Genomic DNA, 132,136 nt, shown 5'->3' on the forward strand with positions numbered 1-132,136 from the left:
AATAGGGTACTAATGAACAAAGAAAAGATAATAATGGGATCATAAAACATAAAGTACACAGACTTATGGGTAAAAAATACATGTATAAAGAATGGAGAATAAGGGGTCTATACTAAAGACAATATAGGCAAAAAAATAATAAATAAAAAGAGACCAAAAAATTCAGAACAGCTGGTAGCTTATACATAAAGAACAGATAATAATGGGGTCCTGAAATATAAAGTATAGAGAATGGTCGGTAAATAATATAAAGAATAGAGAAAAGTTACCTTAGAAATTAAAGAATACAGAAATGATGGACCCTTATTCAGACCATCCCACATGAATGAAGAGGTGTACTTTGTTCAGGTGTTATTATCCTTGTTAGCATGTTTTTATGTTTACATGTGACGAATCGAACAACGGTTATTGACACTAGAAAATTTACCATAAGACTTACATATTGACTATTTTTTACAAAGGGAGCTAGACACGAGACCGCGGCGAATACGTCAAATTACTTCACAGACATTCGTGTAGATCATTGAAGCTCGTTTATCTTGCATTTCGATATATCCTGTCACTAGGTTGCACAGAAATAAAAAAAAGTATTTGTCTACACTAACCACTACTAATTATCCACAGTGCAAAGGAAGGTAATACGAATTATTCATCAATTTGAATTTCAAAGAAAAAAAGATCTTTGCTTCAATGATGCATTTCCATTATGTAAGATACCTCTGTGATGTGGTGAAACAGTTCAATTTTAGGTAATAAATAAGTTATCTTTTTCTCGCTCTCATAGATGTATTTTCACTTTGTTTATCGTTTTTAAGGAGATGAATATCTGATGTTCTGACGATGATTTTATCTGGCATTAGTTGACACATCAAACTTTAAAATTATGTTGCCGATTTTAATTAGGGTGTGGATGGGTTTTACAGAAAAGATATAATAACGATCAAGCAATACTTATTCGTATAAAAGTCCCAGAAAGAAAAATTAGAATACAAAAAATGGACACGAAAAATAAAGATTGGAGAATAAGGAGGTGATAAAAGATGAAGAATAGCAAAAATTGACATACTTTCTCTGAGTCACAATGCAATCAATATATTTTAGAAGTGAAGACTTCTTTTCTGCACATATATGTCCAATTATCTGTCTTTTTTCTGTAGCCTCTGTGATTTATTATTAGTCCCCTACCGATGAAAGGTAACATTAGGTTTGCATTCCGTCCGTCTGTGCATCCGTCAGTCCGGCAAATCAGTTTTCCACACTGTTTGTCTTCATGCTTTAGGATATTGATTTGATATTTGGTATATTGTTTTATACTGGCAAGTTACAGATCAAGTTTGAAATTTGTTCCGGTCTGATCATTTTGTGCAGCGTTATGGTCCTTTGACTTAGGAAATTCACTGAAATAATCAGTTTTCAACATTTTAAATATTCAGTTTCTCGCACTTTTTTCCATTCTTATAAGCTATTGATTTGATAATATGTTTTTTTTTTTATCATAACAGGTTAGATTTCAAGTTTGAATTTTGTTCCGGTCTGATGATTTTGTGCAGAGTTATGATCCTTGGACTCAAATAATCAGTTTTCAACAAAAAAATAATTTCGTCATGCTTGAAGATATTTGATATTTATAATATAGTTTACACCATGACATGTTGTAGATCAAATTAGAAATTTATTCTAATATAATGAAATTTTAGCCGCGGTAGAGGACTATTTATTGCAATACAGACTCTGCGAATGTTTGTTGTCCAAAATTTGAATTCTGGAAGACCAATTTTTAACATAATTTATTAATATGTTTTATAGAGATGCTTAAGATGTCATAAAGTATTTGATGATTAACATCGAAAAACGTCTAGTTAGAAATTATTTTACATATGCTAAGCGCTGTATTTTAAGGTCGCATTATATTGTAAAATGATACTTGACATTGTTGTATATGAAGACCGAATTACAAGGATGTGAGAATATCAATGTTTTACAACTAAGGACATAAAAAGACAAAAACTATAACATGTAGGATTACAAGAACATAGTGTTTTGGGTTAGTCATCGAATGATCAAAACATAGCAAAATCGTTCAAGCTTATCATTTGTCTGAGTATAGTCCAGTTATCAGATCATACATGTGATGTTAATTAATGCAAACGTTATTTGAAGTTCTACAAATACTAAGGAGAAAATGAAAAACAACATTAGTATACTTATTTTTACCTTGATAGGAATTACGATTGGACAAGTTACTCAGCCTGGCCGTTGTCCAAATATTCCAACCATACAGAATTTTAATTTGTATACGGTAAGCACAACAGCAAATACAGTCTTTTATACAGGCATATTAGATATAAATGATCCCTTTTTGGTACCATATATTGTAGTCATGTAATTGAGCATAATTTTTATTAGCAATGCAATTTCACTATGTATAAGAATTTAAAAACGTAACATGCTAAAAATCAAAATATAAAATTCATGCATCGCAGTGGTAAATGCATGTCCACATAACCAAATTGCGTTTTGAATTAATAACGTTTCAATGGACAATAAAATGGTTGCGCATTTTCATATTGAAGCATGTACTATTTGTAATGTTCAAGAGTATATATATGTGCCACATGTATATATATGCTATTTTTTTTAGGAAACACATTTTTTAAAATTCCGTCATCAACTAATCTATTTAAAGCTTTGAATATCAACCTTGTTTTATTTTTGTTATGATAATGATGTCAGTCGTGCATAGTTTGACTCCGACTATGCATGTCAGATACTGTTCGAATTAAATATGATAAAAAAAATTATTGGTCTTCTAGAGTGTGATATCAATTAATGCATCACTAAGCGGTTTAGCGTAAAACATGTCCTTACAAGGTATGACCTATTGCAATTTCTAAATTTTTAGTTTCATTAGAAGTAGGACTACAAATGCAAAATGGGAAAATATTATATGCTTTGTAATTATAACACCCCAACTGCTATGTAAAGAAGAACCCGCCATGTCGGCTAAAACAACTTGTTATATATTTATTAGTCAAAAGACGCTTAAGTGGAAACACTTTAAGTTATACAATACAATTGTATTATACAATTTTAATCTAAAGCATACTTTTTGCAATCTGTTCAGTTGTGTTCATTGTAAATATTGTGTTAATATTCCAAACATGTATAAAGTAAATGTTGAATTTGACGATGTCCTTGGCAATATTGATACAATATATATCATCTTGTATTACATAGCTACGAGACCGAAGTGAAAACAAAAGAGACTTGAAAAAATACCCAAACAATAATACCAGCAAGTACAACATCACAAATAGGGAATTATTTATTGTGTGGTTTTATTCGGCTTTGATAGTTAACGAAACATGTCTGTTTAGTGTGACTTATAACAAAAAAGAAGTAAATATAGTGTTTGTAAAACAAATCCTTCATTTTGTAAACATAATTATACTAAAAGATCATGATGAATTGCTTGCACTTTTAACATAAGTATATATATGTAAACAATCTAATATAACAATAACTATGACTCTAGCGTGTCACCAATAAATACACAAAACATACATTAAGGGACGTGTTCTGGTACCTATACATTTATTTCGATCTTGCTGGCAATCTGAAAAAGTCAACTCTAGAATATCTAAATATCTTTCCTAAATATGTATAATGACCAACAGACATAGATACTTTTAGATATATAAAAAGATAACAGTTACCACCGAAACATTGAAATAAACTAATCACCAACACCCGACTCATCCGTTACTAAAAACAAGGACAAACACGTTCCACTTATCTGATACATTACTTTGAATAGGCGTACGAATATGAGATGAGATATACCAGTTTTATCAATTTGAACGATTTGAGTGTTATGTATTCAAGCAATACATTTTTTTGGCATCCCACAATTTGGCATGAAGCGTAGATGATGAAGGTTTTGCTAAAATCACAAATCGTATTTATCCAGCAACTGTAGTACACATAACAGGTATACACATACATTTTTTGTTTTATTTGTACTCAAATTAAGTCTCATGTTTCCCACATGTTACCCCTCTTTTATGTTCAGCAGGCAGGAAAGGCTAATATTTCTTTTTGTGAAACAGTTCATATCGAGGTCCCCATCGCGGTCCGCGTTTACACTAAGTCGATTTCTTTGAAAAACTTTAAGTGCTGGTTGTAAACCGTAGGATAAAAACAATAGTTGTACAGTATTGGAAATATAAAGTGTACTATTACTCTTTCGCTTTCCGTCCTGTCTCTAAACACGGCTCGTACAAATACATTTGATATTTTCTGACAATGTACACACATGTATGTTGTACACATAGATTGTTATTGCTTCAGGTGCATGTCAATCCCAACAGGTATACCATCCAAATAAAGGCCAGTGCTAGGTATTACCATAAGAAAAATGACTTATTTATACTTAGATTGAATTTCGGTAAGGTGAACGCAAGCCTGATCATACTCTCCCATCACCCAGTGGTAAGATCAGGCATAGCCCGGTTCACAATGCGAAGGACACAAGTTAAAGTAATTCTTGTGCACAAGTTTTATTAACATTATTTACATATTTTGTTTTATAATAGTTTTTAGGTCCATGGTTTGGCGTGGAGCAGTTTCCTGAGTTCAAACAAATAGATTTAGTGTGTCCAGTGACAGTCTTCAATTTAAACATCAATTATACAATCAGAATAGAACAGAGAGATTACAATACACTGTAAGTATTGGCCCTCTATAACAATCAACTCACGTATGATCAGCACAAAGCTTACATTTTTAAATCCAAAAAATTTGAATCACATCCGAAATTGTTCCATTGAAGTTTCGGCCATTATGTCGAAATGGTTGTATGGTTGCTGTGTGCATTCTTAGTATTTAGATTAACAAAACGTCTTTCGATTCATATAAAAGTTGCACGGTGCAGATGATTCGAGAACAAATTGAACAGTCGAAGAGCACTCAACATCATCTTTGATAACTATATTTATGCCAAAAATTGAAGGTTGCATGACCATTTTTCACGGTCCACTCTGTCGGATTTCTTCAGTAGAACAGCAATAATATGTTCTAGGATAATATTGAAGTAAAGTCATATAATTTGCTGTCAGTCCTTGATTGAATCATAGATTCATTGGTTGTCCTCTAAAACAAAGTACCCCGGATTATTTGGTAATTCTTTTTACTTGTGTATTTATACAACCGTGGTGTTCATGTTTTTAAATTTGAGCATTCTTTTTGAAAGTAAAGCTGGAAAAAAAATTTAAAAAAATTGTTCGGATGCGTGAAATTAATAAAGTGTTATTTCATGCCACATGACACTTTAACATGTATATGTAATGTTTTATTTCCTTGTCTTAAGCCCCAGTCCCACTAGACCACGATCGCACCACGCTCACCACGATCTAAAATAAATTTAGATCGTGGTGAGGTCGCGGTATGAGCGGCATGAAAATGTAAATTTTCGTTGCTTTCACGATGCTACTACGTCCTCTCTACGCTTCTACAAAGATCCCGCTACGATTATACCACGTTCTCGTCGCGCTTATTCTGCGACCTCACTACGCTTATCAAGATCTTTCTACGCTCTTCACGTTCTCACTACGACCATACCACGAGTTATCCGATTGCAACACGATCTTTCTGCGAGTATAACACGTTCTTACCACGATTATACTACGTTCATAGCGCGATCTTACTACGTTCTCAGCAATAACGTCAACATCGATATCAATATGTCATATCAATACAGTTCCATTCCTTCTATTTCTGATTAAATCGTAGATTTCTCGGAAACAATACAGTCATGCCACTAAAATCTACCAGAACACGTGGGCATGGTGGTAGGAGTTTGTGTGGAGGCAGAGTGAGCAAAGTAACGAATCCTGATCAAGCAGAGATGTCGGACCGACCAATCCAACCTAAATTACAACCTATTGCTGGTCAAATAAAGCTCAATGACGATATTTTAATGAACGATAGCAGAGATGACATAGATGTATCAATATATAAAAGAAGATGTGGTATAAGTGCCAATGAGACAACTCTCCATCCAAGTAACAATTTATAAAAGTAAACCATTATAGGCCAAGGTACGGCCTTCAACACGGAGCCTTGGCTCACATCAATCAGCACGCTATAAAGGACCCAAAATATTACTAATGTTAAACCATTTAAACGGGAAAACCAACGGTCTAATCTATATAAAAACGAGAAGCATGGTTGTGCCGTTAGAGCAAATGGATAATTACATTCAAACAAACAAAATCTAGGGAGCTTTTTATATATTTTATGTGAAAATGACGATGAGAATGATGGTCGTAGTGTGAACGTAGTCAGGTCGTAAGAAGAGCGTGATGAGGACGGCAAGGGCGTGCTAGAATCGTACTATGGTCGTGAACAGCGTGATATAGTCGTAGTGGAAGCGTATTTGGGTCGCAGGGAGAACGTGATGGTCGTAGTGAGGTCGTGATAACGTCGATCTGTGATCGTAGAGCAGTTTCTCCGAATAGAATCACGCTTTCGCTACGCTCTCGTTACGCTCTCGCTACGATTGTACAGCGACCTTTGCGATCTTACTACGATCTTAGTGCGCTCTCACCACGCTTCTACTACGACCTGATTTCGCCACGACCGCACCACGATTGTTTTGAACATGTTCAAAGTTGGCCACGCTCTTCACGATCTTGAAGACCTCACCACGATCGTGATACGACCTTACTGCGATCTACACGATCGCACTACGATCATCAAAATTTCCATTTTTTTCACAGATCGTAGTGCGATCGTGGCCTAGTGGGACTGGGGTATTAAGATGTACATCCGAGTATAGATTTTATATACTATGTATAATTTGGTGTAAGTATTTATTTGTATTCACCTTTTTACAAGATTGAGTTTTTTGGGGAAACATAAGGAAAGTAAAATATGCGCACACAAGAAAAATTATGATATACCTAGTAACGTTAAGCCCCAGTCCCACTAGACCACGATCGCAACACGCTCACCGCGATCTAAAATAAATTCATATCGTGGTGAGGTCGCGGTATGAGCGGCATGAAAATGTAAATTTTCGTTGCTTTCACGATGCTTCTACCACGATCCCGCTACGATTATACCACGTTCTTACCGCGCTTATTCTTCGACCTCACTACGCTTATCAAGATATTTCTACGCTCATCACGTTCTCTCTACGACCATACAATGAGTTATCCGATTGCAACACGATCTTACCACTCTTCTACTGCGATTATAGCACGATCTTACCACGATTATACTACGTTCATACCGCGATCTTACTACGTTCTCAGCAATAACGTCCACATCGTGTTCCATATCAATACAGTTCCATTCCTTCTATTTCTGATTAATAAGTAGATTTCTTGGAAACAATACAGTCATGCCACCAAAATCTACTAGAACACGTGGGCGTGGTGGTAGGGGTTGATGTAGAGGCAGAGGGAGCTCTGATAGTTACGAAACCTGATCAAGCACAGATGTCGGACCTACCAATCCAACCTAAATTACAACCTATTGCTGGTCCATAAAGCTCAAATGACGATATTTTAGTGCACGATAGCAGAGATGACACAGATGTGTCAATAGATATAGGAAGATGTGGTATGAGTGCCAATGAGACAACTCTCAATCCAAGTAACAATTTATAAAAGTAAACCATTATAGGCCAAGGTACGGCCTTCCACACGGAGCCTTGTTCACACCGAAAAGCAAGCTATAAAGGGCCCCAAAAATTTCTAGTGTAAAACCATTCAAACAGAAAGCCAACGGTCTAATCTATATAAAAACGAGAAGCATGGTTTAGCCGTTAGAGAAAATGAACAAGAAGTCCTAATTACATACAGACAAACAAAACCTGGAGAGATTTAATATATTTTATTTGAAAATGACAATGAGAATGATGGTCGTAGTATGAACGTAGTCAGGTCGTCAGAAGAGCGTGATGAGGACGGCAAGGGCGTGCTAGAATCGTACTATGGTCGTGAACAGCGTAGTATAGTCGTAGTGGAAGCGTAATTGGGTCGCGGTGAGAACGTGATGGTCGTAATAACGTCGCTGTGAGATCGTGGCGCAGTCTCTGTGAATAGAACCACGCGTTCGCTACGCTCTCGTTACGATGGTACAGCGACCTTTGCGATCTTACTACGATCTTAGTGCGCTCTCACTACGCTTCTACTACGACCTGATTTCGCCACGACCGCACCACGATTGTTTTGAACATGTTCAAAGTTGGACACGCTCATCACGATCTTGAAGAGCTAACCACGACCGTGATACGACATTACTGCGATCTACACGATCGTACTACGATCATCAAAATTTGCATTTTTTTTCACAGATCGTAGTGCGATCGTGGCCTAGTGGGACTGCGGTATAACATATACTGGTATCTGGATATTGCTAAAAAAATAACTATAACAGACGCCTTATAAAAGTACGTGTTACATGTCGTAATTCTTAGACAAAATTTCAGATCAGGCGGAATATATTTGGTTGTGGACAATTATATAACTTCGTGTAAGGATGGGTATAAGGAGTACAACAGCCTCCAATCGAAATTAGTTAAGCTGACAAATAAGGGTTTAGGCTTTGCATTACTCAATATATTTCGATTCGAAGTCTATATCTATAAGAAAGTAACGAAAGTTTAGTGGTAGTTATAAAAACAAATATTGTCGATTTAAAAGAAACTCTTATATCTAAGGGTAATCATTTTTTTTAAACTCGTTTTTCCGAAATAACTTTTCTTTCAGAAATTACAGAATTATATTAATAAAATGGAGACCGCAAAGAGAGACTTAAAATCAATATAATGAAAATACCATAAAAACAAAGATAATTCATATGAAATGCTGTATTGAAACAAGTCAAAGGCAAACAGTGAAAGATTGATGATATCAGGGTGACCCTTCATATTTGATGATTTTATAACATTTCCTGGGAGCCTTGTATAATGATATATTTACACGATTTACAATTACAAAAAAGTGGAAACATGCCCCTGTAATACATTTTACATGATCATATAATTGCGCAATTGATAGTTTTAATCAACGTTTTATTGCCAAGCTTTAGGTGAAGGTAATTTTATATCCAATGAACCATACAAAAGTAGTCAAAATGCTTTGTCAATCAAAGGTACATACCAAAAGTGTCTTGCAGTTAAATTGACCTCACTCATTTGTCATATCATTATCGATCACTAACAGTAAACCTTTAACTTAGAATCCAATGTTTCATTAGTAAAAACAACGTGAATGTTAATTTGTTTATAGTCTTCTTCTAGGTTAGTTCAAGGCGTTCGTTGTGTTTTAAGTTAATTAAGGACACACATATAGTGATTTGTCTTTTAAAAACATTTTGTACACTTTGTTCGGAGTCCATGCGCTTCTGAGTAATTTCCCTCCCCGTAAGCGCGAATGGTTGTTCTTATTTACATCAAGATAGTATTGTCAATGCAGAATGATAGTTTTAAATAATTTAGGAGAAGGGTCTAATAGCGAATTTGACAATGTTATTGAAATTCGAAATTCATAACAAACGCGTGGTATCCAATTGATATTCAAAACGTGCAAAAAATGAACCCACAAATATGATGAGGCTGTGAATAGACTTTCCAAAGAAAGCACCATGATACATTTGATTTTGGTCAGCCCGCTCACTTGCTATCGATTATATTTTTATCAGAAAACGGGAGCTCTAAGAGCTTTGATTTCACACAGACGGCCTTTTATAGCTGACTATGCGGTATGGGCTTTGCTCATTGTTGAAGGCCGTACGGTGACCTATAGTTGTTAATTTCTGTGTCATTTTGGTCTTTTGTGGATAGTTGTCTCATTGGCAATCATACCACATCTTCTTTTTTATATGGACAGTTGATTGAGTTTAAGTTATATAGCTGCATAAAAATTCGAGTTCCAATATTTCATCATAATATTTAGACGTTATACCATATATATATATACAACTCGTCTAAACATCAACCCAACAATGTTAGATCTGTAAATTTGCTTTCGCAAATTTTTGGTTCTTCCCTCGCCGGGATTCGAACCCATGCTACTGTGATATCGTGACACCAAATCGCCTGCACTGCAGCCGTCCCGCTAGACCACACGACCACCTGGGATCTAACATTGTTGGGTTGATGTTTAGACGAGTTGTATATACATTATGTACACAGCCATGTATCACCATCATTGATGGCGATCCGATGGATACATCTGTTGTAGGGTTGTCACTGACTCAGACGTACTTGTATATATATATATATATATATATATAAAGCAAACATATTTACTTATCTTATCGTCCTTTCTCTACAATTTGTATCCTTTTGCTGTGCGGACGTGCAGGTATTTATTCATTTGTTACATTTTATCATCATTATCATAATTATATTCAAACTTAAGATATCTCTTGGAAATTAATATTAAAAAAGGCTGGAAATTTCAACGGTTCTTTGAAACTGATGGAATAAAATAGTAATATTATAGTAAAAAAGGACACCATTTGTTCTCTCTCTAAACGTTAGTGTTTAATAATGGAGATTTTTTAAAAATTTCTCTTAATTCATTTATTTTAATACAGAGATGAACAATATCAACAACAGGATGGTACGGCAACTGTGCTGAATCCCCTAGACCCGGGGAAATGGCAGGTACGAGATTCTCAACGTAAGTATAAAATATACCAACGGGTTAAAGAAGATTGTTCGTTCACGACTTGCTGTCAAAAACCCTTTATTGTTTAGTTTCAGCATAAAGCACGAAACTTTTGTGAGCACCCACATTGAATTAGAATGTGAAAATTAAACTTTGACCAACTTTTGCTAAAGAAGTTGCAAACCATATTTTCCGTACAAAAACAATCTTTATGAAGTGAACATTACTGACACGATATAAGCTTTTCGTATTTGCATCCTTGAACTGGTTTGGAAGCAATTTAAAGGTGGTTTTTTGTCCGTCATAATCGAGATTTCTTTGCAATTTTGACATACAGATTTCTGTTAAAAATGTCTTACAATGAAATAAAAGTTAGAGATTTAAAACAGTAATTTTCACCATTTAGATGGTGTTTGACAATCCATTCTAGACACAGCAAGTTAAAATACTGTTAATTTCCGTACAAAATTTTTAATGTTCCTTCATCAGGAACGCTCAAAGCCGAATATTTGAAAGCCAAGGATGTATAAGAACCGAAACAGTTGCAGAAAAATATGATCAAATACCTAAATTAATAGCCACAATAATCTACAATCAACCTTGCTGAGGGAATTGAAACTCTAGTTTCTTAATAATTTTCTCAATCTATAAACAGACAATTTAAGAAAAGTGTGTAAGAACTCATGTCAGTACCGAAGTATTAACTACTGAGACGATGATACCTTCGGTGACTGATGGTCCACCGAATAGGGGTATCGAACCAGTGCGTTAAAAATAAAAAATAAATTTTTATAAACATACGTCAGAAGTGCTTTTTCTGTATTTACCATCATCATAAACGCTCAAAAACGAATATTGGAAAGTCCAGGAAGTATATATATATTTATTGTTTTCAGAACAATATCCATACCCTTACTGGGTTATAGATACAGACTACAGACGTTTTGCTGTAACGTGGACATGTATTGACTTATTCAACGGCAGTCATTTACGTAAGTTGAAATTTGCAATGTTAAGTTTGGTAATCGGTAATTAAGTGCAAAAAGATGTTTTTTGGTCAATCGTTATTTTTGCAAGTAAAGAAGCAATGAATATGTAAAAAGGGAACCGTTTGGTATACTTAAAAGAGACAGCAATACAAAAAAAGAGATGCAGAGGTTTTCTAAAATCGATAGGAATCTGTGCAACATGTCAAGCTCTAAATTGTTCCGAGTCCAAAAGAAAATAAATAAATAAACTCATCATAGATACCAGGATTGAATTTTGTATTTACGTCAGAAGCGCGTTTCGTCTGCAAAAGACTCACAAGTGACGCTCGATTCCAACAAAAAGTTTAAAAGGCCTAATAAAGTACGAAGTTGAAGAGCATTGAGGACCAAAATTCCTAAAAGTTTTGACAAATACAGCTAAGGTAATCTATTCATGAGGTAGAAAAAAATCTTAGTGTTTTAAAAATTCCAACAGAAAATATTAAGATCTGCCATCTGCAAACACCTAATTTCTTTATTGATAAACATTTAGATTTAACTGCAGATGACCACTTCTGGATTCGTGACTTTTAACAGGAACATGAACAGTACTATTGAATGGGCCATCAAATCTCAAACGGTAAAAACGTCACTCGAATTTTTGTTGTACAAATCATACAGAAAGTTAAAAGGACATGTTCACATTTCATCTTAATATTTTTGAATGTATTAGCATACAATAAAAGATTATTATGAATTTAAGAAATCTGATTTTTTGTCCTATTGAACGCATTGACACCTTGTTACTATAAATATGTAATTCATGACCCCCAACAATAAAGTCGTACAACAAATGAATTGATTTATTATCCTTGTAAATGATGTTTATTTACAAGATGACATTTTGTAAACAAGGTAAACCAGGAAATATGGAAGCAATAAATTACACTAACATAGGCAAAACAAATAATTATCATATACTTAGACTAAATAACATATGATTTTTACCGTATGATAATAGCATTAAATTAAAATATTTTCCATATTTTTCGAATTGGTGCTTAGCGGGCTGATATGAAAAGTTTATCACATGCTTCGATTGTTATCACATGCCTTTCCGTAACGTTATCACATGGCATTCCGGTGATACTCGGCAAATTCCGGAAAATACACCTCAATGCTACGTTTTCAGTGAAAAACATTACAAAGTAGTGTACAAAACAATTATTTGAATACTGGAAAGTATATTGTGTAAAATAATTAAATTTAATTTAAAAAAAAAAAATTAAATAAATGCATTTTTTAAGTTTTTCTGAAACATAATTTAGAAAGTTACTTTAAAAAAGTTGACTTTTCCAAAAAATGTTCATTATGTATATTGTTGAATTATTTTTTTGTCGATTCGTTTATATTAAAATTTGGTTTTTTTTCTCTGTTGAGGCATATGATGGAAAGATTTGATATTGAATGTATCAAATTTTTGGTCCGACGTCCGTGAACTTTTTACTCTTTCAACTTCTTTTCGGGAACCACGTAGAAGGATCAATATATGAATCTGTTATTTTTCTCTACTGTTGAAGCATATGATAAAAAGATCATAACATGTCATTTTTCATATCGCATGTATTATCAGCCCTCGGTCAATATCAGCCCTCGAGCCATGCGGTTATCATATACTTAGACTAAATATCATATGATTTTTACTGTATGATAATAGCATTAAATTAACGTAAATTCCATATTTTTTTAATTGGTGCTTAGCGGGCTGATATGAAAAGTTTATCACATGCTTCGATTGTTATCACATGCCTTTCCGTAACGTTATCACATGGCATTCCGGTGATACTCGGCAAATTCCGGAAAATACACCTCAATGCTACGTTTTCAGTGAAAAACATTACGAAATAGTGTACAAAACAATTATTTAGATGCTGAAAAGTATATTGTGTAAAATAATAACAAAAAAGACAAATAAAATTAAAAAAACAAACAAACAAATTATTAAATAAATGCATTCTTTATAAATTTCAAACATAATTTAGAAAGTGACTTTGAAAAGGTTTTCCAAACAGTGTTCATTATGTAAATTGTTGTTTGTTTGTTTGTTTGTTTGTTTGTTTGTTTTTTTTTTTTTGTTGGTTTGTCGAGTCGTCCATATTAAAAATGTGTTCTCCTCTGTTGAGGCATATGGTAGAAAGATTTGATATCGAATGTACTAAATGTGGGTCCGACGTCCGTGAACTTTTCAATCTTTGAACTTCTATTTGGGAACCACGTCAAAGGATCAATATATGAATCTGTTATTTTACTCCATTAATGAAGCATATGATAAAAAGATCATAACATGTCATTTTTCATATCGCATGTATTATCATCCCTCGGTCAATATCAGCCCTCGAGCCATGCGGCTCTTGGGCTGATATTGAACCTAGGGCTGATAATACATGCGATATGAAAAATGCCATGTAATAATCTGATATTACTATGCTAGAATCGAAACTAACATTCTATCTAAAGAAAATATTGGAAAATAGTGTTTTTAAACTTGAAAATCCGTTAATTGTCAACTTTTTAAAGATGCCTGGAAACAAGACACAAGGGGGGTCGCGGGTCTATTTTTTTTTTAAATATAGGAGTTCGCTACTTTGTTCTATAAATAAACCTTAAAAATATGGGGTCACCGTTCATTTAAGCTCACAATCTGCCTTTGAAAGAAGCTTGCATTTCTGGTAAGGTAATTTTTTTCTGTTGAACTAATAGGAGAAGAAAAGGTAAAACCGAAATAAAAAAAACCAAATTACAGAAATCGCTTAAATTTTACAATAGTTTAGTTTATGTTCAGTTCATTTGAAAAATATAATAAAAAGATATAGATTACCGATGAGTTAATAAAGTGATTTCAATTTTTATGCAAAATAAATGGCTTTTTTTCACCAAAGACAGATAATTTGGAGCTTTTTCAATGACATAAACATTTTAAAAGTCATCTCGGCCCGAAACGAATTGATTTTTTGGGTTGATTTTGTACCATATCAAAAATTAACAACTACATGTAATAGTGTAAAAAATAAAATTTGTAATGAAAAAACAAATGTTTCAATTTCTGCTGATTTTTTTTACCCTCGAGCTTCCTTAAGGAGGTCTCTTGTGGAGAGAGGTCTGATTGGCAACAATACCACATCTTCTTATCTTTATCATACATTTTACCAAAGAAAGAAGACATAATCCACTCTACTTGATGCCCACGGATATAGTTCTCATTAAAATAAGTAACTAATATTCATTTTTATTGGGAAATAGGATCTACTTTTTTTTAGATCCATTATTATATCATATATATTTTCTTCTTTTTACAAATTCCCTTTGTTTATATCATATGATAAAATGGACTTAAAACTATACTTATCTTAATGTGATTTTTTTGAATGGATAAACGGCAAACACCGTAAGACAAGTATTGTTAAGCGTTGTTGAAAACATCTAATATATCTATCACTATACTTATCACTTTTTTACATAGTTTTTCTTTTCAAGTCATCATAATTATATACTATTATCTAAATAACATATCAATGTTTTTTTTTAACCTATTTACTAATTATTTACTTTACTGTAATTACCAATTAATGATGATTTTACATCATGCTTGAGGCGTCAAAAATTTACAAATGATCATCGAGTGTATTTAAAGTCTGTATACATAATTATATAGTTATGTTGAACACACATTGTAGTTCTTTATACAAAAATTCCCATTCGTAGGAACGTTCAACACGCAAACCTTTTTTTCTCCATTACTTTATTCTACGTGTAAGGTCGATGATTAAAGTTCCTAATGCTTTAACTATATATCTAATATATATGCATTTTAATTGATACTAGTATTCATCATCATAATAATAAAGGTAATTTTTTTTATGTCTTTTCAGAATATGTGTTTGTACTGAGTCGATCTAGACGAGGACTTCCACAGTATATACGGTACCTGATACACAGGTATCTCCAGGCTTTTGGTGTAGATACGAGAAACCTGCAGTCAAATGACCAAACAACTTGCTATACAGCAGCACAAAATACAACCGGAAGTGGATCAACATTTCAAAGAGGACGACCTTTTCAACGTTAAATACTTTTGTTCACACGTACTTTTAAACATAAACATCGTTGCAAAAAGTAATTTGAGTTTTTTAGGATCTGGTCAAAATGGAATTTTTATTTTTGCTTATTTATTTTATAAAATACATCTGATCGTTAGGTGTTTTGTTTTATTTCCCCCGAAAGTTAATGTAAACTGACACAAGTGGTCATGTGAAAGCGATCGGACCTAGATATTTTTACCTGGGTCGCTGACATACAACGCAGGTTTAATAACTCCGGCCACTATTTCGTTAGTCGGTCATTTCCGTCCATTAGAAAGTCTTTGGACATAAAACTTATTTTATCAAAATCTTCTTGGACGTTATAGAAGGCAAAGATTTTTAAATTTGATCTATCGCTTGATTATGTTGAATATGTATGTAAGCATTTTAACATCTGCTGTGCAGCCACTTATTTTCTCTAAAAGTTGAACTTTTACAACCCTCTTTGTACAAGAAAAAATTTCGTAAAAATTTCTTGGATTTTAAGGAAGTGAAAGATTTGATTTGTTGGCTTGATAAATTTGAGTTATAGCCTGTAAGCATTTTTTTTATCTACCATTTCCTGTTTGCCGATAAGTTTGATATGTTTTGTAAAGTTTTCTTGACTCCAGTGAAAGAAATGATTAGTTATGCGTCAGTATACAGTATAGGTCTTGTTTAATGAAGCACACTTTTTTTTTTAAAAGAATTAACTAATTTTGAATGCTTTATGTCATGTTTTTTTATGTTTTCTTTTAACAAAACCTTGTCTTCTGTAACCGAGATTGCTCCCGATTTTTGAGGGATTCATGTTGCTCAGTTTTTTGTTTAACTTTGTAGTGTTTTGCGGATATTTTTGTCTGATAGTCGAAGTGATTTTTATATAGCCTTGGTGCAGTCCCTTGACAGCTATGATATTTTGACTATATACACCTGTCGTCTAAACATTATTAAAAACCAACATTAATCTCCTGTCTAATCAAATGGTCCTTTAAAAAATCGGAATGCAAAAATGTTCCTATTACAAGTCAGGATATAGTATAGTTTTTTTTTTGTTGATTTGTTTTACATTTTCCATGTCGGGTATGTACAGGTATATACCTGACCAGACAGTATTGTGGTCTCTCATTGTTTAACGCCGAACAGTTTCCGAAAACTGCTTATATATAGGTTCGTACTATCTATTACAGTTTTCAAGATAATACCACAAAACATAAGAAATTGGTAAACCAGCCCAGTAGTCAGCACTTCGGTGTTGACATAAATATACATTATATAATTGTATACGTCAGAAGTGCGCTTCATCTACACAAGACTCATCAGTGACGCTCAGATCAGAACAGTTTGAAATCCAAAACAAGTACAAAGTTGAAGAGAATTGAGGATCCAAAATTCCAAAAGTTGTGCCAAATATGGCTAAGGTAATCTTTGCCTGGGATAAGAAAATCCTTAGTATTTCGAATAATTTATACTTTTGCAACCAGTAAATTCATACAAATGACCAAATAATTGATATTCCTGTCAACACCAAAGAGTTGACTACTGGGCGGGTGATAACTTTCAATTTATTTTAATCTGAGCGTCACTGATGAGTGTTATCTAAACGAAACGCGCGTCTGACGTATCACATTATAAACCAGGTACCTCTAACCTTTAATAAAAATTAAGTCCCATTTATCTATTAAGGAGTCAAAAAAGAGGGTCAAAAGATACCAGAGGGACAGTAAAATTCATAAATCGAAAATAAACTGACAACGCCATGGCTAAGAATGAAAAGGACAAACAGACAAACAATAGTACAAATGACACAACATCGAAAACGAACCCAACCAAAAACTAGGGGTGATCAATTGACGGTTTCAGTAATTTAATGTACTTTTAATTTTGGTTTATCTTTCACTTTTGCTGTAAAGGGTTATATCTGGTTCTTACGATATTAGGTTAAGCATTAAATTTTATTTCAGAACAATAACTTTTATCATGAGATGCATTCACTCTTTCAATCATATTTACTTATTTGTAAATCGCGTTTCATGATAATTTTGGGTGTTATTAGAATTATCTAATTATCTTTTGTTTCAATATATTAGTCGAAAAAACAAAACAAAAAATGAGTCGATTGACAGTTTAAATCTTTTTACTTATTTATAAATCTGATTATGCAATCTATTGTAGTCTTCTAAATAAATGGCAAAACTTGTAAAATTGTTTAAAAAATCATCTTTTATGAGCTATATCTCCTATGAGAAGTCGTATTATAATTTATTGTCTAATTACATAGTAGATAGTAGGTAGTTCTGTGCGAATTTGTTTTACCTATAATTGCTTTCAAAAGAGAGGCGAAAGACATCAAAAGGGTATTCAAACTTATAAGTCAAAAACATAATGACAATGCCATGGCAACAACCCCAAAATGACGAAAAGACAAATAATAGTACATAAACAACATAAACAATCGAGACAATCATTATAGAACAGGAAGCTATGGAATATATATGCGGACGATGCAGGGATGATGCTACATATAAATGGAAAATTCTCAATTGGAAAGCTGAAAGTCAAAATTAGAGGCAGACCTACCTGTTTAGCCTTTTTTTAAAGTTCGATGGGATAGATTCTTTCAAAATAGTCACCAAACTTTGAATTAATACTTTTCTCTAGAACAAGTCTATTCACGCATCGTTATAAATATAACGGAATTTGATGAGACTGTCGTACAAAGTGAGAGGTTTAGCGCTATAAAACCAGGTTCAATCCGCTATTTTCTACATTTGAAAATGGTTGTACCAAGTTAGGAATACGACAGTTGTTGTCCATTCGTTTGATTTTGTTATGTGATTAGGGACCTTCCGATTTTATTTTCCTCGGAGTTCAGTGTTTTTGTGATTTTACTTTTAGCGTGCAACTATAAAAACATAGCATGTCTACATCATTTGCCAGGATATCCCTATAACAGGGAAATTATTCAGCGAAAACAAATGAACCAATTTCTATGTCTACTGCAGAATATTACAGACAATTTTCTCCCGGAAAAATGACATTAATCGATTTTGACTTTGTTTATATTTATTGACCTGGTCATGACCCGGATGATCATCGATCACATGATGGAGGTAATTTGACAAAACATGTATGTGTTGTATATATATGTGGGTAGGTGTGAATTGTAGATTTTACATGTTTGTATGCTACTGAACAAAAGAAAGTATCTGTTTAGATAAGACAAGTATGGGTTAATATTTTATCATCGATCACGATAAAGACAAAATCCACAACACGTGGTCAAGGGATAAAAGGATAAACCAGTTAACGAACTAAAAATGTAATATTTAAAATAAATCAAGACAAGCGATTTAGACACATGCTATTTATAATATGTTGTTTTCATTTTTTACAATGATATGAAGCATGAGATTGAAAAGACAGATTAAAGAAAGACTAAGATTTTTGGAGTTTGTGTAAAATTTATGTAAATGCTATTAAGCGAGATGTTAAGCCAAAATTTCAAACAAACTCTAATATTCAAAAACTACACTCAACTATATCCTTGCGAGCATCTTTAACTATTCATCAACTTAAAATCCTAAGAAAATATAAAACAAATGTCATAAATAATATATATGTATATCAATACCTTTTTGTGTAATTTGAAAATTACTAGAATTTCAGAAGTTTTACTATAAGCATTGTACTAATCAAGAGACACGAAACGTCTACTTCACTAAAATGTGAACCTACATGAATATATAAGTATACTGACAAGATGAACTCTGGTTCAAAGTCTCTGACTAAACATATATTTTAAAAAGAGTCTGTTGTAAATGCAGCATTAATTTTGTAGCTTCCCAACTCTTTGACATCGCTTGCATCAGAGGTAGATATTACATACTTGTTCTTATATTTAGTCCTTGAATGTTTTCGAAGGATATCAAATTTAGGAGATAGTATTCCATTGTCAAACAACCAATTTGTAAACCACGACACAAATAACAATGAAAACAATGAAAGAAGCATGGACAATGTTTTATGTGGAAATAACTGTACAACCGTTCCATCATCATCCACTTTATGCCAGGGATACTTAATTATAGGATCTAATCCAAGTGTTATTTCTCCTCCAGCTACACGAAAAAATAGTCCTACGATAAAAGCAACGAGAGATCCGTATGTATTTGCACTAGAAAAATAAATTGCACATGTCAGCTGTGGAAACAATATGACATAAATTATGTCACTACAAAGTACCCATAATGCATAAATAGATCGAACGTATATTGATACAGAAGTTGCAATAACACCAAACACTATAGTTGAAGCTCTCAGCACCCATATTTGTTCTCTTTCAGAAGCCTGAAATTCAGAGAAAATACTTCAAATAATTACTTTGTGTAGACAGCATGATAAAAAATAAGGATTTAAGGATGGAAAAGTATAGTTAACTTGATAATCCATTCATGAAGTGAATATACTTGAAAGTATGATACCCGTAACTTAAACGTTATAAGATATGCCATCTATGTTGACAGAAATATGATAGGCTTTCAGCAATAGATACATTCTTTAGAAGAAATCTTTATGCATATGGGCAGTTTGATCTACTGAACACATGTCTTCAAACAAACTCTATTATTTTCAAAACTATCGTCGATCTATTATATCGTTGATATACGGATATTCTGCTATATGTTCTTCCACATAACTAATGCTTTATTCTTGTCATTGTGTAAGCTCTTTACACGGTTGAAATAAGGGCAACTGATAATTTTCAATTCATTCAAAATACCTACTTAGGTCAAGAAAAAACAAAATGAAGAAATAACAAAATACCTACTGTTTTTCTTATGATCCTTTTGTAGACGTTTCTAGAAAATTGTCCACTGGATGAAAGTACTGCTGAATCAACAGATGACATAACTGCAGCTGCTACAGCACCCAGACCAAACAATGCAACAGCTTTAGGACAAAGATGTTCCATGACTAGTGGCAATACCAACGGTATATCTTCATCAGCCAACATCGAAGAATTTCCAGACATATAAGTGGTCATACTCCAATCTATATGGACATTGTACAAACCAGATTACTTGAAATAGTAGTAGATATGAATGTGTTTTTAAAACTTTGTACTTGTTTGACTTTGTAACTATCTAACTGAGCGTTACTGATGAGTCTAATGTAGACTAAACCTGCGTCTGGCGTATCAAATTATAATCCTGGTACCTTTGGTAACTATTTACACCACTTGGTCGATGCCACTGCTGGTGGACGTTTCGAGGGAAATCAGCAATTCGGTGTTGACAATTAAGAATATCAATAATATAGTCATTTTTATAAATTTCCTGTTACAAAACTTTTCGAAAAACTAAAAACTAAGGACTTTCTTATCCAAGCAATAGATGACCGTAGCCGTATTTGGCACAACTTTTGGGAATTTTGGGTCCTCAATGCTCTTCAACTTTGTACTTGTTTGGCTTTATAACTATTTTGATCTGAGCGTGACTGATTAATCTTATGTAGACAAAACGCGCGTCTGGCGTATTAAATTATAATCCTGGTACCTTTGATAACTATTTACACCACTGGGTCGATGTTACTGCTGGTGGACGTTTCGTCCCCGCGGATATCACAAGACCAGCAGTCAACACTTCGGTGTTGACAACAATATCAATTAGATAGTCATTTTTTTGTTATACATTTCCTATTACAAATCTTTGAAATTTTCGAAAAAATAAGGTTTTTCTTATCCCAGGAAATTATAATCCTGGTACCTTTGATAACTATAAAAGGGAAGATATTCTGTCTTATAAGTTATACTGAAACTAGTGAAAGACAAGTTTTAGTTGGAAGTTAATTTTTATATAAATGAGTATAACCAATTGTTATTATGACATACAGGAAAACTTACAACTAAAAGATTATTAAAACTTTCGAAATGAGTAAAAGAAAAGTTTCAGATGGCGTAAATGTTATCATATTGGTATCTATATGGTTGCCGAAATCAAAAACTAATATGAAAAAAAGTGATGATGCAGTATTACTTGTAATAGATGTGTTTGTAAGATACATTTTATGCCTGTGTCATTATTATGATCAATACAATTTTGTTCCTATGAAGCGACATAACTCTAGTTTTGCAAAGTTGACAGGAGATAAATCATGTAAATAATAATCTATTATATAACAAAAATGTACATGGTAAGTGCAATATCCAGTCATAATGAATTAATAAAAAATTCTGGATACAAATAGAAGCGGGTGAAACTTCTAAAGGAGCAATTGTTTGAATCTGGAAAGGTGGTCCCTAATTGAAATAATTGCTTTTGATAAAAAAAAAAAAAAAAAAGAAATGAAAAAAATGAAACAAAGAAATGATAATATGAAAAATTAAATGATAAAATGACAAACAAATGTTTTACATCAAGAATTTAACAAGGAATGTTTTAGATATCTGACAAAAAAAGTTTGCTTTCGAAACATGAAAGGCGAACCAAAACTAAACAAAAAGATTGATTTCATTTCAGGGTTAAAAAAATGAAATTGGGTTTTATGTTTTAATAAAACCCCTACCTTCCCCAAAATTTTTAATTGTTGCTCACTAATTCGAAGAGATACTCACAACTTTATGGCAAGAAAGTAAAAAAAATGAATAAATAGAAAGCTATAGACTAAGCCATGCAAACACACGAGGTGGTCTCTTTGATGGAAGAACTAGCTGGGCAAATCGTGTAATCCATTCCAATAGGATGGGGGTAATATATTATGCTTCAACTTTGGGGACATAAAAAAAGATTTTGTTGTATGTCATCCAAAAATATTTTTATCTTTCTAAAGAATATCAATACACTTTTTGTACCTGTTTGTGTAGCTATGATACCAACCAATAATGAGGGAATCACAACAATGAAGCAACCAATCACTCCTAAGTATGACAACAGCTCTGCAATATATGCTGACTTGGCTGCAAGAACTCTTTGGAAATATACCTGTTGTATAAATATTATATATAGGAAATACAATCAAATGTAACAAGTGGTTTTATTGTAAAATTAAATATGCAGAAACTGTTATAATAAAATTACAATAAAATACCCTTATAGATAAATATTAATGGAACATCATGAGAAAGGAATAATGTGTGAACTTCACACAAATAATACAAGATGTCATTGGGTTATATATTATGTGCTGACGCACGGTGGGTATGGTTGTCCTGCGAGAGAACGTTCTGTGCTGGTGATTTGGTCCTGTCAGGTGCTGGTGGGTCCTGATTCTGTGCTGGTGGGTTTGTTTACATTGTATCAGAACGGCAATAAAACGACTGTTGTGTTGCTTAATTTTTCTCTGATGCGTCATAAGTACCATGCAAAGTATATTACAACAATATTATATTGCAAAAGTCGTGCAAGTTCGTTAAACGGAATTGTCCTGACGCTGTGCTGGCGATAAGAAAAACGTCCTGGTTCTGTGCTCCTATGTCCTGGTTCTGTGCCTTTATATTTTAGTTAAAAGTGGCATATATTCAAGATTATTGATGCTGTACTGTTATTGACTAATTAACTGTTGTCTACTTTCTTGAAATTGACATTGTTGTGAATCTGTTTACTGTCATAATGAGAGAAAAATACCCCTATTTTTTTAATGTTTTTAAAATTAACTGTAATCTTATTTATTGGCCTGTTAATGGAATCCTTCTTGCCCACTTTTAAGATAAGAAAATATGTTTACGATTTTCGGGATTACGATCATTTTGCAAGATCACCAAAATACGTTCCTTTGCAAGATCACCAAAATACGTTGTAATGTATATAAAGTAGATGATGTAGTATGTTTGTTGTCAATGGACAAATTTCCATAAGAAACCAAAGGAAGTATGTGTTAACAACCATACGTCATCGTACGACCTTCAACAATAACCCATAAAATAAAAATGTAAAAGGTTTTGCATAAAAATGGAGAGCAAAAATATAGAACAAAGGACTTTCTGAGCGTTTGAATCATATGTCTTTAGCAGCTTAAAACACATTTGTTTGTGAACAATTTAGTGCTGACTATAAAAATGACAATAGTACTGCGTGTTTGTTTGTTTGGTTTTTTTTTGGGGGGGGATGGGGGATAAGTTAGAGCGAGGTTACAGTGACAGTTTTACGCTTGGAATAGTTTCCCGAAAGATTTAAAAGTGTACTTTAAAAGAAAAATGTATCATATAGCTATTAAGAATCACTTGCTATATCTGTAAGATTTTTTCAACATAATTTTTTCGTCTGAACGGTTATCAGGTTTTTTTTTCTTCGAAAGTTCGATAGAACACTAAAAAAAATCACTATTTTATGACAGGGCAGACTAGAATATGTCAATTTCAAAAATTTAAATAGCTCGTAGCTTCATACTACCAATTGAGTATAAAACAAGTATATAAGTTTAAAAAAGAAATTCTTAGATTAAACACCTACATTTAACTTTAAAAGGTCATAACAGTTTAAAACAATACAAATCTACACACACACAAAACTGGCTTATATATAATTTCAACTGGTTATCAACCCGAATCGCTATAAGATCATATATAAGCTCACCTGTGTCAAGGGGTCGTGTGAGGTTCATGTATTGTCTTGGCGTCCGCAATTACAAAAACATCTTTTCTGAAATTACTTGACCAAATGTTACCAAATGATTTTTCAAGAGTGAATCTAGGAAAAACAATATTCATCAACAAATATGACCACTGTCTGTTAAAATGTATTTGAGTTTTTAGTTACAGCCGATTCCATTAAGTATGTAGGCAAATGTAATATCTTTGGTGAGCTTGCTTGTTAGCTAAACCGTGAAGTCATTGTTAGGTAAGGTATACTACCCTCCTTTCGAAGTAGCCTGGTCCTACAGACAGAAAGATGTGTCATGTGTCGGACTAGTCTACTAGTTTACTAAACCTAACAATGACTTTTCTATTCAGCAAGCAAGATAACCAAAGATATTCCCTTTGTCTACACACTCATTGTAATCGGCTTTAATATTGCAAAAGTTCAAGCAATTAGGGCAAAACTTACCGAGTAAAAAAAATCAAAAGACCAAAGTCTATCTACCTTGCACATTTCAGAAAATTCAGATCAGATAACGAAAATGGGTCCAGCAACATTTATAAGCAATTTTAGATTTTGACCCTCACAGTTTCCATTCACCACAAATATTTTCGTTACAACGAATCATTTTAAATACAAAATACCAGTTGCAGCCTTTTGTTTATCTATAAATATATGTATACGGATAAATTTATAAAAGGCAGCAGGGTCACCAGAGTGAGGAGTCGATGTCATCTGAAATAAATGCTAAGCATAGATCTAGAAAGCGACAGATAATCATGACATTAAAAAAACTCTCTTCTTTTCGACTTTTTTCGAACAAATTGACACATAAAATGAATTATATAGTATTGCGGAATTTTTAACTTGTGTTCAATTCATTGGTTACTAATACACCTTTTACTAGGATAACAATCCTGTCAAGTATGAGCTGGGTAAAATATTTCAGAAAAGAAGATGGAAATGTGAAAGTTTCCGTGCGTCAGGTGCAACAGCATACGAACAGCTAACATGCCTCGTCAGGGTGGAAGCTAAAAAGTCCACGAAAATTTGATTTAAAACCTTTATTCGTTCCAACAAAGTTATTGAGATTTTGTTGAGGATTTAACCATCTACGACAACAAGATTTTTTTTTTTAGAATTTACAGCTCTTCTATAAATATATGCAAAGCAAAGCATTGATCAAATTACTTGCTATGATTGTTTGGATGTTTGTAAACGACAGGTAAGTAGTCTCTTTACTATATACTAGAATTTGTTTGGACAATAAACATTAACTTCAATTCCTGTCAGTTTGTATTTGTCCAATCAAATTCCAGTATGTATTGAAACTCCGCCTACCTATTGTTTGAAAACATCCAAGCAAACATAGCAAGCAAGTCAATCAATTTTTTTTTTGCATGCTTTTATAGAAGAACTATACTATATAATGCAAAGAAGCGTTTAAAATACTATCAATTTCTTTTTGTCCTATGTAAACTTCCGTACCATTTCCTTCCATTCATCATCATTAAATTGAACTGTAAAATATTTCTTGGTACCTTCTTAATTCCTTTATAAGTCTTATGTAAAAATAATTATGACAGTAACTGTTGTGAGCACAAGATTCCCTGCACACTTTTAAAGTTCTGATTCATCAAACATTAAAATGTGAACTTAAGTTTTGAGTCTTTTTTAATCGACACGATTGGGATTTTTGTATAAGAGAACATGGTTTATCTATTAGTTGAAAATTCGGCTTTGAACTAGCTTTCAGTACCTGCGAGCATTCGTTGTTCAATAATGTGTGTCTTTGTGTTATTATTTTATGTGATAAATTGTTGTGTTGGTACACCACTGTAACACTGAAGGAGGAAATGAGGAGGGTTGGTTGGGTGGAAGTGGGGAGGGGTATGCGGAGCGCTAACAAACATGTCTATGCGGAATGGGCTTTGATCATTGTTAAAGCATCAATGTAAGGGGCATTTAATATCTTAATAAAACTATTCTTATTTTAGATACTTTATATTGTTATCTGATATTTGACGAAAGATGTTGCCCTTTTATGTAATTATGTAATACAAGTTACGATCATTTGAAAACACATATTAAACTGCCAAATTGATGCACAAGATCTAGAGCTAAAATATGAGTCATAGATCCTATTGACAACAATTATCTGCCCAATTTTATTGATTTTGTAACATTTGTTTCAAATATGACTAACTTCTTATCCAAAATCACCAGCACCGTATCAGGACCCACCAGCACAATAACAGGACCCACCAGCACAGTATCAGGACATCAATAAATTGAGAAAATGCTAAATTTTAATAAATTGCAATGTTTTTTCACAAAAAAGTTTTGTCGTGTGGATTGCGGTATAGAAAGCGGACTAAATGAGCATTTTTGTTTTATTTTTTCATTTCTAGATTTTCTGAAAATGAGTATTGTTGTGTTACGCTTACTGTAACAGTTTAGAGGGTCAACTTTTTAATGGTTTACATATGAACCCATAAGAAACAAAATTGAAAAATCTCAACTGTTTTCTTCCATTTTTTATGAGTGAAAACGTCAAAAATCATCATTTTCGTCTTTGTTTACATTTTTCATTGATCACCAGCACCCGTCAGTACCGAATCACCAGCACAGAACGTTCTCTCGCAGGACAACCATACCCACCGTGTGACGGTTTGTATCTTTTTATTTTCTTAACTGATTCCCTTTCAAGTGTTTTCGTGTTGTTATGTGTATGAAACTTACTGTAACCCAGTTTTTGTGTATTCACCTATCGGATTTTTGACTGATGGCGTTTATGGTTCATGTGCATCCTGAGGTGCGATTTGATTCTGACGCTGGAGATTTTTAAAATCCTGTTTTTTTGGTTTTTTTTGCGTCTTTTTTATATTTATTTTGTGATTTTTTTAGTTGGTTTTGATTAGTGTCTGTGATGTAATTTTATACAGTTTTTGCTGCTGAATCTCAATTATTGAGTTATGTGTGCGATTTTATAGTACTGTATAAATAAACAAATTAAGGGAACGGAGTGGACATTATATTTCAAACGGATCGAATTATATGAGATTGACGCCTGAAAAGGTATTTAAAGAGTATATTTACCGGACGAAAACCTCGACTTCTTATTTATTTGTTGTTAAAAAAGTCGAAGTAAATCTGTCAATAGGAAATGTCTGACCAAATTAGAGGTAATACTCTAATGTTTTAAGTAGCCGTTACTTGCTTTTGGTGATGAATCGGTAATTACTGATAACTATGAGCTATTTATTTTCAAATCGTGATATTTCGTTTTTACAGGTACAGTATAGATGTATTATGATAAACTAAAAATACAGTATAAATGTATTACCTGCCATGGTATTGCACCAAGTATCATCTGTAACCAGCCGTCAATATATACACCTGCTGTAGATGGATCTAGTTCTTTCACCCAAACGTCTGTGTAGTTAGTTGACAGGTCCCTCACTGCATCATTTGATATAGCAAACGGGATTATCAGCCACTATAAAAAAAAAAAAAAAAAAAAAAAAAAATATAATGAGGCGACAGGTATCAAAGAGATATATTAAACGGTTTATTCGAACAGAAACCAGCAATAACGAACTCATTTTTGTCTTACAAAACTTTGTGATACAGACTTGTTTTATGAGAACTTAAATTTTGTAAGACAAAATTCATTTTTGTAGACAAAATTCATTTTGTAGACAAAAAAATCATTATTGTCAAATAGGTATGCAAATATAAACTTATTTGCATACACAATTTACTTTTGTTAACTGATATGAAAATTAAAACACAAAAGTCAATTTTGTGAGACAACATTGAATTTGTAGGCAATTAACAGGTTGATTAAATTAGCATCCTGTGATTTTGTAATTAAAATTATTTGTTGTGTAGACCCAATTTAGTTTAGTGAAAGTTGAACACAAAATTGACTTGTCTCACAAAATAAAATAGAAAATGGAAATTGGGAATGTGTCAAAGAGACAACAACCAATCAAAAAAGCAGACAACAGGCGAACCCACAAATGGGTCTTCAATGCAGCGAGAAACTACTGCATTCGGAGACGTGCTTCAGTTGGCCCCTAAACAAAAATGAATACTAGTTCATAGACAATGTACGTCATATTCAACACCGAAATATACACAAGAAACTAAAATTAAAAATTATATAAGATTGACAAAGGCCAGAGGCTCCTGACTTGGGACAGGCGCCAAAATGTGGCGGGGTTAAACATGTTTTGTAAAATCTCAACCCTCTCCCTATACCTCTAGCCAATGTAGAATAAAGGAATACACAGCAATACGCACAATAAAACTTCGTTTAAAATCATTTTGAGTCCGATGTCAGAATAGGTAACAAAAGAAACTAAACAAAATGACAATGATACATAAATTAACAAAGGACTACTAGCAGTTACTGACATGCGAGCTCCAGACCTCAATTAAACTGATTGAAAGGTTATGTCTTCATCATATGAATATATAGTACAATCCCTCCCGTTAGGGGTTTAGTATTAAAAAAATTATAAAATATATATAAGAAGAACATAACCCGTATCATACCAACAACTGGTTTTAGAATAAATGTGTTTATTTCCGATGCAAAGACTCTATAAGTGAATCAATATTAAAACTAAAATATAAAAACTTCAATGGCCTGACAACAGTATTGTAACTATATCCTTTCTTAATAAGTATGTTTAAAGGGTTTGTTAGCATTTGAGGTGAATGCCGATATTTTTGTGCTGTGTACAGAATATAACCATAGATAATAAGATGTGAAATACCTGAACGTATAGGATGTCTGCATGTTGAATAATATGTACGAATGATGTCCTTATACCGATGATTGACTTTTGTGACACAAAATTGTCTTTTGTTAAAGTTTTACTTCCATTTAGCAAAACTCAATTTTGTCTACACAAAAATAAACACAAAATTGAATTTTGTAACAAAATATCAGTTGTGTATGCCAAATAGTTCACAGAATCCACACAAAACTAATTTGTATATAAAATTGACTTTTGTCGCCCAATTTTCCAATTAGGTAACAAAAGTAAAGTTTGGGATACAAAAATGAAATGAAAGATAATTCTATTTGACAAAATTTAAATCTGTAGTATGAGAAACTGAACTCATTTTTGATGAACAAAACTCACTTTTGTCCGTACAAAATTAAATTTCGAGAAAAAACGACAAGAGTTCAGTTCGGCGCCTTGTATGTACAATGTCAACAAGACATCAAGCGTTTTTGTTTATATAACATATTCATCAGTTTTAAAATGAACATATTTGGTCTATTTCTATTGACCTTTCCTGTTAGAGATTATATGTATTACATTCAATATCAAATTTACAGTGTAGTTTTCCCTCTAAACCTAAACGATAGCAAATATTTATACAACTGCAATAAAGTAAATACCTTAAAATCCTACATTTATAGCAAATCCTTACAAAATAAAGTCAAAATAACTCCTTGTAAAGCCAAAACTTTAGCAAATCTTTATTAAGCTTAAACTTGAGCAATTCATTATAAACTTACAACTAAAGCAAATCCTTATAAATTTAAAAATAAGGCTACACCTTATCAATTGATCCTTTTAGACAACTATAAAATGATCTAACGTAAAATAACATTTAATGAGAAACAAAATCATATTATGATAATGAAACAAACGAGAAACAATTATATAAGACAGCAACCATGCAATAACAATCACTAAATTACAAACATTTATAAAATAATTGCGGATTTACTGTTAAATAGCAGTACTTGTGATACTAATTTAAGTACAAATGCAAAATAACTGAAATATTAAAAGTTTACTTTGTGTTTGCTTTCAGGAAAAAAATTAGTATGACATGTCATTGATAAATCATTCGAAAATGTGTACTACTTACAACACCGAAAAACATAAAGATAAGTTGTAAAACATCCGTATACGCCACAGAAAAAAGTCCACCAAAGAAAGTGTAAAGTACAGCCACACAGGCTGCCACTATAACAGAAATATTGTAGTCTATGTTCAGTACTACAGACAAAGTTGAACCTAAAAATGGAGAAAAAAACCTTTGCGTATCTTTTGTTGCATATCAAATTCTTCCTATGCACGTTTTTCCTAAAATAACAAAGCAATGACTGAACACTTATGTATGCTGAGTCGAACCATAAAGAAATTTGTTTCATGTAAAAAAAAAATCATTGGTTTTGTCATAGATTCTCGTGAAAAAATATTTTTATCCTTTAGTTTTAAATATATATATTTAAAAGATTAAATAGTTTTGCAAATAAGTCTTTTCAATTAAATATAAAATGGAAGATACAAATGGACAATCAAAACTAATAGGTCGAAAGGAGTACGACAAAATAAAACATTACGAAAAGACAAAAAAACAACAACATATAAAACATTGCATTTACAACTGACACTGATAAACAATATAACAGTTATGAACATGTATTAAAAATTGTAATTGTAAATGTAAATAAGAAACCTAAAGCTCCTAATATTGCTGCAACAACAAATACATCTCCCGATAGAGATATGATGTATAGCAATGCACCCATCATATCTCCATACTTCTGCTGGAATGGGTCGATAATGGTTGCATATCCATTCTGACGCATCCGTCTGGCAAAGAAAAATCCACCTGTTATGAATTAGTATAAATAAAAATAATTTTCATTTACAATATGTTTATAAAATGTAAGTAATTTTCGTTTTTATGAGTTTGGTTGGTTTTATAAAACAATTATCACGGCAGTACAATCTATAGTCTGTCGAGCAGTAATAAAAAATTGTCGATTGATTGATTGTCGGTGTAAAAAGACACTTTCAGTACTATTGGCTGTATCGTAACGGACAGTTATTATTTAGGATGTAAGCCGTCTGTTCTTTGGCAGGAAAAACTGGCAATCTTAATCAACTACTACGTGCGGAGTTCAAATTTTATATTGACTATTCAGACCTCCCGGCCACCGAGGCCTACGCTTATCAATTGATCAAAACCGTATGGTGACCTTTTGATCTTTTGATATATAAGGTCTTTCCTCTTCCCGAGTGTAAAAAGCGAAAAGTTTCAGAAGGTATGCTTGTCGTATAACAAACGAAAGGTCGTACAAAGTACATTAGGAAAACATCACTTTTACAGGAAAGACCTTTCAATTGTTTTACAAACAATTGAGATACTAGTTGGTAACTGTTTTTACTGAAGTAAATCTATTATCGAATGTCATTATATACCAGAAATGAAAGCGCTATACGTTAACAAGCTGGTTTATATTTCCTGGTAGTTTTTGCACTCTGTAACTCAGTATGAAATCTCAGAACAGAGGTAAATAATTTGTTATATTGTGATTATGATGATAAGGAGGAGGTGGAGCCTGCATGGGGACATGTCACATTACCCAGATATATTAATTTAGCTCCGAGCCTACCAGTATTTGACTTATTTCTGAATGAAACGTGCTTAGCAGAGAAGCAGCCAATATCAATTGTAAAGTCTTTAGTTTGAACAATCTGGGGATATATTTAAAAAAAAAAAATGAGAATTTATGATAATGGCGATTTCATTTCTAGTATAAAAAACAGGTCTCTCAAATAACAACTTTCAGATGAGCACACGATATAATTTTGTCTGATATTAATGTTAATAATATATTTATTACATTACATATTTTGATTTATCTTCAAATTTGATTTTTTTTACCAAAACTGACAAAAGTGCCTCGAGATATTTATACCTAAAGGTTCACAAATACTTTTAAAACCCCCCATGTGTGAAATTTTACAGTTTTGTCAATTATTATCTGCTTATCACATCAAAAATGTTATTATTCAGCGAACAGACCAGGATATAACCGTAATTATATATAATAATTGAAATAAATAAAGTAGTGAAATTCACTGTATTTGAATTTACAAAACCGCTTTAAAATTATAGATATGTCAATGAGAGAACTCTCTATCCAAGTCATTTTTTGTCAAAGAAAAACCATAATAGGTCAACTAATGCATACATATATAATGTATTTGAAAGATTGAAATATTTATGCTTCAAAAACTCACATAATGGAATTATTTAGATATCTATCATAATATATATATGTATATAATTGCTTTCTTCTTTACTATCTTATCTATTAGTAGTTTTAACAACCAGCTTTATATCACATAAATCTATAACTTACTGAACGCCAAACACACCGAATAGGCAAACGGAGCCTGACTTCCCACTAATCCTCCCGAGTAAACACCCTCTGCTGTACCATTTATAAATCCTCCTTCTACCCAGGTTGCTGAAATAGCATAGGAAAGACGTGTAGGGACATTATGTCAGAAGTATTGATTTCAAAGCTGACATTTCTCATTTTGTCTGTTCCAAGTTTATATTTCTTAATTCTAAGTTGAAACACAGAAACAAAGATCGGAACTGATAAATGAAAACTTAGAAGTGAGAAAAGTAATTTGTAAGTAATGTAAGCCAAAATGGAAATAAGAAATGGTATAAAAATGTCCCTTCCAATCTTTCGTAGACATTACACATAAACTACATTATAAACTAATATATGAAATCAAAACAACTTACTGGTACTGTTTAAGTTAAAACATTTCTAGTAGTTATCTTTGTTTAACACGTTTATATGTGACTTTTATGTCCAATTCCTCAATCATTTTGACCTGTTGTGAGAAAGTATGCTGTCTGTTATAAACGGATTTCTTATATATTTAATTTTGCTTATATAATTCTTTGTAGGGCATACACATTGTACTTTTCTATCTGGTTAATTGTTTTTTTTTCCTTAGAAAATGAAGACTATTTTTAAAAAGAGAATTGAAAATGCTTTCTTATTTGGGTTGTTGGGAACCTTCCCTTCGTGGCGTACTTGTATCCACATGTCTTCATTTTTTTTAACTAGGATGTTTGGTCAACCCTGTCATGATCGGACCATTTTACAATATTTTATGTTGTTTTCTATTTGTATTTATTACATGAATTTTCAATTAAGAAAGAAAGGTTAGATCATAACAGTTATATTTATCTTAGGCTAATTTAACCTGAGGAAGATGAAACCTTACTTTCATAATTGAAGATGCAATTATTTATCGTAAGCTAATTTTGCCTGGGGGAGTGAATTGCTGTCTTCTGTTATCAGTATTTTAAATTAGCTGATTTCAGTTTTGGGCACACGTTGTTAACCTGTTAATGAACCTTCCTTGTCCCCTCTTTTATATTAAGGTCCTTATTGGTCATGCAATTAGCTGTCATGTGTTGTTTCATAAACATCTTTGGCTTTGAGCGTTTCAGATGAAGGTTATCTAAGGAAAGCGCTTCGGACAAATGAAAATTATAAAGTGATGTTTTCATTTGTTTCCAAATTATCCCTTATTTCCAATTCTTAGTAACACAAACTTGCAACAAAGGACCTTAAACTTTTTAAGTTCTACATTTCTGTCCAATACCTTTTCATCTTTATCTGTCTAAGGTTACTTTTCTCATAAATAAGTCATGGAAAGTCAAGAATTTGAATTAATTAGGCTTTTGTGCTTAGAATAAAATAAAGGTGAATTTGAAGTTAAGTAATATGTATAAAACATCAACTATAGTAAATGGTAGAATTGTGAATGTTAACGGAGAATGTGTCAAAGAGACCACAACCCAACAAAAGTGCAGAAGTCACTTCTAAACCAAGAACAGGTATTGAACGCAACGAAAAATACCTAAAAACACATTTTCTTTTAATTAAGTCCATATTTTAAATCATTTCAAATTTCATAATCCCATCATAAAGCATGTCTACCGATGTTTGTTATAATGCATAAAAAAATTGGCTGGAAGGTTTGGGATCAAGTCATGCTGCATTAGGTTTTTGCTCAGACTAATCCTTCAAAGTGAATGTTAAAGACTAAAAGCTGTGAAGCCTGCAAAAGTCAAACATACAGGTTGAAGGGCACCCGAGTGGGAAACCAAACCAACGTCACATTTAACTGAGGTTTTATAAATCTTATTCTTAATAATGTATACTAAACCATGAAAATGTCAGTTTTTTTTTACATTCGCTTGATCCTTTAAATTTTTGATTTTTCCATTTAATATAGAGGAATTTCGGATTCAAATTTTCAATTGAATAGTATTTTTGTTATTTTACTTTGTACACACTACTATTAAATGTTGTCATTTTGCATAAAATAAAACGTTCATTGAACTCAAATACTTAACCTTTTATGAATAAACAGGTAAAACATGTTAAAATATTTTATTTATCCTTGAAAACAAAACTTTCTTACCGGTCATGGTAAATATCCCAAGGAGCATCCCAATACTTCTCCCTGCAAGTAAAACATCTTCACTGTTCTTAGTTACTTTCCGAGATTTCCATGCTGCCCATAACCCTAGCAATAGAAATATAACATAGAACACGATGACAGACACCAAACCTGGTACATACACCGCCATACTAGTACATTTATAAAGTGTTGTTTGATGATAAGACGTTATTTTACATCTCAGTGAACTCTGATCTAAAAATTATGTCAATTTACAGCATAGAATATCAATAAGCTGTCTTTTTCAAATTAAGCGCTTTAAGATATTTATAAAGTAAATTTTAATTTCATTTTGAATCACAACAAAGGACCTTTATTGCTTTTACAGCATTACGTTATTTACAATTTTACCTGTGCATTACATTACGTTGAATTAAAAAAAAAAAGAGCATCACTCTTGCTCCATTGATCCAGTGAACAGTATCGTTAAGATGTCAGAATTAGTACAAAATCAGCATATTTGGTCATGAAAAGACGTTGTTGGCATGACACGGGTTATGTTCTTCTCATATATGTTATGATGGTATGATACTAAACCCCTAACGGGAAGGATTGTGCCTGATGTTCATATGATGAAATCATAATCTTTCAGTCAGTTTGATTGAAGTCTGGAGCTGGCATGTCAGTTAACTGCTAGTAGTCTGTTGTTATTTATGTATTATTGTCATTTTGTTTATTTTCTTTGGTTACATCTTCTGACATCAGACTCGGACTTCTCTTGAACTGAATTTTAATGTGCGTATTGGTATGCGTTTACTTTTCTACTTGGGCTAGAGGTATAGGGGGAGGGTTGAGATCACGTAAACATGTTTAACCTCGCCGCATTTTTGCGCCTGTCCCAAGTCAGGAGCCTCTGACCTTTGTTAGTCTTGTATTATTTTAATTTTAGTTTCTTGTATACAATTTGGAAATTAGCATGGCTTTCATTATCACTGAACAATTATATATTTGTTTAGGGGCCATCTGAAGGACGCCTCCGGGTGTGGGAATTTCTCGCTGCATTGAAGACCTGTTGGTGACCTTCTGCTGTTGTTTTTTTCTATGGTAGGGTTGTTGTCTCTTTGGCACATTCCATATTTCCATTCTCAATTTTATTATACATTAAAAAAAATCCTATTACTAAATGAACTATGTCAATATGCAGCATAGACTATTAATAAGCTTTCTTTTACAAATAAACACACTGAAAATGTTCAATAAAGTAAAATTAATTTAATGTTGAATCAAAATCATGTACAATTATCTTGCTTACAACATAACGTTATTTATTATTTGACCTGAGCATCACATTACGGTTGACAATACATAGCATCTCCCTTGCTTCGCCAGTTCCGTGAACAGTATCGTTAAGATATCAGCATTGGTACACGTTCAACGTATTTAGTGATAAAAAGATTTATCAGACATCTGAATAAACACTGATATATAAAATTGAGAATGGAAATGGGGAATGTGTCAAAGAGACAACAACCCGCCCAAATAAAAAACAACAGCAGAGGGTCACCAACAGGTCTTCAATGTAGCGAGAAATTCCCGCACCCGGAGGCGTCCTTCAGCTGGCCCCTAAACAAATATATACTAGTCCAGTGATAATGAACGCCATACTAATTTCCAAATTGTACACAAGAAACTAAAATTAAAATAACACAAGACTAACAAAGGCCAGAGGCTCCTGACTTGGGACAGGCGCAAAAATGCGGCGGGGTTAAACATGTTTGTGAGATCTCAACCCTCCCCCTATACCTCTAACCTATGTAGTAAAGTAAACGCATAACAATACGCAAATTAAAATTCAGTTCAAGAGAAATCTGAGTCTGATGTCAGAAGATGTAACCAAAGAAAATAAACAAAATGACAATAATACATAAATAACAACAGACTACTAGCAGGTAACTGACATGCCAGCTCCAGACTTCAACTAAACTGACTGAAAGATTATGATTTCATCATATGAACATCAGGCACAATCCTTCCCGTTAGGGGTTTAGTATCAAACCATCATAACATATATGAGAAGAACATAACCCGTGTCATGCCAACAACTGTTTTAGAATAAATGTGTTTAGTTCCGATGCAAAGACCTTATCAATGACTCAATATTAACGCCAAAATATGCAATCTTTAATGACTTGACAACAGTATCGTAATTACATCCCTTCTTAATAAGTCTATTCAAAGGTTTTGTAAGTTTCTGAGGTGAATACTGACACCTTTGTGCTTTATAAAGAATATTACCATAAAAAATTGGATGTGAAATACCTGAACGTATTAAAAGTCTGCATGTTGAGCTGTATTTACGAATAATGTCTTTATACCGATGATAAAATTTAGTAAATGTTTTGACTAGTTTGTGATATCGAAAACCCTGGTGTAATAATTTTTCAGTAATACATAAATTTCTCTCGTTAAAATCTAAAACATTGTTACATACACGAGCGAATCGTACAAGTTGAGATATATAAACACCGTAAGATGGTGACAAGGGAACGTCACCATCTAAAAACGGATAGTTAACGATAGGAAATGAAAAATCATCCCTTTTATCATAAATTTTAGTATTCAGCTTTCCATTAGTGATATTGATATCAAGATCGAGAAAAGGGCAGTGGTCATTGTTAGTATTAGCTTTATTTAAAGTAAGTTCAACAGGATAAATTTCATTAATATACATACTGAAGTCGTCATTATTGAGAGCCAAAATATCGTCCAAATATCTAAAAGTATTATTAAATTTGTTTATCAGATGTTGTTTCGATGGGTCTTTGCTTATTTTTGTCATAAATTGTAACTCATAACAATACAAAAACAGGTCCGCAATAAGTGGTGCACAGTTAGTCCCCATTGGAATTCCGATAATCTGACGATATACGGAATCCCCAAAGCGAACAAAAATGTTATCTAGTAAAAATTCAAGGGCATATATAGTATCAAAGCATGTCCAATTAACATAGTTTTTTTGTTTATTGCTACTAAAAAATGACCTAAAAGAGTTTGAACATATATATTCACATTCTGATTTTTTGAATGCCCATTTAATTAGGTGTGTGAATTTTTTCTTAATGAGAATGTGAGGCAATGTGGTATACAGGGTAGAAAAATCAAAACTTTGAACAGATTCAAAATCACCAATATAAGCATGCAATTTATCAAGTACTTCCAACGAGTTCTTGACACTCCAAAAGTAATTTATTCCACTATTTTCGAAGGCCTTATTTGAACAATATATCTTTTTAAAGTAATTGCTTGAAAGGGTTTAAGTACAGCTCTTTGTAAGAACCAGGCAGAGTGCGATACATGAAGGTTTCCAATTTTTCCTATAATTGGCCTAGTAGAAGCAATAAATGAATATTGCTCAAAAAATAATTTTGAGTGGGAAAATATGAGTGGTTGCAATGGTAACGGACACTCTATTTTTTGGTTGTTAAGCGTGCTAAAATCTTTCAAAAATCAGCTAAATCACCACATTTCAGAGCTTGAGTATGAATAGAATCATGCATTATTCATTAATTTTCATATGTAACATTGATAGAACTTGGTTTAAGCTTCATTTTAGTTAAGATTGCATGTCAACCAAATTTGTAAATTTTTTGAAAAATTTTGCGAAAAAATGCATATTTTCAACTTTTCTGAAATTGGGATTTTTGCTGAAATATGAAATTTTCTCTCGTGTTTTTCAGAAAAGTGCAAATGTGTACAGAATAGTTAGCACTGTAGTTATGAAGTTTGGATACTTCTTTACCAAATTAAGTAGTGAAATGCGTGGGATTTTCTCAAGTTTTATCACCATAGCAACCGATTTTTCCCTTGGAAACGGAGTTTTTATTTGCAGAATATTGCAGTTTAAGAGCTTAAATGTCCTGAATTGTTTAATATCGGAATAATGGCGTGTAACCGTCTCATTAACAATTATACCACATCTTCTTTTTTAAATTAACAGAAAAGATTAAAAAAAAATCTACATGAAAGTCGAAAAATATAATATTGTATGTATGACAAAAAGAGGGATCCAGAAAGGTTCTCCTAAGATCAAATGGTCACTTTTAGAAATTTCTTTAGTTAACTAGGCCATTGGAGGCAAATTATAAAGTTAATAGTGACACCAACAAAATTCAAACTTGATCTCTGTGTGTATACATTTTTCATAAGATTTGATTGAGGCAAACTAAAATTATAAAATGGAAACCAACTTTGTGACGACTAATGTACTGACGAACATGGGTTAAACCTACTACAACCCCCCCCCCCCCCCCCCAATTGCGGTTTGTTAATATTATGTTACGGGATAATTTTGTGATTTATGCTGGTGGAATAACATCTCAGACGGATGTGTGCCATAAGAAATTAAGAATTTTCATACAATTGTTAGGGCCATATCTTGCCTTTCCATAAGCCAGGTTGGCCCGGCTATTGCAATCCCATGAAGTTCATCATGTGTTAACCTTAAACCAGATGCTCCACGAGGCACAGCTTTATACGACCACAGGGTTCGATTGTTCGAATCCTGAACAGTTGGGGCAAGTATGGACACACCATTCCAGCTTGATACAGCTCCGAATTTGGATTGCGATTAAACAGTTGACACAGCATAGTTTACTGACACAGAATGAATGTGGTCTAAGAACTTAAACTTAAAAACTTAAAAATTGTACATTTACCTATCATGATCCAATATCCAAAATCTAAATACATGGTTAGATTCAGCATATAAAGAACCCCAAGAATTCATTTTTTGTTAAAATCAAACTAAGTTTAATTTTTGATCCTTTGGACCTTAATGTAGGCTAATTTAAAAACGTGACCAAAAAATATGAATCTACATTCACAGTCAGATTCGGCATTTCAAAGAACCTTATTCAATTTTTGATGAAATCAAACAAAGTTAAATGTTGACCCTTTCGGTCCCTAATTACTAAACTGTTGGGACCAAAACTCCCAAAATCAATCCCAACCTTCCTGTTATGGTCATAAACCTTGTGTTTAAATTTCATAGATTTCTATTTACTTATACCAAGAAAAATGCTTAATTGGGCCCCTTTCTGGCCCCTAATTCCTAAACTGTTGAGACCAAAACTCCCAAAATCAATCCCAACCTTTCTTTTGTGTTCATAAACTTTGTGTTTGAATTTCATAGATTTCTATTTACTTATACTAAAGTTATTGTGTGAAAACCAAGAAAATGCCTAAATGGGCCCTTTTTTGGCCCCTTAATCCTAAACTGTTAGAACCAAAACTCTCGAAATCAATTGCAACCTGTCTTTTGGGGTAATTAATCTTGTGTTAAAATTTCATAGATTTCTATTCACTTAAACTAAAGTTATAGTGCGAAAACCAATGTGTCTTCGGACAACGAAACGCAATTATCTTTTCAAGTATCTACTTGTATGCAACATTTTTAAAAATCAATATACCCCTCCCCCTTTTTCCATGCCCCCCAACCCCAATGTTTCATTATATATTACATTTATTGAACAATCTGAAGAAAAAAAATACCCAGACAAGACTGTGAGTGAAGCAAAGAATGAAGTCATATTCCAATTTGAAAATATACACCCTCTATTTATATATTTTTTTACATACATTTCTATTTATGCTTTTTTTAGTGGATGTTGCTATGGATAATATGTCTTTCCGTGGCAAAAATTGAAGTCAACAACACTTGACGATAATAATTTAAAGTTTGCGTTAGCTTTTATGTATTTTCTTATCGGTTATTAAACAATTCAGGACATTTAAGCTCTTAGACTACAATATTCTGCAAATGAAAATTCCGTTTCCAAGGAAAAAATCGGTTGCTATGGGGATAAAACTAAAAAAAAAACCCACACATTTTTCTATTAAATTTGGTAAAGTAGTATCCAAACTTCATAACTACAGTGCTAACTATTATGTACACATTTGCACTTTTCTGAAAAACACCAGAGAAAATTTGATAATTTCGCTAAAATCCCAATTGCAGAAAAGTTGAAAATATGCATTTTTTCGCAAAATTTTTCAAAAAATTTACAAATTTGGTTGACATGCAATCTTCACTAAAATGAAGCTTAAACCAAGTTCTATCAATGTTACATATGCAAATTAATGAATAATGCATGATTCTATTCATAATCAGGCTCTGAAATGTGGTAATTTAGCTGATTTTTGAAAGATTTTATTACGCTTAACAACCAAAAAAATTGTGTGTCCGTTACCATGGCAACCACTCATATTTTCCCACTCAAAATAATTTTTTGAGCAGGATTCATTTATTGCTTCTACTAGGCCAATTATAGATAAAATCTGAAACCCCCCCCCCCCCCCCCCATGTATCACATGTATATGGCACTCTGCCTGGTTCTTATAAAGAGCTGTACTTAATAGAGCAATTTTAATTTCATTTTGAATAGTAATACTGTAGGCAGCAGGAGATTGTTTTTTCTATTTGAATGGTACTTTTTTTCTGTACAACCGTTCCTCTATATTTTGTTCCGCAATTCATTTTCACTTTTGTACAAAATTGTTTCTTGCATCTTGTGATATGGTTTATTACAAATAAATTAATCACATATATCAAATTTATAATTTAGTACACTAGACACTCGTCTAGTCATCACAATCTTCATCAGACTCATCAATGGCTGACAAAATCAAAACAGATGGAAAGCAAACTTTATATTAAAATGGAAGAGCAGTGAAAACCAAATCCAAAATACTCTGCCATTTGTGACTAAGAGCAGCAAGGATTATAACAAAGATCTAAACAAGCTTTCATGTTCAACATAATCAATAGTAGTGATATACAAACAAAAATAGTACAAAAAGTATGTTTACTTTCGACTTGCTCAATGATAATTAAAAGTGAAAGTTTAAATGATATAACTGTAAGTGTTACATGTCGTTTTTGATAGAACGTGTTTAACTAATGCTGAGATGTTTTGCTACCAAATAGTTTAAATGTGGAAGCAATGTTTCTGTAGGATATGGGTTTAGAAGTGGACCTATAATTAGGAGATGAGGCAAAAGCCTTCGGAAACTTATGTAAACAGAAAGTGATTGAAAGAAACTTTCTAACGCTACATATATTTTGAGTAAGTAGTTTTTGTACATCAAACATTTGGCGGGGTTAAGCATATTTTTTAAGCACAATATTTATGTAACTAATTTATCTTACCTAATATTTGATATGGGAACTAATTAAGAAGTAAGTATCAACCTTGATAACAAAATTTATACACAATATTAAAAAATTTACTGTGACAAAATCAAAGTCTCTCGGACATGTTTTGTTTGATAGCATGAACATTTATAACTATGTCTATTTGCAATGTATGTTACTCTGAGAACAATTACTTTTTCAGAAGAATTCTCACCAAATTGTATTGGATATATGTTAATAATTAGTACGGAACGAACCCCATACTCTACTGCCCTATTATGATGTAAGTTTAATTACGAGAAGTATGACCACAAAAAAGCAAAAATATGGCAATTTTATAATAAGATTGTGATAAGCCCCTCTGAAGCTTCAAACATGCTTCTCGTGGTAACATGTCTTATCATGGAGTTAAGTCATTTCAATTGATATTTTATAGTGTGTCTTTCTATGTTGTGATCTTTTGGTTCAGATAAGGGTGAAGGTTTTATTCCATTAAAACCTTTAAACCCGCTGCAATTATTTGCCCATGTCCGAAGACAGGAATTTGATGTTCAGTAGTTGTCGTGTGTTGATGTGGTTCATAAGTGTTTCTCGAATTTTATACAGATTAGACCGTTGGTTTCCCCATTCTAATGGTTTTACACTAGTAATTTGTTGGGCCCTTTATAGCTTGCTGTTCGGTGTGAGCCAATGCTCCGTGTTAAAGACCGTACCTTGACCTATAATGGTTTACGTTTATAAATTGTGACTTGGATGGAGAGTTGTCTCATTAGCACCCATACCGCATCTTTTTATATATATTTTCAAGACTATTTGTGTAGTTCATCTTCACACTGTTTGATTACACCACTAGGTGTAAACGTGAATACAAGTTTTCTATATAATTTTGCCCATTCGACCTCTTTACCTGAAAAATATAAACGGCTTTTTAAAAGGTTTCCTGGTTTGTTAAAAATTACAATTTTCGTCTTTTTTTAAATTGACATCGAAACACCATTTAAACAATATCACGTTACATATTAATTCTATTTCGAAGGCCTTTCAGTTTTTTCCGAAAATATCAGAACACCATCAACATACTTGAGCTAATATACTCAACAATTAATGATATTTAAAGGATCAGAACATTATAAAAATTTGTCAGGTAGATCATTGCTGAATATTTCGAAAATATTTGGGATTAGAACATCCTCTAGTGTAACCTTGTTTAATGGTTCAAAACATGGTGTCATTTCATTATTATTTTCAACACACAGGTAATTTTTATTATACATATGTTTGATGATAAGATTAAACTTACCCGTTATATTATTTGTCAATAGTTATCTTCTAATACCTTACGTTTTCGAAGGCCTTTTTAAAATCTGCAAAAGTGGTAAATAACTCACTTCGGTGTTGACATGAATATCAATTATATGGTCATTTTTTTAAATTTCCTGTTTACAAAAAAATTCATTTTTCGAAAAAAAAAATATAAGGACTTTGATATCTCAGGCATGGATGACCTGGCCGTATTTGGCACAACTTTTTGGAAATTGGGGTCCTGAATGTTCTTCAACTTTGTACTTTTTCGCTTTACAACTCTTTTGATCTGAGCGTGACTGATGTGTCTTATCTAGACGAACTGCGCGTCTGGTGTATTAAATTATAATCCTGGTACCTTTGATTACTATTATCACCACTGGGTCGATGCCACTGCTGGTGGACGTTTCGTCCCGAGGGTATCAGCAGCCCAGTAGTCAGCACTTCTGTGTTGACATAAATATCAATTATATGGTCATTTTTATAAATTTCCTGTTTCCAAAATGTTGAATTTTTAGAAAAATAAATAAGGATTTTGATATCCCAGGCATAGATTACCTTAGCCGTATTTGGAACAACTTTTTAGAAATTTTATAACTATTTTGATCTGAGCGTCATTGATGAGTCTTATGTAGACGAAACGCGCAGCTGGTGTATTAAATTATAGTTCCTGTACCTTTGATAACTATTTACCTCCTTTTTTACGTATATATTCATAAATAATTTATACCCAAACAAATTACAGATGGTCTACTTTTTTCCTTAATGAAAATCCTATTTGATATGGTATTAACCAATGATTTTTTTGAAACATTTATCAAGTCTGTTTCTTAAAACATAGTAAAATATTTTACTAAAATAAGAATTAGTGACAATGTCCCGATACTTTCTGTTTTACTTGGATCACCAAACTTAACAAAAACAGCAGTTTAATAAACCGATAAATAAGGTATCGAATATATATGTCGAATGAATCTAAAGGTTTACAAATTGAGTGATTTAGAACTAAACTTCCTGCCTTTAATATCTTTTCAGGTATACCATGTAGACCTGCGGCTTTTCCACATTTGAGGTAACGTATTCAATCAAATATTTCCCAAGCATAGAAACTATAATCTAATTCACAGAATGTTTTATTTTATTATTGAATTAATTTCTATGGTTAGTTCTTACCTCATTCATTGAAGGAGATTTGTGGAAATCTGAAAAACGATTTAACCAGGTTTCCGATTCCATTGATTTTTCTTTACTTTGTTCTGTAGATTCCTTCAAAGAATTAATAAGGTACAGTATTGTTTTCTTTCATTGATGTTTTATAAGGAAAACTGTTTGTTTATGGAGTAAAATTGGAAATTGCTCTCTCCGAACTTAATTGTTATAAATAAGAATCATTACATTACTTTAAAGGGTTTTGCAAACAGGCTGGCAAAGTGCATCTTTGATTTTGGTAGTTGATGTTTTTGTTCACTTATAACATCATAATAATGCATGCATTTTGAAGTTATCATTTGATACATGTAAAGAATAAGATGCTAAAATTCCAAATAACAACTTGGACTGACAGGCAGAAAATAATTTGCAATGAAATTTAACATTTCTAAAACTTATATTTTAGGCAAAAGTACTGATAGTACGATTAAAAGGGTGCATCAAATGATTAAATACTTGATATTTTCTTTATCATCTTTAATATGAACCTTTGATGATATAATCAATCGGAGATTTTTACAATAATTCAACTTTTAATACAATAGTTTCCCCGTTAACATTTAGATCAGAAACAAACCACTCACAGTGAGGTCTTCTTTTATTAATATTTAATTAGGAAAAATGTTTGCTTTGAAAAATCGGAAATTGCTATCTCCGAACCTTCATTGTTATAAATATGAATCATAAAATTACTTAAAAGTGCTTTGCAAACAGGCTCGAAAAGTGCATCTTGAATTTTGTAGTTAATGTTGTTGTTCGCTTATAACAATCTAGAAATGCATGCATTTTTAACTTATAAATTGATACATATAAATAATTAGTTGCTCAAATTCCAAATAACAACTTGGAGTAACAGTCAGCGGAAAATTTGGAATGAAATTGCCTAATATGTTTTATGATGTGTTGTGTTGACATTAATTGTAGGATTAAGAAATTAAGCTCGAAGTATTTGAAACACAAAAACATGAATACGATAATGAAATGTTTTTTTGTTTGGTTGTTTCTGCATTATCTTAGATATTACAAGGAATAATGTAGTCAAAATCAGCTAAAATTGTCAAAGAATTTGGGGAAAAAAATAAAACTTCTGTAATTCACAAAAAATTATGTTCCGTTTACATCAAAAAGAAAAAAAATATATGCCAAGTAGAAAACTTAATTGAAATCACATAATACAACGGATAGCTAATTTATCTTCGATCTATGAGTTTGACTGTCCCTCTGGTATCTTTCGACAATCTTCTAATGCTTACATTTTTGTAAGAAATCAAATCTTTCCCCTTAAATGTTAATATCCTTTGCGGTTATAATTACGCTTGCATGATGATTGTTCCATTATAGACCTCTACAACTCTAGCCTTACTCTCACTTTAATATCTAGGCGATATCAAATTGTATTGGTTTCGTTTCATTTGAGTTCTAGGGAAGGCCAATAATCTTCTCTAAGGCGTCTATGAAATTACACGCTGACATTTTGTTCCAGTATATGAAAGATGGTAATTATCCTTGGGGTCCAAATACCTTTAAATGTCATGTTGCTACTATCAAAAAGCTCTATATTTGATTTATTTCTAAATTCTTCCTTTACCATCAAACTTAATAACTGGTTTATGTCATTCAAGGCGTTCCATTTGAGTTGGGAGCGATATATCTTTTTTCATCTCTTCAAATTCCTCCTGATCATGATAAAAAAAATTGTACCCAGAGATGTACTGCAGTTTTAATTTGAATACAAATACACTCGACATCAAGTGAATCTCCTTGATCTAGAGGAGACATTTAAATTGAATATTTAGAAGTGAAAACTGTTAAGATTTTAAAGTTTAAACTTTAATACCAATTGCAGAAAAGTATAAAACCAATGAATTTCACATGCACATTCATAAAAGCTAGAATTGGGATTGGGATCATGTATGCGAATACGACGATGGAAGCTTTAAACGACCTTGACCAGTTACGTGAATATTAATGAGTCCATTCAACGTCATAGTACGTGTGTTCTATTTTCGCAGGTGTGAGGTCGAAGGTTTGAATTGACCAATGGAAACGATCGTTCCTTAGAGAGTTAATCTAATAAAGTGTGTTTGACGGATTATGTCGCACGACCTTTCGCTAAGCTTGGCCGCAATTATGTGTATTCCAAGCAGAGACCATGTATATCTATAAAAAAACATCTTCATACACTTTTATTAATTTAATCTGTAATCTTTAATGTCAATTAAAAAAATGGCAATTTGTTTACCGTCCATTCAGTGTCATGGCTACGACTTCCGAAATATGTTTAAGCGGTTTAAAATATTGATACTGTAAAGTGTATCATGATATTTAACTAGATATTCTGTACATACTAAAAAAAAACAGTTTCTAGCACTAGTCTAACAATGATATTTCATTTATTATATAAAAAGGGATATGTGTGTTGATCATTGCATGTATTTTGACCTAAATTTAAACAAATACAAATTAGAATTATGTCACACTTATGAGGGTTGATAACTTAATATCAGTGTCAAAAGATTACTGTTAAATAAGTAGGAGGAAGACATGTTGACAATAACAAGATATTTATTAACCTTCTATACAGGAGAGTATCATAATACATAACAATAATGTCCGGATTGTATCCGGTTAAGATATGTCAATATTACGGTATGTGACATCCCCCTTTTTTCTAAAAGATGAAATGAAAATGAAATGATTAAATGAATAAATGAATTTGAGTATTACCCAGTTAAAATTAATACTGAATGATTTTGACTAGAAATTAATACTGACTTGGTTTTGACTAGAAATTAATACTGACTAGATTAATGTCTCTTTTCCAATTTAACTTTATAGTCTATATATTGTCTTTTCTGATAACTAACTACAACTAGCTAAATGCTTTCTAAAATCTACTTGACAGTTCAACAAATTATTTTACATAGTCATTTAATTTGGTTGGCACTTTGACTGTTCTTCCAGATCTTGTCACGGGTGACTTTGATGGTTCAATACTTTCATTTTCCTCGGACGCAATGGTTTCACTGCGGTCTAATGTTTGTGAAGTGTTACAGACAGTTGAAGTTTTACGGACGGTTGAATTGTGATTGTTCTTGAAATGTTCATTATCAACATTGTAAGCTGTTGGTCTTATATGCCTACGGTTTCTTCTGTAACGCCTGCCATCTGATATTTGTACTACATAGGAGCGAGGAGTGTGGTGTTTGTGAATTATTTTTCCTGCTTTCCATTTTCCATCTGTGTACATTACAAAAGAGTCTCCTTGTTTTAGCTGTTTCAATTCAGGTCCACAATGTTTATCATAGTTTGTTTTAGCTTTCCTTTGGCGAATTTCAAGTTTTTTTTTGATAAATTCACTGTTCTTGACGTTTTGTGGCATCAATAGCGGTAATGAAGTAGGTAGTGATGTTTTTAATCTCCTATTTAGGAACAATTGTGCTGGCGAAAGATCAATGTCCAACGGTGTGTTTCGATAGTCTAATGGAGCTTTGTGTGGATCCTTCGATTTCATAATTAGCTTCTTGATGGTTTGAACACTTCTTTCTGCTTGTCCATTCGACTGAGCATAGTGTGGGCTGCTCGTGGTATGTTTAAATCCATATTCTGTAGCAAATCTTTTGAATTCTAATTAAGAAAACTGAGGACCATTGTCAGACACTAATCATCATTTGGCCATCCATTGAATATGACATCTTGTAATTCCTGAAAGTGTTCATCATTTGCAGTTTCCTTCTGAAATTTAGCATACATTTCTGGTGCAATTGGCAAGTATGATATCAAATGAATGTCATTCACGTGTAAGTCAGGTACTTTATGGAATAACCATTTCACAAATGATATCGGATATGTTCCTCACGTCGTAACTACAATCCCCTTCCCTTTCATGAATTTGACCTACCGAATTAGACTATTTACCGGATTTGTAATCACATAAGCAACACGACGGGTGCCGCATGTGGAGCAGGATCTGCTTACCCTTTCGGAGCACCTGAGATCACCCCTAGTTTTTGGTGGGGTTCGTGTTGTTTATTCTTTAGTTTTCTATGTTGTGTCATGTGTACTATTGTTTTTCTGTTTGTCTTTTTCATTTTTAGCCATGGCGTTGTCAGTTTGTTTTAGATTTATGAGTTTGACTGTCCCTTTGGTATCTTTCGTCCCTCTTCTTTTACTAATACTTCCTTTGTTTCTTTTAGGAACGATCTACTGAGATGATCTGCTAGATACATCTCTTTGCCTGGTTTATAGTCAACTTTAAGATCATACTTTTCTAATGCTATTAAAAGTCTCTGTAATCTAGGCGGTGTTTGGTGAAGCGGTTTCAGGAAGATTGATTGGAGCGGTTTAGGGTCTGTCTCTATTTGAACTCGGCGACTACATACTACTCATAGAATTTATTACATCCATAAACAATTGCAAGAGTTTCTTTCTCGATCTGCGGATATCGTTGTTGTGTTTGAGTAAGAGCACGTGAGGCATACGCAACTGGTTTCTGATTTTGTATCAGTACAGTTCCAAGTCCCTTTGAACTAGCATCAACACTGAGTGTAAGCGGTTTGTTCGGATTGTAGTATTGCAACAGTGGTGCATTTGTTGCCATTTCTTTCAACTTCTGAAAGCTAGTTTCTTGTTTTTCATCTCAGTGCCATGCTGTGTTTTTCTCTAAGAGTGTTATTAACGGTGCACTGACTGTTGACATGTTTGTCATAAACTTGCCGAGATACTGAATAAAACCCACGAAGGTTTGCAGATCCTTGACGCACTCCGGTTTTGACATTTTATTGACTGCACGGATTTTTTCTGGGTCTGGTTTCACGCCTTCACTTGTTAGACGGTGTCCAACGTATGTTACTTCCAGTTTGCTGATTTCGCATTTTCCGGCACTGAGTTTCAAGTTGTATTCTCGAGCTCTGTCTAGAACTTGTTTAAGACGCATATCATGTTCTTTTTGGTCTGATCCCCAAATAAGAATGTCGTCGATAATCGCTTCTGCTGCTTCTATGCCAGATACCATTTCAGACACAATTTTCTGGAATACTTCCGATGCTGAATTTATCCCAAAAGGTAAGCGTGCAAATCTATAACGTCAAAATGGTGTATTAAATGTGCATAGCTTTGAGCTAGGTTCGTCTAGTTGAATATGCCAAAATCCACTGGTGGCATCCAGTTTACTAAAGACTTTAGCGTTCGGCATTTGCGAGATAACTTCTTCTACGGTTTTTAATGGATAATGTTCACATAAAATTGCCTTGTTCAGATCACGTGGATCAATGCATATTCGAATTTTGCCGTTTGGTTTAATGACAGTAACCATTAAGTTGACCCATTGTGTAGGTTCTTGCTGTTTGAAGATTACACCAATATCCTCCATACGATCAAGTTCAGCTTATACTTTGTCTTTGATATCTTACGCGGTGCGTGTACAACTGGTGCTACAGTTTTGTTGATACGTATCTATGTGTTCCTGGTAGACATCCTAGGCCTGTGAATAAATCTTCATATTGGTGTTCCATATTTTCTGGTAAAAATTGTTTTGTCGCTTCTTGCGGATTGTTTGTATGAGTGATTGAATGGATGCGCTTTAGGAGTTTCATCGCTTCGCACGTTTTTGCACCTATTACAGATTGTACATTACGGTCTACAATGTGAAATTTCACGGCGTGATCTCGGCATTTATAACTACACCTAAGATTAATTACTCCAACAGTGTCAATGATGTGTCATGAGTATGAACGGTGTGACGATACTTGTTTAGTGATGATAGGATGCGAACAAATGGTTTTCAGTTTGTTTAGGGAAAGTACGTTGAAATTTGCACCTGTTTCTAGCTGAAAGTTAACTGGTACGTCGTTGACGTTGATTGTTTCGGTCCATTCGTCGGTATTTAATTCTTGATTATCAATTGTTGCTACCAAAAGTTCATCGTCATCAGATTCACTGCATATGTCTAAAGTGTACATTTTCTTTGATGATTTGTTTGATGACAGACAGACGGACGCAAAGTGGTTGTTTTTATTGCATTTGTTGCACTGTTTCCCGAATGCAGGACATTTTCTACGCTCATGTTTACCTCCACAGTTTTTACATTTGTTTGCGAAATTGGGTGATTGCCCCTTGTTATTTTGCGGTGGTCCCCTTTGTGGTGTGTATTGCTTGCCATACTTTTTACCTAATGATCTTGATCCTTGTTTGTTTAACATGTTAATTGTTTTATCTTCGCTTTCCATAGTTTTAAGTTGAGCCTTTGAAAGTTCATAAGTTCTAGCGAAATTTATAGCCTTTTCTAACGAGAGTTCGGACCCTTCAGTAATACATTCTCCCGAACTTTGTGGTCTTTAGTTCCCAAAACAATGGCATCACGTACCATTGCCTCCGACGTCGCATATCCACAATCTTTTACCAATATTTTGAGGTCTGTGAGATATTCTTCGAAAGTGTCAATTTCTTTTTGTACACGGCTTAAAAAAATTTGTATCGTGAATAAATCTTGTTCGATTTAGGGCGTACGTGTTTTTCAAAGTTCTCATAGTGCACATCAAGTTTCTTTTTATCGTCCTCCGAAAGATCCCAGCTGGAATATATGTCCCTGTCTTTGTTGCCGATCCATATCATTAGATAGTTACATTTTGGTGCTTCAGCAGTTTTGGCTAGAGGTCCAGCGAACCAGAATTCTGTATGTTGTTGGAAAGATTTCCAAGCGGTCACTAGGTCTGTCGCTTCCCAGTCCATTTTGGGGTGAGATCCTGATAGTGCATCCATGATTATGATAATTTAGGTAGCTGGATTGTTCATCCAACTTTTAAGATTGCTTCGTTCTACGGATGGCTTATTTTCATTATGATGGGCGATGATTCAGTCTGACACCATGTTAAATAAGAAGGAGGAAGACATGTTGACAATAACAAGATATTTATTAACCTTCTATACAGGAAAGTATCATAATACATAACAATAATGTCCGGATCGTATCCGGTTAAGATATGTCAATATTACGGTATGTGACAATTACCAGGACCGAAAATTACGTTTATTTTGCATATGTATATTCAGATACATATGATGTGGATCTCAAGGCAACACTTATTCGTTAAATTTTACTTTTTTCTTGGCTTTAAAACAATAGCACCACAACTATCCAGTATGAAAAAGCTGTCAATCCCGAGTGTCAATTGACCGACGAATGAAAACAGAATCATTTTTCATCAATGCTTATAATTGTATTAACAGATGCGACATATATCAAATAGACATTCAAACTTATTAGTCACTGTTATATTATTATTTGAATATTCAAATTAGATTATATTACAAGTAATAATAACATGTTAGATTTAAATATTTTGCTTACCTTGCTTGCTGACTGCTAATTTGTCCACAACAATTTATAAAATGCTTGGGATTCCCCAAGTTTTATATATGCAACAGTTTTGATATATTTTAGGGAATCCTCGTATCATATGATATTACTTTGATTTAAAACTAAATTTCCTTCGTCCTGCCACCTACACTTTATAATTAAACTTTGAATTCCCGAAAACTCGTGCTTCTAGATATATCCATCCAGGAAGAAAATTAGTATTATCTATATCGGTCACACTTTAATAATATGATTTGCGTGTGTATAATTAGTAATTATGACATAAAGAGTATAGATCACTGATAGATAGACTCGGGATGGTACATATGGAATTACATTTCAATGATTATAGTAATTATTGGACTTCAAAAAGTAATCTAAAAACAGAAGCAAAAATTCCTCAGTAGATCAAAGCTATTTTTATCATGTTTAACAAGGTCAGGAAACATATGTTTATTTATAAACACACGTAACTAGGAAATCCAGATATAACAAAAACCCAGCTGCGCTTCGATCGTTTCTTTTTTCGAATAGAACTTACTTCTCCAACTAAGACACATATATTGAGTTGAAAAATTGTCCATTAATTTGACTTAAACACCCGATACTAAGAATGAAGAAGATTATCAAAACCGAAAGTATACTATCATCATCCTAACCCAATCGTAACTACTCGACCATTCTCGCTATGCAGCAGTTATTTCTTCGTGCAACCAGAAAGGCCGAGTAGTTCCGATTGCATCATAACCTTGTGAAAACCATGTTACCATGCCATGTATCAAATCTATTGGGAAACACCGTATAATACGAAGTTTGAATAAATAAATAAGTTAAATCTTTATTTCAAGAGAATAATCCCATTAAGAATAATCTTCCCAAGAGTCATTAAAATGATAATAATAACATAGTTATAGGTTCATTAAATTAATTTTATAATGATATATAATACACAATTAATTTATATACAATTGTATAGTTATAACAATGTTTGCACAATTTATGAAAAAGTAACGTGTTTAAAAGATGTACAAGTATATTATCTTTATCTTTATCTCTTGTGATAAACTGTTCCATATATATATTTGAGACCCAGAATATGTAATTTTCTTTTTTAAAACATTTGTTTTCGGCTGTGGAAGTTAAAATTTATAGTTTTTCATCAGCTGAAAGTAAATTATAATGTTGATTTATACATTGACGATCAATGTTTTTAAATGGAGACGTATGGACTGGTTGGAACACCCATTTGTCCTATTGTATGACCCCATCCCCCCAAAAAATAAAATAATAAAAAACAAACAAACAAAACCTCACACCTTTTGAAAATGGCTGGATCCGCCTCTGCATGTGCATGGGATCTAATTGACTTTATATCTCCGTGACGAAGTGAAAAGATAGAACATTGATCAAACGTAAAACAAAAGTCTTGAATAATATTTATACATTTATAAAATTTACACATCATAACTAGAACTGCAAGGGAAAATCCCGATCATATGTGTTAACAAATACACATTACACCCATTGATGCATTCACAAAACTCTTGATATGTTTATCATGTGAGTTGTTAGCATGTGTGGTTGGGCGGGGCTTCAGAGCTTGGAGGTCGAATCAGGTTTGAAGCGACCAATGACAATGATCGGTTCTTTACGTGTTGATCCAATTAAGTTTTGTTCACTGATCGTGTGGTAGGACCTTTCCCTAAAGTTGACTGCATTTGAGTGTAAATCGTAGATAATAGGTAGTTCTGTGCGAATTTGTTTTACCTATAATTGCTTTCAAAAGAGAGGCGAAAGACATCAAAAGGGTATTCAAACTTATAAGTCAAAAACATAATGACAATGCCATGGAAAGAACCCCAAAACGACGAAAAGACAAATAATAGTACACAAAAACAACATAAACAAATCATTGTAAATCCTCTATCGAGACAATGGTTATAGAACAGGAAGCTATGGAATATATATGCAGACGATGCAGGGATGATGCTACATAGAAATGGAAAATTCTCAATTGGAAAGCTGAAAGTCAAAATAAGAAGCAGACTTAACTGTTTAGTCTTTTTCAAGTTCGATGGGATAGATTCTTTCAAAATAGTCACCAAACTTTGAATTAATTCTTTTCTCTAAAACAAGTCTATTCACGCATTGTTGTAAATATAACGGAATTTGATGAAGCTGTCGTACAAAGTGAGAAGTTTAGCGCTATAAAACCAGGTTCAATCCACCATTTTCTACATTTGAAAATGCCTGTACCAAGTTAGAAATACGACAGTTGTTGTCCATTCCTTTTTAATGTGTTTTGTCATTTGATTTTGCTATGTGATTAGGGACTTTCCGATTTTATTTTCCTCGGAGTTCAGTGTTTTTGTGATTTCACTTTTTGCGTGCAGTTATAAAAACACAGCATGTCTACATCATTTGACAGGATATCCCTGTAACAGGGAAATTATTCAGCGAAAACAAATGAACCAATTTCTATGTCTTCTACAGAATACTACAGACAATTTTCTCCCGAAAAAATGACATTAAGTGATTCTGACTTTGTTTATATTTATTGACCTGGTCATGACCCTGATTATCATCGATCACATGATGGAGGCAATTTGACAAAACATGAATATGTTGTTTATATATGTGGGTAGATCACGATAAAAACAAAATCCACAACACGTGGTCAAGGGATAAAAGGATAAACAACATCTAACGAACACACTGTTCAAAAATAAAAAATGTAATATTCAAAATAAATCAAGACAAGCGATTTAGACACATGCTATTTATAACATGTTGTTTTCATTTTTTAAATGATATGAAACATGAGATTGAAAAGAAAGATTAAAGAAAGACTAAGATTTTTGGAGTTTTTGTAAAATTTATGTAAATGCTATTAAGCGAGATGTTAAGCCAAAATTTCAAACAAACTCTAATATTCAAAAACTACACAAAACTATATCCTTGCGAGCATCTTTAACTATTTATTAACTTAAATTAGAAAGAAAATATAAAACAAATGTCATAAATAATATATATGTATGTCAATACTTTTTTGTGTAATTTGAAAATAAATAGAATTTCAGAAGTTTTACTATAAGCATGGTACTAATCAAGAGACACGAAACACCTACTTCACTTAAATCAATCGTAACTACTCGGCCACTATCGCTATGCAGTACAATACAGTTATTGTACTGCATAGCGAGAATGGCCGAGTAGTTACGATTGCAGATTGTGAACCTGCATAATATATAAGTATACTGACAAGATGAATTTTGGTTCAAAGTTCCTGACTGAACATATATTTTAAAAAGCGTCTGTTGTAAATGCAGCATTAATTTTGTAGTTTCCCTTCTCCTTAACATTGCTTCCATCAGAGGTGGATAGTACATACTTGTTCTTATATTTAGTCCTTGAATGTTTTCGAAGGATATCAAATTAGGAGATAGTATTCCATTGTCAAACAGCCAATTTGTGAACCACGACACAAATAATAATGAAAACAATGAAAGAAGTATAGACAATGTTTTATGTGGAAATAACTGTACAATCACTCTATCATCACATACTTTATGCCATGGGTATTTGATTATAGGATCTAATCCCAGAGTCATTTCTCCTCCAGCTACACGAAACAATAGTCCGACGATAAAAGCAACGAGAGATCCGTAGGTGTTTGCACTAGAAAAATAGATTGCACATGTTAGCTGCGGAAAAAATATGACATAAATTATGTCACTACAAAGTACCCATAATGCATAAATAGATCGAACGTATATTGATACAGAAGTTGCAATAACACCGAACACTATAGTTGAAGCTCTGAGCACCCATATCTGTTCTTTTTCAGAAGGCTAAAATTCAGAAAAATACTTCTATAATTACTTTGTATAGACAGCATGATAAAAGTAAAATGTTTGGAAGAAAAACTGTAGTAACATTGCTAATTTATTCATAAAGTGCATATACTTGAAAGTATGACACCCGTAACTTGAACGTAATAAGGTATGACATCTATACTGCATTGACAGAATGATGATAAGATTTCAGTAATGGATATATTCTTTAGAAGAAAACTATATGCATATGGCCAGTTTGATCTATTGAAAACATGTATTCCAACAAACACGATTATTTTAAAACCCATCGTCAATATATTATATCGTTGGATTTGAGCACACTGATAGTCTGTTGTCCTTTTTTTTTCACATTACTAGCGGTCTATTTTTTGTCAAACAATACACTTGTAAACTCGGTTAACGAAATAGGGACTATTGATAAGAAAATTAAAAAAAGTACTTACTGTTTTTCTAATGATTCTTTTGTAGACATTTCTAGAAAATTGTCCACTGGATGAAAGCACTGCTGAATCAACAGATGACATGACAGCAGCTGCTACAGCACCCAGACCAAACAATGCAACAGTTTTAGGACAAAGATGTTCCATGACTAGTGGCAATACCAACGGTATATCTTTATCTGCCAACACCGAAGAATTTCCAGACATATAAGTTGTCATACTCCAATCTATATGTAAATTGTACAAACCAGATTTCTTGTAAATGTAGTAGATATGAATGGGTTTAAAAGGAATATGTTTTGTCTTATAAGTTATACTGTAACTAGTGGAAGACAAGTTTTAGTTGGTAGTAAATGTTCATTTTAATGAGTATAATACGTTTTTGTTCACAATTTGTATGTATTATAAAATGATATTGTATGAATAATAAATATCATCAACCAATTGTAATTATGGCATACAGGAAAACATACAATTAAAAAATATTAAAACTTCCGAAATGGGTAAAAGAAAAGTTTCAGATTGAGTAAATTTTTAACGTACTGGTATCTGTATGGTTGCCGAAATCAAAACTTATTTGAAAAAAGTGATGATGCAGTATAACTTAATATGATGGTGCCTGTGAAATATATTTTATGCCTTTGCCATAATTATGATTAATACAATGTTGTTGTTGTTCCTATCAAGCGACATAACTCAAGTTTTACAAAGTTGACGTGAGATAAATTATGTGAATAAGTATTCATTATATTAATACAGAGATCTACATGGTAAGTGCAATTTTCATACATCATGAATAAATGAAAACATCATGGTACACATTAAGCTGGAGAAAACATTCAAAACAAATGAAGGAGCAATTGTTGGAATCTGGAGGAACGAGGCTCTTATTTAAAAAGAATAATTGCTTATGGAAAATAAAAAATATGAAATAAAATGATAAATTGAAAAAAGAAATATGTTTGCACCACGAATTCAACAACGAATATTATAAATAACTGACAAACATAAATTGTTGTGACTAGCTAAATGTGTACTGTTCCCTATTCCTTATTAAATCGACAAAAAAATCGTTACTTTAATTATGTACGCTTGTCAAACAGTGAGAGGGATTATCATGAATCTAAAGCATTGCTCGCTGTTATTCCCGCGAGCTACGCTAATTTACCAAACGTTTGCATACTCTTATGACGTACGTAACACTACTGCCGAGAACTGAACTGTACTATATCACTATTGTTATTAGATCTTGCTATAATATCGGTATAAAATATTGTGTTCTTTGTATGATATTGTTTATATATGTTGATATAACTGAAAAATTATTATATCGTAGTTAGCGCATCTTGAGAGAGAAAAAACATATTGCATATTGTTGTAAAAACACTTTCGCTTTTCCTGGCCGTCTTTTCCCTGGCTCCAAGTAATCAATCATTTGATCTTTGGAGGGTACATGAATTTGAAAAAAAAGATTGCTTTTCAAAAATGGAAGGAAGAACTACACAGAAAAAAAAGAAAATGGTTCGCAACAACTAAACAAATACACTACATAGAAATCTATACACTTAAGCAATTCGATCCAGAACCCCACCCAAAACCGGGATGATCTCACTGAAGAAAAATTTACCTGGGCAAATCATATAACCTATTTGAATAGGATAGGTTAACATAGTATGCTCAAACTTTGGGGACATACAAAAGGGTTTTGATGTATGTCATACAAATTTATTTCTTTATTTCTAAAGAATAACAATATAATTTGTGTACCTGTTTGTGTAGCTATGATACCAACCAATAATGAGGGAATCACAACAATGAAGCAACCAATCACTCCTAAGTATGACAACAGCTCTGCAATATATGCTGACTTGGCTGCAAGAACTCTTTGGAAATATACCTGTTGTATAAATATTAAATATAGGAAATACAATCTAATGTAACAAACAGGGGTTTTTATTGTAATATTAAATATGCAGAAACTGTTATAATAAAAAATACAATAAGATATCCTTATAGAAAAATATATTAATGGAACATCGTGAAAAAGTACGCATATTATTGTGTGCGCAAAATATATTTAAGTTGTGCACACAATATAGAAAAAATTCTTTGCATGTCCCTATCGGGGCTCCGTACCGTACAAATAATACAAGATGTTCTTGGTTTATAGATTCTATGTGCTGAAGTTGAGTATCTTTTTATTTTCTTAACAGTTTCCCCTTTATGTGTTTTAAAGGAAACACTCTTATGGATTAAGTAGCCAATACTTGTTTGGTGATGACTATAAAATGTAAACTCTTAAGTAATTAATAGATAACTATCAGCTCTTTTTTTTCAAATCGTGATATTTCGTTTCTGCAGGTACAGTATAGATGTATTATAATACACTAAAAGTACGTTACAAATGTATTACCTGCCATGGTATTGCACCAAGTATCATCTGTAACCATCAATATAAACCCCTGCTGTAGAGGGATCTAGTTCTTTCACCCAAACGTCTGTGTAGTTAGTTGGCAGGTCTCTCACTGCATCATTTGATATAGCAAACGGGATTATCAGCCACTATAGAACCAAACAAATAAATAAAAAATAAAATAAAAATGAAGAGGCGGCAGGTATCAAAGAGAGATATTAAACGGTTTATTCGAACAGAAACCGGAAATAACAAAATTATTTTTGTCTTACAAAACTATGTGATACAGACTTGTTATTGAATAATAATGAGAACTTAAATTTTGTAATGATAATTTGTTTTTTGTAGACAAAATTCAATTTTGTAGACACAATTCATTTTTGTCATGACGAAAAACAAAATTGACCGACATGGAAATTAAAATACATTGTCAATTTGGTAAAACAAAATTAAATTTGTAGGCAATCAACATCTTGATTAAATTAGCATCCTGTGATTTTGTAATTAAAATAATTTTTTGTGTAGACCCAATTAAGTTAAGTGAAAAAAATTGACGTCTGTCAAAAAAAAAGATTGAGAATGAAAATGGAGAATGTGTCAAAGAGACAACAACCCGACCAAAGAGCAGACAACAGCCGAAGGCCACCAATTGGTCTTCAATGCAACGAGAAACTCCCGCACCCGGTGGCGCGCTTCAGCCGTCATAAACAAAAATGAATACTAGTTCAGTGATAATGGACGTCATACTAAACTCCGAAATATACACAAGTAACTAAAGTTAAAAATCACACAAGACTGACAAAGGCCAGAGACTCCTTACTTGGGACAGGCGCAAAAATGCGACGGGGTTTAAACATGTTTTTGGAGATTTCAACTCTCCCCTGTACCTCTGGCCAATGTAGAAAAAACATAACAATACGCACAGTAAAACTCGGTTAAAAAGAAGTCCGAGTCAAATGTCAGAAAAGGTAACAAAAGAAACTTAACAAAATGACAATGATACATAAATTAACAAAGGACTACTAGCAGTTACTGACATGCCAGCTCAAGACCTCAATTAAATTGATTGAAAGATTATGTCGTCATCATATGAATATCAAGTACAATACCCCCCGTTAGGCATTTAGTATAAAACCATAACAAAATATATGAGAAGAACATAACCCGTATCATGCCAACAACTGGTTTTAGAATACATATTTTTATTTCTGATGCTGATCAAAATCGATTTCTGTAGTCTATTACTTTTGCAACTTTATCGTCTTAGGTTACTTTCCTAATAAACAAGTCATGACAAGTCAAGGATGTGAAATATTTAGTCTATTATGCTTGGAAGAAAGTTTTGGTAAATTTGAAGTTAATTAATATGTATAAAACATCAACTATAGTAAATGGTAGAATTGTGAATGTAAACGGGGAATGTGTCAAAGAGACCACGATCCAACAGCCCTAAACCAAGAACGGGTATTGAATGCAGCGACAAAATACATAAAACCACATTAGATATATTTTTTTAATTAAGTCCATATTTTAAATCATTTCAAATTTCATATTCCCATCATAAAGTATGTCTACCGATGTTTAATATAATGCATAAAACAAATTATCTGGAAGGTTTGTGATCAATTGAAGGTCATGCTGCATTAGGTTTTTGCTCCGACTAATCCTTCAAAGTGAATGTTAAAGACCAAAAGCTGTGAAGCCTGCAAAAGTTACAAGAATACAACATACAGGTTGAGGGGCACCCGAGAGGGAAACCAAACCAACGTCACATTTAGCTGAGGCTTTTCAATCTTATTCTTAATAATATATACTAAGTCATGAAAAATGTCAGTTTTTTTACATTCGCTTGATGCTTTTAAGTTTTTCATTTTTCCATTTAATAGGGGAATTTAGGATTCAAATTTTCAATTGAATTTAGTATTTTTGTTATTTTACTTTGTACACACTACTATTAAATGTTATCATTTTGTTATGCATAAAGTAAAACGTTCATTGAACTCAAATTAACCTTTTATAAATAAACAGGTAAACATGTTAAAATATTGTATGTATCCTTGATAATAAAAAGTTCTTACCAGTCATGGTAAATTTCCCTAGTAGCATACCAATACTTCTTCCTGCAAGTTACAGATCTTCACTGTTCTTAGTAACTTTTCGAGATTTCCATGCTGCCCATAAACCTTGCAATAGAAAGATAACAAAGAACACGATGACAGACACCAAACCTGGTACATACACCGCGATTTAAGTACATGTACACGTACAGTGTGTTATTAGATGAGAAGACTTTACTTTACCTCTCAATGAACTCTGATCTTAAAATTATGTCAATTTGCAGCAAAGAATATCAATAAGCTGTCTTTTTCAAATTAAGCGCTTTAAGATGTCTATAAAGTAATTTTTAATTTCATTTTGAATCACAATAAAGGACCGTTATTGCTTTTACAGCATTACGTTATTTATAATTTTACCTGTGCATTTCATTACGTTGAATGAAAAAAAGCATCTTCTTTGCTCCACTGGTCCAGCGGACAGAATTGATAACATATTTTAGTACAAGTACAATGTGTATGGTGATATAAAGAAGTTATTATATATGGACGAAGTAGTAAATAAATAAAGGCAACAGTAATATACCGCTGTTCAAAACTCATAAATCGATATATATGGAAAAAAAAATCTGGGTTACAAACTAAAACTGAGGGAAACGCATCTAATATAAGAGGAGAACACAACAGAAACACAACATTTAAATGTAAAATACTGAAAGGAACATCATATATATATATATGTTTCCCGTAAATTTATGTTTTTTGATGATTCTTTGATGTGAAAAAACGTTACAGGATAGCGTTTCTATGTTCACATTAAGAAATGACGTCACAACAAAAATCCTTAACAACAGGACCAACATCGGAGAAGTTTCCGTATTGCGTTTCTTTTTTGACAGATTTTTAATTTAAGATAGTTGACTATTAAAAAATAAATGTACACAGACTTCGTCCCCTTTCAATGGTAATGACTGCCTCATATTAATAAGGGTTCAAAGTCATTTGTTACAGTAGAAAAATCAGTTAAAAAAAATCGATTTTTATTTTCCCGTATTTGCGCAGAAATCTTTTTCTTTTTTCCGGTCTCGTTTGTCATGAGACTTTGAGTAAAATATATATTTATCAGTCTAATAATATAAAGTAATGAGCACAATAACAATTTCATTTCAGTTATTCTTTGATAAAAAAAAAAAAAACCCAACAAAAACACCGTTATCTGATTCTTTGTTTACATTGAAAACGATAAGGCAGATTGGGTGATTCAATTATTATCCTAAGATTTTTTTTTAATAATTTGCCAATGGGTCACGGGGCTTATTTTACCTCTACAGGTTGTGCTAAATTCCCTAACAACAGGAACAACATTTCTTTACAACAGACACTAAGGACACAACCAGATAATGGCACTTTTAGTCCCTTGGACACTGATAATAATAATGCTGAAGATAACCAAGAAGTGACTCCTTATTGACGAGACATTGCTGTTTACGAGTCAACGTTGATTGATGTCTGAATAGTCCCGAAGGGCGTCGTACAAGGCGAAAAGCAGCATGGATGGCAGATAGTATTGTTGATTATATTTTGTAGATTAAACTGAAATAAGATATGTATATAGTACGTTTATGTTTCATCCGTTTTAAAATTAGTTTTAGTCAGGCGAGACGCATGAATTTTTGAGGCGTGGTTTATGTGATGATTGTGTATCATACGTTCGATAGTTTTCATTAGTTACAGTTCGATAGTAGCCTTATTTAATGCATTTGTATATACTTAAAAAAAACATAGTCAAGAATCGGATGTTTCGCGGGTAAATCTTGGTTGAGGTCAAATGTGAAGGGGTGTTCCAAAGGGAACTTTAATACGAGCAATGGGACACTTTAGACGAAAACCCTTCTTCAAGAATGGTACAGCTACAATTGGTGTATAGCAGCAGGCAGGATCGATTCCAGGCTCAGAATCGATTATCATAAGTCTACAGAGACATAAGACCAAGGTAGGGTGCGTTGATATTCGAGATCGGTGTCTCTTATATAATAGATACTATTAAAGTGTAAAAAAAGAAAAGGTTGGTGTCTGTTAGATAAATGTACTTGTACGTTTTCAAGCTGGTTCCATCTGCATGCCTTGTTTATCATTTACTGTGTTACGACGCTAGATTAAAATTGACGAGGAAAGGTAACACCCGGCCACCGAAAGCTTTATTATTGTAGAGTCTTGGTGGTCGAATTATCTAGCGCGTCGAGCAAGGTAGCATGAGTCCGAATCCCGGTCATGGAAAAACAAAAACTTTGCTTACGCAAATGTACAGATTTAACATAGTTTGACAGTTATGTTGACGAATAATATAAATATATGTAAGAGTTCGTTGCTTATATAATTTACATACGCATATTTTCTCCCCGAACCGACCATTTTTCGGTACTAATTCCTTAATATTGTGTGTTTCGTAGTGTGGCAGCCAATCTTTGATTTAAAACGACGAGGATCGAGAACCACAGTCGAGTAGTGGTGTAGCTTTAATTAACGCAATGAGACAACCGCCTCGCCACGTTCTTGACCATTCAAAAAGGGTGATAAAGAGAACCATATACCTGGTACGTCATAGTATAAAGTATACTGAGTGACAAAAGAGGGACGAAAGATACCAAAGGGACAGTCAAACTCAGAAATCTAAAAATAAACTGACAACGCCATGGCTAAAAATGAAAAAGACAAACAGACAAACAATAGTACACATGACACAACATAGAAAACTAAAGAATAAACAACACGAACCCCCAAAAAGCTAGGGGTGATCTCAAGTGCTCCGGAAGTGTAAGCTGTCCCTGCTCCACATGTGGCACCCGTCGTGTTGCGTATGTGATAACAAATCCGGTAAATAGTCTAATTCGGTAGGCCACATTTATGAAAGGGAAGGGGATTGTAGTTACGAGAGTCGACTGCTTTACTCTTCACTCACTGAATCTTTATTTTTAACTTCTTGAAATCTCTCTTTCTAGATACAAATATCTTTTATTCAAGAATTGATTCAAGCAAGAGTTCAAAACTCATCGAAACTTTGTATTCTTACTGAAGTACTCTTCTACCCTGGTTAATATAAGCAACCCGTCATAGTTCACCAAGTTACTATCATCCATACATTTTGACAAAAGCTAAACGTATAAAGTTGAAAGACGCAGTACAAAAGCATTTTAGAGGACTTTTGTTTTGCTCAGGACATAATTCTGTAACTGAATACTGAGAATTAAACCTTAAACCAGCAGTTTCCGTGAAATATATTGACTTAATGCGCACTTTATATATTATGGAAGGATGCACAGACTAGTAAATATAGTATCACCTTGCTGTCAACAGTTGGTCACTAAAACAACTAAGATGATCATCCTAGTTAAAAGGTTGTTGTCAATGAAATCCAAAATTAAATCCCAAAGTATGCAAAGAATAAAATAGTAGTTCGTGTTAATTGTTTTAATAGTATCTATATCAACACATTATATGTTATCAACGAGCCAAAAATTATTCGGTCTATGCTCCCCATCGTCATGCTTCAATACAATAGGTTGGTTAAGTTGTGTTATGTCATTTTATTGGAAATCTCTTCTAGGGGAAAACAATTGCGGTATTACACCTACATCTCATATATCCCATTGAACTTGAAACAAATGATACTACTGATACTGCAAGGTTGGCTTTATCTTTTTGAAATTTTGAGTCCTCAATGCTCCTCAACGTTATAATTGTTCGTTTTCTAACTTGTTTGATCGGAACGTCACTGGTGAGTCTGATGTAGACGAAACACGCGTCCGACGTTTCTAATTATAAGCCTGATACCTTTGGTAACTTTACCTTGATCTTTTTCTCAATATTGACATAGATAATCTATGACAAACTGGATGTTTTTAATTTCCCAGCCTATTCTGACTACAAGCTACTTATATTTGACTCTGAAATTCAGCTTGAATAGCGTGTAGCAGTAAAAAAATATATATCAACAACATCCTACTTTTGAGGCTAACACAACGTGCATTGTGACACCATGGATTCAGAATTCCTTCCTTACCAATACTTAGAACTAATATCAATGTGAAAACGCAATATATGATCGTCATGCAATCGATAAAGAATTAAAAAAAAACACGTTAAAAACTGGAAGACTCCGAAACGCATTTCTGGATTTACCGTCATTAGGAACAATCAAAAGCCAAATATATGAAGGTCAATGATTAATAAGAACAGCGATAGTTGATTAAAAGTTAAAGATGATTGTTCAAAATTGTACGTTCAATAATTACATTTGCCAACATGATTGAAGAAAATAAAATGTTGTAAATAAAATGTTTTATAAAAACAAATATGAGGAAATACACGTGTATTGAACCATTGTATGCCTTAACGTACAATAGAAAATATATACATAAACAACACTAACATACTATTTGGCTTACGGCGAGTTGATCGGTTTTCAGTGCTACTCCTAAATGATGTGTGTTTGGACTACATCATAACTGTGTATGTTTTATAATTCTTTAACTTATTTCTGCATACCATAATCAGAGTAACAAATAATATTGTTTGCAGTAAACGAGTGGTGTGTATGAGACAAGAGGTTTGGCTCAAATGAACCTTTTACTGCACGAAAATTGGAAAAGAAAACAATATCTCTAGAGTTGTCTCCCATTTTCGGCTAATCATAACTTGACGTTACGACCATCCGCTTACCACAAGTGTATATTACAGTTATATTATTTTTATTTTCTATATGTGTGTAAAAGTTAAGATGAAAAATCAGTTTTATCATTTATATGACTTTAATTTAAAAGAAACTATATACGTACTTTTTATTTTTATAATATTTCTGACTAAGAAGAAAACCGACATTGTTAGAAACCACAAATAACAACACCATTATAAACATAATTCCGTTCTAATATTTTTGTCATGGTTAGAAAATACATAAACACTTTTACAAAATCAATAAAAATTTTATATTTGAGTACGTATCTTTAATTAAACAAATCTATTCTAATTTTAGAAATTTACATTTGATAAACGTCACAAAATATACGTCACTTTTTGTTACGTTGATAGATTCATGTGTTGCGCAGTTTAAACATTGTTTGCGGTTTCTTCGTATACTGCCATACATTCATGGGAGGTGTCCTTTGCTATTCTATGGTATATATGTTGTAATAAACTATTACATTATCTATTCTCTCTTAAGTTTTCTTGCGTTTATTTTCACTGTATTCCTGTCACCCAAATGTTGTCCTTCTAGTGGCATTTTATTAACACCGCTATATAAGGAGAGGGGGTTGGCTTGCCATAAAACCAGGTTTCACCCACTACTTTTTCTCAAACTATCTCGTACCAATTCAGGAATATAGCAGTTGTTATTAAAAAGTTTTAATGTTTATTGATGTTTGCTTTTGTTGCAGTTTAGTGATTCTGTTGCTCATAGTTAAAGTGTTTTCATTTGTTGCCGGCCATTGTTTTCGCTTAATCAATTTATGACAACTGAACAGCGGTATACTGTTACCCTTATTTGAGGTAGATTGATGGACAATTTAAACCTTTTTTTCATATTTCCTGTCTACTCGAAAACGTCTTCTTTTCAAATATTCTTGCACAAGGATATTCATTACCATAGCACTTTAGCACAGGATTATAATAATATTATCAGTTCAAATTTTACTACAGTAGATGTGCATTTTTAACATTATTGTCTCAATAGCAAAAAGCTGGCCTACGATACTGAAACAACCTTATATTACTCCATATTCAATGAGTATACTAATTTTGAATGAAATTGGAATATTAATTTGAATGTTATAGTGAGACACACTTTAAAAAGGTAAATGAAAGTACATTTTCTTGTTTAATGTTTTTTTAAATGGTTCTGATATCTACATGGTATACACAGTGCGGATCCTAAAATCCCATTTTCACTGTATATGCCATAAATTTCTGATGTAGAATAATAAATAAACAGACGAAAATCTGATGGTTTTTGAAGAAAATGAGGACAAATAGTTCAAAAGTATATGTTTAGAAATAAATATTACAAGTAAGACAATATAAGAGACGCGGAAGGGTTTTATCGCGCCTAGACCATCCAAGTGTGAAATATATACCGAAATAGATGAATATTTATGACGTTTCACGAACAGATCGTGCAGGTCATCTAAAACTAGCAGGTAAGATGTAGTTGCAGAAAAATGTCCATTTCAACACAATTATTAATTTTGGTTAACGTACAATAGGTTTTGTCATTCAGGTTGTTCATATTGAACTAAATTCAACTATGATGCTTTCTTTATGCGAGTCATGTTTACTGTCTGATAATGATACTTTACTTTCATTTTCACAGTAGGGCGATTCATTAGTATTGTATATGCAGTGCATTTTCACTGTATGAATTTTTGAATTAAAGTCTTATATAGCTGACTTGCTCAAACAATAGTTAAAGTAAGAGAAATATTTGATAATGATTACTTTGTGAAGGAAAGTGTGATTTACCACTCTAGTAAATTCAATAGAGTTACTATTTATTTCAAATGTATTCAATTAAATTTCTTATTATTCGTCGGCTTCTATGTATTGTTATATTTATCCAATTCAATGACATTTCATCACTAAATACGTACATCTTTGGATTAGACCGAAATGGGATGAGAGTAAAAGGGATAAAAAACCCTACTTTTTTGATATTTTGTATGAAAGAGAGACGAAAGATACCAGAGGGACAGTCAAACTCATAAAATGAAAATAAACTGACAACGCCATGGCTAAAAATGAAAAAGACAAACAGACAAACAATAGTATACATGACACAACATAGAAAACTAAAGAATAAACAACACGAACCCCACCAAAAACTAGGGGTGATCTCAGGTGCTCCGGAAGGGTAAACAGATCCTGCTCCACATGTGGCACCCGTCGTGTTGCTTATGTGATTACAAATCCGGTAAATAGTCTTATTCGGTAGGTCACATTCATGAAAGGGAAGAGGACTGTAGTTACGAAGTAAGGAACATATCCAATATCGTTATGTCTAGACATAACTTCTTTTAGATTTCAACAACATAAGGGAGTCTTTGGCATGCTGAATATAATAGCGTATTTAAATTTTGGATTTTGGGTCAGTCATCGAAATGGTCAACATTGAGGTCGAAAGGGTCCAAAATGCAACATTTTGTAATTTCATCAGAAGTGAATTCTAGTTTGAATGTTGTCATGTGTGCATACTTACACCAACTGTGCATGGTTCGACCTCTGCAGTAGTATCAAGCTGCGCATTACGGATAATTTTATTTAGTTTTTGTTTGTATCAAGGGTGTTCTACATCAAGTACCAATGCAACTATATCAGTGCATACATCTGACAGAAAAGTTCGCCTTGACTTACATTTCACGCTTTAATGACTTTGATAATTCATATGTCACATGCCGTTTCATCTTATACAGTAAAGAACATGCAAGCAACAATAGAGTCAAGGCAATTTATTTTACCAAAAACTATCTTTCCTTCAAAATATGGATATTGAAGCAGTTGAGGGCTCAACAGTAGAGGAGGGATGTGAAGATGAATTCCAGACACAAAATCTTAAGTTAAGAAGAAGGGGTCTTCATACCAATGCACTTATTGTTCTTCAAGACCAAATGGATAGCTAGTTTGTACAGGCATACGAAGATCCACACTAATGAGTTACACAAATGTGACCAGTGTGAATAAGATTTCAAGACATCGCTGCTCAATTAGCATAAAAACTGCAAGCATGGAGAGGGCCTGATCTGTACTCATTGTTCCAAACACTTCAAAAGCAGAACTGGCCTGGCTTACCATATGAAGAAAGTAACAATAGCTTTTAATCACACCTGCCCGTTTTGTGGTAAAACATTTCTACAAAAACAGCACTTTGATGAACATGTCATCAAACGCCTGAACAACAGGACATATAAATGTAGGAAATCCGAGAAGTCATTTAGTACAAACATATTTTGAAACAACTTGCACCAAGTTGCCAAAAATAAAAACAACAACAAGTATCAGTGGGAGTTATGTAAACATCAGTTGGCAACTTCAAAAGGCCTGGCGAATCACAAAGCAGGGAAACATATGACAATACTGTTAGAAAACGTATAAATGGCCAGCCAGTTTTAATAGACATATAAAAAGCCATAAAAAGAAGTAAATATTAAAGTAATCAACTAAGTTTTTTCATGTGTTGCAAGTCCATTAATCTTCAATAAAAATTCTTGGCATCTTCGAAAAGTCTACATCAGAAATTATTGCACATACAGTGATAATTCATCGCATCTATAGTTAAAATGGATCGCTTTTAATAATCGATATTCTATATTATATTGCTTTTTACACACATTTGAACTTTAATTCTGTCATTGTACATTAACACCCCGTATAACCCCGATACAGATGATTTCGGACGTTGACGCGGTCGTATCGAACACACTGTGTAACACTAAGTTCAGACAGTGAATGATTAATAACTTTAAAGAAAATCCAATATGTTTTCTTCTGATATTTTGCTCCAATATATTCTTTGTCATAATACTCATTACTTACTACAAGTTTTTTTTCAATGTGCGTCATTGTTATGGAAAAACATTAAAATATGCACGACAGTTGCAATAATAAAAGCATGCTTGGTAATTTAAGTATTCAAAACTCAATGTTTCTCGTGCCTCATAGTTTTTAAAACATACATTTTTGAAAATTTCATGGTCCAAAATTAACAAACTAATAAAGATCGTATGTTTATGTGTTATCTAGATACAAAATAATGCACGATTAAAAGTGTCTTCGTTTTAATGTTGTGTACGCTTTGTTATCATTACACTTTTTCATACTGTACGCTTCGTTGTGATAACATTGGGTTTGCCAACGAGTTTTGCATGTTTTAAATTATGCTTTGATAAGGTTTTAACAAATATACATCTAACCACCATAACATGCAGACAGCAACCTATAAATCCGTTGTATTGTCGAAACACTCTTGGAGGTATTTTGTACATGTAAAGAAAATCATTATCTATACGAAAGTGTTATTGGTAGAAACATACAATTACTCCACAAATACAAATATATCTGGCTGAGCATACGGATACACGCGTCCGATTTCCAATTTGATAGCATATTTAAGTGTTTATCATATATACGACAATCAATTTACAGTTACATCCCTGTCCAAAGTTAGGGGGCGGGTTGGGTTCCCACTAACATGTTTAAAACCACCTAATTCTTTATGTGTCTGTCAAAAGCCAGGAGCGTTTAATTCAGTGGTTTATATTTATTTTTCGTTCACTATTTTGTTCATAAATTAGGCCGTTAGTTTTCTCATGCAGTGTTTTACATTCGTCATTTCGGGGCCTATTATAGCTTACTATGCGGTATGGGCGTTGCTCATTATTAAAGGCCATACAGTGGCCTATAGTTGTTCATTTCTGTGTCGTTTGGTCTCTCGTGAAGAGTTGTCTCATTGGTGATCATACCACATCTTCTTTTTTTATATAGATGTAGCAATAAAAACAATCAACGGATTATAGGCTTTTGATCTGAATATCTGATGCGGATCCAATGGGGTCATGGAATAAAATAAAATTACATTAAGGCTTAAGAATATGTTCATACAATGAACATGTAACTTATAGCCATCGTTAATAAGTAATACAGTTTCTTTAATGTGGAGAATATAAGATGAAGAGATAATTCTTAATATTAAATCATGCAGGAACCTGGGCTTCATATTTTACCTTAAGATGTTGGATATATACTGACTGATACTTTAGTTTTGAATAACATGATTTACCGTTTAGTTGTAATTTGCTTTGAAATAACTATCAATTACTATTTGGCTATTTATTTTAGGTATTTTTGTCATATAGCTCTTCAAAGGTTTCGGTACTTAAACAGCCTCGGATTTCAAATGTTTGGCTTTGAGCTTTAAATCCAGGAAAGCGCGTCGGACGCATGACATTATTACACATGTTGTTTTCAATTCTTTACTACAACTACTCTTATTTCGATATCTTATGTGTATTGGTTTTGGGACTTCAGTTGTACCGATATTTTGAGTTAAGTCAATTGCAACTTTACAGGTGTTTTTTTTTATCATTTGTGCTGTTACACTAGTGTCCCAGGTTAGGGAGAGGGTTGATGGTTAATATGGTTAATCCTGTCGCATTATTTATGTGCCTGTCCAACGTCAGGAGGCTGTGAAACATTGTTTATATAGATTTGTCAACGAGCTCATATGACTGCTTACGTTTAGTCGAACTTGGACCAACATCGGCATTTGGAAGCCTCAAACTGTGCAAAGTACGAGTCATTGAAGTTTTCTTGGCTGTACTATATTTTTAAAAACTTTATTTTATCTGAAATATATTTATGAACAGTTTAATTTATCCGGAATAACGTTGAAAGTCCTAATTTTCGATAAAAAAAAATCCTGTTTAATATACGCTGGTTAAAGCATTGCTATTTTGGTTTTGGGTGACAGATATTTTATGTTCAACTACTTTGACTAAGTTTACAGATACAAATTTACAATAAAATACAGAAAAAGGATCGCGGAAGCCATCTCGAATACCTTAATAAGAAAGTGATTTATGGTGGTTTTTGTCAACGAACTGTACAGTGATTATTTAAAAACGAACATCAAACTCGACACATTTGGTGGAACGAACGATATAGTAAGTGAAAACTTATTCAGTTCGATGTTGCTTTTGTTCTAAGTTCTATGAATCATTTAAAGGCACGTAGTAATTCTACGTATACGTATATATTATTGCTAATGCAGTAATACGCAAAGGTTTATGCACCAAAAGATATTCAGCATTGTTTATCTCATAAAAAGTATGAATTTGCACCATGTCCGTGCGTTTTGCATCTAACAGTTTATCAAACGTTTTATGCAATATCTAAAACTTGCAACAACTGTATAATTGAATAAGTAAACTAGCAAGCACATTGACATATTTATATATACTCAAATAAGTTCTAGAGAGGCATTAGAAATGGTTGTCGTCCCAAATGTTGTCCTGTTTATCGCTTCGAACGTGTCAACATCCGTATTCGTTTGTATCGGGGTTATACGGGGTGATCTAAAAGACATATCACAATGAAAATATGTTTAAAATTAGTTTCAAATAAATTATTTTAGTATTTTCGAAACGTAAACAAATACAGTTTTCCAATGATCCTTTATTCTACAATAGACATATTCGCATAAGACAGTGAAAATGAACACTTTATATACACTGGTACAGGTAAGTGGTGTGTTTGCGATATTATATGTTAACTGGTGGATAGTTTAACAACCTATTTGTATTGAAAATACTTTTGAGTTATATGATCCAATATAAAACGATTTAGAATGTGGTATTATTTATTTAAAGATTTGAACGTTTTGTTTATTGAGGTAAAATCAATAAAATTTATCTTTTAAATGGTCATATTTTATACAGCAAAAGGAATATGTTTTATGAAAAAGTAACTGTAGTTTATTGATTATTTCGCCAACCTTAAAATTAGGCTATTGGATATGTCAACAATGCGTTAATTTATAAAGACGTCGAAGATTTCAATGGAAATTGTAAGTCAAAAACAAAGTTAAATCGTAAAACGGAAGATGACGAGAGATATTGGATAAAAAATACAACTATTAAACATTAAATTCTAAATAAGCACAAGATACATTTTAATAGAGTATTTGTGTGTGTTTAATCAACATTTCTATGGTGAATATAACATGTAAAGATTTCTGTTGTGTTACCGAGGGAAGGATTTCAGCCAATGAGTTAGTGAGTAGTTCAATTCAATTCAATAAAAGACCATAACAGCTATATATGGCAAAATCTTTTTGTATTTAGGGTCTCCCATGCACTTCAAAATTGATATTTATTTGACTTTTTTTTTTTAACTTTTGTTTGATCTAACGCAATTGACTATTCATGTGTAGACGAAATGCACACCAGGCGTACAAAAAGCCCGGAATCTATGATGATGTGTACTTTTTTACGTCTTTCATTTTTTTTTCAAAATAAAAAAATATATAACTAGACACAAAATATTATAAACGTTTCAAAGCATAATATACTTTTTTGGTAAACATAACGCCACCATATATATGTGACCAGATGCCAATTTTACAAAAAGCCGTTAGGTATTCGAAACATTTACACGAAGCCTTATTCATAGTCCCTTTCAAAACCATATTCCCACATTCACTTCAAAAGAGGGGCGAAACATACAAGAATGACATTCAAACTCACAGATCAAAAATAAACTGACGACGCCATGGCTAACAAAGAAAAAGACAGACAAAAAAAGGTACACAAAACACAACATAAAAAAATAAAGACTTAACAACAGATATTTTTTTTCAAAATAAAAAAATATATAACTAGAACACAAAATATTATAAACGTTTCAAAGCATAATATACCTTTTTGGTAAACATAACGCCATCAACACATTAAAGTTAATGCAATTTTTAAAGGTATATTTTTATGCAGTCATGGTAATCGTCGATAAACATCACCTACTATCTATGAAGTATATATTAGTGACCAGATGCCAATTTTACAAAAAGCCGTTAGGTATTTGAAACATTTACACGAAGCCTTATTCATAGTCCCTTTCAAAACCATATTCCCACATTCACTTAAAAGAGGGGCGAAAGATACAAGAATGACATTCAATCTCACAGATCAAAAATAAACTGACGACGCCATGGCTAACAAAGAAAAAGACTAACAGACAAAAAAAGGTACACAAAACACAACATAAAAAAATAAAGACTTCACCATTTGGAACTCTTGGTTTAATAACTTTCTTGTGACCAACAGCCCCCTTTCAAGGAAACAATGATACGAAAAACAAGCATAGAAATATCGTGTCAATTTGGAGATAAATCCTCCATATGTAGGCGCTGTTGGAATGTTGCTACATAGAAATGGAAAGTTCACAATTGGGAAGCTGAAACAACTTTTGTTTGGAAACCACAAACCCTCATTCAAACCAATACGAACTTACACCTATAATATTGGATATTGAATTTCACAGAACTGCCAATGCCATTTGTATTGGAAAAGATGAAAAGGAGAAAAAGATTCTTGTAAACTTTCATCTGCAAACAAAGTCTCGAGGACAACAACTTGTGAAATATCTTTCATCATAAATCAGTTCACTCGAAAACACCTCACTATTTAAAGATAAGTATATACCTATCATTTGTTATACCTATACCAAACCAACCGGAACTACCATTTTCAATCCCAAGCACGTGTTGCAGGATCTCAAAATTGACAACTGCAAGTCTAAACCGCCTGGTTGCACCTATTCTAGCTCCCCATCTATATATACTAGTAATCTGGCTTAGTAGTTACTGGTGACAGAAAAAGGTTAAAAAACATTTGTTTTTTAAAGACCCGAAATGTCGTGAGCCTAAATCCATCAATTGGAAACACAACTGCAAAATACTAATGAATTGACTGAAAGATTATGTCAGGCAATGGGTTAAAGGCAAGAACGAAGACGTAGATATTCTTTCCGAATGGTCAAAAGCTGTAACCAATATGCATGTTATATCAACATACCAAAATATTGCATAACACTTGTTCAGTCTCCATGACAAATATGTTGTTGTCTCCGCAGATAAAGCCTCAAACAACATAGGTATTTGTGGGTTAACCATTTAAATCATATTACATAAACTGCTTGATGAATGAATTCAGTATTGCAAATCAACTTGGAAACTCACTATATACTCGAAAGAAACTCGAGAAAAAAGGCAAAAAGAAACATCTGGATAATCATAGGTCTATTCTATGTTATTTTGGAATTTCGACAAAAAGATGAAGATCTGGATCTCCCAATACGGTATGTGATACTTCTGTACCTAAACTACAGAATTCACTTTGTGTTAATTTGTTAAGGATAACAAGCGATTCTACGTCTGAGTTAATGTTAATATAACCATTTGGTACCAGTTCTTAAAAGCTTTCAATCCTTTATGGGTGGATTTAACTAAAATAAATAAAATACAAAAATATGAATGCAATGAATGAGGTTGTTTAATTTGATATATGCCTTTTTGTGCTTCTTTGTTAAATATTTGTTTGTTTTATTGTGATGAAGATTATAACACAATGTTGACTTAACCCTTAGTTTGGAAATTTGTTAAATTTGTTTTGTTTGTTTGGTCACGCATCGCTGTAAACTAAAGGAGTTTGATGCAACTTGCGTACAAGTGAGAGGTTTAGCTCTATAAAACCAGGTTAAATCCACCATTTTCTATATAAGAAAATGCCTGTACCAAGTCAGGAATATAACAGTTGTTATCTTTTCGTTAAATGTGTTTGAGCTATTAAATTTACCATTTGATTAAGGACTTTCCTTTTTAAATTTTCCTCGGAGTTCAGTATTTTTGTGATTTACTTTTTATGGAACGGTGAAGGTCCAAAGCCTTAATTTATAGATGTCTAATGTATTTTTATGTTACAGATTGACTAATTAATACTTGTATGATGGATGAAGTGGAAATCCAAGTAAAAAGTGCAGTTTTATCGATGCCGATGCCATTGTTTCAATCTTATATATTTTTGTCATAATATCAAATTATGTCAGTTGTCGAAATTTCGATTGAAGAATTTCTATTATCAAGATCAAATATTTTTACAAAATGTTTGGTAAACTAATATGATAACCAGAAATCCTCAATCAGGGCTTTCACATAGTTTGTTGCTATAGTACATAACTGTGTTACCAATACACTTCTTGTTAGATTGCAAGTTGTTTGAGATAAAAATTGAGAAACTAGCCCATTTAGTTTGTATACTGATAGAATGGTATTTTAAAAGAACAAATTTTTTTTATGGAAAGACTTGGAAGTATTGTCATTCATTTCCGGTAATCGTAACTTGACCACACAAAGGACTTTCTTTGAAGATCGGTATGATTTCTAATTCTACTCTTAACTCGATCGTACATCAGCATATCATGATTTTCGCCAAATGAAGGATTTACCTAATTAAAACGTGATTATTATTATGACCTCCAGTTATCGTTTGGTTCATTTATTGCAGTTACAATGTCATATTCCTTTTTTCTTTGCGTGTCGGACACAAAGTCTTTTTACAGTATTATTTCTATTTTGTCAACATTTGTATTTAAATTAACTTTATATCTACTTTATCGAGGAAGTGTTTACTACATACGTTAGTTATATCAACGACAAAAACTATTTTGAGATATCAATTTTCAGTTGTTCCACCAATCGCTAAATGAACTGAATAATCCTGCCAAGTTTCAATTATTATCAATAGAAACTGTAAGAAATATGATGAAGTTGCATAAATAGTATTAGTCTCCTCTTTGTAATCAAAAGTGTTTTGGGAGCACCCCCGGGGCAGTCACTTACTATTTTATAAGTTATATCGAGGAGTCGATTGCATTGATAACGTTTTCAAACTTATCGCTATATAACCAATAAACAACAGTAGTATACCACAGTTCACAAGTCATATATCGATCAAAAGAAGACAAACCTGGGTTACAAATTAAAACCGAGGAAAACACATCAACTTTAAGAGGTAAACAACGGAACAACAAAACTGAACTGCAACAAAAACAAACGCTAACATACATTGAAACGGACTGTTAGATAGCAACTGCCATATTCTTGAATTAGTACAAAATATGATGGTTTGAACCTGGTTTAATTGCTAACTTAAGGTCCTGCTTACATTGAAATGTTAAAAATATCGGTTAAACAATCAAAAAAACAAGGACAAAAAATTTAGAAACAAATAGATGATTAAGTTGGTGATTTATTGTGGATCTGAAATAATCAGATTTCGCTTTTTTTGAAGTTGAGATTACAAACACTGTTATAGTTACATAAGACATTTCAAATCTATTTATCTTTCTATGAAAAACACAATAAAGATAACCATAGCTACATATTTTGTTAAACAAAATTTAATATAGGTTATTTATTTATAAATTATATTCACAACTAATAAAAAGGTAGGATACTGGAATTCTCAGCTGCTCATGTATACGAAAAAAGATAAAAGTGCCCTCCAATACCCTTAATATAAAGCAGGCATGAATTGTTAAGTCCTTCGGTATCTGTATATTTATTGTAACACGGTACATGAACGTTCGGAGTATTTTTGCTGTTTGGTGTCTTTGGCTTTGTAGTTCTACCAGTCCCACGATCATTTTTACAGGTTTTGTTGCTTCTTTTAGTTTTGTACTTAAACAGTTGTGGGATAGAATTTGTTTCCTTGATTTACATTTCAATAGCCCATGTTTCCTAAATTACTTTAATTACCTGTATGAACACAACGTCAATTTCAATGTAAAATATTGAAGTCCTGTATTAATGATGAGTGTATTAACAACCACTGCAAGCTCCAGACCTCAACTAATATGATGAAAAGAATATATCTTCATCATAATTTTTCTGAAAATCAACCACAATCCCTCTCGTTATGGGGTTTAGCATCGTGTTATCATCAGTTATACGAGAAAAACATAACCGGTTGCAGGACAATAACTGGTTGTAGAAAAAAAAATGTGTTTATTTTAGATCCAAATATAATTAATTAATAATTAACATAGTTCATTTAAATATGGTCTATGAATGTATTTTATTAATTGTAAAAAAGCAATTTTTAATTCTTGATTACAAATATCCCATGTGAAATAGTTGATTATAATGTATGGTGATTGGTAAATGACGATATTTTTGTGCTTTGTATAAATGCAGTTAACGATGGAATATTAACAATTGATATATATTAACGAATGATCTCATTGTACTGATCATAAAATCCAGTAAAAAATTTGACAAGTTTGTGATATCAAAAACTCTGGGGTATAATTTTTTCTCGAAATACAGAGGTACATTTGTCAAATTCAAATACGTTGTAACATACACATGTTAGGACGTAAACATACCATACGATGATGCCAAAATAATGCAAGGAAACGTCTTCATGTAAAACGAATAATTAACAATAATAGGAAATTTAAAATCATTTCTTTTATTGTAAATGTTAGTATCCAGCTTCACGTTTTAGATACAGATATCAAGTTCCGATTAAGGGAACTCATTGTTAATATAAGATTTATTAAAAGTAAATTCATGTTGCTCAGTTTTATGTTATAAACGTTGTGTTATTTCTTTTGTCTTTGATCTTCCTTTGTTTTGAATGGCGTTTTCGGTTAAATTCCGATGTTGAATGTCCCTTTGGCGTTTTTTGCCTTTATTATAGAATGTTGAATTGATTTACCTAAATATACAATTTACTTCCAACACTATTGATAGTATTCAAAGCTTTATCAGCCAGTATAAAATCAAATTCTTTTTCGAGTTTGTTTTTAGCTTTTGTTTGATACGAGAAATAGTGATATTATGATTATTGTTAGTATGAAACCTTTATGTAAAATGATCATAACGAATATCAACTATTTTTATTATTGAATTTGTAACTTTTTCTTCTTAATCAATTTTAATCTAAATTTAGTTACGTACGCGCGTCATTGTTTCTGATAACTTGTGATGTCTGTAGTTGATGTAATATATTTGTTGTTGCTCTGTGGTTTGCATGTTGTGTCGACTTTTATTATTATTTGTTTGTACGTTTCTCTAGAATTAATGTTCTTGTGTATGTTTGTGCTCTATTTATCTCACGTAGTGTTGTCAATTTGGGGGATATTTTATAACTTTGTCATAAACCGGGAGGTTTAGCTAACCATTAAACCAGGTTCAATCCACTATTTTCTCTTAAAATGTCCTGTAACAAGTCAAACATATGGCTGTTGCTATTAGATAGTTCGTTTCTATTTATGTTTGAGTTTGTTTTTGTTGCATTTCAGTGTTCCAGTTGTTCTTTTGTTTTCCTGTTCCGCAGGATGTCTGCGTCACAAAACATTGGTAAATGCAACGTTAGTATATAGAATTATTATTATAATGACAAAAAAGACATGTTGATCTGATGAGTTAAGCCTTTTGCAACTGATTTTTATAGTTCGTTCTTTTATACCACTGTTCCAGGTTAGGGGGAGGGTTTGGATCCCGCTAACATGTTTAAACCCGCCACATTATTTATGTTTGTGCCTTTCCCAAGTCAGGAGCCTGTAATTCAGTGGTTGTCGTTTGTTTATGTGTTACATATTTTTTTTCGTTCATTTTTTTTTATATGAATAAGGTCGTTAGTTTTATCGTTTGAATTGTTTTACATTGTCATATCGGGGCCTTTTATAGCTGACTATGCGGTATGGGCTTTGCTCATTGTTGACGGCCGTACGGTGACCTATAGTTGTTAATGTCTGTGTAATTTTGGTATCTTGTGAACAGTTGTCTCATTGACAATCATACCACATCTTCGTTTTGATATGTGATGATTTGGCAGTAATTACAACCAGTTTTTCAAAATTAAGAATCATCATCATAAAAATCATAAGATGTGAGAATTTTCAACAAATCGCTAACTTGTTTTATCATTTATATCTTTTACAAAACCATGACCAAAAAGGAAAACAAATTAAAGCAACATTATTATATCACTGTTCAAAAGTCGTATCGCGATTAAAAGAAAACATATCCGGTACACATCAACTATAAGAGGAAAACAGAAAAACTGCAGAAACACTAGAGTGCAACAAAAACAAACGCCAACATTGAATAAAAAATGTTGAGTTGAACCTGGTTTTACTGCTATCAAAACCTCCTGCTTATATAGCAATTGTTTTTTTTATCAATACTAGAATTACAACACTATGTGACAGAAATACAGTACAACCTAACGCAAGGGCACTCAGCACAGGTAAATGCATGACTAATATAATAGTACATTACAACATGTAAACCTCAGACAATCAACGAATGTCTTCTTTTAACGACAGCACAGGACACCACAAAGTGACAATTTTATGTAACGTTTGTATAATCTTGAAATTTATACAATTATATGGAACAAGATTCTCAAATACATCATTATTTTCGCAATACTATATAGTACAAATAATGTTCATAATTATGACGGTCTTGAAAGGTCTTGTCAAATACACACAATAGTCCATGAAACATTTACCTAAAAAAGTTGGAGAATATGGTCGCTTATTAAAGGTTATCAATATTTCATAATATAAATCTTCTATATTTTATCATTAAAAAAAACCCAATATGATCATGATATTAATGTTAATGTGCAAAATTAACAAATTGCCTTGATTAAGGATTTAAAAGCGCATAGAATGATCAATTGCTTCATAATGAAAACGGCACCAAAGCGGTATTTGTCAAACAGTTTGTTTGTTTTGGAATACATAAATTCTATTTTATAAGGTTTATAAGTTTTCTGAACTTGTTTGCCCTTTTAATTTCAGTAAAAGTTTCTGCATAGTGAAGGTATACAGAGCATGATCATCAATGTAAGTACTAAAGTACTTTTTCATAACTTGTCAGTAAAAATTATCTCGTTGGTTTATTTAAGAACTAAATGCTACTTTTTGTAAAATTATTGGGGTGTTTAAGAGTTGACCGAAGTTATTTATGTGCGGAAGCGATCAAGTCTAAAAATGTGCGTATGGGTATCGCGTATACAACCTTATAAAATTAATTGAAGCATTACATTATAGTTACATTTTTAGCTCGGATCATAACAATATGATTCTTATTGAGTTTTTCTTGGATTTTCTTTGGAATGCTCGCGTCATTATGAATGTTAAATTTCATTTTGATATAGATGTTAATTTCAGAGAGACGTTGTTAGCCAATAAAAATATTATAATGAAACATACATGTAATGTAATTATTTACGTTATGTAATATAACATTCCCTCTGACTCAGAATATACCTTTTATCAATACTTTTAAACAAAGATGATTGTTGTTAAAATGTTTATCCTTGATAGAATAAACAATGCATTACTGTAAAATCAACAAAAGAATACCGCAAGTACGGTAGTACAGTAAAGTACAATTAGCTAGCGCGACAAATTTTCATTAGCTTTATACACCTGGCAAATATGATGTTAGAAATGTTGGAAAAGGGGGTCGATGTAGAATTACCTACTACATCACACGCTCTGTACAGTACTATAAAAATATCAATTATTTGTTTAGCTTGATGAATATAATACTAATTTTCAAAATGAGTCTTGCTCAAATAACTTTGTCATCTTACTGAAGGACCGAATTGTTATAAAGCTTACTGCTATCATGCTCAGTAAATGAGATTCAAGATGAGAAAACACTATTTTGTTAAGTTTATTTAATTTTGTTTATTTATACATCTTAAAACATGCAAATAAAAGCTATAAAACAAATACGTTTATATACAACGTACCATAGTACGACAAGATCTATTGCTATGTTACCAAAATGATCGTAAAAAAACTAACGGAATAATCCCTACTGACAATAAATCTTTTGAGCGGACATGAAATGTCTTGACTTGTAGAATTGTCAGCTGTAAAATTGTAAGATCAAAATAGGTATAAAGCAATACAGGTTTAAAGTTGAAAAGCATTGAGGTTCCAAGTTTCAAAGAAGTTGTGTCAAATACGGCTAAGGTAATCTATGCCCGGGATAGGAAAATCCTTAGTATTGGAATAACTCATACTTTTGCAAACAGTAGATTTATAAAAATGTCCACATAATTGATATTCATGTCAACACCGAAGTGCTGACTACTGGGCTGGTTGTACCCTTATTCTAAAAATTTGTGTTAGCTATATAAAATAATTGTGTGTACCAGACATATGATTCATGTACGCCAGATGAAGATTCACACAAACACGCAAACACAGTGAAGAGAGAGGTTTATTTCTCTACAAAACCAGATTTATACCACCATTTTTGACTTCAGGAAATGCATGTTCCAAGTCCGAAATCTGGCAGTTGGTTTTTATTTGGTCGTTTCATGTGTTTGAGCTTTTGATTGCACCATTCGTGAAGAGACTTTTTCAGTATTTTTTTCTTTACTTTTTCAGCTACAAACGATTCATGAGAATAACAAGATTTGAAGGCCAAATATTGTACGAAGTGGAAGTGGTCCAAACATTCCTAAAGATTTTGCCAGCCAGCTAAGGTAATCTAAGTGAGTCTTATATATTTAGAAACCAACACATTCTGAAAATAACGTGTTCGTGTTGAGATATTCAAACTGAATATTTAGCCTTTTTTACAGGAATTGTTTGTACTGCCAACTCCTGTAAATAATGGGCTTCTTAATAATTGTTTTTTTTGCATTTCCAATTATAACTGTTATTAGGGCAGCGTTGATTATCACTGCCTTTGAAAACAAAGAAGACACAAACTCAACAAATATCCATTCACAAAATATTTTGGAAGGTAAAGTACCTGATTACCAAATTAAATTATCTGCCTAGATCGGTACAATTCAAATTCATATTCATAAAAAAATACAAATAGATTGATTAAAAACATTAGAAAAAATCATAGTAATGATCAATTCAAATTCACCTGTATTAATCAGATTCAATATATTAAGAACTAACAGTAGATGAGGATTCTACAAAATTAAAAGTACAAATACCTTCTAGCAGTTTAATATCAGAAGATCTATGCACCGTCACAATCTCTTAGCGTCTTATTCGGTAACTTATACACCGTAATCACTTTCATTAATCATTCTTTTCTTTATTTCAATTCATGACTTTTTTTTATCTATCGATGGTCATCGTGTTTGGATACTAAAACTTAGCGTAGAGAAGGATTTCGTTCTCTGAATTTCCCCTCAATGTTATCATAAGGATACTTGCTTCTCCGTTTAAAAAACAAGCTTTTTGTATAAAGTAACTAACCAAGCAGAACAAAAATATAGCGCCCGTCTGTTGGTCTTCGAGATATAAGCAGTTGATAATTTGCAAGAGATGATTCTCTCTAGATTTTTCGTACATTTAACAATGGCACCTCTTTTCATTAAAACAAATATGAAACAATATTAAGGATTTTATAAGATTTTCCCAAATTGCTTTTTACACTATACTTGACAAAAATATGAAAAGAACAGTAGGGGTTTGTTGGCAAATTTTTATGGCACAGCATCGATAAAACCAGAGAGTTCTTAATGTATGGCAAAATTTCAAAACAAATAAGAGAACAACGACACGTTTTTCAGCAGATCTGATCGTTTTAAAGCTTCAGGTGTCACACCACCAATTACTCCCTCCAATTTAGAACGTATGTGAAAGTAGGCCTACCTGGACAAAAAATAGTGCATTTGATGTCATTGTTAAACCTAAACAAACCAACAAATTGGCAGAAATGAAACTTTTGGTGCAAGAGAAATATATTAAGACCATTTTAAGCAAACATTTACTTGTTTATGAGTTTGCATTCAAAATTGAGGATAAATGCACTCCACAGTATACTAATTTAAGATTTCCAGAAAACCAGGGGTTATTTTTAGTGGTACCTCTATTCGGAAGACCTCTTCTTTCTTATATGATTTTAAACATCTGTTGAAAATTGACATAGAGAAAGCTGATACATGTACGATTCAGGATATACCTGGTTTCTATGAAGTTAATGCGAAATGCGGTGAAACATCAAAATCAGAAAACAATTGATTTTTTTTTGTCTTAACTGGTCATTTGAAATAATAGTAGCTACGTTTCATTTTTTGGGGGGGCAAACTGCCACATATTGCAAATGTAGAGCCTAAAACTTGAGTTTGTGCTATTTTAAGCTTTTCTCACCCTGACAATATGCTTTTATATAAAACATGTCCTAAATTGTTATAAATGCACAGAAAGTTATTTCTGTGGTGTTAAACATTAAAACATTGGTTGTTTACTACCCCAAACAAATTTTGTCATGCAGATTTAATGAAATTATTTGATTTTTACCCCTGATGTCATTGCGCCATACTATGTACCTGGCAGATATACATAGGCCTAATGTAAACACTGCAGAAACTCACAAAAATATCCTTAATTATTCCAAATTCATATCTTAAATTTTATTAACTGATGTAAATAAAACAGTTAAATGACCATGACTGCGCTTTTGATTAATTTGTAGTACTTTACTGACACCAGATGAAAAAGGGGGGTCAATATTCCTTGACACTTCAATACCTTGGATTTTTTACTAAATTCATTGCAAAAATTGTGGAAAGTCTCAAAAGTAGTAGAACAAACAAGAAAAAATCAGCAAAAACTGATCTTGATATTGAAAGTTTATGTTCATGTAGCCCAAAGTGAAATTTTCAAGTATTTTCTATCAAAGTCATACATTACAGTCAGTTTAGAGGTATGTCCAAGACACGATGTTGATTCGATATCGATACACGACTTTTCTTATGTATGTTGTGATGTCCACATGTCCTGAATCCTCTGTCTTGAATGTTGATATCGAATCCATATCGACAAGCATTCCATATCCCTAAACCTCTGTCTTTGTTGTCGATATCGACAAACATTCCATAACTTGAACAATAGCCTGAAAACTCCGTCTTTGTTGTCGATATCGACGATATCGACAAACATTCCATAACTGGAACAACGGCCTTTAACCTCTGTCTTCTTTGTCGATATTGAAGATATCGAATTGATATCGACAAACATCCCGTAGCTTGAACAACGACCTTAAACCTCTGTCTTGGTTGTCGATTGTTGTGAATATAACAATATGTGATATATACAATGAAGATAAAATGGTGAAAAACGCTATACGAGCAAAATTTTTTTTAAATATTTTAGAATTAATAGACAATTTGACAGAATTGACATTTTGTCTATGATGTTGTTTTATGTAAATTTCTGTGTTGATTATTAAGTAATAAACCTACATCGTATGAGATATTTAGCACTATGAAGATCTTCATTTGACAACGCATGAGGGTAATTTGATTATTGATTGTATCATTCGAAAAGGGGACTATGTGCGTCTATATTTTTTTCCTCCGGTTGTAGTTAATCCGTAAATTTTCTTTTTAAATCCAGTTTACATACGATTTTTGTCTATGTTGGCAATTCATTTAAGAAATCATGTAAAATATCTTAACTTTACATTCATCCATACATAGATGTTAACGCAATAAGAATTTATGATGGTAACGTCGCCTAAGTAATTCGGGGTCTGTGTTTTTCATTTGTTTTTAGTTTCAATGTCAAATGTTGTTGTTTGTCCTTGAATGTCTTATTTGTTACCGGGTTTGTCTTTTGTCCTCTGTTTGCCCTTCTTCTTAAAAATTCCTTCCTGGGTTGTCAACACTTCTTTTAAGATTATGTTTTTTTCTCCTTTAATGTATATCCATATACCATATATCATCGGGGAAGGGTTTTAAATTTTCTATGTCTATATCGAATCGATATCGTATCGCTGTTGTCGATATCGACGAATTTTTTGTTCATACATTTTCTAATTCAGAAATCTTTTGATACCGATTCGATATCTTGTCGTTATTGTCGATATCGACGATATCGACAGTATGTATTTCCATGCTATCTTCATTCGTCGATATCGAATTGATATCGTATCGAAATCGTCGATATCAACAGTGAGTTTTGTCACGGTGTATTCGTTTGTCGATATCGATTCGATATCGTGTCGACATTGTCGATATCGTCGATATCGACATCTTGTTTGGTCTTGAACATGTATGTGAATTTTTTAATGTAAGTCGCATTATGCTCAGATAGGCTGTTTTTAACTACAAATTGACTGAGGATTAAGAATAAAGCAAAACAAAAGATTTTTAATCAACTTTATTGTCTCTTTATCCAATCATGATTTTTGAATGGAATAACATGTAGTTGGCACATACTTATACAAAGACAGCCGTCATGTAGTTCACCTTCAGCAATGCCAACAATAAGTTATAGACCACTCCAACTTGGATGACAAATATGGATAGAGTTGATCATATTCCAGTGTCTTTCATTCCGTTGTAGGAGAATTTTCGTTCTTATTGAAGTTATTGAAGAAATTTCAACCACAGCCAATATGTGTTCTTTTTTACCGTTTGAGAGCTGAAAAAAACCTTCTTGTATTTTCTATCATAAATAGTCCAGCAGCTACAAGCATATTTCAGACGAATTGTGCATATCCTGCTACAAGCATGAAATTTTGGATAAAACTTCCCTAACTATAACTCTTTCAATTCAGATAGGGAGGCATTTGAAAAGAATGTCTCACTTCCGGTAAAATCCAAAATGACGGACATCATACTTAAATCGGTCCAATTTTGACGGCTAGAATGTGAAATGTTGTTATATTGATGCTACTATCGTAATATCTCGTACACACCTTTGTTATGTACTATTTTTTGATAAATTATATAGATTAGATGTCTTTTAAAACCCTACTTCCGGTAAAATCCATTATGGCGGACATTGTACAAAAAAAAGCTTATATTTTAAGGAGGGTAATTGAAATTTGTTTTAACGTATTGCTGATATCATTATATTGTGCAGGAACCTTTTTTTGGTGCTTCTCACGCATACAACCTCTACTTCTGGTAATATCCAATAAGGCAGACATAGAAATATTATTTTTTTATTTTGATATTTAAGTTTTTCAAAACGTAAAAAAATTTGTTTGTGCTGGTCATTAAACTTTGGGCTTTAAGGTAGATTCATGGTATACCGCCATCTTGGATTGAACAATCACAGTAAAAAATCGGTCTAGTTATTTGCCTAAATCTGCAAATTTGAAGACAGATTTGCAATTTAATGATTAGACTGTTTAATAATATAAAGAAAACTTGGCAATTTATTGTATAATCCAAAATATTTAAACAAATATAATTTTTCTTGCTTTTAGAATCATTTTTTTCAAACGAGCCATTTAAGGGAAGATAACTCTTTCAGTAAAAATTTTATACTGGACAGATAGGGAATTTTTTTCTTTTTACTTGTAGCAAGAAAACAAGTTCGGTGACACCATTTTTTCTTTTTATTTTCTTAAAACATATTACAAAACCTATCTAGTCACAATTTTTTTCAAAATTCTGTCTCATAGAATTTTTTTTATGCACACAAATGTGTTTTCCCATGAACAATCTAACCAAATTTAGGTAATTTTCAACGACTCATAGCTTGAAAAATAGTACGGTGACCCCTCCTTTTTATTATATATTTGAAAAGAGCATATTAAAATCTTCATTCATTTATAAGAAAATTCTGTCTCAAAAAATATTTACTTATGATCTACCTTAAGTTATCCTCAAAATCACTAATATTCTATTATGTTTTAAATATTTTAATACAAAGTTAACACTTCCGGTAAAAAAAATATTTTGCGTAAATTTCAAAGATGAGTCCTCACTCCATTTCTGTATCTTCGATGTAGATTTTTGGACAGATTGATCAAAACAATAAAAAGTCACTAAAGTACTAAAACATTTAAAAAAAATACTACTATTTGGCCACAAAGACATGTTTACTCAAAATCACCACCACAAGCACACAAAGCAGTGGACGGGAGACCAGATTTTCCACATTGACAACGACCGCGGCTTTCTTTCTTACGTCCCTAATGTACAAGCTCCTCACAAGATGATGAGGCCTCATAAAAAGCGTTTTAAAAGGGTTCCAATGGACCCTCTTTGTCCCTTCGCCATCTATTATGGCCTGGACTTGGTTGCATAAAAAACAATTTCAAGTTCGTCCCCCTTAACACCTGCCTTAGTATATTGCACGTTGCATCACTCAAGAGATGATTTCAGCTTGCCAAATGTGAACTTGAAACTTCTATGTAGCAAAATTTCAACAGTGCCTCCATAAAGAGTATACATCTCCCAATTGATACGATATACTGCGCTTGTGTTTTCTATCATGATTTCCTACGTCATAACTAAAATTCCCTTCCCTTTTCATGAATGAGACCTACCGAATTAGACAATTTACCGGGTTTGTAAAAACATGAGCAACACGACTGATGTCAAGATGTTCAAGTATTTTCTATCAAAGTCATACATTACAGTCAGTTTAGAGGTATGTCCAAGACACGATGTTGATTCGATATCGATACACGACTTTTCTTATGTATGTTGTGATGTCCACATGTCCTGAATCCTCTGTCTTGAATGTTGATATCGAATCCATATCGACAAGCATTCCATATCCCTAAACCTCTGTCTTTGTTGTCGATATCGACAAACATTCCATAACTTGAACAATAGCCTGAAAACTCCGTCTTTGTTGTCGATATCGACGATATCGACAAACATTCCATAACTGGAACAACGGCCTTTAACCTCTGTCTTCTTTGTCGATATTGAAGATATCGAATTGATATCGACAAACATCCCGTAGCTTGAACAACGACCTTAAACCTCTGTCTTGGTTGTCGATTGTTGTGAATATAACAATATGTGATATATACAATGAAGATAAAATGGTGAAAAACGCTATACGAGCAAAATTTTTTTTAAATATTTTAGAATTAATAGACAATTTGACAGAATTGACATTTTGTCTATGATGTTGTTTTATGTAAATTTCTGTGTTGATTATTAAGTAATAAACCTACATCGTATGAGATATTTAGCACTATGAAGATCTTCATTTGACAACGCATGAGGGTAATTTGATTATTGATTGTATCATTCGAAAAGGGGACTATGTGCGTCTATATTTTTTTCCTCCGGTTGTAGTTAATCCGTAAATTTTCTTTTTAAATCCAGTTTACATACGATTTTTGTCTATGTTGGCAATTCATTTAAGAAATCATGTAAAATATCTTAACTTTACATTCATCCATACATAGATGTTAACGCAATAAGAATTTATGATGGTAACGTCGCCTAAGTAATTCGGGGTCTGTGTTTTTCATTTGTTTTTAGTTTCAATGTCAAATGTTGTTGTTTGTCCTTGAATGTCTTATTTGTTACCGGGTTTGTCTTTTGTCCTCTGTTTGCCCTTCTTCTTAAAAATTACTTCCTGGGTTGTCAACACTTCTTTTAAGATTATGTTTTTTTCTCCTTTAATGTATATCCATATACCATATATCATCGGGGAAGGGTTTTAAATTTTCTATGTCTATATCGAATCGATATCGTATCGCTGTTGTCGATATCGACGAATTTTTTGTTCATACATTTTCTAATTCAGAAATTTTTTGATACCGATTCGATATCTTGTCTTTATTGTCGATATCGACGATATCGACAGTATGTATTTCCATGCTATCTTCATTCGTCGATATCGAATTGATATCGTATCGAAATCGTCGATATCAACAGTGAGTTTTGTCACGGTGTATTCGTTTGTCGATATCGATTCGATATCGTGTCGACATTGTCGATATCGTCGATATCGACATCTTGTTTGGTCTTGAACATGTATGTGAATTTTTTAATGTAAGTCGCATTATGCTCAGATAGGCTGTTTTTAACTACAAATTGACTGAGGATTAAGAATAAAGCAAAACAAAAGATTTTTAATCAACTTTATTGTCTCTTTATCCAATCATGATTTTTGAATGGAATAACATGTAGTTGGCACATACTTATACAAAGACAGCCGTCATGTAGTTCACCTTCAGCAATGCCAACAATAAGTTATAGACCACTCCAACTTGGATGACAAATATGGATAGAGTTGATCATATTCCAGTGTCTTTCATTCCGTTGTAGGAGAATTTTCTTTCTTATTGAAGTTATTGAAGAAATTTCAACCACAGCCAATATGTGTTCTTTTTTACCGTTTGAGAGCTGAAAAAAATCTTCTTGTATTTTCTATCATAAATAGTCCAGCAGCTACAAGCATATTTCAGACGAATTGTGCATATCCTGCTACAAGCATGAAATTTTGGATAAAACTTCCCTAACTATAACTCTTTCAATTCAGATAGGGAGGCATTTGAAAAGAATGTCTCACTTCCGGTAAAATCCAAAATGACGGACATCATACTTAAATCGGTCCAATTTTGACGGCTAGAATGTGAAATGTTGTTATATTGATGCTACTATCGTAATATCTCGTACACACCTTTGTTATGTACTATTTTTTGATAAATTATATAGATTAGATGTCTTTTAAAACCCTACTTCCGGTAAAATCCATTATGGCGGACATTGTACAAAAAAAAGCTTATATTTTAAGGAGGGTAATTGAAATTTGTTTTAACGTATTGCTGATATCATTATATTGTGCAGGAACCTTTCTTTGGTGCTTCTCACGCATACAACCTCTACTTCTGGTAATATCCAATAAGGCAGACATAGAAATATTATTTTTTTATTTTGATATTTAAGTTTTTCAAAACGTAAAAAAATTTGTTTGTGCTGGTCATTAAACTTTGGGCTTTAAGGTAGATTCATGGTATACCGCCATCTTGGATTGAACAATCACAGTAAAAAATCGGTCTAGTTATTTGCCTAAATCTGCAAATTTGAAGACAGATTTGCAATTTAATGATTAGACTGTTTAATAATATAAAGAAAACTTGGCAATTTATTGTATAATCCAAAATATTTAAACAAATATAATTTTTCTTGCTTTTAGAATCATTTTTTTCAAACGAGCCATTTAAGGGAAGATAACTCTTTCAGTAAAAATTTTATACTGGACAGATAGGGAATTTTTTTCTTTTTACTTGTAGCAAGAAAACAAGTTCGGTGACACCATTTTTTCTTTTTATTTTCTTAAAACATATTACAAAACCTATCTTTTCACAATTTTTTTCAAAATTCTGTCTCATAGAATTTTTTTTATGCACACAAATGTGTTTTCCCATGAACAATCTAACCAAATTTAGGTAATTTTCAACGACTCATAGCTTGAAAAATAGTACGGTGACCCCTCCTTTTTATTATATATTTGAAAAGAGCATATTAAAATCTTCATTCATTTATAAGAAAATTCTGTCTCAAAAAATATTTACTTATGATCTACCTTAAGTTATCCTCAAAATCACTAATATTCTATTATGTTTTAAATATTTTAATACAAAGTTAACACTTCCGGTAAAAAAAATATTTTGCGTAAATTTCAAAGATGAGTCCTCACTCCATTTCTGTATCTTCGATGTAGATTTTTGGACAGATTGATCAAAACAATAAAAAGTCACTAAAGTACTAAAACATTTAAAAAAAATACTACTATTTGGCCACAAAGACATGTTTACTCAAAATCACCACCACAAGCACACAAAGCAGTGGACGGGAGACCAGATTTTCCACATTGACAACGACCGCGGCTTTCTTTCTTACGTCCCTAATGTACAAGCTCCTCACAAGATGATGAGGCCTCATAAAAAGCGTTTTAAAAGGGTTCCAATGGACCCTCTTTGTCCCTTCGCCATCTATTATGGCCTGGACTTGGTTGCATAAAAAACAATTTCAAGTTCGTCCCCCTTAACACCTGCCTTAGTATATTGCACGTTGCATCACTCAAGAGATGATTTCAGCTTGCCAAATGTGAACTTGAAACTTCTATGTAGCAAAATTTCAACAGTGCCTCCATAAAGAGTATACATCTCCCAATTGATACGATATACTGCGCTTGTGTTTTCTATCATGATTTCCTACGTCATAACTAAAATTCCCTTCCCTTTTCATGAATGAGACCTACCGAATTAGACAATTTACCGGGTTTGTAAAAACATGAGCAACACGACTGATGTCAAGATGTTCAAGTATTTTCTATCAAAGTCATACATTACAGTCAGTTTAGAGGTATGTCCAAGACACGATGTTGATTCGATATCGATACACGACTTTTCTTATGTATGTTGTGATGTCCACATGTCCTGAATCCTCTGTCTTGAATGTTGATATCGAATCCATATCGACAAGCATTCCATATCCCTAAACCTCTGTCTTTGTTGTCGATATCGACAAACATTCCATAACTTGAACAATAGCCTGAAAACTCCGTCTTTGTTGTCGATATCGACGATATCGACAAACATTCCATAACTGGAACAACGGCCTTTAACCTCTGTCTTCTTTGTCGATATTGAAGATATCGAATTGATATCGACAAACATCCCGTAGCTTGAACAACGACCTTAAACCTCTGTCTTGGTTGTCGATTGTTGTGAATATAACAATATGTGATATATACAATGAAGATAAAATGGTGAAAAACGCTATACGAGCAAAATTTTTTTTAAATATTTTAGAATTAATAGACAATTTGACAGAATTGACATTTTGTCTATGATGTTGTTTTATGTAAATTTCTGTGTTGATTATTAAGTAATAAACCTACATCGTATGAGATATTTAGCACTATGAAGATCTTCATTTGACAACGCATGAGGGTAATTTGATTATTGATTGTATCATTCGAAAAGGGGACTATGTGCGTCTATATTTTTTTCCTCCGGTTGTAGTTAATCCGTAAATTTTCTTTTTAAATCCAGTTTACATACGATTTTTGTCTATGTTGGCAATTCATTTAAGAAATCATGTAAAATATCTTAACTTTACATTCATCCATACATAGATGTTAACGCAATAAGAATTTATGATGGTAACGTCGCCTAAGTAATTCGGGGTCTGTGTTTTTCATTTGTTTTTAGTTTCAATGTCAAATGTTGTTGTTTGTCCTTGAATGTCTTATTTGTTACCGGGTTTGTCTTTTGTCCTCTGTTTGCCCTTCTTCTTAAAAATTACTTCCTGGGTTGTCAACACTTCTTTTAAGATTATGTTTTTTTCTCCTTTAATGTATATCCATATACCATATATCATCGGGGAAGGGTTTTAAATTTTCTATGTCTATATCGAATCGATGTCGTATCGCTGTTGTCGATATCGACGAATTTTTTGTTCATACATTTTCTAATTCAGAAATTTTTTGATACCGATTCGATATCTTGTCTTTATTGTCGATATCGACGATATCGACAGTATGTATTTCCATGCTATCTTCATTCGTCGATATCGAATTGATATCGTATCGAAATCGTCGATATCAACAGTGAGTTTTGTCACGGTGTATTCGTTTGTCGATATCGATTCGATATCGTGTCGACATTGTCGATATCGTCGATATCGACATCTTGTTTGGTCTTGAACATGTATGTGAATTTTTTAATGTAAGTCGCATTATGCTCAGATAGGCTGTTTTTAACTACAAATTGACTGAGGATTAAGAATAAAGCAAAACAAAAGATTTTTAATCAACTTTATTGTCTCTTTATCCAATCATGATTTTTGAATGGAATAACATGTAGTTGGCACATACTTATACAAAGACAGCCGTCATGTAGTTCACCTTCAGCAATGCCAACAATAAGTTATAGACCACTCCAACTTGGATGACAAATATGGATAGAGTTGATCATATTCCAGTGTCTTTCATTCCGTTGTAGGAGAATTTTCTTTCTTATTGAAGTTATTGAAGAAATTTCAACCACAGCCAATATGTGTTCTTTTTTACCGTTTGAGAGCTGAAAAAAATCTTCTTGTATTTTCTATCATAAATAGTCCAGCAGCTACAAGCATATTTCAGACGAATTGTGCATATCCTGCTACAAGCATGAAATTTTGGATAAAACTTCCCTAACTATAACTCTTTCAATTCAGATAGGGAGGCATTTGAAAAGAATGTCTCACTTCCGGTAAAATCCAAAATGACGGACATCATACTTAAATCGGTCCAATTTTGACGGCTAGAATGTGAAATGTTGTTATATTGATGCTACTATCGTAATATCTCGTACACACCTTTGTTATGTACTATTTTTTGATAAATTATATAGATTAGATGTCTTTTAAAACCCTACTTCCGGTAAAATCCATTATGGCGGACATTGTACAAAAAAAAGCTTATATTTTAAGGAGGGTAATTGAAATTTGTTTTAACGTATTGCTGATATCATTATATTGTGCAGGAACCTTTCTTTGGTGCTTCTCACGCATACAACCTCTACTTCTGGTAATATCCAATAAGGCAGACATAGAAATATTATTTTTTTATTTTGATATTTAAGTTTTTCAAAACGTAAAAAAATTTGTTTGTGCTGGTCATTAAACTTTGGGCTTTAAGGTAGATTCATGGTATACCGCCATCTTGGATTGAACAATCACAGTAAAAAATCGGTCTAGTTATTTGCCTAAATCTGCAAACTTGAAGACAGATTTGCAATTTAATGATTAGACTGTTTAATAATATAAAGAAAACTTGGCAATTTATTGTATAATCCAAAATATTTAAACAAATATAATTTTTCTTGCTTTTAGAATCATTTTTTTCAAACGAGCCATTTAAGGGAAGATAACTCTTTCAGTAAAAATTTTATACTGGACAGATAGGGAATTTTTTTCTTTTTACTTGTAGCAAGAAAACAAGTTCGGTGACACCATTTTTTCTTTTTATATTCTTAAAACATATTACAAAACCTATCTTTTCACAATTTTTTTCAAAATTCTGTCTCATAGATTTTTTTTTATGCACACAAATGTGTTTTCCCATGAACAATCTAACCAAATTTAGGTAATTTTCAACGACTCATAGCTTGAAAAATAGTACGGTGCCCCCTCCTTTTTATCATATATTTGAAAAGAGCATATTAAAATCTTCATTCTGGCTAAGTATAAGAAAATTCTGTCTCAAAAAATATTTACTTATGATCTACCTTAAGTTATCCTCAAAATCACTAATATTCTATTATGTTTTAAATATTTTAATACAAAGTTAACACTTCCGGTAAAAAAAATATTTTGCGTAAATTTCAAAGATGAGTCCTCACTCCATTTTTGTATCTTCGAGGTAGATTTTTGGACAGATTGATCAAAACAATAAAAAGTCACTAAAGTACTAAAACATTTAAAAAAAATACTACTATTTGGCCACAAAGACATGTTTACTCAAAATCACCACCACAAGCACACAAAGCAGTGGACGGGAGACCAGATTTTCCACATTGACAACGACCGCGGCTTTCTTTCTTACATCCCTAATGTACAAGCTCCTCACAAGATGATGAGGCCTCATAAAAAGCGTTTTAAAAGGGTTCCAATGGACCCTCTTTGTCCCTTCGCCATCTATTATGGCCTGGACTTGGTTGCATAAAAAACAATTTCAAGTTCGTCCCCCTTAACACCTGCCTTAGTATATTGCACGTTGCATCACTCAAGAGATGATTTCAGCTTCCCAAATGTGAACTTGAAACTTCTATGTAGCAAAATTTCAACAGTGCCTCCATAAAGAGTATACATCTCCCAATTGATACGATATACTGCGCTTGTGTTTTCTATCATGATTTCCTACGTCATAACTAAAATTCCCTTCCCTTTTCATGAATGAGACCTACCGAATTAGACAATTTACCGGGTTTGTAAAAACATGAGCAACACGACTGATGTCAAATGTGGAGCAGGATCTGCCTACCCTTTCGGATCATCTTAGATCACCCCAATTTTTGTGGGGTTCGTGTTGTCTTATATCATGTCGAATATCAACCGGTAAAGGCATAGATCACAGGAAAGTGTGTGTGATCACTCATTGCTTGGTGCATTTGACCGGTCATGGATAGATATTTATCTAAAGCTTTTTTTTTAGCAACATGTTCACATAAAGAGGCTGACACTAAAATCTTGATGCATGTGTCTGATGCAAATGAGTCATGATTCGAACAGTCAATACTGATGTTGCTGTCATTGCTGTTTCGCTATTCCGTGACATAGGGGCAGACGAACTTTGGCCTGCGTTTGAGAGTGGGAAAAGCTTTAGATATATATCTATCCATAACCTTTCAAATGCACTAAACATTGAGCGATTACACACTTGCTGGAAAAGGAAAAAGACTGCGTTGTTGACATGGGTGGCGTTTGAAGATGTGACTTTAGCATTTAGAAAGATGATTGATCAGCCAACATCACCAGATATGAATTTGATAAATTTATTGATATAACGATAAATGATTTTACTGTAAGATCGAACAAACTTATTAGACGGGGTTGACAACGCAAGAAAACATCTGTTTTTGAAAGAGGAAAGACTAATTGAGGCTATTCCAACGACTCAGTCTAGTCTTTTCAATCATGTAAAACGTGCAATATACCATGGGAGGTGTGAATGAGTAACAAGCTTGGAATTAGTTCCTTTGCTAACTATAGCAGACGCTAATGAATGTCGAAGGGACACATACGAATCATGGGAATCCTTTTGGACAACTCTTTGGGAGGCCTCTTCATCGTTTTAGGAGCTTGTACATTATTGATGTAAGAAAGGATGCCACGGTCTTTGTAAATGTGGGAAACTAGGTCTTCCGTGCACTGCTTTATATGCTTGCGGTGGTGATTGTGAATAAACATGCATTTTTGGCTATAAACTAGTAATTCTAAAGATGTTTTAGTACTTAAATGACCTCACTTTGTTTAACCAATCTATCTCTACTTCGAGGATACAGATTGAGGACTCATATCTGAAATTTACGCCATTTCGTTTTTTTTACCGGAAGTGTTAACTTTGTATTAAAACATTTAAACATAGTAGTGAATAAGTATAAAAAGAACATTGTCAGATTTTTAGTTTGCCTTTCAGTTGATTGATTGTTTGATTGGAGGGACCCCCACTTAGGTCAGTCAGCGCGCCCCCTTCTATAAAACGTTCTAGATCCGCCACTGTAATAGGAAGGTCTCAATGTGCGCTAGGTCTAATTGGTTCGACTTGCTGTTTAAATTTTTTTGGGGAATAAGTTACAGAAATATAACGGTGCACTAGATCAATCGTAAAGTTATAAAGTTTTTGTGTATTCTTGTTGAAAGTATGAGTGCTACAGGACCAACAAAACTGATAGTTGCATAATTAGGAAAAGGTACATTTTCTTTAAATTCCATTCCAAAAGTAAAAAAGAAACAAAATAGAGAAATAAAAACCGAAGAAAACATATACAGCATTCCATAAAAACTCCACGAAAAAACAAATAAAAGACCCCAACAAAATAGTTATATATATAATAACAAAGAAAAAAATAACTGCCATGAAAACAAATCAAACCAAATAAACCTTAAACTTTACAGAACATCTTTTTAAAGTGTTAACTTTAAAAAAAATCATTTTTCATATATGTATTTCTATGTTTCCTTTTAGTATATTCTTGACTTTATCAGTTTAGCAAGAACATATATCAGTTGTAATCATTTAAGGTCAAGAAGTGTTCATTTGGATTTTAGAGTTGGGGCAACGAGTTACCCCGCATCCAAGGATGTTGTTGTTTTCAAATTATAAACTAGAGGTGTCCCTACCTAGATTAGTTTAAACTGATGTTTGAGAAAGACCATCTTCCATTGATCTGATCCTTGAAAGGATTCAAACAGATACATAGCCTCTTTCATTCCAAAGTTCTATATTTACCGTTTTTCATTTATGTACTTAAAAATTCGAAAAATGATGTTGTCATGTTTTTTAAAATCTTTTGCACTCACCCAACCTGAGACTAATAGTGTATCATAACAACATAGAAAGACACACGATGAAATATCAATTGAAAGAGCTTAACTCAATCAGACAAATTAATAAACAAACAAAAAGTAAACATACTCTGAACGAATACATTTTATCAATGACACAATTTAAAAGCAAAATTAATAAATCAAGGGAGTAAGATGTAGCACAATATCAGAAAGATGGTCATAATATTAGACAAATACCACCAAAGAAAATAACTTACACAGTATACAAAACGGAGGTATCAAATATATATTATACAAATATAGCCTTTGTATGAGGTCGATACAAGGATATATTGACCTAAAGAAGTATATTGACTGAGGACGAAGTCCGAGGTCGATATACTTCTTTGGGTCGATATATCCTGTATTGACCTCATACAAAGGCTATATTTGTTAAATTATTAATTTCCGACAATGTTTGTATCAAAATCGTCATTTAGGTTTGTTGGAACTTTATAGATATTACATTGTCTCCTTGACAATAATAACATATTAGTTGTTATTTCATTTACTTTTTTTTTTTTACATCTTATGTATTTGAAGATTTTTTTTCGTCAAATAATCGATCATAGATATCATTTGTTTCAAAACGTTAAACAATATCCCGAAATTCATTACATGACGTCACAAAGTATATCGGTTTTTAGATATTCTAAAAATAACCGTGCAATATGCTTTTTGCCGGTCAATATGCTTTTTGCTATCCGCCGTTTTCTCTCTACCTTCGAAAATATAGTTTAACATGTGACTATCCCTAAACGAACCAAAGGAGTAGGTCCGGTAAGGACCGATTTTGACCTCAAATTTCAGGTTCATCTGACGAAAGATGTTGACCACTTTTTAAACACTTAAGTGTCTATTTTATTTGATTCCTTTAATTTATGTGAAAGATTTTAACTAATTTAGTCATTTAAAACGCTCCGATTCAAGCTAAAATATGAAAAGTCTACCAAATATGCTTAAAAATGTCACTTTTCAGATGGTTTTTGTCAAAAATGAAAGTGGCCGCATCCGTGTTCATCCTTAACCTTTATATATGTTATGTATTATCATCACATACAACTTACATTTAAATATTTTGGATGAACACGAATGCGGCCACTTTCGTTTTACACGGAAACCGTCTAAAATTTAACCATAATGATAAAATTGTGAAGATTTCAGTAATTTAGCATGATTTAATGGTGCCAGTTCTCCATATATGTAGATTGTATTGTCAAAAACAGCCCATATTTATGTAGCAGAAGCATTCTTCTGTCCAATAAATAACTTAAAGTATACATTTTAACAACTTTGTAAAACTGCTATATTTTGGGGCCAAAAAGGGGTCTTACTGGACCTACTCCTTTGTTAAAATATACGAATTAATAATATTACAAAATAAATAGTTTTGTCGTACACACTACAAGAACAGAAGTGACAATATATCGACATTTCAAAATCTTATCAAAGGTGCAAAATATATTAAAAAAAAAATTAGTGAGACGAAATATATTGATAAGTAAATAACAAAAATACATTACAAATGTATCATCAGGTCAAATTAACACGAAAGTACAATTTAAAGCTTGTTAAAAACCAAATACAAATAATATTAACAAAAGAACATAATGCACCAGAAACTAAAATCAACTTAGTTTTAGTGTTTTAACGTCATGGAAAGTCAAAGAAAACATAACTTGTGCACTGCAAAAATTTAAGTATTGACAGGCAGTAGGATTGTTAGAGTTAACCTAAATAAATAAGTATATTGTTATGATTATATATAGAAAGAAATCTCTATATAGTAAGTTAACGCAGATGGGTATTTAAACATCCCCAAAACCGTTTGAAAAGAATGCAACTTTAGTTATGTTTTACTTTACTATTGACAAAATCGATATTTTTGCCAATGTTAGTTATAATTAAAGATTGGTAAGATAACCTTTACTAATAAGTTTGTTTTTATTAAAGGTTCATTGAGTTTACACGAATTACATAGTGATTTCTAAGCTTCATGTACACTATCGCCGTAAAATTAAGGATGTTAAATACCTTTTATAAGTTTTCTACAGGTTCAGCCAAATTTACTAATAAAATCTATGTATCTATGACAGAATTTGGTAAAAGTTTTATTAATAAGTTATTTATTATAACGGAATCCCTGACTTAATAATCAACCAGTGATGCATACTTAAAGATATGTGAAAAAGAATTACACAAAACGTTTAAATATATAAAGTTAACCAGGAAGGTTTTTTGTACAGCTCATCAAACTTCCAAACAAGGTGTGCCAAGGTTGGTATGAGTACAGATACACTTGTATTGTCATGAGAGGTCAGATACGTAAGTTTTTTTTTTTTACTTTATATCTTATTGAGGATTGAGTATTCGTTGCTCAAAAACATTTCGTTTCTTCTTGTGTTTTTTATTTTGTGTGTTGTTTTTTTTAAAGACACTTATAATAACAAATCACACGTCCCTAGTATAAAGTGATAATTAAACTTGCATTGTAATCAAGAGATAATAAACATTTACCATAAAAGATTACTGTAAAAGTATAAAAAAGAAATCAAATTTCTAAAAATAGAAACGAATCTCCCTTTATAATGTTATAATAGGTATGACTACAAGCTAAATTGAATCACATTTTTTAGCTAAACGATCACGTTACTTGTTTTAATAGATTTTGTTTTACCTTTTTACATCTTATTTTTAAATGCCTTAACTTAATAACTACGCTTTTTTTAACTGATGAATATCGTCATTGTTGAACAGGAGAATACTGCATGTGTTATCTGATCACCAAACACCAAAACTGATTTAAAAAAAGATAAATGGTTTGTAGTATTTTCTACGACGTTCAATCAGATCAACTTAATTAAAATGTTCTGTTTTGTTATGTCAAAAATAAACAAAAAGGAAGTTTATTGTAAATCAACACCGCTCCCTTGGCACTCTGAATTTGACAATGCAATAATTTCTCTCCGATAACTTTTAAATATAGATGATAATCAAAAAATAGTTCGCAAATGACAACTCGACTTTAGCAAGACTTATTATTTATTGTTGAAGGAGTTTAACACTTTTGTAAACTATTAACGGCAGTACACCATGTAAAAACACTTGTGAATTCTACGTTGAAGTGTTTTCAATAATACCGAAATCGCTGTGGATTTTCTATATTAATAAAGTTTACATATGTTGTCAATCATCCCGACACAAGATAAAACAAATATCCTGATTTAGAGTAATTTCTCGCAATTTGATTGGCTAATATTGTCCTAATAAATTTCAGTACATTTTTTTATTACGTCAATAGGAATTATCTCCCTTATTTATTACATCAATTGGGATTATCTCCTTTATACCATTGACCTAATAAAAAAAATAAAAATTAAGTTGCCTTATAGTCCTAATATTTTTAATTTTTCACAGTTTTAGATTAAATATCTAAAATATATTTAGTTGATATTGTTCTGATATTGAATATAAATAAATTAATATGTAATATAACAAAATCAGGATAAATTCGTTACACAGTGTTCAAATGTCCTAATACGGAATTTATCGGGTCAATAAAATTTCTATCGGGTTTGGCTTCGCCTCACCCGATATGAATTTTATTGACCCGATAAATTCTCGTATTATAAGTTTATACTTATATCTCATAAACTTAAGCTTTTAGAGCAATTCTGATACAGGGAAAATTTTGTTCGATTGGTCAAGATCTATCAGCTTTGAAAGTTTTATACAGACCGAACTACCCATTGTTTGGTTGCTGTCACTAAATTGGTTATTTATAGGAAATTTTGCAGTTTTGGGTTTTTATATTGAATATTATTGAAGATAAAGATAAACTTTAAATAGCAAAAAAGTTTTAAATTATTCAGCAAAATAAGATCTACAATTAAATTTTATTTGACCAAAATTGTCAATTGACCCCTTAAGGAGTTATTGCCCTATGAGGACAATTTCACCCAAGTTGTTTATGTTTTTTTTTTTTTATCAACCAATGTTTATTGGAGAGAACTTTCCAATACTGTTAAAAAAGGTCAGTACTCAAATTATTTTCCAAAATCTCTATAACAATTGCACAAAAACAAACAAACTCAGAATCCGCTAGTCATTTTACCTGCGTAGCTGAAGGCAAGTGCTGGTGTTGTATTTGATCGACTTTGTCCGTCCAGTTGTCATATAGACCAAGGATAGATACATGTCATCAAAGTTATCTTTGCTTCTAATGAAGGAATTGATTTTATATTTGGTTTACAAATTATTTATTATGAGTTGCAGCGTTTAATATAAGCAACATTAACATCTGCCTAGAAGTCACTTCCTCTTTGAATATATATTGAAATTATACAAGTCTTGTTGCACAAGGAAAAGAAGGGAATGATTTTATGGTCTGCAGCTTAATAATAATAATATGTACCCTATAATCAACAATTCACATCAGTTATGCAGCAACTTCCTATTTTTGATCAAAGGATTTTTTCATCGACTCATGTCAAGACCCGCTATTGGTCTTGTTTTTTTTTGTAAAATAAAATAGATAGTAATGTTCCAACTATTTGTGTACACATATTTTACATTTCAACAATGTCTGACGAATAGTCTAGATTAAAAACTCGACAGAAAGATAATCATTGATAGCGGCGTTGTGTTTTTCGTTTATTTTATTTAAGTTAATATAGTTAACGTGTCCAATTGAAAAAAATATAATGATATACCGAATTAGAAGTATCATGTCATGAAGAATAAAACACCCGACCTCTGTATCCCCTCATTCTCTTTCAGCAAAAAAAATGAAAAATATATGTCTTAGCATAAACATTAAAATAGCGTCAACATGATTATTAGTTGGACGCCTTTTTCTGAATATGAATGAAATATTTGCCACTGTAAGCAACCAACAATCAATTATAAATTAACACTAAATCTTGTTAAATTCAATTACTAATCGGCCATAATTAACGTAAATTATAAAAGATTTCTTATATTAAGCATGTTAAATGATGTTTACCCATTCTATCATTATCCGTACACATGGTACATTTACAATCTGTTCAACTTCGTGTATATTGTATAATTAACAATTTAATGTGTACACATTACCACAGATATTTCTAAACAGCCATGGTATAGTAAAACATCATGGAGCTAAGCGTATTTTCGAAACGACGGTTTATATTTTTACACGCTGATACGACCCAAGATTCAAATGCCACATGTAAGTGTAATTGTTATCCTATCGTAGGTGTATGATAGTCTCCGCAAATGTCTGTTAGTTATCCCTTACTTTATTGATTTTGTATTTACATTGTATCATAGATAAAATGTATTCGTTCACTGAATCCTCATTTGTGTTAATATGTCTTTTGATTGAGTTAAGCCATTTCAATTGATATTTTATAGTTTGTCTTCTATGTTGTGATGTTCCACTATTGTTTCAGATACGGGTGAAGGTTTGGTATTATTGAAACGTTTACATCCGCTGCAATTGTTTGCACCAGTTCAAAGTTAGGTTTCTGATGTTCAGTAGTTGTCGATTGTTTATTTGGTTCATACGTGTTTCTCGTTTCTTGTTTTTTATATAGATTAAACCGTTGGTTTTCCCGTTTGGATGGTTTTACATTAGTACTTCTCGGGGCCCTTAATATCTTTCTGTTTGGTGTGAGCCAATGCTTTGTGTTGAAGACCGTACTTTTATTCATAATGGTAAACTTTTATAAATTGTAACTTGGATGGAGAGTTGTCTCATTGGCACTCATACCACATCTTCTTATATCTAAACCTTTCTATCATACTTAATGTACGTGCCTATAGTAACATTTATTTCAAATAGTGATAAATCAAAGAGTAGCAAACTTTCAAGACAATAACAAACCCGAAATTACTAAGAAACACAGCATGTCTGCCGAACGAATTGAACTGATAATGGTGATAAGACGTTTGATTGGTCCTCAATGCTCTTCAATTTCGTACTTTATTTGGCCTTTTTATCTTTTTTGGATTCGAGCGTCACTGATAAGTCTTTTGTAGACGAAACGCGCGTCTGGCGTATATACTAAATTTAGTCCTGGTATCTATGATGAGTTTTTTATTGAGTCTGGTGGAAAAGGTCGAAATGGGATTTAAAAATTAGACAACAAAATGTTGCTGATGTCAAAAACATAAGAACCCGTCGAATGCCTCAGGAGTATGTGATAGATTTAGTTCTTCAATATATTCATGATGGTATAAAAATAGTATTTGAAAAAATTACCGAACTTCAAGTTAAATTATAAAACAGTGGAAGTCCATACAATTATACAAAATCAAACTTAAGACATCATTAACAAACGGAACGAATATTCATGACTTGGTACAGAAAGCTTCTGAACATAAAATGATTAGAAATAAAATAAACCATTTTAATTAAGTCTATTCATAGTATTATAAAAAAAAGTACTTTGTTATCAATGATTATATGCACACAAATGTACAAATTATTCAAAATTCAGATAAACTGTGTTGATATGAAAATAAGAAGACGTGGTACGATTGAAAACAACTATCTACAAAAAAATAATAATAGGTCACCGTACGGACTCTCATAATAAACCAAACTCATACAGCATAGTAAGCCATAAAAGCCATAAAAGGTCCATACCTGACAGAGTCAAAACAATTCAAACGAGAAAACTAACGGCCTTATTTAATATACAAATCAATAAACAAAAACAAATATAATAAACAGCAATAAACAACAACCGTCTCCTGCCTTGAAATATGACGGGGTTAAACAAGCTTGTTCGCGCCACCCCCCCCCCCCAAACCTAGGACGGTAGTGTTACTGTACAGCATAAGAAAAAACTGCAAAAATCAGTTGCAAAGGACTTAACTCAATATATCGATACAAAGTGCAAAACAACCTTACAAAAACACATAAATGCTTAAAGCTAGCTGAAAACATACAACTAATAAAAAGAAATCAAGTAACTAAGAATACGATATCAAACAGTTGCCAGTCAAGATTCAAGAGTTTTAGTGTATGTAAATCATTAACGGTCAGAGAAACCTATAACATTGTGCATTGCCAAAATATGAAAGACCGTTATTGTACAAATGTTTACGATAATATTAATTAGTGTGATTGTAATCTATTGATAACGAATTATATAATTTTACTAAAATAAATGAGGATCTAATTACATTGTTGAATCGGTTAATTAGTAATATACATTAATCGAAAGTACCAAGAAATCAACCAGGATTCCGCTCGTTTAACAACATCACCATTAATCATAAGATGTGCTATTCCATTCTAAATAAGTTTATTCAGCCAAACAAAGATTTTAGTAAAGGTTTTAAGTAATTTGTGGTAAAGAATCCATAATGTATCATTATATGTGATTATGTTCTGCTTTAAAAAAGACGCTGTGGAGAAATGTCAACCTTTTTGTGCCAATATGGCATCCGAATGATAAAACATACACAATAGTAAAGATTACCATTTAAAAAAAATGTCATTTTCGCACTTGACATATCATTGGTGCATTTTGTATAAAAAAAACTTATTAAGTATTGTCCTTTTTCTGCATTTAGTAACGCCACGAAATAGTTTGTCCTTGTCTATGAAAGCGATAATATTAACGTCTGTATCTTTGTTCTATTTGGACATGCCTAAAATATGTTGTTTCTTGTTAGGATATTCATCCTCAACTCAACGGTTTTAATACGGTCATATCGAACAATAGTACAAAAGCCATATTGGAACTTATTACTTCAATAATCAACCTCACGTTTATCGGGATGACCAATTGGTTAACGTTTGAACTGTTTTGACATTTTGACCTATTTTGTCTGTTTGTTTTGTTCACACATCGTTAACGTTCTCAATAAAATGGAATTTTATATGACTAGTATACGAGTGAAAGTTTTTTTTTTAACCCAATCCAAGTCACAATGTATAAAAGTTTACCAGGTTAAATCCACCATTTTCTACATAACGAATGCTTTTACCAAGTCAGGAATATGACAATTTGTTATCCATTCGTTTAATATCGTTGAGCATTTGATTTTACAATTTGATTACGGATTTTCAGTTTTTGATTTTTCGTTTTTTTTTAATTTGATTTGAGATATGTCTTTTATGTATATAAACTAACTTGCCGTAGATAACAGTATCAAAATTAAGTATTTGAGCCAGACGCACATTTCGTCTACACAACACTAATCAGTGACACTCGAAGCAAAAATGTTAAAAAAGCGAAATAAATAAGGAAGTTGAACAGCATTGAGTACCAAAAATTCCTGAAAGTTTTGACAAAACAGCTAAGGTAGTCTATTCCTTAGTATTTCAAAAATTAAAGTCATGTAAACAATTAATTTATAATTATGACCATATCAATGATAATGTCAAAACAGCAGTACATACTACTGGGCTGGTTATACCATCGTGGAATCAAAACTCCACATGCAGTGGCATCAATCCAGTGAATGTAGATAAACTTATTATAGAAACCAGGATTGAAATTTTAGAATTTGTATCTTTGTCGATCTAAATGCTAGTTCTGGTTAGATGAAACTGTTGTAGACGTGCGTTTCCCACAAAAAGGCTGGAATATTCGGCCAAACGGTGTTTGGTAAAAACTTAAGTATCTGACTCCTTCAGGTTTGTTTTTGTTTCAAGCAGACAAAATTCAGTAGAGCTATCACATAATTTACATACATTGATCTCCAATCTTTTCACTGGATACCTTAACTTTACAAAAATCCATATAAAGCCTACATTTTTTTTGTTAGTTCATTATCTATTTACTTCAAATATATATCTACACCTGCCATATCCCATAACTTATTACATTTAAAATGGTCAACCACAACAGGGCATAATAGACCTGTACCATGCATAATGTTTAAACTATATATATATAGCTACCTTCAGTGCAAGGATATTCAATTTCGTTAAAAAACTCAACTTGTGTCGTCCGATATTAAATCCCTAAACCCCGAAGGCTATTTTCCCCCAATCCCCTACATCTATAGTCCAGCTGATGATGTTCACAATATACATAAGTTTTTTTTACCAGGGTTGTACTTCTTTCCCAAAACGACTCAACGTTATAATAAAGAACAACGGAAATCGACATTACATCATATTAAAGGCTATCCTCATGAATTGGTTGGTGATACGGCGTGTTGGTGATTTAACTCACTAGAGACGTTTTTCTGCGCTTTTAGATCTGTATATACCTACATTGTCGTCTGACCTGTAATTTTACAAATTTTGTTATTTTGACTGAGTGTGCCAGGTTATTTTGTACATTGCAGGAGACAATTGCTCTGTCGACGTAGCAATTAGTTTGTTAGTTTACATAGAAAATAGCGGATTCAACTTGGTTTTATAGCTAGTAAAACCACTCACTTGACGACAGTCGTATAAAATTCCATTATATTAATAACGGTTGTAAATAAGATAACCAGACATAATATGTAAAAATGTAAAAATAGGGATACAAAAGTCAACATTGTGTTACAGAAACTCCCACAACATAAACGATAAAACGAAAAGCATGTTGCAAAGCTTTGATTACTGAAAAAGCCACATATCACTGTGTACTTACATCTCATATATCCGGGAAACCTGAAATGTAGAATACTACTAAAACTAGAAACTATAATCTATGACAAACGTTATTTTAACATTCCAATTGTCAACTTTCGAGTTTCGGCAATAATAAATGCTAATTTGTGTGGCCTGAATGCATAGATGATGCCAAATCGTTGATCTCTCGTTCGAGATAAGCTAGGATTTTACCTTTAAGATAAAATTGAACCGACGGATGTTTATTCACCTTCACGACCGAGTACAAAACAAAAATTAGATTTTGTTAACAGTTCTCATCATGAACAGATATCAGATGAGGATACATGAAATACATGGATTGACTAAATTATTGAGGTTAATTATAAGAAGGGTCAAAGTAAATTGCACCGTCAGCAATAGGAAAATTAACGATAGGGAACGAAGTTCGCGTCTTTTGTCACAAATACTATTACAGAGACAATAACAATCAAAACCAAGGAGTAAACAAAAACTAAAAAAACTAAAGGACATTTACATCAACAGTTATAAATAATAAATAAGAAACAAAACGAACTTCACTAAAAACCGGGAGTGAAATCAGGTGCTCCGGAAGGGTAAGCATTTCCTGCACCAAATACGGCACCCGTCGTGTTATTTCTTTGTTCGGTTCGGTAATGACGGAAGGTTATTATGACTGAGGAAGAATATCAGATATGATTTCTGACACACTTTTGTCGTAATGGCCAATCAGTTCATGGTGGCGACCGTAAAATTTCTTGAGTGATGACCTTAACTTGATTGATTCATATTATGCCTATAGTTTGCCTACATCATGTGGATAGTTTACTTTGACTTGAATCGTAGCATACTAATCCATTAAATCATTTTTTTTTTATTAAACTGACTAACTTCTATATTGTAAATTATCTATTTTTGTCGCTTAATTGAATTCAAGGCATATACAAACGGCTTATCACTGACTTATTAATTTGTCAATTGAATTTTGTACCAAACCCTATGATTATTTATAGCAAAAATTGGGGGCTTAACGTTAGCTAAACCCACTTAAGATCCACCTTGGTGTTTTTTGGTTGTTTTTTAGGGAAAAGGGGGGGGGGTTACTCATTTGTTAGTTTTTAATTGTTGTTTTGTATTCTGATGGTTGTCTTTTGGTCGCTTTTCTTTTTTTGCCAAGGTGTTGTCAATGTGTTTTAAGGTTGAGTGTCTATTTGGTATTTTTCGCCTCTTTTTTCCATCTATACAGCTGGAACTTGATATTTCCATATACAAATATCCGATTTAATAATTTGTGTACAACTCCCACAACAAATGTCTTTTAAGTTCTTTTGTCGCCGTAATCACTGGCATACTGAAAATATTTGGAACGAAATTGGGAAAATATCCGAGACAAAAACCGACCAAAGAGCATAAAACAACAGGCTAACAATGGGTCTTCAACGCAGCGAGAAAATCTCGCACCCGGGTGCGGGCCTCAGCTGGTCCCAAATAAAAATTGTACTAGTTCAGATGAAATGGACGTTCTACTAATCTCCCAAACATATCAATGAACTAAAATTAAAAAAAGTATATATGACTAACAATGACAAGACGCTCATGGCATGGGACATGCGCACACATGCGGCGGGTATTATATGTTTTTTTCAGATCTCAACTCTCCTCCTATAACCCTTGCCAATATAGAATAAAGTGAAACTCAGTTTAAAAGAATGCGAGTCCGATGTCAGAACAGGCAACAATAGAAACAAAGCAGAATGACAATGATACATAAATTATCACAGGACTACTACCAACTACTGACATACCAGCTCTATACCTCAATTAAACTGACTGAAAGGTTATGTTTTCATCATATAAAAAAATCACCCCCGTAAAGGGTTTAGTACCGTACTATCATTAAACATATAAGGCGAAAATAACCCGTTCATGTCAACAAAGGGCTTTAGAATAAATGTGTTTATTTCCGATGCAAAGGCCCTACGAATGAATCAATATTAATACCAACAATATTGTTACTATATCTCTTCTGCACAATTATGTTTAAACGTTTGGTTAGCTTTTGAGGTGTATGCCACAATTTTTGTGCTTAGTAAAGAATATTAACGTAAAAGATTGGATGTGAAATACCTGAACGTATAAGATGTCTGCATGTTGATTTGTAATTTCGAATGATGTCCTTGTACCGATGATACAATTTAGTAATTTCTTTTACTAGTTTATTATATCGAAAAGCCTGCAGTTATAATTTTTCAGTAATACAAAGTATTCTTCCGTGAAAATCATATACGGTATTACATACAAGTTGAGACATATAAAGGAACCTCACAATCCAAAATAGATAATTAACAATAGGAAACGAAAATTCATCTCTTTTATCATGTACTTTCGAGCTAAACTTTCCGTTAAAGATATATATATCAAGATCCAGGAAAGGGCAGTGTTCATTGTTAGTATAAGCTTTATATAATGTCAGTTCGGCAGGATAACTCTCTTTAGTGTACATGCTGAAGTCGTCAATATTGAGAGCCAATATCTATAATACTAAAAGTACGAGGTCCAATTTGTCAGCCGTCATCACGTAAAAACGACGAATCACAGAATTCAACTTTATATATAAATCATATAGTACAAAGGTGTAGATTAAAAATTACACCACTCCAGGCCCTTTTGTTTTCCACGTAATTAATATTGCCAATAATTAAGAAGTTCCGGGTCGAGTCCGCTACCGATACCAATAGTATATTCACCTGTTACCTATTACCTTATCTGTACGTTCCGCATCTGACAGGCGCACCACCAAAGGTTGTATTCAGGACTAATATGCTATATACACGGGTCATAAACACAGGGTTGACACTACTAAATTGTCAAATTGTTACCTATTGTAGTATTTTAATCAGTAAGACTTTTTAAGATAACAATACGAATACTAAAAATCTGGACTAAAAATAAGGCGTATAGGTACAGTTTTCAATTTGTTAGTGGGCATGACGTAAAACAGCAAAGCAAAGAATTCAACTTTATTTATAAATTATATAGGACAATGCTGTTGATTAAAAAATACTCCATTCCAGGACCTTTTGTTTTCCAAATAATTAATATTACCAATAACTGATAAGTTCCAGTTCAACGGGTTCAAACAGAAAGACTTGAAAGCAGAGAAAAACTGTGTATCTTATAATCGACATGACTTTATCAGATGACAATACTAATACTAAAATAAGGCTTGCGCATAGTTATATACTTTAATTCAGTCACGGACCCGTGATATCACGGGTGTGTTCTAGTATCTTTAAATATCTAAGTGTTAGTAAGTTTTTGTATCAGATGTTGTGTTGATGGGTCTTTGCTGATTTTATTCATAAATTGTAACTCATCATAACAATTTAGAAAATGGTCTTACTAAGTCGTGATCATGTAAAGTAAGTATGCATTCGAATTCCGTTAACTAAACGATATACGGAATCTCAATAGTGAACAAATATTTTATCTGGTAAAAATTCAAGGGCAGTTATTGTATCGAAGCAGGTCCAATTGACGTAGTTCTTTTGTTTGTTGTTACTAACAAAACATATTTCTTTGTATTCCAACTTTTTAAATGCCCATTTAATGAGGTGTGTTAATTTCTTCTTAATAATATTATGATGCAAAGTGGTATATATAGGGTTATAAAATTCAAAACTTTGAACAGATTCGAAAGCCCTTTTATAAACATGCAATTTATCAAGTACGTCACAGAATATTTGACACTTCAAAACTAATTAATTCCACAATTTTTAAATGCCTTATTTGAACAATTTATTACCAGATTTTTTATTGTAAGAATTGAATTAGTACGTAGAATAGATAATTTTGTAGTGGAACAATTGAATCGAGCGTCACTGATAACTGATGAAAACGAAACGAACGTCTGGAGCAAATACAAAATTTCAATCCTGGTATCTATGAAGACGAAATGAATTTATATTTGTAAGCAGTTCTGTGAAACTTCTGATGCCAGATACAATGAATACAAAGAAACATTCATTGTATCTGGTTTTGCTTTATAAAGAGGTGGCTAACAAGGTTTCTTACAAATGTCTTTTTTCCGAAAATAGAGCTTCAATGTAAAATTTTCGTCAAACAATAATAATATTATAAGCAGCCTTATCAGCTGGGACAAATACAAATTCCTTGGCGAGTTACTTTAGCTTATTTTTGTTACGAGAAATACGGCTATTATAGTTGGTTTTAGGTGTAAAATGTTCTTTAAAATGTTGTCAACGTATTTCTACTATGTCCATTACTAAATTACAAAAAAGAACCTAAGGATTTCTTGTCAGCTTTTTCACGTTTTATCCATTTAGACCAGTAAGTACGGATTAGGTTTGGTCGACTTAATTGAATCAGAATTCAACAACAAAATTATAGAAAAAGGCATCTTGCGAATGAGTTATACTGTTGATGTTCTGTCATTTATTAACCTTCATCTCATATACTGCAGTGCAGTTAAGACTAAGTGGACTATCGTTATTAGAGAATTGTTTCATTGATTTTGACATTCTTACTTGTTGTCATTTACTTTGAACTAACTGTCGATAACAGTACATTCAGAAATCTATACTTTTATATCGATCGCATTAATTAAGCCTTTTTCAGCCGATATCTATAGTTTATTCTGATGTTGTAATGTCATCAAAATAAGAAAATATGTTGTGCGTATTGTTATTCGTTTACTTTTCTACATTGGCTAGAGGTATAGGGGGAGGGTTGAGATCTCAGAACACATGTTTAACCCCGTCGCATTTTTGCGCCTGTCCCAAGTCAGGAGCCTCTGGCCTTTGTTAGTCTTGTATTATTTTAATTTTAGTTTCTTGTGTACAATTTGGAAATTAGTATGGCGTTCATTATCACTGAACTAGTATATATTTGTTTAAGGGTCAGCTGAGGGACGCCTCCGGGAGCGGGAATTTCTCGCTACATTGAAGACCTGTTGGTGACCTTCTGCTGTTGTTTTTTCTATGGTCGGGTTGTTGTCTCTTTGACACATTCCCCATTGTCATTCTCAATTTTATTGTCCATCTTGCGCGTTTCGTTTCCTCTGGACTATGATATGGCCATTAAAAAATGTGTGCGTCTGTCCAATGTTAGGAGCATGTAGTTTAGTGATTGGCGTGTTTTGTTGTATATCATACTTGTTTTTCGTTTATTGTTTTGTATATAAATCAGGCCGGAAGTTTAGAATTAAGGAATAACTGTACTGTAGTTGAAGAGTTGCCACCGTCAATTGTAGATTTGACGGTCGCAAATGCAGTTTTACTGGTGACGCGTAGCGGAGACAGTTAAACGGAGATTTGCAACCGTCAAATCAAAATTGACGGTGGTAACTCTTCAACTACATTACTGTTATTCCGATTCTAATGCTTTTGAAAAAGAAAAAATACGAAAACTTAAAAAATTGTCTAAATTTGACAAATAGAAAAAAATCCGCGAAACTTCATGAATGCTTTTGGCACAAAGACGTCATGGCTAAACGTGACGTCATACAAATGAAAACTTACAAACTGGAGGTTATTACGTTACTTGTACGCTTCAAATTCAGATAAAATTACATTAAAACGGCGAATTCGAGGTAGGTGTTGTTTTATTTTCGATTATATAGTAGTAATCGAACATTTGTTGATTCAACCAATTCAAAATGGCGGGTCCCGCCTTAGTTACGCCTGGTCAACTGTAGATTTGAAGGCAACTTTGAGCCAATGAAAAAAATTGTAACATCCAAATTGCATTAGAATTGTCATTTTATAGCTTAATCTGAAAAACTTATTAGCTCATTGTTAAGGGCCGTGGGTGATATAAAGTTGATAACTTTCTACTTCATTTGCTGCCTGTCTATAGATGGCGTATAGGAAGAACACACCATCTTCTTATTAGTTACATATGGACGACTACAATTTATAATCTATGACATACGTGATGTTTAAAACTGTCAATTGCATATTGGCAGCTATAAAACAACTCTAAATAACATCTGATGGAGTTTACATACTTCAAATAATATATACGCTACGCTTGTGTCTCTCACACTCTACAAACTTTTGAAAATGTCGATAAACACAAAGACTTTCCCAATATAATGTTGAGAAATAACAACCAAACTCGAGCCATTGAACGGTAGCTATGACGAAATGGGTGACTGTAACGAAATATTTCTCAACTCATAAATAAAAGTTTTGTGCGGTCTTATATACCTAAATACTAGAAAACACGTCCAATTCGTGCGTTTACCGAGTGCTTTATTTTTAAATTCATTATCATATTCAGAGTAAAAATTGGCAGTAGGTCAATGCATAACATAAGACACTGGCGATGTCGTCGCACCATATCTTGCTCCTGTTGGAGCTTATATGAATCTATCGGTTTTTTTTTACCTGGAATATGTTAATGGATTGTATATTATAACTCTATTAATAAGATTTGACTGTTCGTAAACTACTGCTGCATCTGTTCTACTGCATGTACATTTAATCGCCTTTGTGTCTTGATTGTCCAATAGATGTTGCCGACTGACCGGCTGAGTTGTTATTACTTTTTAAGCCATTCACACACCAACAGGTTTTTAATTATCCAGTTTTTATATGAGTTTCACTTTCAAAATACTGATTAAGAATATTTAACAAAATCTATGTTGTTTAACTATTGCATAATTCAACCCTAATATTTCTTGATCACATATTTTTTAATCTTTTAACAACGTATATTGAAGGTTTTTTTTAATGATTTTCTATGTCATTTATTGCTAGCAGTAATAGTTACTTTGATCCAGATTTGGCTCAAATTTTTTTGAATTCTTGTTTTTCATTGTTCTTCAATTTTCTAATAAACTTTTACGTTCCAACTGTTGAGTTTTATGAAGACAAAATGTGCATAGGTTGTGCAAAAATGTAAATCCTGACATCTAAGATTTCAAATCACCTGCTAGGTATATGTTGTCTTGAATGTTTTTGGGATTTTCATTACTTGTATCAAATGTTCGAATGAGCCTATACTGCATGGATTGCTTCTTTTGTAACGATTGACATTTTTCTAAGTTGAATACACTACAGGATCACTTGACAGTTGAAATCAAGTTCATTTAACTTGTACTATAAATACATTCTTACAATTCAAATAACCCAGGGATTGGGTTGTTTCATGAGTTCTTCCACATTTTTATAGTTATTCGTTCTTTTATATACAATAAGACGATTTATTAGCTCGGAGTTTGAGTTGATTTAATCTCATAACCCGCTATATATTTATATAAAGTGTTCATCCATGTATGTAAATGATTCTGAAGCTTTTTCACAATGATGAATTAAATGGGCAGAATCTAATATCAGTGTTGGAATAGCTCTTTTAAAATTTTAGTGACTTGAAGTTTACGGGTTTTTCCAATATTGGCTTTGAGTTTAATTAACATGACAGTATTATTATTGTGGTAACAATTCTTTACCATCAACATTTCGGATCTCTTTTTCGCTGTCTGTTGTCTTGAATATCAAAGATACAGTTTTCCAAAGTGATTTTTTCAATGATATCTTTTTACAGCTATTCACGAGTCTTTTTTTTTTTACTTCTCTTTTTCTTTGGAACTGCTATAACTGACTTGGCTATGACAAAAGAACCTTCTGTCATGATTTGCATCTGTGTTTGTTGCATAGGGTCCTGGAAATGATTGAATGTCTTTTCTTTAGTCTTGTATCAACACACTGTTCCTTTTGCAAGCAGACCGGTTTTTTTTCAAGTTATCATATTCCCAAAATCTTGTCACACACTGTTTGTGTTCCTGCTTGACATCTTGGATTTCTAACTCAATATTTAGTAGTTTTTCTATGTCTAAGCTCGCAGTTGCATAAACGTGTACCTGGTAGAAAAAATATGAAATATAATATTACGTTTCATATTGTATAGAATTTCCAATATAGGAGGACAAATTAAAGATTTCCCTCTGGTTTTTCATTGACATACGAAAGAAATAAATTGGTTTTAACATTTTATTATTTAGCATCAAACTATACCTAAACTTGCTATATGGTTAACTGAAATGTTAAAGCATTTTTATCCTCAAATCATTGCATAATTGAAAGGAATTAATCTTTAAGAAAACCTAATCGAGGAAGAATAAATCTTTTTCAGAGTGTCATGACAGATGTGAATAGACTTTTGTATTGCATTTAAGTTTGAATTATTGTAAGGAATTGTTACCATTGGTACAGAATATTAGTATTTCAGTGCATGAATTTTCAAAATATCTCTATTGGTGTAAAATATCCTATGGATGGATAGGTATGTTCATTTTCTAATGACTAATCCATATTATTGCATAAATGAACTCCATACATTTCGTTTTCTATATTCTATTGAATTCTGGTTGTCCTAATGTACACTGACTTAACATTACCATATAGTTATGATTCGCGTTCATTCAATATATATCTGAAGAATTATTACAATCATATTTACATGCGTAAAAAGAATATTGCAATATAGTGATTTGATACAAAATGATGCTTTGTTTATCTATTTTCATGGCAAAACAGGTATGAATGTATTTGTATGTTATGATTTTATTCATTACTTACAAGTAGTAAGTATTAGTGACAGTTTATTTGTTATCCAATGTTTTTATGGCTTGTCCATCAAAACTAAAATCACAAAAATGCCAAACTTCGAGAAAAATTCTAAACAGAAAGTCCATCAGCAAATGGATAAATCAAGCTCAAACACATCAAACAACCGGATTTCTACTGTCATAATGACATAATGAGTATAATTTTCCTCTTTAGTCCGGAACAAGTAAATTAATTATTTTTTATCATATCTTATTTTTTTTTGTATACATAGGAACATTAACGAATCTACTAATTTATGGCTGACCATTTAATGTAGAGTACTCAAACAGTTTAAAAACATTCTTTAAATGGTTCTATCTTAGGCACCGCCTATTTGTCTTTTATGGATAGAATATGCTTTTTCTCCGAACAAACATTTTAACAATTTTAACTAAAGACAAATTAGCCGTTCGTTGACCTATAGGTTGCATTTCTGAAAATATTGACTCCTTTTACGGCTAAAACTGTACCACTTTTACTATGAAGTTTTGAAAAAAATCTTATCCTAGAATTGACATTTCATATGCACAACAATTTTGTTCAAAGGTCAAAATATAGGGCTGTGCGGCATATTTTTAACGTTTATATGCCCTGAACTTTTCAGAGTTTAAACTAACACTAATTTTCTAAACTACCCCTACCTCGAATAAAGGGTTACCACATATTTCAATGTAAACAATATGCACATGTATGTTTACTGGTAACATTCCCAAGTTATTTCTCAATGAGATGGAACACAGAGAGCATAACTGGGAACCAGTATGTAAACAAAATTAATTTTCTATAAATATTTGAAGTGTTTGAGCTTGATTTATCCATTTGCTAATGGACTTTCTGTTTAGAATTTTTCTCGAAATTTGGTATTTTTGTGATTTAAGAATATTCTAAATCTCCCCAAAAGAGGCGTGTTGTTGAGAAACAGCTGTATTTACAAAGTGCAACCTATACAAAAATTTATTCAAATAGAAAACTCTTCCTTTGTCTCAAGTCCACATCTTCTGTATGCCTATTTGTCAATTAAAGTTTAAATTTTCTACCTGAAATGGTCAATTTAGAATTCTTGTCACAACCGTATCATCTGTAACCATATATCTGACACAATTTACCTAATAAATATACTAGAAGTGTTCAAACAAAGCCATATTTTCAATAGTTATATGACGGCGTGCACAAAGTTGACGGCAACTGTAAAATGCGCTTTTTAAATAGTTCTATACAACCGTGTTGAAAATATTTTTGAATAAGAATAAGAATAAGATTTTTTTTATGATAAAATAATAAATGCATGCCATTAAAATCCACATTAATAGTATGGTAAATTAAAATTTAATCTATAAAGCATGAAACTGACATATAGAAAACGGTAAAAATACGGTGTAACTTGTAACATTAAATAAGAATACATTAGAGTTTTTGACCTAAAACTTATACAAATTCAACATAATTTCCTGCATTTTCGTATTACAGAACTGTTTGGATTCGGACTCGGTCATCACACGAAATTCATCGCAAAAAAAATCAAAAACGATCATGGTAGATAAGTTTGCAATTACCTTCGTTATGTGTAAGAAGTAGTAATTTGGAAGGACTAATAATAGAAATGGAAGAATCGACAAGAAAAAATATGCAATTGCAATCTTTTAATTTCAAAATGACTTGGTATTCAAAATGTGCATAACCAGAGGTTTAAGATAATCTGCAAAATACGAATGATTCGATAGTCTCAACTAAACACCTGATTTTTTTTAATGTCCAGCTATTATGTTACAATCTAAAGAAATGACGTTTTAACGCTATTTTCTGAAAAGGGTTTACAACATAGTCGCTAATCATTTCCATTGCACTGCTCTTAGCATGTATTTATTCATATTTCCAGAATGTGCATTTTCTGCACTTTTTTGTTCGAAAGAAAAAAGAAATATGTTGAACGTAAATATTTAAAGTTATGTGATAAACTACGTGTCCAGTGTTTTTGTTACGCGCTTGTTTTCTGGGGGGAAATGCCGACGTCGTGAATGGTTTTAATAATTTGAAGACGTTACGTTTGTGGACTCAGCTTTGTGCACGCCGTCTAATGTATGCAGATACCAGAGATATAAATTCACTTAAAATGTTATAGAGATGACTGCTAACATCTGATTTTTGCATAACTTTCAAGCATATTTATTGTTTTTTATATCAAGAACTTAAAAATAATAAAATCATAGCATCTACGAGTTAAATTATCTGTTTTATGACCCAGGGGGTAGGCAATTTTCTATGGTTTTTGCCCCTTTGGCCTCAAATTTCCTAAATTATTCTGCTGTTTTCTTGCAATTTGGAATATTTAGTACATGTTCAGGATAGAACACACTATTGTAGGTTTTGTTGAGATATTTTTGTATTTCTAGCTTGTATTTGTTATGCCGTGGTGACAAGAAAAGCAGATTTATGTGTCACGGATTACTTTTGGGTTATCGACAGGACACAAACACCCCATAAATAATATTCAGGAAGGATCGATGAGTTACAATGACTGCGAAGAGTAAATATAAGCACTTCTTAACAATTTAACTTACAAATATGCAAATATTATGAATTATTTTTGTATTCAGGACAAGTAAAATATGCATACTGTAAACTGAATTTATGCTGAGTCATCATATCGAAGGCTCAGGATTCTATCAATCTTCATGAAATATTTATAAAACTTCATATTTGAGTTGATTTTGTTTAAAATCTGTGAGATAAAGCAAATTTGGTTCAATTCTGAATGTTCTCCTTTTTTACCCTATATAGCTTGCATTTCTGTAAATATTAACAATGTAATTTCCCATAGGAACTCCTTTTACGGCTAAAACTGTACAACTTTTACTATGAAGTTTTGAAAAAAAATCTTATCCTAGAATTCAAAGTTCATATGCACTACATTTTTTTCAAAGGTCAAAATATAGGGCTGTGAGGCATGTTTTCAATGTTTATATGCCCTGAACTTTACAGAGTTTAAACTAACTTTAATTTTCTTAACTACCCCTACCTCGAATGAAGGGTTACCACATATTTCAATGTAAACAATATGCACATGTATTTTTACTGGTAACATTTCCAAGTTATGTCTCTATGAGATGGAACACAGAGAGCATAACTGGGAACCAATATGTAAACAAAATTAATTTTCTATAAATATTCCCAAAAAGGCGTGGTTTGAGAAACAGCTGTATTTACAAAGTGCAACCTATAGTTGTTAACGTCACTGTCATTTCGTCTCTGACGGAGAGTTGTTAGACTGTCGATCATACCACACCATCTTATTTCTATATCTGCTTTAATAATTCGTATCATAAAATAACAAATGGTCGTTTTACTATTAAGATAATTTTCAAACGAAACAAATATTTTCCAAAAAAAAAAACCTATCCTATCCCCTAAGAAAGGCTAAATGGTTTGTGTCTTATTTCTCACTTGTGTATTGCAGGTGATTTGTCATCAATGATAACGGATTATGAGCAAATGGCCCATTTTTTTTTTACCAAAAATTACTTCAACCTTATCACTTATCATACATATTGTATACATTTTTCTTTCTAGACTCAAGAACCAGGTGTTTAGAAAAGAAAACCATAAAAAAATTCGCAACTTTGTAAATGACTCATGTTTTCTTGATTATAATTAAGTTTGAAGTACATTCTAGACTGGCAAAGTATGTGCCAACCAAAAATACCAACAGTATATTTGGTGAAATTGTGACAATGGTTATAAAATCATAACATTTTGTTATGCATCACTTTGTTGTTTCTTGGCTGCGCACGATGTTTCCACAATGAAAATAACGATGGAAAACTGCATAAATTCTGTATTTTCTACCGTCTTCATAAAGACAATGCATATTATGACGTAACTGTACAGTTATCAGATAAAATGTCTGAATTTTTTTTTTAGATATATCATTGTTTCCAAACATTGTGTGTCAATTCGAAATTGTTGTCTAACACTTCATGTTCTTGAAGAAAAAAAACCCGGGACGTAATACCCTACTATTTCATGTTGACTGGGTTTTCATATCTTATTTTTAATGGTCTTCTATTATAGATAAAATGGGGATATTTGTATACCAAGAAACTTTTTCCAAATTCATTTTTATATCTTTAAATCATATTAATACATATATCAAATTTAAGTTTCATAAAATATATAGGAAGGGTCTCAAAGCATCATAAAATTGCGTCAGCATGAAGCAACAATTGTTACCAGTAATTCCATACTGTAATTTCATTCCTTTTTGTGTATGCAATATTTTCTCCTGTTCGGTATATATGTTATTCTAGATAAAAGAACCATACCTCCAACATAAATCTACCAAACATAACCGAAACTTTTATATGTAAAATAACTAGATGACACCAGTATCAAATGATAAATATACCTTCGTACCGTGATGCTCAGCGATAAACACAATAACTAATAAATGTGTTTTATGATTGTTCAATGAACAAGGACAACATTTAGGTCAAACCTTCGTTTTGCGTACGATATTTTAGTAATAAGAACTTAGAAAATCAATTCATGAAACTGGATAAACCTGTAGTGGAGCGGCAAAATCTGATAAGAAAAGTTGTAAAGGAGTTAAATCAACCCAGAGGAGACACAGCTTGAAATGTTGTTGAATAAAAGAATAGGTATTAAATTATTTTTTAAACCTGCCGTAGGAAAATCGTATGGTATAATTTCCGTTTAAATTGTATGTCACATCGGATGCATGAAATTTAAAACGTGTTATATTCATTTTCTACAAATGTTATTTGAACATGCATGTTTCAAAAGAATAAAACGTAAATGAAAAAAGCGTCGACAACGATTTGATTTCATGTGTTTACCAAAAATCTTTTGTGAACGTTTTTATCTCAGTAGTTGTGGCTAACACCACATCTAATGTTAACGATAGGACAGTAATTTGTATGCCCCACCTACGATAGTAGAGGGGCATTATGTTTTCTGGTCTGTGCCTCCGTTCGTCCGTCCGTCTGTGCGTCCGTTTGTCCGTTCGCGTCAAGTTAAAGTTTTTGGTCAAGGTAGTTTTTGAAGAAGTTGAAGTCTTATCAACTTGAAACTTAGTACACATGTTCCCTATGATATGATCTTTCTAATTTTAATTTCAAATTAAAGTTTTGACCCCAATTTCACGGTCCACTGAACATAAAAAATGATAGTGCGAGTGGGGCATCCGTGTACTTGGGACACATTCTTGTTCGCCTTATTTTGCCATGCAACTAAAAGAATGGGGACATATTGTTTTTCCCCTGTCCGTCCTTCCGACCCCTTATTGGTATATAGTTATTCAACATTACTCCATATACAGTTCGAATGCTAGGAAGAATTCACTTTGCTGGCTGTGTGTACAGAGTTGTGGTCTGCAATCTTTATTTCCATTTAATACAAAACTCGCCACGTGCTATCACTCTAAGCTAAAATCATATTTGCCTTACACATTAATATTGTTTATCATAAATTGCATTTAGACGTCTTTACACATTGCCTATTTTAAACAGACTGACTGATATTCCTGCATATTGTGTTAGACCAACAGAAAAGTTGATTCAGAAAGCAAATTGAAAAATATCCCAGAAGTAGCAAGACATAATTATAAAATTGCATGAACGGTTTTATATATTTTCCTTTGTCTTATTTCACTTGGTATCTATCCACTAAACACATCAAAAAAATTAAATCAGCAGGCAAATCTTTAAACAAAAATATTGAATTTGTAAAATTTAGCATCAAAATAAATTCTTATCTTATAAGACATTGAATTACAATTACTCTCACAGGTAACATTCTAATCTGGGGCTTTCTCAAAGTGTAAAAATAAACCGTCGATCCAAAGGGATGTTTTTCTGTAATTGAACAATGATTTTTTTCTAATTTATTTGCAGCAATGTGTTAACATCAGTTTAATTAGTATAAGCGTAGGCTTTCATATCGACATTACTTCAAAAATGTGTTTTCCTTGCCTCAGAAGGAGAAAGCTGACACTAATACATAGAAAAAAGGGATGTAGTTATTAAAACGGCGGTTTGATCTTCATACAACTACCAGGATAAATCTAACATAGTATTAAGCAGTTTCATATCTATTCGATATGGTGCTGCTAATTTGATACTTTCAATATTATTATTACCACTGTGTCGGTACGTCTGTTGGTGGCTATTTCTTCCGATTATAACAACAGCTAAGTAGCAAGTGCGTCGGTACTTACATGGCAATACACATATTGTATTGTTAAGGGTTTCTGCTAAAAAAAAAAGGATTGAAATCATTTCAAATTAAAGAATATATCTCCTTCCACAGGTTCATGCAACGCTTTGATTCCGTGCTCATTCCTTTGATTGTTAACATTTGAAATGGTTAATATTTATGGACTTCAATTTACATTACAGTGCGGTGTTTTTACTTTAAAAGTTTTAAGTTATGGTTTGAGTGTTCTCCATGAAGGTAAATCCAGAGATACATGTACGCTCTATAGACATGAAATATATAACTAAATCTCTCTTCATTGCACATTCTATTTTAAACACTTTTAAATGTCCGATTATATCTTTAAATTACTCAAATATATGTAAATGAATACCCTAATCGGTTGATAATAAGATACTTTAAAGTCTAAATATAAACTAACAAGTCCATGGCTAAAAAAAAAGAAAGTTGGAAATTGTCGTTTTTAAATCTTCGGTTTTAGTTGAACTCAAGTTATAAACGCATTTCAAAAATCGAATCTCTTGTAAGAAAAATATAACTCATACCTTCTATCAAGATAACAAAAGAAGGCATGGATTTCATAAAATTGTGAAAAATCCCTATTCATTTTATTGTCAATTTATCTGCCATTTAACAATTTATATTTTTTTATGAGTCATTGCAGATAAGGTTTCAAAAAATTGCCGATTTTATTTTACACATAACGCCATAGATCGTATTTTTATAGAAAAAGATTAAGCGATATTCCAGCATTATAAAGGCTTCCTCATGTTCACCGATCCGTTGAAAAACCAAGGTAAATACATACCGAATAACATTTACTCAGTTTGAAATGTATAAACATTTGCCGAAAATAGATGTCGTTGTAATAATCAACAAAGACACGCTTTATAGTAACACTAGAAGAGACATTTCGACAATCATGGTAGCATGCCACGTCACACTAACTTCCTCATTTCAAAAATGTATAGCAATCATAAATGATGATATGAAACCAAACAAACGCAATATAAAGAATACCTTTATGAAACCAAAGATATTTCATATAAAGGATACTTTTATGTGAAATAAAACATTTAACTCTTTAAATAACACGAGATTTTCTTATCACAGGAATAGATTTCCCAAGCCGTATTTGGAACAACGTTTTTGGAATTTTAGGTCCTGCTACCTTTGATAACTATTCACATCACTCAGACGATGCCACAGTTGGTAGATTTTAGTCCCCGAGGGAATCATCAGCCCAGTATTCAGCCCTAATATCAATTATATGGTCGATTTTATTATTTTACTGTTTGCAAAAGTATGAATATTTCGAAAAACTAAGGATTTTCTTATCCCAGGCTTAGATAACCTTAGTCGTATTTGGCACAATGTTTTTGGAATTTAGGGTCCTCAATGCTCTTCAACTTTGTAATTGTTTTGGCTTTTTAATTATTTTGATCTGATCGTCACTGATGAGTTTGATGTAGACGAAACGTGGTGTCAAATGATAATCCTGGTACCTTTAACTATTTGGGATTATAGATGGTTCGATTCAATTTTTGACTGACTTGAGGTGAACTATAAATCGTGCATTGATATTAAAAGATGTAAAGAAAAATATAACAAATAAAAAAATATTAACCAAACGAAACAAAACGTATTCAACCTGAATCAATTTTTTTAGGTAATAAATTAAGTTTCATATAAATGATTAACGATTTTAAAAAACAATACATTTGTTTTGTCAAATTTAACAAGATTTTTAGGATACTTAAATTTGTTTATCATCGTTCAATACTACAAACCTTCTGAAAATAATTTTTATGTTTTACATTAAAGACTGTACGAGTTGATTTTATAGTTAACTTTTATTCCTGTTAATCATCCAGGAATCCTTGAGGTGAAAGACCTTAAATAAACCAAGATTCCCTGTGCATTTCAAACTCTATAATTAGATGAAGAACAGCTTAATGTCCGGAATATCTCTTTCATACTATGGACGTGTATCAAGTACATCTAAATATGAAATTGAAAAGACCGACTACCAAATTTTATTCAATAGATTTAAATAAGTTTATGATTATACAATTGTTTTTGGCCCTTGGGAATCATCTCTGCTTCGTATAAATTTTGACCGGTCCCTGCCGGTTGTCTTGTTAAAGCTTCCCTTTTACCTGTTATAAAAAGCGGATCAGTTTGAAATCCAATTCCAAATTCAGAATGCCTAATACTTAAATAACTCTTTATAGCCAAAAAAAGGGCAAATAGAGTTATTTATTTTAAAAAGTTTAATATCTATTCCCTTTCGGAATGGATCAGTTTTAGATTCAGAATAGCATAATCAATCTTTAAAATAATATCAGATATTCACAAGCTAGTTAGAGGGTCAAACTTATCAACATTCATTACGATAAATTTTCCACATCTCAAAAAGGCAAAAAACGCAACTATGCAAGTTGTTTCTATCAAACAATCAATATATTTATCAAACACGTCTCCTTTCATTCTGAAGCAGATTGCTTTTAAAATTAGAAAAGTAATCGGCAACCTAGTTCTAGTTTGTGAGCCTTGTATGCGTTTAACAGATTTTAAAATCAGAGAGAGTCTCCATAAATTCGCCACGAGGCGTTTCTAGAGAATTATGATATCCTGACTTCAAATAAGCATGACTTATACCACATACATAAATTTTTATAGTAGCGTGTTTGAGTTTCAAAACTTTAAATCAATGTGCTATAAAGTAGATGAGCACGTCCTCTGATATAAGAGGTAGATCGTGTGAATTATATGTAATACCATTAAGCAACAAAAATCTAACAAAGTGAGAAAACCCTATATTATACAAAGATCTTGTTGTATTAGCAACAGCATGTGTCCATAATTGTTTGACTGTTTCATTCAACACCACATTACTGCCTAGACACTCGGGCAGTTGTGTGGCAGCTTCTCTGCATGTGGAGTCAGGCGGTGGAATTTGTCCATCTGCAAACGAGATAAAGCGTCACTAATGTTATTTTTACGACCCTCAATATGTTTTGCAGTTACCTGGAAGTTGTTTACACATGCGCACCACGTTAACTGTCGCATAAGCTTCATAGTTTCGATACATTTGATCTTCCCTTTTTAACAGTTGCTACAGTCGGCTCATTGTCACATAGAAAAAGGATGGTCTTGCATTTCCATTCTTTTCCCCATAAAAGAGCAGCTACTACTATCGGATATCTATAATACTAAAATTACGAGGTCCAATTTGTCAGCCGTCATCACGTAAAAACGACGAATCACAGAATTCAACTTTATATATAACTAATATAGTACAAAGGTGTAGATTAAAAATTACACCACTCCAGGCCCTTTTGTTTTCCACGTAATTAATATTGCCAATAATTAAGAAGTTCCGGGTCGAGTCCGCTACCGATACCAATAGCATATTCACCTGTTACCTTACCTTATCTGTACGTTCCGCATCTGACAGGCGCACCACCAAACGTTGTATTCAGGATTAATATGCTATATACAAGGGTCATAACCACAGGGTTGACACTACTAAATTGTCAAATTGTTACCTATTGTAGTATTTCAATCAGTAAGACTTTCTAAGATAACAATACGAATACTAAAAATCTGGACTAAAAATAAGGCGTATAGGTACAGTTTTCAATTTGTTAGTGGGCATAACGTAAAACAGCGAAGCAAATAATTCAACTTTATATATAACTTATATGGGACAATGTTGTTGATTAAAAAATATTCCATTCCAGGACCTTTTGTTTTCCAAATAATTAATATTATTGTTTCAGTTCGACGGGTTCAAACAGAAAGACTTGAAAGCAGAGTAAAAACTGTGTATCTTATAATCGGCATGACTTTATCAGATGGTAATACTAATACTAAAATAAGGCTTGCGCATAGTTATATACTTTAATTCAGTCACGGACCCGTGATATCACGGGTGTGTTCTAGTAGTTCTAAAAATGCTATTGATAACGATTTATCGTTTAAAGAAGGTAATTCTTTTGGCCATGTCGAGCAAAACCATTTTCCTTGATAATAACCTCCGTACCCAATTGTAGAAGAGGCATAAGTGTATAGTTCCATATCGAAATTAGAAGTATAATTGCAGTCGTAAAACATGTTTATTCCGTTCCAATTCTGTACAAATCGGAGCCAAATTCTAGGTCAATTCGACATTCCTTGCGCAAATTGCCACATAAATGAAGTTCTTTTACCTTCGTGAATAATTATATAAGATAGGAAACAAAAGATCTACCTGGCACAATAACACGTGATGCAAATTTTAAATTGCCTAAAATTTGAAGTAGTTCTCTTTTCGTACCTGTTGACTTTTGAATTATGGAAATTATAAATTTGCAATTCTTCCTACTTTGTTTGCAGGTAATCTAGCCGCTAATTTATCTGTATCTAACACAATACCAAGATCTTCAATGCACGTTAGCGGGCCCATAGGTTTGTTTGCCGCAAGTGGAACATTTAATCGATTAAATAGCATGGTCATTAACGCCATGTTCTGTCAACAGTAAGGAAGTCATCCAGTAAATGTAGAATATGTTTAACTTTGTAATTATGTTCTGCTATAAAAAAAAATCGCTGTAGAGATATTATGAACTATTTTTGGGCTACTACGGCATCCGAATGACAATCGCAAATGAAAATAATAAAGAGATTCCCATTTAAAACAAAATAATGGCCATTGAGTCGGTAGCACTGGAAATATTTTTAATGCATTTGAATGTCGAACTGACAGAGTTTTGTCCCTTTCCCGTATTTAGTAATGAGGCGAATTGCGTCATCTATCTTGACATACGACATAGAGCACAAATCTTTGTCTATAAGATCATTAATGCTAACGTGTGTATCGTTGTGCGGTGCGGATAAGTCTAGGATAAGTCGCTTTTTGAAAGAATATTTACCCTCTGTCACTCCTAGCGGACTTAATCGATAATCATCAAAAGGTAGTTTTTCAAACGGATCATACACGAAACCGTTACATAGTTCTTTGTTAATAAGATCTGAAACTGTATTTTTCTGTGACCTAGCGCTTAAATTATTTCTACATTCCATTGTTTTAACGTTATAATATTTAACCATAGAACCAAAGCCATAGTGTAACCCATTTAATAAATAATCAACGAAATGTTTGTCGGGATGATTCATTAGTTCACTTTTAAGCTGTTTGACATTGAACGGGGTTGTAGCGTGCATATCAAATTTAGTTAGTCACATTTTACGAGATGTCTTTGGAGTTTCTTTGTCAATCGGAGGTGTCTGATTGGATGAAAAAGTTGCTGATTGGCGTTTCCCACATAGAGCCTGTGAATGTCCTGGCGAACGCAATTTGGTGCAAAAAAAAGACAAGGAACAGGTGCGTTTTGTTCACCCTCTAATGCTATTAAAGTTATTACAAATATCTTTACCGTCCTGAAAATATTTTGGTCGGCCGTACTTATCACCACGATCATCATTTCTCAAACTATTGACCTCTTGATGATTTACTGTGTTTCTCAGTTGCAGTGGACAAAATTCTGTAGTGTGATCGCACATGTGGTATAATTTACAAACGCTGATTTGAATCCCTGCCGCTACGAGTGTGAATAAGTCACGGTCACGTTTACTCCAGTCTACCTTAACGTGATGTTCTCTTAATAGTGTGGAAGCTTTTGCTAAAAACATTTTATGGTAATCATAATACTTAGACCCGTACAAATTACTAGTATCAATTATGTCTTCTTCGTACGAATCTAATTCGACGCGTCTTTCTGGATAAGCTTTTGACATTATTCTTTTATATTTGCCGAATGCTTTAATAAATTCCTGAATGGTCAGTGTGCGGTTTAATCGTATGTCGGGTTTCCCTGGGAGATTAACCTCAATGATATCAGCAATTACGGTATGTGATCGTGGGCATTCATAATTAGGAATTAGCAAGGCAGCAATATTAACATCCTTACCGTCAATAATCTGTCGCTGCAGTGATGAAGATACAATATCTTGCTAAGATCGGCAGGAACTTCTATATCCATCCCCTTTAATTCTTGGATATGTTTGGTCTTACTCAACGTGGATGGGTCCTCGATAGAGTCTACAGGCGGACGTTCGTAAGGCATTTTTCTTTTCGGTTGTCTCTTCGACTTTCTGGTAGCCATAATTTTAATATTGGAACTAGATTATAATGTTACAATAAAAAGTTACCCCTCACGTGTGAAAAAGGAATACAAAATCCAAGTTTACTGGAATCCAAGTTTTCTTAAATCCAAGGAAGGAAACTAAATCAAAGCTTAAAGTTCCAATCTAGATGACAACTAATATAAAAGTCTAAATCGTAGAATAAAAGAATAGTGCTGTTATGGTATAGCACAATTAAAGAAAATATTTGCTTCACAATATAAAATAGTGTCTATCTATCCAAACAGAATAACAAAGATGAGTTCTGCTACGTGTATCTCTTCTAAATAAGGAACAACCAATAAGAGTAGCACATGCAGACACGAGCTTCTTTACACGAATAAACCACGCCTAAATTATATGTAAGCTTACATTACGTACGGTCCAAGCTGACGTATTGTCTCGGGACCGAGTTCGTCATAGTCATTCGTAAATACTATATCTGTTATTCCGGGGCCGGTTTCACGAAGCTATCCTAAGACCTGTCTGAAGATATATCTTAGGACATGTCTTATGGTCCTCTTATGACTATCCTAGGACATATATCAGACCTCGTCTCGAAGCTGTCTTAGGATGATCTTAGCTAAGATATACTTAACCTGTCGCAAGTTCAAATTTTCAAATATTAACATGGATTTATTGAAACATTCATGTACATGTACATGTAGTATGTGGTTCGCATAAATTACTAAACGTATTGATTAATATTCCATTATTAGATAATTTAATATAAAATAGTAGTGTGATATATAAAAATAATCTATTAATAATGCACCAATTTACATATAAAAATTCAAATACAAATTTAAGGAAAACAAATTATAAAGTGATGATTTTTTGGGGGGGTAAAAGTGAGTTGAATTCATTTTGTCACTGTATCGGTTATAGTAAATGAATGAGGTCAAAGGATAAAATCGTGCATTCTTCCTAAACATATATCGATATATGGATAAATCATTGTTGATAATTCGTCAAAATGTAAATAATTAGTTACGAGCAGTAAAGGGAGATTTGCTAATTAGATAACAGATAAATAATTTGCAAAATTAATATAGAAAATAAGTGTAAATTATATAAATAAACGTATGACTATCCTAAGATCATCATAAGACACCTGTGGTGTAGTCCTAACTTTATGACCAACTTTAAGAGTAGTCCTAAGTTGGGACCACTTTGTGAAACCCACTTAGGACTAAGATGTGGCATAAGACCATCCTAAGATATGTCTTAGTCCTAAGACAGCTTCGTGAAACTGACCCCCGGTTGCCTGAGGTAGTGAGTTTAAACTTATTCCTTTGACATGTTTTAGTTTTAGTTTAAAAACAAAAGATATTGGTATGTTTGAATAACTATATATATATATGAGTAATGACTTATTTAGTTCTTATATTGCATACTCACAGTATATATATATATATATATATATATATATATATAATGCTAATTTTTTTTTATGTAAAACCATGATAAATTTTCTTTAAAACGTTTGATTCTTACAGATGGATATATTTACAAGTGACTAGATTATCATACATGTCCAACGTTTAAATATTATAACAAATGTCCCTTAACAAATATTGACATAACAATGGGGGTGATAAAACTGTTTTGGATGACTGTTTAAATCAATAGATTATTTCTGAACTTTCATTAGCATGATCAAAATCCTCTAAATGCAGAAATTGGAAAGGTTGAAAAATCTATACTTTTTTCTACTGCATTTATTTTTTTCTTTGATCTTAAATTCTTAACATGATATATATATGCACAAATTTTATGAAACAATAAATGAAAAGTGTAAAACAATTATATGATTTTTTTTGCGACTTGTTTCCCTATATTCAGAACAGAAATGAAAGTCACACTTTAGTTTTGAGAGATTTTTCTTTGATTGAGAAGAGAATTATTTTGTTTACACCACTTTAAAAACAATAACACAAATTATAATATTTATTACAATTGGAATTATTATTTAGATAACGGTAAACAAAACAAAACTGTTTTAGTCTTTTGTGAGGGAATGGGTTCACAATTCCAAAACAATGCATCCTTTGTATGGTAAATGTTTGATAACTTTTAATAAAACCATGTTTGAAATCATTTCATAAACTGTACAATGATTTTTTTTTATAAAGATTCGTAAGGGATCCGCAGAGGCCGGTATCTCACCAACTTTTTCTGTTAGGATAAGGCTAAATGGGGAAATAATTATTAAAACAATTTCTCTTGATTGAAAGAAGCTGTTGTCAAATATAAAAAAGAAGACGTGGTATGATTTCCAATGAGACAAATCTCCAGAAGAGTCTAAATGACACAGAAATAAACAACTTTAGATCACCGTACGGCCTTCAACTATGAGCAAAGTTTGTTGAAATCCCGGATGGTTTATGAATCTAATAAATATTTTTTAAATCTGTAACTTCATGCTCGCTTTCTCTCGTTTTTGCAACAAAAGTCGCAGGATCGACAATAAGGTATTTGAAAATATATATTGTAACTTTTTGTCCTAATAATATGAAGAAAAGAAGCCTAAGGGATTATCTTTTCTGTTACTGCATCTGTCCGTTTACCAAGTAATTGATCAGTTAAGGACTGATTCTTATAGTAATCTCCTTTCAAAATTTCAATTGACATTATTTACCCATATTTACTGTTTTTCATTGCTTTACTGTTCATGTCTAGTGCTGACTGTTTTTATGCTAACTTTGTAAATACATCCTTTGCTTTCAAATACTTTTTGGTTTGTTAGTTTCCGGATATAAATGAAAATAAAAGAAAGCGCCTTTTCTTGGACGAAATTTATAAAGTTTTATAACTATAACACATTGTATTGTAAATCCCTATGAAATTACCGATGTTATATCAAATTAACGACAAATATAAGTTGATAAATACTAGTACCAGGATCGGTTCAAACTAAGAGTAGTTATATGTCTTAAAATGAAAACATTATGTCCTTTGGTGAGCAACCCTCCATGAAAATTGCTCATGCATTTAACTTGTGTTTTGTTTGTAAATGTTTGCTTTGAAATTAAACTTAATAAACAAACATTAACTTGTTAAAAATAAATAACGTACCTTATTCGTGTTTTGTAAACTGTCCTTCTCTGCATTAGTTTTAAACAGTATAATTGTTTATAAGGCGGATTGTTTATATAGATGAGAGAAATACGTGTAATACTTTATTCTTACTTACATATTTTAGCATCATATTTTCTTGTTCCTACACTTTCGTGTATATTTAGGTTTTCTTATGAATATGGCATTATTATTCTATTTTTAAACGTCTTAAAATAACCGAATTACGTACTATAGCTGAAACCTTCTAATTTTGTCATTTAATTATTATTGAAACTTCGATCAGTCTTTATATTACACAAGAATACTTAGTTTTAAAACCTACGAAGTGATGTTTGTTATCCGTGAATATCATTCCACAATTTGTATTTCTGTAATTGATTTTAACGATTCACTGCATTTAAAGGTTCAACAAAATGGCGGATGTTTTCACACATAAAGCCATATTTGGTATTTTATAGAAAACATTTGGCGATAGTGCAGTTATATTTACACCTGATCATATCTGTTGAACAACGCAGGTAAATAAATACTTGATAACATTATGGAATTTAAGATATCTTTGTAAAAAAGACGACACACTTAATAGTAAACATTTGAAGGGACACTTCGGTAGTTTAGTAGCTTGCCAAGTCATACTCACTACACGACTTCCTAATTTAAGATAATATCTAATCTTAACATTTGCACAAAGGCACTATTGTAAGATTGTAATATACGACGATGATGTTATACAATAGTGTTCACAAATATTTGGTCTAAAAAAGAATTGCCTTCGTGTGTGTCAATAGGTTTTATTAAATTAAAATATTACAAGTTGTTTATGTTTTGAATTAATTGCTCAGTATTATATATATTTACACTAGAGATGAACATATGTATTAGCTACGTCTTAACATACATGTGCTGTTCACGTATATGACATGTCAAGATACACAAAGAGAACAATAGCTTTTCAAACTAATTTCTTTAGCTAATTAATTAAGCATGTATTCATTGTTATTATAGTTCTATAACATAAAGCCCTAATCGGTTGAAATATATGCTAGTTTGCAAATTAAAATTTTAATTAAGATTACCATTATATTTTGTAAGCTCTAAGGAACTAAACTGTGACAACACAGGTAAGTTTCCTTTGTCAAAAAGAAATGATTCAACTAGTATATAAAATTGCAAACTTAAATTATCACTCTTGTAACTGCATTTTAGATCAAATGTAAAAAAAATTCTTAATTCTCCCATTCTACATCGAAGGGAAGGCATACAGGGTTTAGCAATACAAATTCTTTTTGGTTGTAAATAGATTTTGTTTTTATAAAACAATTTGAAAAAAAAAATGAAATGTATTTTGAAAATTATTTTAATAATCATTTGACTTAACCACAAAGTAGGATAAGGTTTAGTTAACGCAGATTCAGTTGTAAAAACTCTATTTGCAAATGTGTTTGTTAGGAAAAAAGTATAAAGTATTCACTTTAAATTGATTGCCTTTGTCTTTCTAGTGAACATATCAGATTATATAAAATGTCTACATATTGTTTTGATATTTGTCATTTATGAAGAACCCATCCAGACCTACATATGTCTTTTATAAAGTATC

The 132,136-nt window shown here is 32.3% G+C and overlaps 3 protein-coding genes across 5 annotated transcripts; 1 reads left to right on the forward strand and 2 right to left on the reverse strand.

The window, feature by feature from the left end:
- Positions 1–1,702: 1,702 nt before the first annotated feature.
- LOC139490608 (apolipoprotein D-like) lies at positions 1,703–15,907 on the forward strand. The gene is made up of 5 exons (XM_071277496.1): positions 1,703–2,299; positions 4,596–4,726; positions 10,612–10,697; positions 11,582–11,677; positions 15,583–15,907. The coding sequence occupies exons 1-5, from the start codon at positions 2,183–2,185 to the stop codon at positions 15,777–15,779; spliced, it is 627 nt and encodes a 208-aa protein (XP_071133597.1). The 5' UTR covers positions 1,703–2,182; the 3' UTR covers positions 15,780–15,907.
- Positions 15,908–18,998: 3,091 nt separating this feature from the next.
- On the reverse strand, positions 18,999–60,611 carry LOC139490589 (high-affinity choline transporter 1-like). Of its 3 annotated transcripts, XM_071277464.1 has the most exons (9): positions 51,667–51,949; positions 34,637–34,741; positions 32,539–32,646; positions 30,843–30,998; positions 30,249–30,397; positions 27,694–27,846; positions 22,625–22,754; positions 20,603–20,826; positions 18,999–20,121 (listed from the first exon to the last, which is right to left on the reverse strand). In XM_071277464.1, exons 2-9 carry the CDS (start codon positions 34,662–34,664, stop codon positions 19,573–19,575), a joined length of 1,497 nt encoding a protein of 498 aa, XP_071133565.1. In that variant the 5' UTR covers positions 34,665–34,741; positions 51,667–51,949; the 3' UTR covers positions 18,999–19,572. The 3 variants fall into 3 exon arrangements, with proteins under 3 accessions (XP_071133565.1, XP_071133564.1, XP_071133563.1); XM_071277463.1 differs by lacking the exons at positions 34,637–34,741; positions 51,667–51,949 and adding an exon at positions 60,464–60,611; XM_071277462.1 differs by lacking the exon at positions 51,667–51,949 and having other exon boundaries at positions 34,637–34,868.
- LOC139492102 (high-affinity choline transporter 1-like) lies at positions 54,379–58,528 on the reverse strand. Its single transcript, XM_071280244.1, has 5 exons — positions 58,386–58,528; positions 57,740–57,869; positions 55,976–56,199; positions 54,804–55,526; positions 54,379–54,390 (listed from the first exon to the last, which is right to left on the reverse strand). The coding sequence occupies exons 1-5, from the start codon at positions 58,410–58,412 to the stop codon at positions 54,379–54,381; spliced, it is 1,116 nt and encodes a 371-aa protein (XP_071136345.1). The 5' UTR covers positions 58,413–58,528.
- Positions 60,612–132,136: the final 71,525 nt, after the last annotated feature.

Source organism: Mytilus edulis, chromosome 10 (assembly GCF_963676685.1).
Source record: "Mytilus edulis chromosome 10, xbMytEdul2.2, whole genome shotgun sequence".
Taxonomy (NCBI): Eukaryota; Metazoa; Mollusca; class Bivalvia; order Mytilida; family Mytilidae; genus Mytilus; species Mytilus edulis.

Bases quoted from the DNA above. Each gene is read 5' to 3' on its own strand.
- LOC139490608 (XM_071277496.1), top strand. From the start codon at position 2,183: ATGAAAAACAACATTAGTATACTTATTTTTACCTTGATAGGAATTACG. The intron at 4,727-10,611 runs GTAAGTATTGGC...ATTTTAATACAG, and splicing joins CAGAGAGATTACAATACACT to AGATGAACAATATCAACAAC. The intron at 11,678-15,582 runs GTAAGTTGAAAT...ATGTCTTTTCAG, and splicing joins ATTCAACGGCAGTCATTTAC to AATATGTGTTTGTACTGAGT.
- LOC139490589 (XM_071277462.1), bottom strand. From the start codon at position 34,805: ATGGCGGTGTATGTACCAGGTTTGGTGTCTGTCATCGTGTTCTATGTT. The intron at 30,999-32,538 runs GTAAGTTATAGA...AATTCATAACAG, and splicing joins TTCGGTGTGTTTGGCGTTCA to GTGGATTTTTCTTTGCCAGA. The intron at 20,122-20,602 runs GTAGGTATTTTG...TCTGAATTTCAG, and splicing joins AAAGGATCATAAGAAAAACA to GCTTCTGAAAGAGAACAAAT.
- LOC139492102 (XM_071280244.1), bottom strand. From the start codon at position 58,412: ATGATACTTGGTGCAATACCATGGCAG. The intron at 57,870-58,385 runs GTAATACATTTG...TTTATACAACAG, and splicing joins TTGGTGCAATACCATGGCAG to GTATATTTCCAAAGAGTTCT. The intron at 55,527-55,975 runs GTAAGTACTTTT...TCTGAATTTTAG, and splicing joins AAAGAATCATTAGAAAAACA to CCTTCTGAAAAAGAACAGAT.